At 39.9% G+C, this 144,179-nt stretch overlaps 3 protein-coding genes across 5 annotated transcripts; 1 reads left to right on the top strand and 2 right to left on the bottom strand.

Annotated features, from left to right (window-relative positions):
* Positions 1 to 2,527: 2,527 nt before the first annotated feature.
* LOC117429429 (rho-related GTP-binding protein RhoA-D) lies at positions 2,528 to 22,872 on the bottom strand. The gene is made up of 5 exons (XM_059005145.1): positions 22,680 to 22,872; positions 5,232 to 5,389; positions 3,929 to 4,049; positions 3,638 to 3,768; positions 2,528 to 3,080 (listed from the first exon to the last, which is right to left on the bottom strand). Exons 2-5 carry the CDS (start codon positions 5,385 to 5,387, stop codon positions 2,907 to 2,909), a joined length of 582 nt encoding a protein of 193 aa, XP_058861128.1. The 5' UTR covers positions 5,388 to 5,389; positions 22,680 to 22,872; the 3' UTR covers positions 2,528 to 2,906.
* Positions 22,873 to 24,398: 1,526 nt separating this feature from the next.
* On the bottom strand, positions 24,399 to 35,738 carry LOC117964411 (protein phosphatase 1H-like). Its single transcript, XM_034907767.2, has 10 exons — positions 35,359 to 35,738; positions 30,605 to 30,719; positions 30,018 to 30,338; positions 29,226 to 29,338; positions 28,543 to 28,627; positions 28,078 to 28,196; positions 27,808 to 27,871; positions 27,306 to 27,413; positions 26,444 to 26,595; positions 24,399 to 25,356 (listed from the first exon to the last, which is right to left on the bottom strand). Exons 1-10 carry the CDS (start codon positions 35,604 to 35,606, stop codon positions 25,209 to 25,211), a joined length of 1,473 nt encoding a protein of 490 aa, XP_034763658.2. The 5' UTR covers positions 35,607 to 35,738; the 3' UTR covers positions 24,399 to 25,208.
* Positions 35,739 to 41,764: 6,026 nt separating this feature from the next.
* LOC117965995 (chemokine-like protein TAFA-2) lies at positions 41,765 to 78,878 on the top strand. Of its 3 annotated transcripts, none has more exons than XR_009309537.1 (7): positions 41,765 to 42,287; positions 51,749 to 51,856; positions 60,414 to 60,526; positions 70,878 to 71,027; positions 71,743 to 71,867; positions 73,639 to 73,718; positions 75,033 to 78,878. XR_009309537.1 is itself a non-coding variant. In XM_034911218.2 (5 exons), the coding sequence occupies exons 2-5, from the start codon at positions 60,415 to 60,417 to the stop codon at positions 75,042 to 75,044; spliced, it is 399 nt and encodes a 132-aa protein (XP_034767109.1). In that variant the 5' UTR covers positions 41,765 to 42,287; position 60,414; the 3' UTR covers positions 75,045 to 78,872. The 3 variants fall into 3 exon arrangements, 1 of the variants encoding a protein (XP_034767109.1); XR_004661595.2 differs by lacking the exon at positions 51,749 to 51,856 and having other exon boundaries at positions 41,765 to 41,982; positions 42,130 to 42,287; positions 75,033 to 78,874; XM_034911218.2 differs by lacking the exons at positions 51,749 to 51,856; positions 73,639 to 73,718 and having other exon boundaries at positions 75,033 to 78,872.
* The last annotated feature ends 65,301 nt before the right edge of the window (positions 78,879 to 144,179 follow it).

A 144,179-nucleotide genomic window follows, 5' to 3' on the forward strand; every position in this document is an offset into this window, starting at 1 on the left:
TCAAAAACTTTACCAGCATGAACACAATTAGATCAAGACCAGTTTGCAAACAGCTCTAAATGAAAATTAAAGACTAATCCAAGGATTAATAAGAGAGGAAAGAAGAAACTGACTCCAGTACTAATATATTGAGATGTGTGTTTTTTTTCTGTAGGGCAGTGAACACCAATTCAACTGGCAGATATCAAGTGGCATTCATTGCAGGAGTTATAACAAACACAGAGACCTCACCTTCTGTTAAACACATGAGGACAGGATTCAAATAGATGTACAGTGCAACCCCCCCACACCTTCACTCCTTTGAAATAAAGACCTCTTGTAAGATGGGTTGCATAAACAGTAAGACCAGGCTTTATCGTTTTACTGTTTGACATTTTAAAACAAACAATTGTTACACAGCTGGGTCAAAATGTAGACTGGACAGACAGGAGCAACATGGTTATCATCACTAATTACAGCTTATGAACACTTTCTGTACAACAGCACTCTCCCAGACTGAATGCTCAGTAAAGCAGGCTTGCCCCAGTGATGCCATTACAAAAATATTAACATTATTATTATTATTGTTTGATTGATTGGAACTACAGCACTCTCTGGGTTTACAAAGCCTCGACAATCAGCTCTTATATAAATCTGTGCTTTGGAAAACAAAAAGGCAGATGATCCCGGGAATAAAACAGACATGAATACAGCTGCATAAAAGCATGGATTTACCCACATGGACTGCAACAGAAAGAACTTAAGAAACGCTAATCTGTGCTTCAGAGAAAAAATACAACACTTTATACTCCATGTGAACTCTATACATAAATGGAAGAAACACACATTCGGTTTCAAATGTACACACGCTTCATGGTTTCCACACAAATAGAAACTGTTGATTTTCTGAATCATGATGTATCTATTTCTAGATTGAATACTTTACTATTATGCTACTCAGTTACGCCTGCTGGTGTGTTTTGTAGTGTTGCATGTTAAAATCTTTGCTACAGGCTCCAATACTGCAAATCGCCACTAGGTGGTGCTGGTGTATATCACATTTATTGAGAATGAGGCTGGAACCTGGTCTCCATTAGGTTTGGGGTTGTTCTTCTATCACACAGACAGCAGCAGGCCGTGTTAATGGATACACTGGGTTATTAGGAAGCACTATAATGTTTAGATGCCATGTTTTGTTTTTACTTTGCAGATTTTTTTTTAATATTAAAAATGTGCTGCTTGCTGGTCGAACAGAAATCAGACCACGTGACCTACATCACAGGATGTCCTTCAGCACCAGGGAGCAGCTGGTGTCACCAAATAATTAGTTAGACAGGAAGTGATTTTTAAAACCTCTGATGTCACTCCTTTAAGCACTATCCTTCTGTCACCATGAACAGCATAGTTTATTAGTGTAGGGTTTGCATCTGAGCAGGCAAAACACACGCCACTCCAAACTAAACACCGAAATCTAGCCGTATCAAGTTTCCTAGAGCATGCATACACTTAGAGGAGCCTTCACGTCACAAGACCACTTTCTTACCCGCTTCAGATTGTAAATGACAGAAGGCACCCGGACACGTTTCATTTTCTTCCTGTGGATATTCCGATAGCTGCGTGTAAATGGGGAATCCGTTTGGCAGAGCTCAGGACGGTATTACCACCTTTGGCTTGCTATACAGTTATAAACGACCTGTGCTTCAGTATTAATGGCTATTACTAAACCACAAAAATTAATTACTGGGTTTTATTTTTGTAACTGTCATTTAACTTCTTTCGGTCAAGTCCATTCAGTGAGTTTCACAATTGTTCAGTTTTTGCATCCCAGCAAACTACTCTATTAGCACTTATTAGCATATAGGAGACTGTGCCAGATGGCAGTCAATTTCCAGCTAATAAAACCCTGACGAGTCACGCGGAGGGCAACCTTTAATTCTCTCGAGACTGTAACAAAAGGCACGTCTTTCAGATCAGTGTAGCAACTCCTCCTGATCAGCCTTCCTGCTCTCTGATCTCACACTTTGGTCAGCATTAACCCAGTCCTCAGACTACGTACTGGATGGTCTAGCTGGATAATGGCTTTTTTATTATTGTGTAGTTCTATTTTGTAGCATTTCTTTACACTTCTGTTTTGTCATTGCTTTACTGTTTGAATAGAGTTAGTTGGAGGGGAAATGCATCTTTCACCCACTGACTTTATAAAACTAGCATCAAATCTCTTGATCATTAAAACGCAGGGTCTCTTAAGCACTCTCAAGCTGTTTGTTTCTTAGTTTTGTACAGTGCTGTTGAATGTACAAAAAAATAGGAGTGAATTAAAATCCAGGAGGAAATGTTTCTGAAATTACACCCATCACTTCATATTTATCACATATCATAATACTAAACATACATCAATGTGGACAGGAGGTACAAGACTCATTGCAAACAGGTCAAGTAGACGCCCATTACAGTGTGAGGGGATACAGGGCTCCACAGATCTGGATTGCTAGCAGTGGAACTTCCATTTAAAAAGTTGTTTTGCATGGAGAAAGATGAGAAGATGGAATGCAAAAAAAAAATCATTTTTTTATTTCATGTAGAATGAGATACAAACTGCCTCCCCCAACTACTAAAAGTGCCAGGGGGCTGAGGTGAGAGAGCGAGAGAGACATACAAAACTGTGCAAGAGATATACATTTATTATTATTATTATTATTACTGTTAATATTTCTATTTTGCTCATCTTGCACCTTTGTACGAGAAGCAGCAAGATGCGCCGGTGAAATAAAGGACTGACTCTTAGGGCCCCAAAAAAAACCATTCATTATGAACTTGTACTACCCTCTGCTACAGCCTTGTTGGTTTCTCTGGGGGTGTGAAATGTGTGCGTGAGAGAGACACAGACAGAGAGAGATACAGTACGGACAGGTCTTGCTGAAGTCCTCTCACAACAGCAGACAGGGCTGCCTCCTCCTTCGTTTCCGGACCTGCAGGGCGGCCCGGGTGGCCATCTCGAATACCTCTCGCACTCCGTCCTTCGTCTTGGCAGAGCACTCCAGGTAGCCGAAGGCACTGATTCTGTTAGCCATGTCCCGGCCCTCTTCCGGCTTCACAGGCTCCTGAGAGAGAAGAGCTTCATTACAGTGGAACAGCTCTGTGCACTGGATGGTAAGGGTGTTCCATATTTCAAACAAGGACTCCTAGTGCGTTAAACACTAGGTATTTTATACAACAGTATACAACAGTATTTTAATGCCATCTGCCAGTGGAACAGACTGGTGAATATAGTGTACTATCAAGTAAGGGTGGGAGAGACTGCTCATTTGAAAGAGTAGAATAGTTAAGGTAAAAATAGTCGCCAGTTTAAACATGCATTTGCTCATGTCTGGTGCTCTATTTGTGAGCATACCGTTTTTCTTCTTTGAGTGTTGCAGTATCACTAATAATAGTAATTAATTAGTACTGTACAAGCTGCAGAAAAAAACAAGAAACCACTCATACATTCGGAGTCCTAAGGACTTGAAACCTTTTTCCCTTCTGCTGCATGTCTATCGAGGCTTGCCCCAAGCAGACAGTGTGAAGTACAGTTTGGTCTCTCTCTATGTGTCTGATTGATGCCTCGGTTGTGTTTTGTTTGCAGGGCCCGCCCACGTGTTTCTCAATCCCAGCAGCCCACCTGTTTCATCTTGGCCAGATCTCTCCGCGTGTGCTCGTCATTCCTCAGGTCTTTCTTGTTCCCCACCAGGATGATCGGCACGTTCGGGCAGAAGTGCTTCACCTCGGGGGTCCACTTCTCCGGGATATTCTCTGCAGGAAGGTGGGGGGGGGGGGGGGGGGAGATGTGTGTTGCTTAGTTACAGCTTCGTACGCGGACCTCAAATACTTATGCTTAATGTGCTCGTAGTGCAGCACAGGCGTCGCATGAAAACGTATCCAGACAGGCAAGTTGCAAAGCTGACAGTCCTACCTAAACTGTCAGGGCTGTCGATGGAGAAGCACATGAGGATGACGTCGGTGTCGGGGTAGGAGAGCGGTCTGAGCCGATCGTAGTCCTCCTGTCCTGCTGTATCCCACAGAGCCAGCTCCACCTGAAAACACACACACAGAGCCGCTCAAGTGTGGAAAACAATCACGCCAGACTCCTTCATATTCCAAGATGGAAACGCAAGCCTCAGGAACATCAAAACGAAGACCAGATGCAATGTTTTCACTACAGCACTTCAAAAGCAAATCACTAATGTGGGCCGGTCACGGCTGGTTAAGATTAGCAGATTACAAAATAAAAGGAACAGTGTTCTAGACAACGGGCTAAATATTCCAGAGCATTCGAATACTTTTTTTTTTTTTTTTTTTTTTAAATTTCGGAGTATTGCCAAAATGTGTTATTTATTTAAAATGTTAGACAAGCGCAAAATAACCCGTTATGTCAGCTGTTTGAGAACAATGACGACATGCTGTAATTAAGTGAACTGCCCAGAAGTACAGCTTGAGCTCAGAGAGAGAGTGTTTGTGTGTGTGTGTGTGTGTGTGTGTGTGTGTACATACGAGTATTTGGTGTATGTATATTTATAAAACAGGGGGGGAAGCACTTTGAAGTATTGTTACAACACTTCAGCCTCGCCTGTGCCACTGTAGTGGAAAATCACAGAGAATAGAGACTTCATAATACCAGAATAGTAAAGACAGGAAGGGGGAGGGAGGCAGGCATTTCTCAATCCACCTCGCCCTTCTCTCCGCTCTCCAACGAGGATATACAACAAAATAAAACTGTCTAACACAGATCTATCTTTAACTTTTCTATCACTCTAAATAAGCAGTTACCAAAGGCTTGCCAATGACCACTAAGTGAACCACAAAACCAACCTCACCCTGACCTCTCCTCGCTGGAGCCTCAGAATCACTATAGACCAGCACTGGGATTTATCCAGGACGCGTGTGTTGAACCCCTGCTCTTGAATATTTAGGGTTTACTGTGGAGTTTAATAAGACACACCTGAGCTTGTCACCTATGGCTAATAAAGCATGTGGTAAAACCTGGAATGGGTGAAACTGCTCTGCAATAGGAGTCTTATTTCCATCCCTGTAAACTGCATTTCTTCTTGGAAATTCCCAGTTTTAACTGAGAGCCTTTTAACTAAGTTTGCTTGAAGGAAGAGTTCTGTACTGAAGAACGATTGTAGTGATGTCTCTGTTAAATTGTAAAACGCTAAATAAGTGCACAGCTAGGTTATATTTTAGATTACATTCGAGGAGTCCCCCTCCCTGCTCACCTGCTTCCCATCCACCTCAATGTCAGCGATGTAGTTCTCAAACACTGTGGGCACGTACACCTCCGGGAACTGGTCCTTACTGAAAACGATCAGCAAGCAGGTCTTCCCACAGGCGCCATCCCCCACGATCACCAGCTTCTTCCGAATTGCTGCCATCTCTGGAGGAGAGACACACACAGGGATGTAAGATGCACATCGTGGGGTTCTGTACTTCTACACAGATGATCGGATAGATAACACAGTCTGGACGCGATTCATTTGGACCTATTGCTTTGAATTAGGAGATGCAAATTAGGTGGAGTGTGTGACGTGACATCACAGCAGCACAACTGCAAACAGTTTACATGAAAATGGGAGAGGGAGAGACAGAGAGACAGAGAGACAGAGAGACAGTGGTTTGAAATATTCGTGAATGGATTAACATTTCTTGAAACACCTTCCAGCACCTTGTGGAGTCTGTGCCACACTGCGTCAAGGCTGTGCAAATGGCAACCCAACCAGATAGCAGTCCTCCATAGTGGGAAGGCAGTGTTTCATTTTGAAAAGTGAAGGGCCAAGGCAAATCGGACGCTCTGTGACTGCGTGCACCTCCTGCCTGCCACTCAGTCCTGGGCCTCTCATAAGCACAGACCGAGCATTGGGACACTTGTGAACGCAGGCTGCCACCCACCCCCACTTCAATATTCTTCTTTTAGGTTAGTCATTCCCAGCATTTTAATGAAGGGAGACGGGTACTGTAGGCAGGGAGATTTGTATTCAGAAGCGGGAACTCAATAGCTGAGAGCTAGGTCGACTGGGTTTAAGGTAATGGCCCATTAATTTCAGTTTCCTCACAGCTACTGTATCAAGCTGCCCAGCCACAATCCCACACGCTTGCTCTCCACTGCAAGGCAGAGTGTGTCCTTAATAGAAAAATACGAATAGGAATTCGTAACTGCCCTGATCTTGGTGATACAGAACATGAAATAAAGTGCACATTTTTTAATATCAAGACATTTATTACAAACAAAATCGGCACGATAACATGGTTCGATCCTTACACCTTATAATGGCCCAAATAGGCCTATGTTAATCTAAATGACTTGTTTTTATTATATATAATTCCCTGCCAATAGTGAGGTTTGTCAAGGTCCAGCAAAAATATGAAATAATATTTAAAAGAGAATGTAATCTGTCTTCGTTAACACACCACAACCGCAGCAGTAACTCCCAGTATTCCCAGTGCACAACTCAACACAACGCTGGAAAGCCACTACAGCAGCAGTCCTTGGTGTAGTGGGATTTTTTTGCAGTAGCCCACTACCAACCAGGGACCAAAAAGACACACATTTACACACGAAACTGAACAAGCAGCTTGATTATTAAAAGCAGTGTGAAGTGAGGTTGAAACCAACTGACTCACCATCTAAATAAAACACACGCCCATCGTAACGCTGTAAAAACAATGCATCTCCTGACCAAGAGACACGTTTCCTCTTTGACCAGCTGGGATACCAGAACTGCAGTAGCACTCTCTTGGCAGGACTGCTCTTACTCCGTGTGGTTCTGCACGTTGGTTAAGGGAGGGGACTGACCCCCCCAATGGATAACCAAACAATGTAGCTTTTCCTCGTCCTGCCCTCCAGCCTGACAGGCTGTTGATTTGAACCGACCCGACCCCATTGCTGATAAGGATATCAAACATGAAATAAACAAAAGAGACAGAGGATGTTGAAAAAAAAAACAGCATTGGGGGATATCTTCTCAGAAGTGATGCAGACGTCAAGCATGTGACTTGCACCAAGATCCTCAAGAACAATTGCCTGATTTCAACTCTATTAATGAGATTATAATGTTTCTTCTGGTTCTGCTCCCTGTAAAAATAGGTGTGAGGGTGTTCAACTTGATGGAAATATTTTATATATAAAAAAAAGTTTATATAGTTAAGTTAAAGTCGATTTGCTTTTTTTCTTTTAAAACCAGCTCCCATTTGTCTGGTGGTGCAACCAAGCAATACATTAACATGACATGATTGGAAACCACTGCTCTACATCTTTGTCAAAATGACCAACTATATACCTAGAATCTGATCCACAATTAAAAACATTAAGAGGTGGAGAGTATAGAAACACTGAAATGCTCTTAATAAATTCCATGACTGACGTCTTCAAAATGTTGTTCATTGAATTTATTAGGGATTTCAGCAATGTTAAAATGTAAAAAATTCTCTGAATACAAGACTTTCCAGTTAAAAGTGCAGGATTTTTTAAATTAAAATTATAATAATTTAAAAAGTCCTTATTTACCGTACCTACAGTAACAAAACGGACACACCCTTAATTCAAAAGTTTATCGGAAATGGATTACAATAAAACAGACCAATGATTTGTTGAGAAACTGCCAAGCACCCTTCCCTCTAGGGCTAGCCCTGATCTGAGGACAACAGAACATCAGGCCAGTCAGGAACACGAAGAGACAAATAAATAAAAGGTCTCAGATTTGATTTGGATGCGATTCTCTGCCCCGGTACCACGCTGTGCTTGTTGGCAGTCAGACGCAGGCCTCCCGTGAACAAGGGACACAAACAGATCAATACTGGAGCCTCACAAGGGAACAGTAATGGAGAGGATATAGAGAGCGCTGGGAGTTTGTGGTGACAGCGTCGATAGCGCAAGCACTGGAGAGAGGCCAGAGCCCTGGAGAGAGGCCAGAGCCCTGCAAGACTCGTCCAGGGAGGGAGGGAGGGAGGGGAGGAGAGGCGCTGGAACACCATTACTCCTGACCTGCTGGCCTCCCTCGCCATTAACCCACAAGCTATCGACCAGCGAGGTGATAGAGGCAAGTTAATAGAACAGTACTGACACAGATTCAAAATGGATTAGAAGATGCTTAAGCGGCCATTATCACAGGGAAAAGAACTTCTGATAGTGTTTGTAATCTTAAGAGGAGTGAAAAGCAAGGGTTTAAAACCCATTTCTTTCATTGCAAAGACATTGGGCCCAATTTAGCAAGCTTTAAGACATGTATTTATTTGTAGACTGTGGTTATCAATAGCTGATGAACATTTATTTATATATTTTTATACAAACAATAAAATTTCATTTAATTAAGGTTAAAAAAAAAATCTGGTCAGCAGTTAAAGCAGGTATGTACCTGAAGCAGTTAATAAAAAGGCAAGACATTCTGAAGATGTCATTTTAAGAAACAGCCCCACATGTATCACAGCAAGAAGTATGGCTATTAATAGCGAGTCCCTCTAGCGCTGCAGTGTGTCGGGAAAGATAAAAATACCCGATTCTCCAGCACAAATTACCTGGGAAACAGCAAATAAATAAATAAATAATGCAATTGTCTTATATTTAAAGGGTATTTAAATCACCTCTTTAAAAACAGACCATCTGTTACTTAAATCACTCTACCATAATATTAGACAGACAGGATACCAGCCTACTGCAGACTGACGTTCGGCACTTTCATATATAGATATACACAGAAACTGATTTCACAGGTCCCCATTAGTACTAGACTACCTCTTAACAGACACAATTCTAAACATTCAAGGCTTGTACAATGTTAACACTCTAAACTATTAACAAGTAATTATACTAGTTGTCTTTTTGTGAAGTTTTGTGCTGATAGAGTTGACTAATAAATTCTGAATTTGTGACTAAAGCCTGCCATCAGTTTTGATTTGGAGTTCATTAAAAGTTTATCCATAACTTTTACAGTCATGCTTTAGGCTTGCTGTCAGCCGAGGCACACCCACAGGAAGTGATGTAGTATGTGAAGTCAGAGCTCTCTGGGGGTTCCTTGTCCTTCCTGCTGTTCAGTGGAAAGCTCTGCCCCAGCAATCGTCCTCCCTGATAACCTTGCCTGGCTATCACAGTGCTTTATCAAGTCCTCCGTCACATGGCTGTGCAAACACTGCTATTTGTCTCAGTCCCGGAGCTGAGCACTTTATCTAGCAAACCTGGGGTATCTATCCGCTCCAGGTCAAGCGATGCATCTCCCTTCCTTTTAGAGGGAGTTAAGGAGGAAGGATTTCAAAACCAGGACTGGAAACAGTGAAATTCCTCCAGGCAGCCAGATGTTACTGTATTCTAACTATCTTTACAAATCCTGCAGCTTTACAGCCTCTATTGCTGGACAAGTAGCATGTAAGTTTTCCATTCAATTCTTCAGCTTCCTTCTCATGTGCCTTTCAGGCCAATTAAATCCTTTTCTAAAAACGGAAACTCTTTTGGTGTTTATGTTTTAGTGCCTAAACTATCGTATCGGTAATGCATTTTCACTTCGATGCGAGTCAAGCCTACATTACAATCTTCCTTTCCTTATTCACTTCCTGTGTTACAGATAAAAAGGACCCCCAATAACAGGAAGGTGGGGGTTCTGATGCCTGTAACACAGGAGGAAGTTAACTTATAATGCTATAGCAGGAAAAGAACATTGTATGGGATTTCAAAAAAGGCTGATCGTTAGGAAGTAGTTTCTTTGCCATCATTCTGGTCGGTTTGCAAAGTTAGCAAATGTAGGCTAGTCCCAAAGTGACAGATCACTAGATAGCAGTGGATCTGACTCTAGAAAGACAACCATCCAGCAGATTATACCTACAGCTACGGTATGACAGGAAATTAGAACTGAAGAGCAACTCCTGAACTCCGACGAAAGCATCTTTTAGACTCAATTACTCAAATATTATACTTTGTTTTATTGTATTATAATAAAAGCAAAAAACAACCCCTTAGAAATATCCCAAAAAAAAAATATTATTTTGCTTTATTAATAAACACATTAATTGGCTTCAGTTTCTCTCAGTAGAAAAGCATGGCACAGTTCAAGACAGCTTTACACACATTTCTTTGCAAATTACACATTTGTAAAATACGTTCAGGAGAAGTCCCTGCTGCTTAGGCTGGGGGTCTTATTTACAAGACTGTATGCGTCTAGTTTCCATGGGGATGCTATTGGCTGTAGAACACATCCTGCCGTTCACATGTTTCTGTCAATCACTGCAAAGCAGCATGGGAAATATGGGACCACAAAGTGAAGTGATGTGATGGCAAGAGACGAGACAGCCAACACTGCACTGAAAAGAAAACAACCGTGCAGTATACCAAGAACCAGCGAGTCCAACCACTGACTGTCGTTCGATCAAATCCATAGTGTCTGGCTCATTTATTTGACTGGAATAAAATAAAAATGACAATCGCGATTGCAAATGGTTATAATGAAATCTTAAAAAGTCCCAAACGAGAATTCTCTTTTAAAAGAAAGCTTTGGAAACTCAGGTTGAAAACAAAGTCATTTAATAGTTCGGCTTCTTCAATCCTTCTAAAGTAGGGCAGACAGTTCTTTTGTAATGGACGCAGTCCAGCTGCAGTTTCCACATTCTTGTTTGTTATTTTTGCCAGACCTTCCCTGAACAGGAAGTGCAGTGTTTTGTTTGAGGGCTCACCCACAAGTCCTGGTGTTCCAGTAATCTCTGAGAGTCAGCCAGCCTGCACGCTCCTCAGAGTACGCCACTCCACCACCTCTTTCCTTTGGCTGTGCTTCATATATATTCCTTTCTATTTAAATTGGACCGTACACCACAGTCAATAAGAAACTGGCCCAAGCCTCTAAGCATTTTTAACAGTCACAAAAGTAGTTTATTACTGTCACGCTAGTTTCAGTGTGACTCACAAGCTCAGTTTGGTTATTATCATACTTCAATTCATATATATAATAAATATGGATTTCAGGCCTCAGCTCACAGTGGGAAACTATGCTCTCCCTCCCCCCAGGGAAGAACTACAGTCTCCAACGAGGGACTATAATTGTCCCCTGGAGGTAACTATAGTTTCCCCTTGGGGGGCCATTAGTTTCCCACTAGAGCCGAGGTCTGCAGTCCATATTTATTTTATGAAACAAGAAAGTAAGCGAGGCATGATTGAGTGCTAAATATGACTTTGTATATTTTTGTTTAAATCTAGCTGTTACAAAATAAAATATTAATAAATACCACGAACATGAAAATTCTGTATGGGGAAAGGCAAAATGAATGTGGCTTGTATTGAAATGACCAGTGCTTTAAACACGGGCAGTAAAACTGAAACACGCTGGGGGTCAGAGGTCAAAGTGAGGGGCGCTGTTATGGTTTCCATCTGCTGGAAGCAGGAAGTCGCATCTGAAAGGATTTGAGATGTTAGCAGGCTGGGCAAACAATGACAGGTTTACTGAAGCAGATCTCATGCTAAACAAATGCAAATAATCCTCAGCTACCATTCACTTTAAATTTATTTATTTTTAATATTGGAGGCAATATAGACCAAACAAAACGCTATAGCTTATATGAACACTTTATTAAATATTTAATATTCAAAATGAACGTATCTCCATATTGTATTCAAGTTTAATTTGAATTGACGGATGTAGGCATTTAGAATGACTCACACATTAGAGGAGAAAAATATTGAATTCCATGACTCAGAATTGTTGTTGTTGTTGCTGCTGCCATCTTATGACATTCAAGCCCACAGGATGTGAAGCCCAGATGAAAAACACCCACGACAGCCTGAATTACCACCCAGCTTCCCTCAGGACATCTCAACGATCACAACCACCATCTGCACAGAAGTGTTTTCAGGACTTGTTCAAAGATCTGCCCCCTGGAACACAGTCTGTTTTTCTTGAATCATGTACACTAGGGGCGTAAAGATTCGCTGCGAACCGCTCAAACGGTTCTTGAATGAAGAAGTGTATGTATGAATACAAATTCATTTTATGTCTTAAAAAAAAAAAAAAAATGTAATGATCTTATTCTGCATCTTCCAGCGGCCCGGGAGCACCCCATGCATCTTGCTGCACACCGTTACACCCCTCTGTAAACTGAGCTGCAGATTGCTTTTACTGGACAGACTTGTATAGCAATGGCGAGGCTGGTTCTGTGGTTACCACACTACCTGGTGCACAGTACACTTGGGACGGATCAGGTCTTGCTTTAGAATTTAAATTGGCACGTTTGTGTTATTTTCTAGTAAAAAATCCGAACCATATTCACAACCTCATGGAGAACGGGCAGAGTAGACTAGGATCAGGATCTGAAGGTTAACTGGCTTTAAAAAAATCTATATAAAAAGAACAAATGTAGGCCAGCTTGGTTTTGGTTTTCAAACCCTTCGTACTGCACCTGGAATAGGTAGACAAGAGCCAGTTTTAAACAGGCAGCATCGACTGGTGCCAGGCCTGGCTTTCAGGACTACCCTCAATTCAAGACACAGGACAGCAGGACTACATTCTTCTCCCATCTCCCATGAAAACGCTTCTCTTTCATCGTCCACGCGAAGCAATCCATCCCACATACTGAGACTTGCACACAGCGATGCATATCATTTCTGGAGTGTACCGAGGATACACTACCTACAGTATCTATCATGCTTTCTCACTAGAGCACACCTTCTCCATACAAATCACCAGGGCTCTGAGAACTAGCAATAATTCTAGTTCTTTGATTGTGTGAAGAAATGACGCCTCCCACTTAAAACCTGCAAGCAACCCTTACCCAACTGAAGCTGAATTGAGAAAATAAATCAGTGTTGTTAATCCAGCGATCACACGCAATTAGTTTTACACCAGAGCACTTTCCATCAGTCATTTTTCAACATAATGGGAAAAGGATTGAATTGGGATTCATCTGGTTTCATCAGTGGACTTTCAATTATTGCTTTTTACAGAAAAAAAAAACATCAGTCCCAAACTGCCTGACTCTCCACAATCTGTCACTTTGAATGGCTGGGAACATGAATAAAATGATCAATTATGTGTCTAAATTGAACTCTGATAAAGTAAATGGGTGATAAATTTGAACAGGGTCTGAGCTCTGAAAAGAGACAAATGAATGCCAATTATACCTCTCCTTGATGACAAAAGTAGTGCCGTCTTTCACTTTGCAACTGTCAGAATGCATTTCTAATAAATAACGTCAACACCACGTTTCAACAAAATTTAAAAAGCGTTTTTTCCAGACAAAATGTAAGTGTGACATGCAGATGGACTTCTATACACAGTACACAGACACTCGCATGGAGCCACAGAATCCAAGTCTCTCAATAACGTATATTAAAATATCTATATACAATGTGATTGAAACAGCACCAGTAAAAGAAAGAAAAAGCATTCAAAGCAATCTGATGTGAAGATGCAAATTACAATCAAGCATCGCCGTCAAAGCCTAATGAATCAACATTCCCTACATTCCATCTGCGTTGCATAATCCCAGGTGAGCGTGGATTGGACAATGCAAGGCAATTCTGTCTCCATGAAACTGAAGTATCAGAGTACATTCCAGCCACTGCGATCTTTCAACACCCATCAGACAGTCCAGACTGTAGCAAGCTTGGACAGGGAGTCAGGCCGGGCTGGTCTGGAGTCTGAACAAAAAGACAGAAGCCGTCGGCACTGGGGAACAGCAACAGACGTTCCCACAATGGGCAGAAACCATCTCAGCAATTAATAGATGCTCTTTAAAGGCTATTAGGATAGAAGCATAGTTCTGCTTTACTACTCCAGGGGCGAGCTTCAAGAAAAGGAGGAAGCGTGTGTGCCTGCAGCTAAAACTCTACCTCAAGTCCAGCAAAGCAGCATATATATATATATATATATATATATATATATATATATACACACACACACACACACACACACACACACACACACTGCTCGGGGAGGAAACTTTCTGCAACTTGACAAAGAAAACCACGTGGTTTTTCTACTTTCCAAGAACAAATGGGGGGGAAAGCATCAGCAGCAAACCGTGCCTGGTAAGCCAACAAGTTCTGGTTTCGGAAGCAAAGCGTGCGGAAGGCTTTAAACGGTGAATAACTTCCTCTTCTGTGTTCTGCTTGTACTCTGAGGTGCAATCAGCTTGCTGAAGCCAAAGCCACGCTCCTTCCACCACCAGCACCAGCACCCGCACCCTCCCACTGCACAGCTAGGGACAAGAGCTTTGCATCACCTAGAACTTAAGGACTGAGACATCATAATAAAAATATATCTTACTTAACATCATGTAATCAATTATACTGCAAAAGTCTAACGAATAGTAGAACAGTATTTCATGTTGGATTTTTTTCAATTTTTCGTTAAGTATAGGGGGTAAACTTCAAAGCGGTATCTAATTCAATGTTATCGTAACATTATTCAACAAGTTTAATTGGACTTTATGAAGCAAAACTTGTTAATTCTACAGGGAGATGTAAAACCTTTGGCCATAGCTGTATATATGCTACAAAACATGGCGTGTTTACTATTCTTAAAAAAACACCAAAACACAAGGAAAAGGTAGATGGAAACTTACAGCTACAGATGGAGGTTTGTGGATATAGAGCAAAGTTCACATTGTGAAGTGATTTGCAGTGAATCACAGCTCTCTGGCTGCTCCACCCCACACACTGCAAGACCCTTCCTTTCACAGCTCAGCTGTCTCCAGCTATTTTCAGACAGTCAAGGAAGTCGGTGACCCATCGGCCTGGATTGTACACAACACTCAATAGGGAGAGAACACAGTGCCTAGTGAGAGGCTACGATGCCCAGCAGAAAGAGCAGAACCGCGTTAATCTAGTTAATTATCAACGTCTTTATTTAAAAATACAGTGCAGAATCTCTGACCTCTTGAGACGAGAGGTTAAAGTCCCATTGCAAAGTACTGCTGCTTGCTCAATACCCTTATCTTTGTTATACTTTGCCTGACGACACCACGTACTGCATGAACTATTACTGGTTATCGCTGCTGCAACAGCGTACAAACATACTAACCGCATCATAAGATGTACTGGAATCATGACCCTGCAATTTCTTTAAGTTTGATTATAGCTCAATTCACCGCACACCACATAACAAACCAGCCCAACATTTCCAAAAGCTCTCCTAATGTGTGGGACACATGTCTATAGTCTAAAGGATTTAGGTGCATACAGTCAGAGAACTGTTCAGAAACTACAGACAACCAATGAGATCTGTATATTCTGTTGTGAATGAAAAAGGGGATTTGTTCCTTATAAAAAAAGGTCACTAGGAATTGGAAGTATTTTTAAACTTTAATGTTTATGTGATTAGGGACTGGTCAATAAAGCAATCGTTTTCATGGTACACTGGAGAGACTATCATTGAAAATGTATCAAATGCATGAAACAAACCAGAATATAAAATGAAAACTAAGCCAGTCAAGGGACCGAATAAAACATGGTTTTAACAGGGAATTGACCTTACTACTGAAGGTCAAATTAATACCAACGTTTTGATAACTTAAAAACTTGCTAGTCCTGCTAATTTAGCTGGTTAACATTTTTTATTTAATGAAAACTATTCCAGTTGACTGTTTTAGTTTCTAGATTTTTATTTTAAAAATCAGAAGTTCATCGTGCTGCATACCAGACGGTTTGTTTAAAAATTTAAAACCACAAGCGGTTCACCACTGACAGCATGTCGGTCTTAACAGAGATACTTAATACTTACATTGCCTTCAACAGGAGAAAATGGGACTGAAAAAAAAAAAAAAAGTCTGAGGCGGTTTGCAATATTTTGTATATTGGGCTTAAGTGTCACTGGGCTCTTTGTCTGCCCAGATTATGTGCTTCAAAGGAAAAATGTGGTCACGTTGTTCTGTAACAATGGTGAACTTTCAGAAGGCACGACTGACTTAAAACAGGTTTTCAAATGGCTTAAACCACAGTAAAACTGACAGGTTCTCAAAAACAGCAGAAATCAGAGCGCCATACTCTGTGTACAGTATCAGTTTAGTCTCCTGTAGATTACTCTGCGTGCAGGTGCAAGCAGAAAGGGATCTATTCGGCAAAGTCACAGCAGCTTGTCCAAATAGGACAAGCCTTTAGGGACCAAAACATTGGCTCCTATTTCTGAAGCGACACATCAACACGATTCTAAAAATGATTCTCACGTCAAAGACTATCTTTGTACTCCTTCTACTCACAAATAGCTACTTTAAAAACTTCTTCATAAGGGAAACTTGGAATGGGTATGAATTATCTAAACTTGTAGTTTAGTTAACGTTGTAGCATTTCCTGTTTAAGACTTTATATCCTGCTGACTTGGCAGAAAAATAAACCATGTGGTCTCAACAGAATCGTGTCTACACAGACACGGTGAAACCCTTACCTGTCACCTTGTAACACTGGACCCCAGCCACTTTAAAAGTTTACTAGTCAGGGTAATTAAATATAATTACAAGTCATTCCCTTTGAACCACCAGGAACAAGGAATAGAAACAAGGAACTGGGGCAGGAAATCATGAACAGAAATAATGGGCAGTCCCATGAAGCTGGTCCACCACTTCTCAAAGGTTTTTTAGTTCCTTCAGCAATGGATTATGACACTTCATGGTTCCTCATTCCACAGACCTGGCACCCAGTCAGAAACTGGTCACGCTTTGCAGGAGATTTAGAGAAAAGGCACGCACCTCGGCCTGTTTCATGAAGCACATCAACTCTCCTAGGCGGTACCTGTTCTAAGCTAGACACTAGCTTACCAAGCGTCACTGATCTTAAAGTGTGACTGATCTGAAAAGAAAAAGGGGATGTATTCACTTTTTGTTATTATTTTATTATTTATTTCTAAGCAGACATCCTTATCCAGGGCGACTTACAATTATTACAAGATATCACATTATTCTTTACATACAATTACCCATTTATACAGTTGGGTTTTTACTGGAGCAATCTAGGTAAAGTACCTTGCTCAAGGGTACAGCAGCAGTGTCCCCCACCTGGGATTGAACCCACAACCCTCCGCTCAAGAGTCCAGAGCCCTAACCACCACTCCACACTGCTGCCCTGCAGCCTTAATAAAATGCTGTGTTTATCCTCCACCGACGATCCCCCTCCACATACTAGTAGCATCCTTATATTCGATTTCATTCCCGCAACAAATCTAAAGGGGCAGCAGTGTGGAGTAGTGGTTAGGGCTCTGGACTCCTGACTGGAGGGTTGTGGGTTCAATCCCCAGTGGGGGGACACTGCTGTTGTACCCTTGAGCAAGGTACTTTACCTAGATTGCTCCAGTAAAAACCCAGCTGTATAAATGGGTAATTGTATGTAAAATAATGTGATATCTGTATAATGAATGTGAAATAATGTATAATGTGAAATAATGTAAAATGTGATATCTTGTAACAATTGTAAGTCGCCCTGGATAAGGGCGTCTGCTAAGAAATAAATAATAAAAATAATAATAAAAAGGAAGGCTGTCGCCACTTCATCTTAAGTGTTTTCTAATTTGTGTGATCAGCCGTCAAGGAGCCCCTTATCTGTGACTAAGCAGGAAGGTTCGTTCAGCTGCGAGTCACAGCCTGGAAAGTGCTGGAAACGATTGAGGGGGCACAACCATCAGGGAAGGTAGCGGCTCTGTGTGAACCATCTGGCGAAGAGGTCTCCCACCAACGCAGCTCGTCTTAATCAGCTGCTGTTACCCTGACCCTGAACGTGAAGTAGCTAAGAGAAAACCAAATCCCCTTGGTTAAGACAACCCTTTCGAACGGTCGTTTTGCAGTGACCCAGCTCAAAGTAGGCAATTTTAATAATAAACTTGATTGAGGCAGGTCTACAGTAGATGCCAGACTTGTGCGAGTTTCTAACACTGTGGAACGTATTCTGCATCGTTCCTTTGCCTAACCCATTCCTAGAAACCTCACTGAGCGCTCTGCCCACAAAACTACCCCACCTACATTCAATACTGCATTCTTTCAACCAAGAATTATTAAAACCACATTTTCTTGATCAACAAATGCATTTTCTGGAATGGTTTGATATATTTGCAAACTGCTATGAACAAACAAAAAGGACAGATAAAGAACGACCTAGTAATCTTAAACTTTAATCTCTCGTCCGAGTCAAACCTCCCTCTACACACAAACCTCCCCCGGTATAGAAGCCTTTAGAATTGCTTTTTGGTTACTTGTTTTACTGGTTTCAGGGTCAACTTTAGGACACAGTGGGCAGAACGTGTAGGTCTATTTGGCTTGGGGCTGCACCTTGGCTAGTGAAGCTCGCATCTGCGTTCTTCGTTTTCAAATTAGAAAGCATAGTACAAACAATGAGTTTTGAGGATTATTTCAGCCCCATAACACTGTTCAGCCTATTTTGGTTTTGTATTTGAGTCAATAAAGATTGATTTGAATCATCTCCAAACTGGATTCGATTGTCCAGTCAGGGAAAAGTGCACCAACTGCCCACATCATATAATTTACTACCTACAATTTGCTGGTGATTTGCTCACAGCTGAAAATATAGACCACCCTATCTTGGGGCCCCGCTTTTAACAGATAGACATTTCTCTAGATCCTTATTGGTAGGGAATCCGCACTGACAATGGTACACGGACAGCGTTGCTCCTGGCACTAAACATTCTACTTGATTAACTCTAATGTCAGCACACAATGCTACCATGCAGAAACTCACACTCGCATTATAACACATAATTAACACAATGCCCCCACTCCCGCCGTCTTCTGTTGCTATAGCAAAGGGTTTCTAAATCTGAAAAAAACAAATCAGTCCGCAGCCAACAAATTCTCCTGGTTTGTTTAGTGCAGGCTCCAAAACTCAAGCTAGTCACTGGACACTTATTTGAAAGACACTTCCCCAATACCCTCCCGAATGGCCACAAATGTCTAGAATGCTACTGAATCATTCTTGCCAAAAGACTAAAACAGACACACTCCTGCAATGTGAAACACTTGGAACACTGTATTTGTATCTGCAACCTTTACTGCAACCAGAAAACCACGACTTCACAAATGGAGCCCCGTTGAATTTCCAGACAGCAAGGTGATCTCTGAACTCAAGGGCAGGGCTTGACACTTCAGTATGCTACAGATGCTTGAGGTGTCTTTACTGCAGTTTCTTAATACCATGCAGTTGGATGACATTTAATTAAAATGTTACAGTCTTAATTGCTGGGTTAACATTTATTTAAACCCTGCAGATCCTAACCTATTTTAAAAGTACATCTGGGAGCTTGGTTTGCAGCTTCGAAGAGCATCTCAAAATCTGCCAAAGATATCTCTCTAGGGCTATTCCCTTCCTATACAGGGACTGAGCTGCACAGATCAAACCACAGTAGTCACTGGCCTATTTATTTTATTTTTGGGGTGGGGAGGGGTGACCCAATTAGCCGCTCGAAACTTGCGTGCTTCCTTTTAAAACTACAGGTGTCACGCTGCAGTGTGCCACCAACATACTGCATTACACTAAAATAACAAACTGGGACAGGTGCATTCACACCAATTAGAAGATTACATTCATTCTTTCATGAAGAACTGATGCACAAACCGGTCGCAGTGCTTCTGGTCACACATCACGACATGTTAGGAGAGGAATTAAGAAATCGTTTACTCCTTACAAAAGCTCTGAAGAGCCAGCTTACTGGATTCTCTGACAGTCCAGCCTGCTGTGCAAGGAACACCCAATGTGTATGTCTGTGTATTAGCACTGTACGCCCCAGCATGACACAGCAGCCAGGATTCTAGGGGTGCTGAGGGTTCATGATATAGATAGCAATTGCCTCCCGCTGATGTCCTTTTCGCATCCAGATGGAGAACCCAGTAGGCGATCAGAGAGAAGCAAATCACTCAAGACCTTGCAGTTCTCTAGTGGAGATTATTCTTCATCTATATCCAAATCTGGGTACGTGTGCCTGTCTCTCTGTGTGGACGTCTGCCGTTATGCAGCCAATATATTATCGTCATTAAAAGGAAAATAAATCTTGTGACTTTTTTTAAAAAAGAAAGCCATAGTTGACTTTGCCAACTACTCTTAATTTTTGCTGTCGATCATGTCTTTATACAGGAAAGTACTTCACACGAATGGAAAGAAAGAAAGGAAATGTAATTAAATGAGCTGAAAAGCCCTTTGAGAGTGCTTCTCGTCTCACCACCATCACATTAAAATTGCATTTAACTACCCAAAAGCCCATAAAAAAACAACCCTGGAATGTCAATAAATGTTTATGGTACAGATTTGACTGGTTTACTGCAGTAACCTTTAACTGAAGAGTCCCACAATCTGGTTGTCACATAAAAATCAGGCACATCGGTTCTAAAAAGCTCTCATTGACGAACAAAGGTTCCAACCTGTGCAGATCATCGCACTAGCACAGCTTGATACACTGGTTAGCCCAGGAGATTGCTCCCTCTACTCTTGTCATTTTATACACCTTTCATGCGAAGCCTTCCTCAGATACTGCCAGTCTTTCAGTCACTGTGTCTGATGTACAAAACAGAACAAGCAGTTTGTCTATCCTGCCGACCCAGGTTCTTATTTTGCCACACCAGATTAACCAAATAAAGCTGTTTGCAAGACTTATTTTGTTCTCATATCTATCTATCTATCTATCTATCTCTATTGATGTATCGATGTATCTATATCTATTGATATAGATATTTAGATATAGATATAGATCTATCTATCTATCTATATAAGCTTGCACTGAAAGTTAGTACGCTCCTGTAATAATTCGAGTCAAATCCCCGGACACCACAACAAACTCACACAATTGTAAATAGCTTATTCTCATCCTCTGTGGGAAAATGCTTCCATTAATCCCTTGGCAGGATAACGTTATCTTACTACAATAGGCAAAAATCAGACTTTTGGTGCTTTGCTATAAAACCGAGAATGGAGTCAAATTTTGTATTTGTTTAAAAGTTTCTGTTTTTCTACATCAAGGTAATTAAGGTCAGGGAATTCTATAAGTAACATGGTAAACACAAAACCCTATTCGCATGCGAAACTAAACACAAAGCAAGCCTAACATTGCGACAGACGGATTGATAACACGCTGTCATCCTACAGGATATTTTGCTCCGACTCATTCCGACGCATTTTAAAGTTCACGGTTTGTTTTTGTTTGTTTTGTTACTAAAAAAAACAGAGCGACCGGCAACGGAAAGCTACTTAAACTGTCTTGTTAATTAATACAAAACTTTTTGAACTTATTTAAAAGTCAGACACCTGCAATATAGCTCTCCTGAAAACAATATAAACGTTTTGGAAACATTACATTACAGTATAAAAGATCCTTAGACCTATCTATATATTTACTATACTTATATTTAATAATAATAATAATAATAATAATAATAATAATAATAATAATAAGATAGAAAATAGTTAGCATAAAATATGTTAAGGCCTTGTCGTACAAAATATTAATCCTCCAGTGATACACCAGCTGAATCAATGTCTGAAGTAACTTCTGGCAACTTTTACATAAACTTTCAAATTGAGGAAACCGCAGTTTATTAACTGTACTGGCAAGTCACGGGCCAGCAATTCCAATGCGATTCTGTATTCCCAAGAAATTGACAAAGCGCCGAGACATGGGTGTGGTAAATTTAACCGAGAGCCCCCCCACAGTCAGGCCTTGGCGGTTTGTTATTCCAGACTACGTCTTCTTGAGTTCTTCGTTTGGGGGGAGGAAGGGAATGGTCAGCGTGTGATAATTAATTAAAAAATAGCTACATTATACACTTTGTAAACGTTTCGGTTTGAATAGACACGTTTTCATGCTGCAGGGAGTAAGATGTTGAAGATACATCTGCCACATTAATTACAGTTCTTGTAAAAACAGGTTTCAATCGGAAACTTCTGCCAATTCCAGGGTAGCGCTTGAACGGTGAACTGACTCCCTCTGACCGCGTAGCCGCATCCAGCAACGCTTGCAAGTGTGCATCAGTTTGAACAACTCTCGTTTGTGGCAAGGGTATTTAAAAGACGAAACATTTAACGGTCATGGTTAGGTTTTCACCAAGTGCTTTAACAACAACGAGTCTTATTTAAATAAATACAAATAAATTAAATAAAACAAAAAGCATTAAATTCGCTCATATCGATACACAGCCTGCCCCGCCTATAGCCAATTCAGAAGGGGGAGAATTACGATAATTTACACCGATAATAATAGTCCAAGCAGTAAACGATATGGACCAATTGAACAAACAATACGTTATTTACGGATTATCAGAGGGTTCTGTGAAAACTAAGCAACCCCAGCCACAACAAACGCCCAAACTTCAAATAAGCGTATTCCTTTCCGCTGTAGAAAACCTTAAGATGTCAAACAAGTTATGTGTTTATTATTTTTTAAGGAGGCAACTGGTATTACTCGGTATTCTTGGAGCACTGCCCATGCCCTGTCTACTTTAAACGCATATGTACACTTGGTTATAAAAATAAATAAAAACACGTCTATACGCAAACGTCAATTTCATAAACTTGTTTCGTTTTTGTTTTTTGTGGCAGTTCATCTAGGTAATCGTCCGCTTTACCGTTGCCGAAGTTATATTACCACCGGCAACTGGACACAAAACCGCCTACTTTTTTATTTTTTATTTATCAGCAATTTTTAAAAACAAAATAGTACACCGTGCCGTTTCAACATCCAGCAACCCACCAACGATTCAAACTCGAATCCTCTCACCTTCTGAGTCGTGTTGTTTTCTGTTTTTCTCGCTTTCTCCGCTGTCGCCCTGACTGCAGTGTTAAACTGACTGTATTTTTCAGCCAAAAACACAGCCTCCACCCACTCCACTGAAAGACGGAGTTAAGGTATTTTTTACTGCAGGGTAGACGAGGGAGGGGGCACAGCTGTTGGAATAATTGAAACCTCCTCCCCTCACGGTTAAAAATAATGACATCATTCCCACAACAAGGATCATGGGAGTATAGAAGGTGTGGGATATGGCGGGGGTGTATATTTCTTAAAGACGCAGAGCGGCTTGGCCAGGCTGCATCAACGCCTGTGACTTACAGAGTCAATGACGTAATCTTTCATGTTTCTTCCATCCCTTACACTGTTGTGTTCTGATTGCAATTACATTGTAGTGTGCGAGCAGAGAGGGTTCTTTGCTTATGAGTTCACAATTCTAAACTACCCTGCCATAGACATTTTGGGAGCGATGCAAGGATACGCGCAGTGATTTGCGGGTGCAAAACCCACCATAATGCTGCCGTAAATTGTTACAATGTGATGCAAGGATTTTGCCTTGCACCTAGGCAATTGCTGACCCTCCAAAAGCCGTGTGAAAGCGCACCCCTGCACACACGTGAAGGCGCTGTGTTCTCTGCACTACCTTGCCTCTGGTTCCTTGCAGACCGCAGTTGGAATGACCGGACGGACAGCGCAATCCACATTTTCCAGAGTGCTGGGAAACTTTCTGGATGTCATGCTGAAAAGGGCAGGCCAACGCATATCATTTCTGAAGGATGCTCGCATATCTTATGTTGGCTGAGGCTTTTCCAAACAACTCCGTTTCATGCCGAGTGACCTCAGCCGTAAACTCTCAGCTCCGTCTCAGAAAACTTTTAGTATTTTTTTCTCCCGTGCGCCAAGAGGACTTCGCTGCCTTTCCTCTGAAATGTATTAATTTATTTTGCTTTGTATTTTCATGCTCCGTAAATGTCATACATCGACCACTGCTCTCTGCACTGCTAACTCTGCAAGCGCCGCCGCTAAACAGACCGATGCGCGGTCATCGAGACCCGCATTATCATAACTGCGCATGTCATTTGCATTGCTCTTAAGCTTCCAGCAAAATAATTGCCTGGCCGCAATACAATTTGAATTTTGCATCTGCAGTTATTTGCACTGCGCCTGCACTTACATCACCCGCTGTGTGTGCTAGATGAGCGAGAGTCAGTAAGAGCTAGCGCCATCTAGTGTAGAGTAGTGTACTGGCATGGAAACTTACCCAAACTGGCTGCTCACTGGATGCCCCCCTCCCTTCTCTTACATCTGTAAAGTCACGTTGGCTGATCTACCCTGTGTTACATATCTCTACATATAAACTAGAACTGAAGAACTGCTCCAGAACGCAGTCTTATCCATTAAACAAACCCACAGTATGGGGGCAATTATAAGAATCACTCAGAGTGACCACACAGCTCTCCCATTGTTTTCTATGGAGGTCAGCTGTCCTGCTATTACGCAATCAGGTTCCATGGGGATTTGATTACAAGTGTTACGCAAGCGTACTCAGTTTCAGTCAGAAATTTGTTTGATTTCCCAATTCCTGCATTTCACCAGCTGATCACCAGTTGCTGAGATTTGCAAAATGTTTGTTGCCATGGAAATGAACATTACTCAGGGATCAGTATTTATTTATTTATTTTTTAATTGAAACTTTGAACAGCGTCATCATTTTAAAATACAAAAATTACAACTATAGACATTTTAAATACATACAAAATAAAACAGTTGAAACAGAGGTCTTTTTAAAATGTATTTTTTGTGCAAAAGTTAAATTTCCCACTTTTTAAAAGTACGGTATACCAGTGCCATATTAAATACCCTTAATATAAATTAATGAAGTGGTCTTTCTCTGCTCCACCAGCACAGAGGGAGGCTGTTATGAGAGTAGAAGAGCCTCTCTTTCTCTGCTCAACCAGCACAGAGCAGAGGGAGGCTGTTATGAGAGTATAAGAGCCTCTCTCTCTCTGCCCCACCAGCACAGAGCAGAGGGAGGCTGTTATGAGAGTATAAGAGACTCCCTTTCTCTGCTCCACCAGCACAGAGCAGAGGGAGGCTGTTATGAGAGTATAAGAGCCTCTCTCTCTGCCCCACCAGCACAGAGCAGAGGGAGGCTGTTATGAGAGTAGAAGAGCCTCTCTTTCTCTTTCTCTACCCCACCAGCACAGAGCAGAGGGAGGCTGTTAGGTTAGTATAAGATTAACCAGTGAATCAGCTACATGTCTCAAGTATCCTTGGAACAATGTAAAAGTACCTCCAGAACTTCCAGTGTGTCTAAAATGCAGGGTCTTAAAAGTGAGGCTGCTTCAATCAGTGAGAAGCTTACAAGAACGGTGTGAGCATGGGACCGAGGGGAAGAAGATAGTACAACTGTCAGCACGACCAGCAGAATTACTGTCATCACTTAACAGCCAAGCAGGCCCTTTACAAACAAACCCGGCCATGCAGGGGCTTCACCGGTCTGTCACTACAAAAGTGCTCTCAGCTCTCCCGGCACTGGCTGGCCAATGGGACCACAAACACCGTGATGTCATCCCCGGATCCCAGCTTGTCATTGGCTAGCCTCCACCCTCGATCCTTCAGCACTCCGCGTGACCTCATCACAAGATCCTGGGCAGCCAAGGAGTACCTGGAACAGAAATATGATCCACAGGGGGACACGTTATGCATGTTCATGTACTGTAGTAATAATTCCATAAATGAGGACAGCCAAATAACCTGGCTGAGCCGCCGAAGGTTCGAGTGGGCTGATAACCGATATCATGGTGAGTTCAAAATAACCTCAGGACTCTGTGAACGTGCATGGACTATTCTATAGTAATTTGAAGCTGTGTGATTTTCCCAGTCATTCTGTCGTTGGATTTGAATGAATGCAAGACAGATTCCAAACAGATTTCGCAACTAACGAGAATCTACTAATAAACGATTTCAAATGAAAACCAGCCCTAAAATGTAATTCACATTGTTGATTGACAGTGGGGTGTGGGGGTCAGTCCTGTCCTCAGAAACCTGGCACATGTATTTTTAAAACGTCTATTTTTAAAAGAAAATGAACCCAAAAAGGAGCCAGTGTTTATTTAGCCTGAAATTAAGCAACATTTTAGAAAACAAGGTAGCAGATATTTGTGTAAGCCTTTAAAGTGATTTGAATCGCGTATTTTCAAACCATGCTGCAATCAATTTCTCTTTCACTGTCTCTGAGACTGTCCCAGCACACTCTCACAGTGTATAGACACCAGACAGGAGTTTTAAAGTGAGATGTACAATTTTCAGGTTCTTTCTTTCTGACTCTAGTAACTTCTCTCTCCAAAATTCAGAGACACGTGAAATTAAAGTGAAAAACAGGGCCCAACAGGTAAACCAAAAGAGAACGTGCTCTCATAATTTGCTTGCTGGCTCACAGTGCCACCTTCTGGTCACTGAGGATAAAACAGACCAAAAAAAAAAAGTTTGAGGTTATTAGTGAACTCCTGTAGTCAATTCCAATTATTGTCCCCGTTTCTGCTATTTGAAGACAGGAAAGGTTGCATTTTTATTTGAAAATAATGTGTATATATATATATATATAAAAAAACAATTCTGTACATCTTCTCATTGCTATGCAGGTCTCAAATGTGCAGTTTTGAAAGAAACACAAAGTTATAGTAAACACTGATATATAAAGAGATCTCCGTTTGCAATCCGTGCTACGATCTCTTTAAGAAATCCTAACCAACCTCATGGGGTCATTGGGCTCAAACTGTGACAGGAAACTGCTGACTGCGTCCGCCACTTCCCTGTCTGTGGTGACGTCCCACAATCCATCGCTGCCCAGCACCAGAACATCGTCAGGGCTGTGCTGGTACTGGGTGACATCATACACCTGTACCTGCGGGACAGGAAACAAAACAGGGTGCGCTGCAGTGAAACTGAAACCGCTTTTCAAAACCCAAACCAAATTCAAATGAGTTGAAACCTTTCCTCGTTCAAGTTAAAAACTAAGCAATGATGAAGGCTGATAAATATGGTTTATATGGGGGAAAAAATGTCATCCTTATATGAGGTCATCATGCATTTGCGTCTTCCATGTGTCGCATAAATAATTATTTTTTTATCCGTCCCCATAAGAGGTCGCCATGCACGAAAGGGTCAACAGTGATTTCTATTACTTAGGGAGAACTAATTAAACAAAATTAATTTAATCCTTTTGTTCAACATTTTGCATTAGTTTTACCCCTGTTTTTCTGCCAAATTTGAAATTCCCCTCACTTCTGTGAAACAGCCAAGGACCAAGATTAACCACCGTCAAGTCAACTGCTTCTTTTCACCCTCCGAACCTAAGCAACCTATGTTACCAAGCTGCTGAACCCAGGAGTTGAGCACCTGACCAGCAGGGGGTGCTGGAGTGCAATGAGGATTTTCCTCCCTAACCCCGAAGGGGCACAAAGGCCAAAGCAATGCCACTGTGGGTCCACCCCTGATTCACCCTGCACTGCGTGTGGTAGTGCTTTTACTAGGGGAAGTGACCATTGCTTGTCGCAGTGCTTTTACTAGGGGAGACCCAGCAATGCTACTCTGTTTAACCCCAGCTGTGCTCACCTCTGGACAGCAGGATAGAAAGGGTTTGATGTGGATATTGGAGCTGTAGACTTTCAGGTCATGATCCCCGAGCCCTCGGGTCACTCCTATCGTTGCCATCAACCTCGCCTGGAAAACAAACAAACAAAAGGGGGTAAATACTGCCATTGAGAAACGTTAGGGTCCAAACAGTGTGAAGAAAATTAAAAATATATATTTCACCACCAGATGGCACCAAACTCTAATTTAAAGAAAAAAGTTTTTGGGACGAGAAGCTGGTAAGTTTTTTATTGTCCACACAGACATAATCGAGAACACCAAAAACGCTGCGACTATAAACCGACTGTTATTTTATTTAACATTTTTCTAAGACACACAAGACCCCGTTATCTCTAGTGAAAGGGCCTAGCACTCAGAATGCATAAAAATGTTAAAGGAGGGATTTAAAATAAGCTTCTCAAATGTAACAAAAAAAAAGCAAATGAAGATTTACTAACCATCAAACTGTGTAAAATGAAATTACCCTTTTGCCTTCTCCATAAATAAGTGGGAACTTCAGATCTTCCTCCTCGATTGTCTTATATGCCCTGAAAGAAGCACAAATCTGGCATCAAAACCGATTAACCATTCACACTCTTCAACAGCCTGATCAGTGCATAGGAATGCCATCAGCTTGCAGCACTACCAAACCTGGAGACCATTTTGCAGAGCTCTACATTTAAGTATTATTTTTAAACAGATTGGTCTGGCAGAGCCCTCGTTCCCTGCTGTTGAATCGCACAGTAATCTTTACCAGCCAGTCATTGTGTGATCTCGAAACAGCATCTTCTTCCCCAGTTCCTTGTGCTGGATCCTCCGTGGAAACTCGATGTGTGTAAACTCATTCCCGAGGAGCTCCGGTTTCAAGAAGCCCTGGCAACAAAAACAACGGAGAAGAGCTCGGAATAACCTACCAGCTTCGAGTAATCATTCATTTCCGACCACTAGAGTCTTCAGCGGTGACTTTCAAGAACACATTTCAACCAGAACTACAAAACACTCAACTGTGCTGAATTTAGAAATACTGACAGAAACTGGACATGTTTGGAGACATGAGTTTAAAAAAATGCATTTGTACACATAACTGTACAGTGTAAAAATAGTAAAAGATTATTTTTTAATTGAAACTAAATGACTGTAGCGCATTTTCTTTTTTTACTGTTTGATAACAAACAAGCTACCTTTCCTACATCAATATCTTCAGAAAAGAATTCCTTACTAAATACTGCAGCCGCTGTCTCTCAGTTTCAGGGGTAAACTCACTGGACATTGGGATGACTTCTTGGTTCCTGATGATAATAGCCCTGCAGTGAGAAAGAGCATTGGAAATGACACAATGATATGTATTGCATACACCCCTAAGCACTGCTGTAAATACAAGAGTAAAGCTACTGGAATCATGAAACACAGATCACTAGACCACTGCCTACCAGCCTGGATTAGGCAAACTGCATTTTACTTTAATGTGATCAGTTACATTGCCTGTATTTGTGATGTATGCTGTCCACATGTGCTACAGAAACTTTTGATTTATTCTGTAGACGATAGTCGCATTTGCGCAGAATATGGTGTTTGTTTTTTTTAACTGTTGGTATAATAAAATAAATAAATATCATGCTTTTAAAATGAATGGTTGGATTTTGTATGATGTGGTTCACGAAACAAGCAGACTGACACTGCGTCAGATTCACAACACTGCCATGTCTTTGTGCTTTGTCAGCGGTCCATTTCTATTTATAATTCCATAAACAGGATGTAGGTCTCTCTGTAATACATTACCATGTGATATATCATGTACAGTAAGTTATATGTGTTTGTATATGTAGTACATCCAATATGCGAAAGGCACATGACACTGGTTTGTGAACCTGGACTCCAGTTAAACACACTGTTCTAGTTCACCTGCTGTCTCCTGCATTGGCTACATACAGCTTCCCCACCATATGAAGCACAGTCAGTGCACAGCAGCCCCCTGTGATACTGTGCAAGCTCCTTTCCCTTTCGATCTGCTTATCCTTCAAATGACAAAAGAAAAGAGGAAGCACTCAGAACACTCTTTCACAATCCGCAGGGTCTTGTGATCTGCCCACTTCCCCTTCCAAATGTTTCATGACACAAGGCCACGAAGCAAAAATGGCAGAGGCTTTATTGCGAGGAAGGATTTTTTTCCTAGCGGTTCTGAAGGGTTCAAATCAAGCCCTGGTGGCCATCTGCATTACAAATACAGAGTGCCCAATGACTTCCTCCCCAGTGTAGACTGTCCAATTACGTTCCTTCACCGCAGCTATTATCCTCAACAGCTCAGCTGCACTGAAGATCAGTGGGCGTCCCCTGATCCCAAGACCAAGCCAATCGCCTCTTTACACCCAGAAACACGAGAGCAGATGTCAGAGGTCTTCTTCTAGTTTAACATTTGTATCCGTTTTTCGTTAAGTATATGGAAAACTACAAAGCGGTGTGTAACTCAATATGGTATCATTATTCAGCAGGTTTCAATCGACTTTATGAAGCAAAATGAGTTCCTTCTGTAGGGTGATGCTAAACCTTTGGCCATAGCTGTATGTGCAATCTTACTCCAATGGTCAGACAGCATGATTGGGACCTGGAAACAGATATTTAAGGTCACTGAGTTTTTGACCACGATGAAAATGTTTCACCCCTAACAGTGATTACAGATTTCGGAATAATTATTACCATCTGTTTGAAAGCGTTCTCTATTGCACCAATGACCAGGCTCTCCAGCGACACTGCCTTCTCCTGGTGAAACCGCTCCACCGGCTGGGCGCCGCCCCCCTCCTCTGGGGAGGATGTTTTCCTGGGCTCTGATGTCAGGGGTCTGGCTTCCTCCCCCAGGATGATCGAAGGGGCCACGGTGGGGTTGAGGAGCAGCTCCATGATCTCCTGGAGCTGATCGCAAATATGGACATGCAGAAGCTTGGAGGCCATAATCGCAGCCCCTGTACCAGCATGGCCATCAAACAAAGCCCAGAAATGAAACAGGACCCCATTCGCCTCCTGAAACACAAGCAAAGTCAGTCACTTAGTCTCCCAACAATTCCAGTCTCAGAACTGCTGCTGCCATTGCATTCAAACTGGACTACGAAGGCTGAAACAGCAGTGGAAACACTATCAGAATAGTGCAGCGCCACGGTCAGTTTAAAGCAATTGCAGGTAACAAAGCAATGCCATGAACCCTACCCACTTTGCACTTCCTTGAGACATTGTGTAGCGTGATGCAAAACTTTTGGCCATAGCTGTACATTTCATCACATGTCACCTACATCCTCCCTGGCTTTGAGTGTGCTGCTGTGCTCCTTCGAAGTCCCCTTCTCCACACACACCACCCCGCAGCAGGCTTGGTCTTCATTCAAGGAGCTCTTTCCAGCGTTGATTACTCTGAGAACACACAAGCAGGAGAGCCCATGACTAGAGAGACAAGGCTGCCCTGAAACCACAAGACTACTGCTGCTGTGAACAATGGAGCCTGTGCGTTTCACCAGTCATCCACAACTACTGTACAGTGCTGTGTGTGTGTGTGTGAATATTACAAGATACTTCTGGCTAGCAATCTGGTCTTCAGCTTTGAAATGAACCAACATTAACTTCACCATTGTGGGCATTGAGAACGTTTTCCAGTTGAAAGATCCGCCATTGGGTTTGATAGAGTGCTCTAGATTGTTTCAGCCAATCGGAGCACAGATGAATCTATTAACTAACTAACACCGACTGCTCCAGGGCTTATATACAGCACACATTGTGCAATTTCCTTACTGTTTGTTCCGCCATGTCATTAGCACTAATGCATCCCAATGCTGCATGACGCCAACATCCTGCTTTCCACTGATTACAAGTGGCTTGCTATTATAATCCGGCTTTGAGATAATGGCATTTTCAGGCAGCCGAGGGAACGGCATAAAAGCTGACGAGGCGATTAATCCGATCAGATGTTGAACTAGATTTGTCATTTTGCAATCAAAAAGAACGAAGCATTATATATTTGGGATTTTTTTTGTTGTTGCTGTTGCGTGGGGTTGAATTGCACTTGAAAATACAGCAAATACCCCAGCTGATGACGTCTGGATTGTAGTGCTGGAGTATATAAGAAATAGCATATGTAATCATCTGCAAGAAATTCCACATAGAACACATGCAGTATTCCTGACATCCACTGGGAGTGATGCAGATGTGCTTAGATATGATCTAAGAGCTCCACTGAGGCCACAGCGGTGCTAGGGATGCAGTGACCGAAACAGAAGATCATGTTTAATCGGAATTTAAACATGAATACATTGCTGATATTTCATTGCTGTGCCAAGTTACAGAGTGAACCATTATTTATTTATGTCTGCCTACAAAACGTAGCTATTGTTTTTCAGCCTTTCCCTTTCAATATTAAACCAGGGAACAATCACTTGATTGTCCTCCTACATGTGTCCAAATCTATCAATAACGTCCCGGATAACAAAGCCACAATAATCGTAGTGCCTTGGGATTCGTTGGTGATCATCTGTACAGTAGCGGTTTTGTTTTGGGAAGAATTTAATGGTGTTTTTAATCTGCTTATGAATCAGACGTCGGCGCTGGAGATCTGGAAACGGAGAGCTCATGAAATGAACAGGAACAGGTAGCTGAGTTTCAGCTATAGATCCACAAAGACTGTGCAGGGCGGTACAGGAATTCCACAGGCCTCTATCAGCAGACAAGAATGGAACTGATGCAAACGGAACACACACACACACACACACACACACACACACACACACACACACACACACAGAACAACTTATGCACTGAAATTATGAATGATGTCAAAACTATACTGTGCTGCATTATATATCTTCAGCAATGTATAACAGCGTTTTAACTATCCAATATTTCACTTTTATTTCTCTAAGTGAAACACAAAAACATATTTCCCAAGCGTAAGGCATGGAAACTGAGGACTTTCTTTAACGCAGTACCATATAGCACGTTTTAAAATAATGTGTTTCTTCCAAAACTGCACATTTCAGAGATGCACCCCTGTGACACTCTGCCCCTAGTGGATGGAAGAAATACATGCACCAGGGGTAGACTGGCTCCAGTGGGACCGGGTAATGCAGGGGTAAGTGAGCCCTTCCACTCCTGGTCTTTGTTCCAACCCTGTTCTAAATTGTTTAGTTGAACCCATTAACCCTCCAGCCAGACCCTGAAGCAGTGGGATGGCCCTCCAGCACTGCGATTGGACCGCCCTGGGTTAATGTGTACAAAGTGATTCTGAACAACAAGAATAATACATTAGTCACCTATGATAGTTCAGACCAGTACCTACAGAAGAGGAACCAAGGTGTTACGTTTCCTCTTTCTGCTCCCCACCCCTCATGGTTATAGGAATCTCGATTTGAGAAACTCCGGTTCAGAAGAATTACTGACTCGAGCTAAATTGCAGAAGCACACACTCTCTGCTACAATTACAGTGAGAACAACAGACCTGCTTCAGAGTTCCAGCAGCGTTGCTTATAAACAGCAAGATGCTGCAGTAAAAAAAAAATGATCCAGACTGCTACTGCAACATTTTATATGTCTATTTCTACATGTTAACTTTAATATTAACTTGAGAGCGGATGTTGGCAAGCTAGCGGCCTCTGGAGGACAAAGGGCAGTCCTACAGCTGTGAGTTTGAGCTCACCGCACCAGTAGGGGTCACTGTAGAGTGATGAGAAGTCCTCTTTTCTCCCTAACCCGCAGGAGACAAAATCTTCTTTCCATTATATCTTTTCTTTTTATCTTCTAAAATGCGCTTTTTAAAAAAAAACAGTATTGAAGTCTTTTCATTCCACATGACTTTAATAGTAAATAATTTTTATAAAGTCGAATTTGAAAAGCATCAATTACTGACCAGTTCACTAATATGGTTTCTTTCAGTCTTTCGACACAAACAGTACTGTGTAATGGAGCAACTTTTCACGTCTTGACCGCGGCTGCTTATCGTCATGGTAACAGTCTCTGCACTTCCTGTTCTGGTGCCCTCAGACTTCCTGCTAATGGTGTTTTGGTAAATTGCTATCACTGGATCAGCACAGTTCTGTCAGAGACACTCAACAGTCACTTTAGGTGTTATTTAAAAACCTCAAGTGCTTGAAAAGTAAATAATGAAATCATTAAAGAAGGTAAAATCAGTCCGTGTACAGTAATCTTCTAATTGCCTGTTACTGTAATTGCTTCATAAACAAACCTGTAGCCCACCCCATAATAGCATGCCTGGCAACATCCTGGAGGCTGTGTGGTCCGGTGGTTAAATAAAGGGCTTGCAACCAGGAGGTCCCCGGTTCAAATCCTGGCTCACTCCCCGACTCACTGTGTGACCCTGAGCAAGTCACTTAACCTCCTTGTGCTCCGTCTTTTGGGTGAGATGTTGTTGTAAGTGACTCTGCAGCTGATGCACAGTTCACACATCCTAGTCTCTGTAAGTCGCCTTGGATAAAGGCGACTTACAGAGACTTAAGAGGTTAAGTGACTTGCTCGGGGTCACACAATGAGTCAGTGGCTGAGGTGGGATTTGAACCGGGGACTTCCTGGTTACAGGGCCATTTCTTTAACCACTGGACCACACAGCCTCTTTCAGTAGCCAGAATCCCTTTGAGGACAGTGAATGGAACAATCTGAACCATGTTATTGCAGCTCTGAATAATCACAATAACATATCAAGCCTTTGTCTGAACCCTTTTTATCTCCGGTTCATTAATTCATTTTGAATTTCCTACTTAAGGCAGGACAATAGACTTCCAACGTGAAGCAGAAGAGCTCCTCTGGGGTCGTTTCCTAGGTGACCACACGACAGATCCCACTACACCTCCTGTCTTTTATAAACGCATGCAATTTAGAAATCTTCACTGCAAGATTAAAATCAGCTTTTTACAAATTGTATTGAAGTATAAGCATGGCCATTTCAGGGCTTGAAACTCACACCAGCGAGACAGAACCGGATTTTGAAGTTGCCTTCAGTTTAAGAGCAATTTAAAAACCCCATCCCGCCCCAAAGTGTTCCGAAATTATGGGACCAGGTGGCAACCCTAAGAGCCGTGCAGTGGATTGGAAAGTGTGTTTCAGAAATGTATCCCTGTATTTCTATACAGCCCCACAGGTGCAGTTCCCTGTGCGGCTGTTCAATATTGTGTGTTATAAGAAACTCTATGTCCTGTAGCTGTATTAGGGCTGTGTTTTCTTGGTTGCTTGGCGTAAATAGCCAGGTTTCAGTTGAGAACAATAATCCACTTTTTTTTTTCACCAGCATACCTGGTGTGTCTGCTAGCTGTGATTAAAGGTGTGTTTCACACTCCGAGCGCTATTTGCCACACCTGCAATGACAGGGCATTAAACCCAAGAAATGGAGCTCCTCTTCCTTAAAAAGCTGACATGAACACCCTGTCTGACAGCTTTCATTTGCTTTTTAATCGAACCTAAAAATAATCTATACGTATTTTTACAGGAGCAGTCTTTTAAAACTGGGAAAGCCTCATTCTAGTCGACTCCAAAATTCAATTTGAATAAAACACTCAGAAGTGTGTTTGAAGAAACTGAAACCCTTGAGTAAGTGTTGGTGGTGGTGATTACCTCTGTGTTTAAAAGTCTACCTTTTTATTTCACAGTCGTCATCTTTTCCTAACTGTATTTCAACTTCCCGTTAAACCATTTACGTGGGATCAGGTGTGATTCTATTACCTGTTACACAAGAACTTTATAGCGCTGTGGCTGAACAGCGAGATATGTTAAATACATAGTAGATAGATACAATAAGATAGTGAGATACATGCTTAGAAATAAACCAAAAGGACATTTATATTATACAGAAAGGAATACGCTGTAATAACAAATAGTTTCTAAGTTTTTTTTGGAGGGTTTGTGGAGCACTTAAACCCCAACACGCATTTAAATATTCATTACCAAGTCGATTTTAATCTAAGTCCCGACATTTAAATAATAATTGCGCACACTGTGTCTGTACAAAAAAAATATCCAGATGAACTAAATATCCAGATGAACTTTGCCCACTTACTCTGCGTATCCTGAACGCCACAGCAGTTTCCGATCTGCCCCGGAGGTTAAAATCGGTCTCCTAGTGTGATCAGCTGAGTACTGTAGATCTTCAGGTGTAAGCTGCAAAAACTCGGGTCTGGAGTACGGAAATTTCAAAGGTAACGCTTCTCCTTCGTGGCCGTGAGCGGCTCCAGGACCGTGATGATGGCTGTTCGCCCGGACCCCCCCGACGAAAGTCGACATTGCGTTTTTAACTTTGCTGATCATCCTGTGTCTGCAACCAGCAAGCAGGTACAGCACGTTAACTCAAATCAACACTTTCACATTTACCAACAGAGCTCAGATCCCTTGCAATTGAGGAAGCGCAGTCTGTCTGTGTAAATACTGACCTCATATGACGCGTGATAAAGTCTCTCTCTCTCTCTCTCTCTCTCTCTCTCTCTCTCTCTCTCTCTCTCTCTCTCTCTCTCTCTCTCTCTCTCTCTCTCTCTCTCTCTCTCTCTCTCTCGTATTATTTCAAAGCCATGCACTTCAAAGCAACGGATACAGTTTATACAAATGCCACAGACAGTACGATTCTAAATCTGGAAGTATTTAAGCTCTAAACTGTTTTATGCTTATGGTGTAAACTGTTAAGAACCGCTGTAACATTTTTGCTACTTCGTCAAAATCTGACATGTATAAGCGTCAAATTTTGCTACCTTGTCAAAATCTGCTACCTGTACCAAAATTTAATCTGTACCTATAACTAAAATAATGTAATACAATTAACTTATTTTCAAACTAATATCAACAACATGACGAATAATAATAATAATAATAATAATAATAATAATAATAATAATAATAATAATAATAATAATAAGTATGCTACTTTTGCAAAACAATTTTACAAATGTGTACTTGAGGTTGCTTATAGTTTACAGAACACGTATTTCATATCCAAAGACAGGTATATGTTTTTGAAGGCCATCCTCGGTCTGGAAGGAAAATAAATAAATAAATAAATCTGTCATGCGCAGTGCAAGGGGAAAATAGTATGGGCAAAGTAGAAACATTTGATCGCATAAAGTGACGTGACAGCGGTGGTTCTTACACAGAGCCGACTTCTCAGCGTGTTGGTGTGTTTCACATACCGTTGTCAATGTGCTTGTGATGTAATTTACTACACAGTTAATGATGTAACTGTCTACAAACCCTTTCCATTGAACCCTTCGTGATATTGAGTCTATCCGTATGTTTTCCTTTATTCATCTGTATTGTGTGTATATACACAGTATATAGGGAAGATGGTTGTTTTATATATAAAGACACATTTCAAATGGTTTGCTCTACGCTATCCACCGCTAGCACAGAGTCCGCTTTCTTTGCTGGATGCATCAGTAGTGACTTTTTGTGAGTTCAGTGTGATAAGTAATACTCTACTCATAACAAGCGTTTGTTTAAAAGCTCTTCGCTGCCATCTAGCCTTTGATTTATGTATTACAGAAACTTGTATCGAGTGCCCCCCGATTACTACGCGGATATTTGCAAACGCTGTTTGCGTAGATCTTCTGTTGTTAATAATATCTCTTAAACGTAGATTTGACAACGAGTCTGAACAACAGAGTGTGTCATCATCACCGGTGGGAATAAGAGCAAACTGCTATGCAGTGGGAGTCTGCATATTAATGAGAGACTTCAGCTCCTGTTATGAAGATGTTTGGTTACACTTACTCGCTGCATGAAGTGTTTATGTGTGTGTGTTTCTGTAAGATATATGACTTGGATAACACATACAATTAAGACCTATAGTCTACCAAGGACTATTCTCTAATTGCATTCAAATAGCAGTGAATAAATCAAAGGAGAAGCGTCCTTTAATGCCGGTAAATAGCCGAGTCTGTTTCCAAAGCCCGTTATTATGAGTCTATTCTGTCTTTGTCAGAATCTGCCAGGATTGTTCAGAGATAGCAATCCGACTGCTTTTTTTTAACGTTATTGCTTGAGGGTTTATTAATATGTATGGCTGGTTATTAGTTTGCGTGCTTCTCTTTCAGTTCGGCATGAATCATTCATTCCCCTAGAATCCGCACAGAGACAAGAGGAGCTCCCGACTTGCGTCAGACAACGTGTATCAATTTAATATGAAGCGGAGATGAGAGGCAGGGATCTCTGCTGTCTCATCGATGTGCGCACGATCAAACTGAAGTGAAAGCTTTACTGAAGAACACAAGGCAGGCCGGCTTTGACTTACAGTGTCACAAGATCTGCTCTGAAAGTCTCTGCTGTTAGTCAAACTAAACGTTCTGTAGAATGAAGCCTGGGTATGCACTGCTTTACACACCCCGGGTACTCTCCAACAGACCCTCTCCCAAGGACATTATGCAAAAGCAACTGTACTGTATGTTTGCTACCACTAGATGGTGCCAAAGTACAAGGAGAATGATTACAACAAGCAGTTTTATTTTCCTGGTTTCAGCACCTGACACTCCTATATTTAAAAGAAGTAATTGCTATTTGCAGAAACTTTAGCCGATCAAGACAGGGGCAAGCCTACAGACTTGTACAGCGTATTGTGACAAGCCACAGAGCTACACTAAGCAAATCACAGAAACCTTCAATGCTTGCATATGTGGTCATACGTTATGACTCATACCCACTATTAAGAACATTCTTCACCAGTCAGTGCATGTCAGTGTGGTAGCACTAAGGCCAAGAGATTGAAATAGTTATAATGAGACTGCTAAAAAATATTGATCAGTACAGCTCTGTGAAAGGGGTCCACAGCTATGTTATTGAAGAACAAAGTGTAGACGACTACATTATAACACCTCTGATTGACAGGCTGAAACTATGAAATTCCATTGCCACACAAGGCTGTATCTTACTCACACTGCGGTCAAAGAAAGTCATGGTCTTCTTTTGGATGACTGATAATGCTACTTGGATGGGTAAAACAGTTGCAGGATTGCACACTCCTGATTTTCCATTGGCGATGGGGGTTGTTGCACAGTAGGATTCACACTGCGTTTTTCAATCCATTAATTTCCTATCTTCTGCGTCGAGGCGTCGAGGTGCAAACCATGTTTCCTACCCCCCTTAGCGCTCGCTTCACAGCTGAAAGAAATGCAAAGAAGCGATCTCCTGTAGCTCCGTTACAGCAGCCCTGTGGTGTGCTAATTAAATCTAATTGAAGCATATTTAAAGGTACTGAGGTAACGAAAGATTTTAACGAGCAGCCCACCCCCCATCATATTATCTATTTAGCACCAAATGGATGAAATAGTTTAATATGTCTCGTTCAGTGGTACGACCACCCCTTTAATAAGGCCACCCATGACTGGTCCCAATGAGTTTCACTGTATCTGTTTGTCTCAGTCATGCATCATCTCCAGTTCGGTCTGAACCTCACACAAAATCCCTTCTCCCAAATCCTTTCAGAAAAATATATTCTATACCAGTGACAAGCGAAACCAAGCGCTTATCTGCAGTCTTTGTCAGTGAAATAAATTCAGGCATATTTAAAGAAAAATGTTAATAACTCACTATTGATCCAACAGAACCACACACAATGCTTGTGAACAACATGAATATATCAAGCAATTTAAAGGCATTTGTGTACCTTTAGTAGTTCCATGTCTTCCATGCATTCACAAATCTCTCCAAAATATATTTCCAGTACAGTACTTTACCTTTTCCTAGGCAGACACATTCATTGTAACAAACATATGGCAAACCAAGACTAGGCATCCAGGCATTAACCTGGTTTTAAAATCAGTTGCAAAGCACGAAATTATTCATGACTCCTGTCTCTTGTGTTAGAACACATTGAAATAATCTTCTTAGGCGTTGGGTATTACAAGTATTCATCTTGCCTGCGGGGTTTACCAATGCAAATGCAATGCTTATTTTAAATGAGATTTTTGTTTTGTGTTTTATCACATGGCACAATCTAATATAACATGTGGGAGAATGGTTTGAAAAGTCACTCCCAATGAAAGCGCTTTGTAAATCATTCCTTTAAACTGCTAGCCAGAGACCCGTGATGGTGTCAGACAATCGATGATCTTTCAGAGATATGGCAATCGAATGTTCACCCTGTGCCCCTAAAGCGAGGCCAGGTGCCAAAACCACGCAAGCAAGTCAGAACGCTGGGATAACTGTCAACTGCTATTATTCTCTTAAAAAAAAAGAGAGTAAGGCTTTTAAGACTTCTCTGTGTGTCTCCCCTCCATGCTCTGCCATCAATACATGTGTCTGACCTCCTTTACAGAGCCAAGTTGTGCTCAACAATCCCCATAGAGAAGAATGCAAAGGCTCTCAGCTGTACTAGAAATTGATTTTTTTTCCCATCTAAAAATATCAGGGAAAAGGCCATTAAAACACTGGCTCTGTCAACAGCGAAAGCTAATGCACTTGCAAGGCCTGCAAGTGTTGGGCTCAGGAAGATCTGATGAGTGCAAGAAGTGCTACCACTAAACTGTGAAAGAGCCTCAATAATGCATCGCATGCGTATTAGATGCTGTCACCGTTCAATAATTCAACAGGTTACACAAAACTAGATGACCGTTAAATGAAAAGCAAATGAAATCCATTAACAGGACCTTTGCTGAACACACGACTGCTTTCAGTTTTACAAAAAAAAAGTACATTATGACTTTGGAGACCGGGCTAAACAGGAGCTAAACAGGAGCTGAACCAATATACTCCAGAATAAGGAAGACAGCGTTTAAAGGTTTTTAAAAAGGAGATCACAAATGACCCTAGCGGTTATTAAAAGCACAGCCGCCAAGACCAGAAGACACAATGGTATAAACCCTTATAGAAGTTCCCCATAGTGGAAATAACGCACAGTGAAAGCATTGTAAAGCATTGGTAAGCATTGTAAAGACCAGAGAGGTCATGCATATTAATAAAAACGGCACACCATTGTAAACATTAATGTATAATGTGATATCTTGTTACAACTGTAAGTCGCCCTGGATAAGGGCGTCTGCTAAGAAATAAATAATAATAATAATAAACCATAGTAAACGCATTGCCCTGGGAAAAGCATGGGAAAACTGTAAAAGATACCGGGGTGAACTTTTATCTATGAGAGGGTTACCAAGCCCCGTTGTTGTTGTAGTGGGATCCTTTAAGTGTTGACTAGACCAGGCTCTGGAGTAGATCAGCTACTAGGATAAGCAGTTGCTCTTGTATTTTTTTGTATTACAAAAAAGGGCAAGTGAATAATTAGATCACTAGGCGACCTAACCCCAGTAGTGTTATTGCATTTTTTTTATAAACGGCACCACGTTGAAAGGATAACGACAGAAAAATGGCAAGCTAATAAATTGCCATGATCCACCCTGCAAAAACATTGCTGAAGTGCTTTTAGGCGATAGCAAGTGGAGGCGAGAGCCTAAGTGCGGGAATTAAATGGACTTCTGAAGCCATTAGTCGTTATCATAGAGCAACAGCTTTAAACAAATGCACTGCCGCTGGAAAGAACATCTTCACAATACTGCCACTTACATATTTTGCCAGCTGTATTAATGTTTGTATATTCTTCTCATCAGCATTAAAATATTTAATCTAAACTCTCACTGTGTGGTATTAATTATGACTCAGGCAGCAGATTCAAAGATGAATACATTAATGTTGCTGAACAACCTGGAGAGTTTGACACATGCTGTCGACATTAATGCTATCAACGATAAAAACTGTACGCACTCCTGCTGGCATCATTTTTACAGTAAGATGAAGGTAAATTGATAATACTCCTTCAATGACCTCAAATGACCGCTCTTCAATAGTGACCCGATTGAAACAAAACATATCATGCATTATATTAGTGCATTTAGACCAATGGCGTTAATAATTAACAGTGAGGGTGATAATACGTATACAGTTGTATGTACTATACACATTATGTTACTGTAATGTACAAACACCGCACAATAAATACACTACGTGTAAATATACGTTTACCAATAATAACGAGTACTGGAAACTTGCTATAACAGAGTGTTCCTGTAACGGGTTAAAAAACAACGTGCAGGTCAAAACTCAAAGAAAAACATGTATAGCTATAAGTTATAAGCCATAGAAAGCCGTGATATTGATACCATGCATTTAATTGACCACAGGGACCTGTTGCCTCCGCTTACTGATTGGTTGTTTTGGTTGGGTGGAAGCATAATCCCCTACTATCCCACACTATCGCTATGCAGGACGCGTCCACAGACCACTCGGCCACATGCTTCTTGATGCGTATGTGTGATGCGTCACATACAGTATGCATGGCAAATAACAGGTTTTTATACTGAGCTGTGGCCGCTAGGTGGTGCTAGGCCACTGCAGGATTATCCTCTCTCTCTCTCTCTCTCTCTCTCTCTCTCTCTCTCTCTCTCTCTCTCTCTCTCTCTCTCTCTCTCTCTCTCTCTCTCTCTCTCTATCGGTCCCCTGAGGACTTCGAGATGTTGAATGTGAATTGTGAACAAACCCGGCTTGATAAGCATCTCCGTGGTTCTTCAAATCCCAGCATCTGTTTCTAACCACAGAACAGAGGCCGCCAGAAAACACCGTCTTCATCAGTACACTAGTGCTCAACGGTTGTTTTGAGGGACCATCCCAGGACAGAGGGGGGGCAGTTTAAGCTAGCACTGCATAGTTTTTGGTGAGCTTATTTTTTTTTTTAAACCGTATTTCTAAAATGAAGTCTTGATAAAAAATAAAAGCAATTGCAATAGTGGCAAAACAACGTGTGGAACTTTGTAAGGGAACACCCGGCGTACTTAAGGCTGACTTGGGCTTTGCATTTCAGGATAACCACAATGCAACTTCTTCAGCTGCAACGAGAGTGATGCGGAGCGTTTCTGAGCAGGCATTGTTTCAGATTTATGCTTTTTTTCTGATGGTGGAAAACAAAAGGAAAAAATTGTGGGTGGATTAAAAGAAACGTACACACGGCAACAACAACAGGTAAGTGTCCGACGACTTGTTTGAGAACAGCAGGTAGCCAGACTGACTACAAACGCAGCTCTCCTGCAAAACATATTCTTGACTTGGCTGGACACAGGAGGCTCTTTCTCCAGTAGTTCTGTACAGCACTTTTTGCGATACCCATTTTATTCTCGTTCATTATATTTTATTAAAATGCACACAATTACTTACAATGAACGATACCAAATGCAATATTTATTGCAATAGATCCGACCTGTGCATTTCGTGTGTATATATATATATATGTGTGTGTGTGTGTGTGTGTGTGTGCATCTGCCGTACAGTCGTCATTTAGAATGAAAATATTTATTTTTAAACGTTTTTTATTATTATTATTATTTTTATTTTAAACAGACCAGAATGGTTTAAGCTGGGTTTGATTGTGCTGACGTGAGTTTACAGCCGAGGATAATTGGATTATGCGTGATTAATAATAGTCTCAGCTCAGCTCAAGTATTGCAGCTGTTGTTCTTTTATTTGCATGGAAATGTATTCATGTAATATTTGCATGAAATATTAGATAACATTTAATTCCATTAGTCCCCCGGTGAGAAATTGCTTGCGGTGGGTTTGGAAACTTCCCTAACTGGGTTTAAAACTATCCCGGGTCTCAGAAACAGATACGCGGGTGGATTTCAAACAAGGTAGATTAAACTGTGTTCCGATCTGGACAAGAAGTGCGAAAGCAGTTTGCTTTTTTAAATACCAGCGCACAGTACGCGTTTCATACGGAAATTACACCTGTCACTTCAGGTTCAAACAGAATAATTCATTCTGACAACTATTTATGCAACACACAGAGAGGGACCAGAACAGACCATTTGAGCGGTGACACTTTAAAAACAGCAGCTTTTAAAGATGCACGTTTAATTCTTCGCATGTTTAAAATATCCAATATTATATTTACTTATAAAAACGTTATTTCAATACAAAAATAAACGGCGTATATATCTTTATTTATCTAAAAATATAACATCGCATACTTACCTCTTTCTGCTGCCTACCTATAGCTAAAACATTCTTAGGTTATGTAAACAAACCGGGGAGCTAACACCGGCTGTTTTCTGATGCCCCAGAGAAGGGAAGGCTATTAAAGAATGTAGAAACGATTATTAATATCTTACCAGTTAATTTGCACAAGGTTACCGCGAACTGTCGTTTTCCTACGTGTTTTAGCTTTTAATAAGTCGCGTGGTTCATTTTCATGTAATTATTATTGTTTTATTATTTTGGTATCTTGATCGATCGATATATCAATAAATGTAAGTAGTTGTGCTTCCCGCACGATTTCAATTAGGAGACTAATGCGATTCATTCAAGGTAAATATCTGAAAGTTGATCAACTCTTTTCTGAGGTCAGGGAACAATTAACTCAACCATCATCATCACATTGTAACCCGGAGAACATAATTTAATTGCAGCGCAGACCGCTTGGTAGCGTGAATCCTAATCCTGTTATTTTAATGCTCTCTTCATGATAAAGTGAGTGACTATAGAACTTCTTTAAATTTGCTGACACGGGCTCGAATGGTTAACAGTAGCCACCGGCGGCTTTAACGTTACGTTTCTGTAACAGATAGTTTCCTAAAGTACTTTTTTTTGTTTCTGCGCCTACCTGATAAAAACAATACAAACTGACATCACACAACAATCCACTATGACTGAATATCACACTAAAGTTATGTTTACACACGCAAATGTGTCAGGGTCATACATTGGAACAGCACAGTGCTTTATTCTCCACACTGAGACCTGCATGAACCTGCTTGCAGAGGGAGGGGAGGGCAGTCGCTGGAACAGCACAGTGTTTTACAATAGCATTCTCCACACTGAGACCTGCATGAACCTGCTTGCAGAGGGAGGGGAGAGCAGTCATTGGAACAGCATATTGAGAATGGGGTTCAGTGAACCAGCTCAGAACTGAATGCAAGGGGTGTTCAGGTCAGGTTTGAGAGGCTCTTGTTTGCTGTGAGGGGGCTTGCTCTTGGAGAATGAATGCTGTGTTGTTTATCTATGTGTATTATAATACAAATCCATATGTATAACAATAAGATATTGCTCTATCCCATACATCTAAATGCACATGCATATCATGTGGTTCAGTTTTTAGGTATGCTAGTATTTTTTGGCCCTTTTTTAATACGGACAGTCTAAAAGAAATAGGGAACTGGACAATTGAGTTGGCTGAACAATGAAAAACATATCACTCGACAAGCTGCTGCTTTGGACAGATGAAGGCATAAGAGACCCATCATGAGGGGGAAAAATGAGGTCTGGGAGGGAGAGAGAGGGAGGGGAGAGAGGGAGAGGGAGAGGGAGAGAGAGAGGAACAGAGAGAGAGAGAGCATTAAAAAGGTTTAAAAAAGGATATCCTAGATAAAAATGAAAGAATGATTTGAGGAATCATTTATCGATGGTCGAGGCTTTTTGTTTTGCGATCCTCCTTCATTAAACATTCCCAGATCCATTCATCTCCCTGGCACTCTTTTTGGAGCACCTTTTTCAGTTGTATTCCATTTTCTTGCTAGCCAATGCTTTAACGTTTAATTCTGGTCAGCTTTGGCATTTTAACTGGTCTAGCTTCCATGCTGAAAGTGCTTGTATTTTTCAGTAATTGGGAACATGGAGATTTTGAAGCATTGCGCTACAGATCAATAAACCACTTCTCTCTGTCGCCTTATTGTAAGGTACTTTAATGGTATACATTAAAAATGTGAGAGAATGGCTAACATTTTACTGCTGTTTCCATTAAGACACTTTCTTCTTATAACATTATCGCTGGCCACATTTTCTTGCGTTGAATATCTTTTGATTATACTTCAATTTAGGCTATGCAAATGAAACTAAGTGTTGCTTCCTGGTATCTTATCAATTCCAATTAGAGCTGCAGTCAGCCACCAATTTCCTAGTCAAATATCTAATTGGCAATATTCAGTGCATTGAGAATGCTTCCTTATTAAAAAGCAAGAAGCAAAATAAAGGTGGAACCTCTTCAGGAAAGCTTTTAAATACAACAAAAAGCATGATTGCATATTACTGATCCAACTGTAAATTGTCTGAGAACCTGGGACGAAGTGGAGCGGAACGCACAGGAACGCAGTTCCGGTTCTGTTTTCTACAGGCAGCTCAGACATCATCGTTCTGCCTCTGACGCAAACACTCATAAGGTAAAGCATTCTGAAAAGAAAGACATTAAAACAATCAGATAAATGCATTAGCTACTGTATGTGTTACTAGAAGTTCAGTCTACAAATAAAATGTGAATTTGTATGATGATTTTAATTTAAGAAAATCTGTATTTTAGAGGCGTTCTGGTATGTTTGGATGTAGGATCACACCACCACACCACCAGTGATACTCTAGTCACGTTTCCCAAGAGGTGGGCTACTCCTCTCTCTGTAGGGGTGTGATCTCTCGAGTGAGCTGTGCTGTCAGTGTCAGGTTATATCGGCTGTGACCCCAATGTTAGAACATGGATCACCCTGTGTGTCTGTACAGTATGTCAGCTCTGTGGGGTATTTTATTAGAAGTGCTGTACAGTGAAACCTGGCTGTTATGATCAGTCCAAATTTCATTGCAATAGAGTGGTGGTCTTCCTACCGAAGGGACATCTATTAATATTTTATACCGTAGGATTTTAAAGATTTAAAATGGTTATTGATAATGAATTATTGTGTTATGCATGTTGTTCTAATTTACTGTTTCGATTGATCTAAATTTAGATACGCTTTAAAAAAAGAAACTTCAATTAAATCTCAAGTGGTTGGACTAGAAGTCTTTCTCAATGCCCTGACAAAACATTTGTCATTGAGCTGATGGGATTCATTGAAGTGTTTCTAAATGCACCACCATTCAGTTTGATTGATCTGAATCAAATAAGAAAACGAGTGGCATTCTGTACAGCCCAACCCTAAAACCAAATGATTTCTTTACTTCTTTTTGCCTCTAGTTTAAACCCTGCTTTGAAGATTGTAGCAAGGCATAGAGTTTTTACCCAGCCCGAAGGACCCTAAACGAACATGCATAGTTTATTAATAAGATATTACAAACCTGCAGTGCAGTCCAGATCCTGACTTTAGCGATGCATCAGTAAGCATGCTGTATTTTACTCATTAGCGTTTATAATGAATTCACATTATGTAAGAAGGACGTGCTGTTGTTTATTTAGCCCCCTTACCTTTTATTATTGCAAGTCCTTTAACCCGAGCTCAGGAGCTGCTCTTCAGTTTTAGTTGTCTGCCATAGGCCTGTGTAGCCAGTGTCTTTATAGACGTGAGAGCCATCCTGGGACCTGCCCCTTTCAATCCAGTTTCCTTTTGTATTTCTGGTCCTAGGCTAGATTTAACCTCTGATTAAATTCACCAAAAACTACATCTCCCATCATGCACAGCGGCAGAACGCTAGATTTAACCTCGGATTAAATTCACCAAAAACTACATCTCCCATCATGCACAGTGGCAGAACGCTAGATTTAACCTCTGATTAAATTCACCAAAAACTACATCTCCCATCATGCACAGCGGCAGAACGCTAGATTTAACCTCTGATTAAATTCACCAAAAACTACATCTCCCATCATGCACAGCGGCAGAACGCTAGATTTAACCTCGGATTAAATTCACCAAAAACTACATCTCCCATCATGCACAGTGACAGAACGCTAGATTTAACCTCTGATTAAATTCACCAAAAACTACATCTCCCAGCATACACATGATGTGGCAGTAAAAATGTCTGAGCCAGTCTCTGCCATGCCTCTCAAACTGTTCACAGTTCTGTCTCAGTGGATGGGTGCATTATAGTCTTTAAAGCGTCAATTGGCATCCTTATTTCAGAGCAATGCAAAATCCAATTGGGTGGACACGTCCGAAAAAGTGATAGGACGTGTCCACACAAGAAGGGTCTTTGCTTAACTAGTAGCCATCAACACTTTTAATGTAATTCTTGAGATCTATTAAATAATACATATTTGTTATGTTATCAGAGGTATTCAGCAATCGTATTTTGAATGCATATCAGTTTCAGTGTTTTAAGTGGGATCCAGCGGATTATATTCCCTGATTCACCCCTTATGGTTCTTCAGTAGTGCACTCTTCCTCTAAATCCCATTATCTGTGCTGTCCTATAATGCAAGTAATGCATTACCTGGCTCTCAACAGCCCTCTGCTAAAGTTCAATTTGATTTCTGATCAGCCAAAGCCGCAGTCAAGTCCCTAAGAAGTACGTATCGCCTTTTGTCACATCATTACACTTGACTGATGAGAAAAGGGTTTTATTTTATTGCTGCATGTGGTCTCGGGGTGTGTCGGCTTAAAGATTGCAAAGCATCCTTTGCAGTAGCAGAGGCAGCCCGCTCTTTGAAGGGCTGAGCTAATGCAAATCACTTTTTAAATATCGCTAATTCCTCTCTGGCGATGAGCTGGAAGATTTGGGATTTATTAATTTCCCCATTCCAACAGCAGCAGCAGCAGCAGCTTGTAGAGAATTACCCTGTGTAATCCACTGCCAATTATACCCTGGCAGGCAGCATCTGCACCATGCATTATGCAGTGGAGCCGTCAGAGACAGCCAGTTGCTGCTATACTAATACTAACCTTAACCGTAAACCTTTTCTGATACAGTGTGTACTACATATATCATGCAAAAATACATTGTAACTCTGCATACTAACATTGTAATTATGTTGTAAGTGCACATGTATTTACTATGTAACTACTATGTAAATACACAGTAATTAGAGACGCTTTAATGCAAATTGCTGCCCACTATTGTAATGTTATTATTATTATTATTATTTCTTTCTTAGCAGACGCCCTTATCCAGGGCGACTTACAATTGTTACAAGTTATCACATTATACATTATTTCACATTATACAGATATCACATTATTTTTACATACAATTACCCATTTATACAGTTGGGTTTTTACTGGAGCAATCTAGGTAAAGTACCTTGCTCAAGGGTACAACAGCAGTATCCCCCACTGGGGATTGAACCCACAACCCTCCGGTCAAGAGTCCAGAGCCCTAACCACTACTCCACACTGCTGCCTACTACAATCTAAAAAAACGTTATTTAGCTGAAAGATCAACTTATTTACTTGAAAGAGAAACTTGGTACAGGTGTGAAATATCAGTTCTGTACCTCGTGTATTGTTTGTCCTGTTTAGAATCACTTTGTATCCTTTTCTGTTTCAGTCAACACGCTCTGGTGACTGTGCACATGTTTAACATGACCATATAACTTCAAACGGGCTCTCAGACACAAAGATCACCTGGTACATGCATGAACCTGCTTGCAGAGGGAGGGGAGGGCAGTCACTGGAACAGCACAGTGCTTTCCTACCCATTCTCCACACTGAGACCTGCATGACCCTGCTTGCAGAGGGAGGGGTGGGCAGTCATTGAAGTATCCAGTGGTTGTGTGTTACCTGTTTTGTTTGTGTTCACATTCATTGCAAACCTGTTGGGTAAGGAATATGCTTCAGATCATTAAAGTCAGGCAGTAATTTTACAAAAATAGACCAGCTGTCTGAAAGAAGCAGAGAAAGTTTTTCTTCCCCGTTCATTAATTGTGGAGGTCGTTCCTGAGTGAGTAAAGACTGAGAATGTGGCACAGTCTAGATAAAGAACAAAGACATGAAGAAAACTAACTGGAATTAAAGACTGTGAGAAATTGAGCTGCCAAGAACAGTACAAAGCTGTTTGGAGCCGAAACAGGCTTTGTGATGGAAATGATAAATATCCAGGCTGCGGACTGAGGGAGTATAGCTAGGGCAGGTTCCTAAACGAACGCTGAGCTGTAGCATTGGCAAAAAAAACACTGAGTCAAAACAGAGCATGCTCATAATTGCACAGGTTAAAAATATCTGTGTCCCCCCGAGTGGCTCATCCAGTTAAAGTGCTGCCTCTGGGAGCGAAGGATGAGTCACACAGCTTGGACGGCGCCGGTTCACGTCCAGACTGTGCAAAGAGGACGAACTTTGGGGTCTCCGAAGGGGACGTCACATTGGCTCTGACGCTCCCGGGGTGGAGGATGAGAAACCGGCAGGGACTCCTCCTCCTCATCGCGCAACAGCGAACCCTACTGGCCAGACACCGAGCACACTCAGAGTGGATAAGAAGCAGGGCTGATCTCTGTTCTCCTGGATTGGTAGCCCCGCCCACCTCTGCTCTGGATTGCTCAGAGTAAAAGTGATTCCGTGCTGTGCGGGGATCCACTGCGGTGAGGAGAAAAAACATAATTGGACATTCAGCCGGACAGACAGACGGACATGATCAACTCATGAGGGTCTTCATTTTTTAACAAGGACACTAAAGAGGCAGCTAACCTCAGTTATTCACCATAGTTTACTCCTTGGCTCACTGTGCTACGTTAGAAACCAGACCTTGTTGGCTGTCCAGATTGTGTGCATTTCACAGGAGTCATTTCGGCTGTAAGCTTCCTCCCCATTTTGCACTCGGCCATGCTTCTGATGCTTTGTAACTGTTTGCAATGCTTCTTAAACACACACAATATAGATGATTTCCCAGTTTATATATATTGTTGTATTTATTGTTATTTAAGATGACTGAGAGCGACAGGGTCTTAAAACTCCAGATTATACTGAAAGCAAAAACTCCAAAGAGCCCTGAAAACAGATTTGACATGCTTGTCACTGCAGAGGTGCAGTAACTTCAGAAATCTGTGTCTTTACTGTAGACTACAAATAGCTTTAATATCACAGGGCAGATATGTAATGCATAGTGCCTGAACTAAGCAATACCTAACTCATATAAAACAGGAGCTGTGCCTCCAGGTGGCATTTAATATTTACTATGGTAAGGTGAAAGATGATTTGAATAAATTGGGAAAGGCTGATCTGGCAATTAGGAGTCTCCAGGCAAGCTGAAAACCAGGGAAAGGCAGAATTCGAGAAAAAACTCGACACTGGATCAACCCAGAACCACTGAGAACAATTTTAGTATTGCAGTGGGATAAATGGGCTTCACCTATGTCTGTAAAAGGTGATGTATTTTATTTTGGATCCGACAGCTTTAAGCCATACTTGCAATTTTAAAGCCTGGTAATTAATAGAATCTCCACATAGTTGTCGGCTGTTCTCTTAACATTTCACCTACTTTACCTTATCAGCAGTCATGCCATATTAGTATTCCTCATTTCCAGTACAGGGATTGCATTATAAAACTTCTGCAAACATGAATAAAATACTAATTCAATATAAGCAGGGGGCCGGGTCACTGGTTCAATGTAGCGGAACGCTTGCTAAGATGGGAGAATTTTTCTATTAATTAAATTAGTACTCCCAAACCTAATGAAGCGTCCGCAGGAGGCCTTGGCAAGTGTTAGCCTTGTTCCATTGTTAATAACTAAAGGGAAGTTAGAAGAAGAGTCAGAGAACAGTGTTCAGTGCGCGGTGGCGCATGAGGAGCCCTCAGGTAGTCTGCTGGTTTCACGTAGTGATGCGGAAAGCTTGCTGCAGAACGTCTTCTGTTAGCTCGGAGGAAAATTTCAAAACATCTCAATCTTCTCTAACTTGTCAAGCCCTTTGTGCTTCATCGCCTCATTTGAGAACGACACACTTATGCACAGTTGTTTTCGGTAAATGAGTAATTACTGTGTATTTACATAGTTCGTAAAGACACCTGTACTTACACACATGTTACTCACAATTACAATGTTATTGCGCAGAGTTGCAATATACTTAACACATTTTCTTTTTGCACAATTGTAAAAGAAAAGGGTTAGAATTATATCATGCAAACACATCTACACATTAATTGCATTGTAACTATGCATAATAACATTCTAATTATGTGTAAGGAAAGATGCATTTATGTAAATACACAGTAATTAGAGACACTTGATGGGAAGTGTTTTAAATGATACGCAGTATGCTTAGCAATAGAATGAATTTGCGTTGCAAGTACGTCACAGTAATAATAATAATAAAAGATTCATTCCATAACATAAAAATAACCATGTGGGTGGTACAAAACAAGTCACTTCCACAATATTTCACATTTCCACACAGCTGTTATCAACGCATTTGTGACTGGGATTAGATATCAGTTTGGTGTCCTGGGTTTAGCGTGTTCAACACCAGAGCAGCAGAAGGCTCTTATGCGAAGATATGCTGGACGTCTCCCAATTACTGTTCTAAAAAGAGATGCGGATTAGTGAAGCCCAGTCACTTCCAGTCGTTTAGGCTGCCCTTACTTACCCTTTTATTGTAAACCCTCTCTAAGCACTGGGATTTTAAAAATCAGCTCTGGTATGCAACACCAAGTGATACCCCCGATGAAATAAAATATATATTTTAGCTACAGATTCTTTTTTTAATTTAGTAGTCACCAATTGATTTTTCTCCCAATCTGAAATAGCCAATTGTATTATTTTATATTTAGTTCGAGGCTTTTTAGTTCTGTTTTATTTTCAGAACATGCCATCAGGAAAATAAAAAGGAGGCAAGGATTAAGCGCCACGACAGAACACGACTTGAAAATTGATGCAGGACAACAGACTGGAGTTTTTTAACAACAGACTGGTGATTATAATAATGCTGATGTCAATATGAAAGTATATCAGAATTCAGTACTGTGAAATGCTTGCGATCTTATTTCTGGATTATATATTTATCATTGTTTAATTGTTTTTTTTTCATTTTATTTAAAAGTCAGCCAATGCCCCTTATAAAAGTATCCCAGAGTAAAAGCATAACACAGCATAATAAAGCATAGCAAAGCCTCGGGAAAAAGCATATACTGGAGTATAAAACATACTGGCGTTACATAATCTAACGTGTCTGTTACGAAAGTCAACTGTCTTGAAATTGAACCGATATCACTCAAACATTACAGAGTATAACAGACCCCAGTGACTGGAGCTGAGGTGGCTGTCGCTTCATTCGAAAGCACAGAAGTACACTGCAGATTGCCACTAATTGAGCAGTTGCATGCCTATCAGACCCCAGAGAGCCCAGACTGAGGCAGACAAGCACTCACACCAAGCCTGTTTGTGCTTAAGACTCTGATTAAGTGACGCCGCAGTTTGAACCCGCAGCGAAAACAAATAAACCCATGTCTAGTTTGAAGGTGACCTTCAAATGGAGAGTAATGTACCGTTGCTTCATTGTAAGCAGTGCATTATTTAATCTGGGTAATGGATTCAAAACCTGTCCTGGAATCCACCATTCTGGCCTTACCCAAGAATAAGGTGCAGCTTTAAAGTGGTTGTGAATTGATCAGGCCAGTTCCATGTCTCTACAAGCAAAGCTGTACTCCGGTGGTCTCAGCATCGCTGTTCCTTTAATACCAGGCCCTGTTTCCCATAGTAAAATCATGAGTATTGAAGCATAGTGTAAGCATGGTAAAGCAGAGGTATGCATTATAAAGCACAGAGACGTAGGGTACAGCATAAGGACGGCCCATTAGCGCTTGTTGGGTTTCTAGTACCTGATTGATCTCAAAACTTTGTCAAGTCGGGTCTTAAAGGATCCCAGCGACTCAGCATCAACCACGTGACTAGGTCACCCGTTCCGTCTGTGTAAAAAGTGCCTCCTACCCTTTGTCCTCAGTCTGTCTCCACTTCATTTTCAGCTGTGTCCTCTGGTCCCGGTTTCTGTGCTGCTCGACAGCTAGGGTTTGTCGACTCCTTTTGAGATGGACTTCAGTCAAGTCCTCGCTACTAACTTCTCTGTGGTGGCATAGATGTTACAGCGCTCGTTCATTTTGTAGATGAAAGATACCAAGCCAGTGGCAAAGTTGGCATCTTACTGTCCCCGTGGCACCCCATGTGGCCACGTGGCTGAACAGCATCTGTATCAAAGTGTTGCTAGAATGCGGCCACAGTTAATATCTCACCAGTACAGCAATACAAAATCATTTCATGCCTGTTGTTTTAATGCAATCAGAATACACACATGCTTCACAGAACACTTTCATTTAATGAAAATAATTGAGATTAGGAACCGTATATACATTCCTCAGTACTGGGTCACAGGTTTTATTGCGTATTACTTTTTCAAGTTTCTGTATGCTATACGGTTTCAATTAACGCAGTCTGACAAATACTACTGAGTTTAAAATGATAAAACTGGGTATTTTCCTTGACATTTTAACCACTAGAATGTGGATCAGTGGAAGAGAGAGAGCCGTGTTCTCTTGTGCTGGCTATCCTTTATGAAGAGAGAAAACATTCTGTAAGATTAATGTGATTGCATTAATTCCATGCATCTTAGTTGTTCATTATATTATGTAGGTCTCAAAAGTCCTTTTTTAAAATTTGAAAACATGTTATATAATATTACACTTGGTTAAATAAATCTTTGTTTGCAAGCCCTGCTTTCAGTTCGTGTTGCACTTGCTTAGTCATCTTGGAGGGTGAACTAGTCTCCGCCCCTTCAATGGCTTTAACCAACCGACAACTTCCCCCTATTGACTGACATCAGCCAGTCACATGACCCTAAAGACACTGCTGAGGTGAAATGACCCAGGAAGTGTAACAGATAGCCTGAGAATAAGGCGTGGAAACTGATAACTTTTTTTTTTTTTTTTTTTAAGTAGTATCAAGTTTTGAAATGAAAATACATGTTTGCTGTAACGTGTTAACAGTAGTAAAAGCACAGCAAAGTGTAGTAAAGCATAGGGAAGCATTGTAAAGAATAGAGAAAACATATACAATAAAGAATTTATTTTATATGTTGAAAATATATGGTGCACCATATTTTCATTAGTCTGTAACCCATATAAAATAAATATATGGATTACAGAATAAAATATATTTAAAATATATCCCAATTATATAAAAAAGGGGCCAGTTTCTATATATGAAAAATATAAAGATCATACTTTTGTTCCATATATTAAAAATATAAGTTTGTTCCATAAGGGTTATACCTGCCTTGCAGCGAGATGCCCTGAGCGAGTTATTTAGTTCAGGGTACACTGCATTGCTTCCGAGGAGCTGTTCATCGGAGACTCACTAATGCACAGACAGAGAGGGAGTGTAGTCAGATAAGAGCTAATGTCTTATTGTGCTCTCTGCCTGCAAACTTACCAAACCATGGGAGGGACCTTTTCAATAATATATGAGCAGAGATGTTTTTAAACAAGCAAATGGAAAGAAAGGAAGCCCCAGTTGGTTAGCTTTAAATAATTTACACATGTAATCTTTTTGTCGTTCTTATTATGGGAAATCGCAACCTGTCCAAAAGAGATTTATTTAACACACAAAAAAACATCATAAGTATTGCAGGGCTGAACTGTAAAAGTATATATTCATACCTTCATTTAATTTCCTACTGGAATTCAGAAAGACTGCAAGGGCAGTCTAATGCAGTATATTGATGTTATGTTTTAAACATGCAGGAGGAATGAGCAGCAAACGACCCACGCTCTGTAGTTGCTGCTATTTAATCAGCTTTTTAGTAAACAAAATTTTCGTTAGTGATATCATTTTGCATCCGGAAAATGAGACATTGTATCCCACTATAATAATAATAATAATAATAATAATAATAATAATAATAATGTGATACCATTCTTATTGTAGACGGGGTAAACAAAGAACAAGTGCTATCAAATGGATGCTATTTGGGGTCCCACTGCACCTGTGGGAAGGACTGCTCATTAAAATCTATGACATATATCGAAAGAGGAGATGATTATCTCTTCACAGATAGATATTTATTGAGGAATTTAGTGAGCAATGAAATATCCTCCCCGCTGTTTCACTGGTTACAGAGCCGTGCCCCTCTCTCCCCTCCCTCTCTCCTTCTCCCTGACTGAATTAAGATAGACAGTCCCATCAGAACAATGATTCGAGTCTAATTCCAGTCCCAGCACCTCAATCAGTACTTTGATTTTACTGGTCAAGCCCAGCACCTCGGTGGTTTGTCAATGTCTCGTTCTTGACATTGTTTCTCCAGCGGTGCACCGGATCGATCAAATACGTGGAAATGGGCTGACTCTTAATATAGCAGAACTGTTTCTTCAACTAATCGCTAAAGAAAACCGCTCCAAACGCTCCACCTCTGCTGATCCTTGAAGAATAAAGGCAAACCTCGCTCGTGCTTTTTGGGGTGCTAAGATTGAATCAGTGACTGCCGCAGCCCAGTGGTTTCCAACTCTGGCCTTCAAGATCCATTTCAGAGCAGATATTTTTTCCAAGCAGGTCCTAAATTATTAAATCAACCTGTCTTAAGGGTCAACGAGATATTTGTTTTCATAAATCAGCTGGGGAATGAAACTGAAAACCTTTCCCAGCTTCAGTTTTCACTGACGTAAGATTTTCGCGTCATAGTGCATCCATATCCTGTTGATTTTAAATGTACAGCTACCGTGAGAACAGAAAACCACCGGCAGCAACAGGATTATGATGACAAATATTTCACAGCGCTTTGGAACAATTACAGCAATATCAAGATCTCGCCTCGGGTGTGTCTTATTCTAACATAGAAAACATGCTCTTTTCTGTCCCTTGAGATCTGCCAATGATCTTTCATTTGGCATTTTACTAGCAGTAGTTTGTTATATTCTTTGTAAAGCGCCATGCAATGCTTGTTCATAAAGGGTAATGACGTTCGGTATGGCATTGCATTGCAATGGAGGAACAATGCTTACATCATCATCATCCACTTCCCTGGAAGTAGAAGGAAGGAATGAAGTGCATGGCGACTATGAAGCAGGTGGCAGACTTTGAATTAAGACACAGTCCTGCTCTTTCAGACCTGTCAGCTTTATGACTTTCCCTGCTGCTCCATGCAGTCACCCTGTGAGTATTTGTTTGAGGTCAGATACAGCAGACAGGATGAGGCAGTCTTGCTGCAGCCAAGTCTCGCTCTAAGAGTTCATCTATTGTTATTTTAAATAGACAGATTCGGCCAGTAGGCTATTGATTCTGGAACCTTGCCTGCTCCCTCCTGTCATGCTTTCTGCCCTCACTGAACCAGCAGGGACCCTGGCTTATAAATTCTGCCCCGGCTTCCTCCAGTGATACTGTCATTTAACTGTGAGAAGAAGGCGTCACTGTTTGGTTGTGATGTGTAACTGCTTAATGGTTACTAGCCATTAATTGGAAGGTCATCAACAGAATATTCCTGAAGATCGGAAGACAGATTTACTTCCAAATGTCCTTCGATTTCTGCAGGCTGTTTGCCACAATTTAAGATGATGTTTTTTTTGCGTTTTAATTTATATTTCACTGTTGTTGCTGTAGATGCTTTTCAACCTTGTTTACTGTTCATGGGATAAGTTGCACGCAAACAAGTTCCAAATTTGAGGGAGGTGATTTTTCTGCCACAGGCTTTCATTAGGATTTCTCGAAATGTATTCTTGTATTATATCTCATTTATCAAATCTCGTTTCCGCTGTGTTGTCCAGTAGACTAAGACAGAGTTAGAATCAGAGTTAGGCTGGTAACCAGGCAACAGGCACAGCACTGCAGTCCAGTATCAGCAGAAGAAGAAACAGTACGCCATAGGTTCCAGTTAGCTAGTGTGAGTGTGATGACAAACTAAGAAACCGTAGAATCACAGTTCCATTTCATTGTAAAGAATACATATACAAGTGCTGAGAGCTCTAGTCTGAAATAGTGTTTTCACATCCAACGCTGCAGAGTAAATATTTTACCGAACCTCATTTTGGAACTTCTTCACCACAATGCAAAAGAGCCAGGCCTGTCTGCATTCGGGGTTAATGAGCTTTCAACCTCATCTCCTCTCAGGGGCACAGCATCCGTAACGGCAGTGCATCACACATCACCTGCAGGGGGCGCTCTAAGACAGGTGTACTTGGGGGAGAAACACTGAAACGCTGAAATAAAATGATAAGCACTCAGATAATTCACGCCTTAAGCAGTAACTGCTTCTGCAGCCTAACACCCCCTCTGAGAACACATCAAATCGGTACCACATAGAATTGATCAGGTGTGAATAAAAGCTACAGTCCCAGGAAGGGCTGAAGATGTTGATTGGGCCCCTATGGGGATTAAAATGAGCCTAGAGAAGATTTTTGCGGTTTTGTTCGTTAGGCGATTCCTGTGCTTCTGGGAATCGACCCAAGGCTGGAATTGATCTGAAATAACAAGGAGCAGCTCTCGCTTTCCAGACCTTCCTTCTCCCCATGACAGCCGTGCTTCCCATGCACAGGGTTTGGATATTTGCATTCACGTGTTTGTATAGACAAGCTGCCGGGAATGTAGTCAATGACATTAAGATGCTACTAAAAATATAACAAGCTGTTAAATTGGATGAAGCTAACAAACCATAAATCACACCTGTCACGTAGCTAGCTACATAGCTCCCAAGCGTAAAAGAAACAATTTTAGCAAACATATTTGTACTTCCTAGGTCATTTCCCCTGTGCAGTGTCTTTGTGGTCAAATCTATTTACTGGCTACACAGCATGTCACTCAGTAGGGGAAGCAACTGGTTGGTTACCGACAGGAAAGAAGGCCCTGGAGGGGTGGGGTCATTTTTACTGCAGCCAAACAATATAATAATATAACAGCTTTGTAAGAGTATAGCATAGCACAGTTACCTTAACTAATGTATTCTTGTTTAGATTGACATTGTCTCATTTTCTGGTTCAGTCGTCACATCCGAGTTTTAAAACCGCTCTCAGAATCACGTTTAACCTCTGAGTACATTTGGTACACCAAAGTGTAACCATTAATCTGTCCCCCTGCAACACACTTCTTCGTCAGTAAGAAATGCTGTTTTTCTTGTGTCCACTTGGGGCAGCGTGTTGCAGGGGGAAAGACTGAACGTTAGATATCATCTTTCATACACGTATTAAGTAAAACAAAACGCTTCTCTTACAACGCTACAGAGTCTAATCCTTCACCTATGGACTGCAGCGCAATGCTAATATGCTTCCCAACATCAGAAAATATATGAATACACATTTGTCTAAATGCCTTTCCTATTGTTTTATCTTAGAATTCTGCTTGAGCCTTTTGAGTAATGGTTTTGGGACAATGACACTGTGTTTTATCCATTAAAACAGACCTGAAAAGCAGCACTCTTTAAATATTATTATTATTTATTTCTTAGCAGACACCCTTATCCAGGGCGACTTACAACTGTTAGAAAGTATCACATTATTTTTACATACAATTACCCATTTATACAGTTGGGTTTTTACTGGAGCAGTCTCGGTAAAGTACCTTGCTCAAGGGTACAGCAGCAGTGTCCCCCACTGGGGAGTAAACCCACGACCCTTCGGTCAAGAGTCCAGAGCCCTAACCACTACTCCACACTGCTGCCCTAAATAACTGCTGAGTTGAAGTTACGTGACCACAGAAAGTGCTTGTGTCTGTCAGTCACGGTCTGGCGTCTAGCTTTGAGCTCTGTTGAAGTTCAGATTTGCTCATGCAGGAATTATTCTCGGCTGCTAAGCTAATTGCTTTGGCTTGAGTGCAAGAAACAGAATTCCGGCCCCCAGTGTTTAAGTTGGCAGCATTATGATAATTCTAGTAATAGGGAGCGCATGATCTGGCAGACAGCGCGGATTACCTGTATTAGAAAAATATTCCATCGGAATTGAGAAGAGGTGTGTGCATGAAGACTAGGCTGTGTGGATTGAGTAGAGGTGTGTGCATGAAGACTAGGCTGTGTGGATTGAGTAGAGATGTGTGCATGAAGACTAGGCTGTGTGGATTGAGTAGAGATGTGTGCATGAAGACTAGGCTGTGTGGATTGAGTAGAGATGTGTGCATGAAGACTAGGCTGTGTGGATTGAGTAGAGGTGTGTGCATGAAGACTTGGCTGTGTGGATTGAGTAGAGATGTGTGCATGAAGACTAGGCTGTGTGGATTGAGTAGAGGTGTGTGCATGAAGACTTGGCTGTGTGGATTGAGTAGAGATGTGTGCATGAAGACTAGGCTGTGTGGATTGAGTAGAGGTGTGTGCATGAAGACTAGGCTGTGTGGATTGAGTAGAGGTGTGTGCATGAAGACTAGGCTGTGTGGATTGAGTAGAGGTGTGTGCATGAAGACTAGGCTGTGTGGATTGAGTAGAGGTGTGTGCATGAAGACTAGGCTGTGTGGATTGAGTAGAGGTGTGTGCATGAAGACTAGGCTGTGTGGATTGAGTAGAGGTGTGTGCATGAAGACTAGGCTGTGTGGATTGAGTAGAGGTGTGTGCATGAAGACTAGGCTGTGTGGATTGAGTAGAGGTGTGTGCATGAAGACTAGGCTGTGTGGATTGAGTAGAGGTGTGTGCATGAAGACTAGGCTGTGTGAATTGAGTAGAGGTGTGTGCATGAAGACTAGGCTGTGTGGATTGAGTAGAGGTGTGTGCATGAAGACTAGGCTGTGTGGATTGAGTAGAGATGTGTGCATGAAGACTAGGCTGTGTGAGGTTTGTCATACATATAAAGTCAAGGGAACAGTTCTGGGGAAAATGTTTTTTGGCACATTTATAACATTTTCATGCACAGGCTATTCCATTTTACCATGGTAAATTTGCACTGTAATTTAGCAGTTTTCCTTATGCTTTTCACATCGTTATATTATGCTGTACCATAACTTTCCTTGGGTTACCATTAGAAAAAAAGCCTGAACAAAGGTGTTTACAATGCATGCCTATTCAGTACACTTTTAACTGTAAGGGTAGTCCCATTTGTTTGTATGTGATTTGGTGCTTTCACCAAAGTTCAGGAGCGGCTGTGCAGTTCTAGTCTAATGCATGTATTTATTATTGATTAGCTGGCTTCAAATGGCACGTTCTTTTTTCATAGAAAAATGCTTGCAATAATTGTGAATGGCTCTTACTGCAGTCACTTCAATACTGTTCTTTCACCCGAGCCCAGGAGCTGGTCTTTAGTTCCAGTATTCCTGCCATCCAGTTGATATATTTAACATAGACCAGTCAAAGTAGTTTGATTAAAGAAAGATCACGGCTCCATCCAGTCCGCAGCTCATTTGGAATCTAGCCTGTGTTACATACATGTCTACGGCAGGCAAGTGGAGCTGAAGGGCAGCATTCGTTCTGCCTTCCTTGAAAATTGATTTTGAGGAGCACGTTACAAAGTGCTGAAACGGATGCTTTTGTTCACAACAACATTCATATTGCATTTAAAGTATTTTTTTTTTTGTTCCAGAATGAGCGAGAGGGATCTACAGAGCATGTGTAAATGGGTCATTCTACTCACCTTCTGCCTGATAACGTTAGGGGGGAGGCTAACACTGGCATCATCCCACAGAAGCCACACAGGTAGGCCACGTTTGCACTGGAGTAGATTTTCTGGGAGGTGGGAGTTCCGAAGAGACTAGAGTGGGTTCCATGATACTTTTACTAGGGGATTCAATGTGCTACAGGCCACGGTAATCACTTCTTTGCTGATAGAGGGGGATTCAAATTACAGCAATTGTTTTGTTGTATTTTTTGTTTTGTTGTTGTTAACGGATATTGAGTTTAGCTTTTGGTGGTCTTTATAATAAATCAGACCTTTAATTCCCATTAATAAGCAAAATAACGGTATCTTTGCCAAGTTTAAAGTTTCCTTTTAAACATGTATATGTCTTTGTACGCTGTCAGGTTCTTTGTTGCTTCAAAATCTTTTTTTTTTTTTTTTTAATCAACACATGTATCTATTTTGGCCTTGCCTGGGGAATCCTTGTTGTTTGGTTAATACCTGTAACAGCTATTTGTCTGGACAGATCATGGGACACTGTGACCTTTGACCTCTGTTTTACAGTAGAAGCAGATTTGAAAGTTCAACCTTAAATAGGAACTGTCGGAGATGACAAATACCATTCCTTAATTACACTACCCCCACCCCCTTACACATTCACAATCAACGATGTCGTAATTACAGAAGCTAGCATAACTGTAGACCTCTCCATGTATTCCCATTGCCCTGCTTTAGGAGTGTTGTTTACCTGTTAAACCGGTTTCTCTGCAATTTCTTTGGAGATCAGCATTTTCAAAAGACTCAAACGGTTTCTCTCTTGAGCACATTAACCAGCGGTGGCCCTCGTGTGTGCCTGGATGTGAAGCATATTAATATGCAAATCAGCTCTGCCAGCTATTTACAAAGCTCTAACGGTTTGCTAATGGTTCAGTTTGTCAATTTTTATGATGACATTTGGGGGAGGGGAGGGGGGAGGTTTTATTTTAAGATGCTGGTTTATGGCTGTTTGTGCATTGATGTGTTCAATTCCACAGCCTTTCTGCACAGGATTCGTATGATTGTCATGAAATACAGTCTTCTAAAGATCAATTGGTTTATTAAACTGGTCTAAATGGTGGCAGATCTAAATAGAGAACAGTGGGCTGGATTCTCAAAGCTGTTTACTGCAGAATCTTTTTTTTTTTTTCTGAAAGGAAGAAACACCAACGTCTAAAATGAATAAGAAACAACCTAATACTTCATTCAAGCCCCCAAATTAAAAGTCTGAGGAGTTTATTTCTGGCTTTGTAACTTTCATGGATGCTTTTCTCCTTTCTGAAAAAAAAAAAACAACACTGTGCTAATGGTTAATTGGACTAAATAGCTATGCGAGTTTAACCCAGTGCGTGCAAGTCTCTCTTCCTTGTATATTAGTCTTTAAAACAAATCCAGGATTTGGTCCTATTTTAATGGTTAAATCCACCACATTTAAATAGCCATCAACCTCATTATCTACGATCAAACTTAAATGTTACGCGATCCAAAGCAAGGATACACCACTGACACCCTAATTCTTGAACGGAACGGAAAAAGACTTGCAGAAGGGAGCGTGATCTGGATACACTGCAGCGTTTAGCGGAGAAACTCGCTTTCTCCTGGCGAACGATCGAGGATTTATAATCCAAAAGATCTGGTTCATATTAACAACTAGATTGCTGCGATGCCAGCAACGGTGATAGAGCAAACTTATACCTTTCCTGTCAGCATTGCGGGGCGTCCTTTAAAAAGGTACTGTAAATGCCTTTAAAATTATTCCTGTTCTATCCGATTCATCGCAGGGTTGTAATTTGAAATGCAGCTGAAAGCAAGGAGGCTTGAAAGAGGCAGATAAATCTCTCCTGCCCCAACGGCACCCTGAGGAACAGAACAGAGGCAGGAGCGCATCCAAATCAGAACACAACACTGCTTAAAGCCTGCAGTGTGGTTCTGATGACGGGATCGCTTGTACCCCTCAGCAGTTCATGCTTACCTGTCTTCTGTGAAAGAGGAAGAGGGAGCTGCACCATTTAATGAAGTTTTAAGGCTTCTTTTTGAAAAAAAACTAGACAAAAAAATTAGACAAAAAAAATAAGTATCACACATTTTAAAGTACAGCGCTGTTTTATTTCAAGTCAACAAAAACATTTTACTATTCCATTCAAATATCTTTTTTTTTGCAGTTTCCCATCCCTTTTCGAGAGAGGATGATAGGAGATCATCCTCAGCAGGGAATAATAATAGGTTGATATAGTAACCAAATAAACCAAAAACTCATGCTAACTCACGTTATCTCACGCTACATTCAAATGGCAAGGCAACATTCACGTAAGTATTGACAGCTTGACAGTCTTGAACTGAATAGGGGAGTGATGTAGAGAGCTTTGGCCCAGGATCTCACAGTCCGGGCCAGTGGAAGCTGGCCTCAATTGGGGTGTGACCTCTGACCCTCTTGGGGGTCAACTAAGGCAGGGGGATAGCGCGTCGGCCCCCAGAACGGGAATGCAGAGGGGAGAGAGAACTTCAGGACACTGTGGGAAAGGCAGGTACTGTAAGCCGTACTGTAACCAATGGTGAGAAGTAGATTGAAGCCTCTTTCAATTAGAGCCGCCCTTCGAAAAAGGAATTCTGTATCGTGTAACGTTTCTAGTTAATGACGATGGATCTCTGCTGCTGCCCTATTAATATGATCCCCTCGTTAACGCATCTTAATTCATTAGCGCTGCTCATTAGCAAATTGCACTTTGTTTAATGGGAATTCATCATTGCGTAGTAATCAGGGGAGTAGAGTATCTCAGGTAACACAAAGAAAGACTTTACAAAACACTTTAAAAATCCCTTCAGAGGGACTGAGCATTAGTAATAAACTTGATCAGGAATTCACCAGTAACATACTGTAACTAAATAAGCATTAATACAGTTGAACTGTCCATTGAAGGACATGGGATTAGTCAGGAGTCCTTATACACAGAAGTTCAGCACATGCTAAAGAGCACATAACTGTGTTTTTCAATGTCGACGTCGACTCATTTGTAGTTGAAAAACACTTCTAGTGGAAACGTTTTTCGTTTTTTTGAGTTTTTTTCTTGAGTGTTTATAGCAGGATGTCTTGACTTTATACCAAGCTTTTATCATACACTCCCAGCCTCCTATAGTCATCTCCGTTTGCACTTGGACGCCCCATTTTATCCAGAGTGAGCTGCTTTTATTAAAGGCATGCATTTCTTACCTAATATCCTGGTGTGTTTCCGTATGATTCTCTGTTGCTGTTTAAGTTCAGATCACTATTTGCCAACTATTTCAGCAAAAATGTATTCTGAAAACATTCCTTGAGACTGATTTATTAGCAATGCGGTGAAACCAAAAGGTGAAATATTGTGCACTGAAGCTGTCCCCCCCCATCTACTATAAATGGTTTAGTCCGATAGCACTTACCTACCTGCATTCTCTCATATACCTAAATAGGATCTATTATACATATATAGCAAATTAGGGGGAGTTAAAACAGGATAACTGTAAATATTACCCCTGATTATAACATATAAATGTCATTCGATAAAACACAGTCCGCAATCATCCTAATCTCTTTTAAAATGCGCTTTTATTACTAATAAAATCACTGCCTCCCTTCATTCATTTCTTTGTATACGAGGGAGCAAGCTTCAGAGACTAATGAGGGTTAAAGTGTAACCCTCTGCGGATTCCAGTTACCTCCAGCTAGCCTCAATTGAAAGAAACATTGGGTTTTAATTTTCATTAGGTTAGGAGAAGCGCCGCAATGATTCGCATTGATGAATACAATCAAAGGAAAACCGCTGTCAGCATCTTAGTATATGAAGATCCAGCCCATAACCTCCAATTAAAACTCCTCTTAGGGCAGTGAAGCATTGCCTTCTCAATGGGCCATTCCTCATTAAACCTGCACTACCGCGTCTTCACATTAGCAACAGACCCTGAGCTGAAACTAATTCACGCAAGCCTGTGTCCCGATGTGCAAAATGCAGGGGAAGTAATAACGCAGACATGAAATAAAATGTGACCCACGCTCCACTGATTCAAATAATCCACGCACGAGCATTGGGAGCTTTTCAGTCTTATAAGGCTTTAACCTTCAGCGGTGGCTCCTGTTGTTAATCCACATTAAACTTAAGGATAATGCAGTTCTTTTAGTCTAAGTAGAAATAAGAAATAATGTAGCCACAGAAAAAATAAGTGCTGTTAACTTCTGGGTTTTTCAGTTCACTCAAATAGGTCAAACCCACAGACAGCAATCTTTATGGGAATGCATTTTAATGGCGCGCGTTATGAGATAAAAATACCTGTTAAGTGTTTTTTTGGGGGGGGGGGTTTCGTAGCAATTTTATCAGTCACTCCTAAAAGGAAGAAAATTACAATATTGCAGGAATATGTACAACAGAATGGTGCGCAATGGGCTTTGCTGTAAGCCCAGTTCAGTAACACTTTGAGAGAATTTTCGCTTCACATTGAGACATTAATAAAGCGGTCAACAAATATAACCTTTAAGGAAACTACCAGTATACTAGAATTAAAGGGAATTGACGTCCATTTTACTCTAATCTATGTGGAGTCTGAAACAGCAGTTCCACCCAGCTATCTTAAGATTTCTCCCCTTTTCCCATTCCCAAATGATCTGTGTTGACACATTAAAAATGAAATCCCGACAGGCCACTGACAGAGATCGGCTAGAGTAGATTTTCTGCAGCCCCAGGACTTGATAACTTCACAGTCCACGCAACCGTTTCATAAGGACAACCAGTATGGTTACTTTTATTCGGTCAATCAATAAGCAGTCTGTGTAAGCAAGGCTGGCAGGAGCCACAGCCCATCTCAGACACAATCTTCATCACTGGTTTGTGTGCTGCATTGCTTGGATGCATCCCACGGTCAAGGACCCAATCTAGTTGAGAGTCTCATCCATCTGTGGCTGTCACTCGCTTCCTCCCAGCCTCTTTCCTTCTATACTGCTACTGGAGAACTAACTGAGACGGCTGCTTCCTGCAACTCAGTGGAATTCCAAAGTGCATCAGCTGCAGCCTATTCTCCAATCTGCAAGTCTAACTTTAAAGGTATCCTGTTTTTGTCATTTACAAAAGCATTCTTGTACCTCTAAAGTTTCCCTGATCAAATAAGAATTACAGTTGTCCAGCTGTATGCCACATTTCAGATTGTGGGGATGTAAGGAGGTGTCTCTCTGTCTGAACATCCGTCCATCTCTGTGTTTTACGTACCTTGAGAACTCAAGAAGTTATTAAGCATGCTGTGAATCAGTCATTTGATTACTTCATGATACTAACACCTTATTTGCTTACCTTAAAAATCTCTTATCCAATTTCCAGTAAACTATTCCTTGCCATTTCTTGTCCTAAACTATTCAGTGCCGGCGATGCTCGCCATGGGCAGCAACGTTTTTCTTGCGATGATAGCTCTAATTTGGAATTGACATACTTGGTTAGGAGGTTAGGAGGAGCCATTTACTGTATTTTCAATTGATCAGTTAAGCTATCTATCTTTAATGTGCATGGAAGTGTTGAAGTGAACCAATAAGGGCTTTCAATTGAGGTCATCAGCAGTTGGATTTCAACTTAAGGGCCCAAAAGTGTATGAATATTTCATGACAATGCTTTCCTGTAAGTGCAGTAATTTACTGATGTGCAGGCAGTAAAAAATAAAGCCGGCGCTGGTGTGGTGTAGTAAATTAGTAACAAAATTCTGCTGCTGTTCCCGACAGAGGCATTTCCCTTTTTCTCACCCCCAGCTGCAATAATGTAGTATTTTTTATGATGAGGAGGAAACAACAAAGGTCAATAAAATAGTCCATTAAAGTTGACAAGCACCAATGGGAATCATTGTGTATAAATGTTTTAAGTCAACATTAGCGTGCCTGGTATTGAAACCCAAGGGTTGATGTATTGTGTTCTCTGGGATATTGCATCCCGGCTGATCTACTGATTGTTCTTAAAAGTGCAGAGCGTAGCAGAATGTGGTCATCGGGGTGCTGTTTTCAACAGGCGCTGCGTTCATTTCTGTCTTTCTCGGAAGCACACGCTGAGACCCCTTAAAGCTCAATTAAAAACTTCATGCAAGCGTCACGCTCTTTCCTATCCAATTATCTTTTACACCACGCTGTCTTTTTTTTTAACAGACGGGTGCATCTTGAATTAACATAAAGGATGGTGATCAGCTTCTATGACTGTGATCTCAAAAATCATTATAAGCATTTTTTTTCAAAACAGCATGTAGCTCGACATTTTAAAAGTCCCTGTACCTTTATATAACACTTGCAATTATAAATGGTTTCTATTGCAAGAACTCCAATACCATGTTATTGCCTTGTTATCTTCTCAGTGTTTTGAGTATATTGAAGCTGTTCTTCAGTTCTACTTGCCTGCCATATGCAACTCTGTCTTTATAGAAACAAGAGCCAGCTTTCAAAACGTGCCCCTTCCTAATGTATCCATTATTTCATAATCTTCAATGACTGTAATCATTGCACACCAGCACAAGATGAATGTTATGAAGGTAACCATTAGCAAACCCCATATTTCCACTGACATATTTCCACAATACCAATCTAGTCCTTCCCTGTAGTACTTCATCTGGATGTCATAACAAGTCACTGGCGTGTATGCATAAATAAATGCATTTAACATTAGTTGCAAAACAGACCTACAGTCCGAACATATCAGTGGAGTTCTACCCTTCATACTGTGTCAGAAATGAATGTGTAAATACATAATATCTATTATCTGCAACATATTTTGGGTGTGCAGTGTAGGCCTTAATCATATTAATTTGCAATTCATTTGCAACATCTGGCACTCTTTAGGTGATCAGATGGTGCGATATCGGGGATAATTTTGATCACTGATCATTTTGACATTGATTGTTATTGCCGGTATAATCTTCACCGATAGTCATTTACACAGCCTTACTCAGCACAAGCCTTCCCATGCCACGGTATGTCTGTACCTCTTCACGTTTGTCTCGTGGATAAGCTAATAATCTTTAAGATTCCTTTCTATGTTTTTAATTATATTTATTATATTTTTATAGTATAGAAAATAAAATCAATCTAGCTGTTTATACAGATATAAAATGGTGCAGTGGTCGTTCATTCATTCTTTCTTTCTTTCTTCACATGATACTGTTGTGCTGATTAGATTACAGATTCTGACACCTTCAGCTACAGCAGTCCATATCTGACAGCGAGTACAGGGAGAGGAAACGTGTTACCTGTTTAATTGCTGTCCCGGGAAACGTTACTCTGCTGGTGACAATGCCGGCTGCAAATTGAACCAATTTGATCAGGGCCGTGGTCTGTAACAACCCCAGTATGTATTTTAATAAGGCCGGGCCTCATTCTCAATTTCAGAAGCCTAACAACCCCAGCTGGATATATTATTCCTTCTCCGACTGTTTCCTTTTCATTTAGCAATTCGTGTTGGGCACCAGTATGTTGAGGACATGCAGTCCTTTTGAGCTGCAAAATCTCAAACTGCCCCAAAGAGGTTGCTAACGGCATTGAAACCTGTGTTTAAGCAGCGATGTCTTATTGTGCCGAGTAACTAGTGATCAAACTGCTAACGTGGCCAAGAAATCAAGAAAGGTTTGTAACACAGTTTCGCTATTCTGTTCAGTAAACACAATCTGCGTATGCATGCTGGGTTCACATGTGACTTTTCGGATTGGGTTTAATCCATTTGATAGAGATTCTCCCTGTGTTTCGTTTCACATATTATAAAGGCTTTCCAATACTCATTTCTTTGAGTAACGGTGTTATCAGGGTACTGAGCAATCAAAGCCCTGTGCAGAATTATGTTTTGGTAGTTCACTGCAATTATAGACCAGATACTACTAAAGCCCTTTGGGAGTAACTATAATGAGCTGGTCAATATACTGTATTATAGGAGGGATTCTGGGCTGGGGGTTATTGAAGATAATTTATGACGATACAATCATGCACTACCATCTCCAGAGAAAATGCCTCTCTGTCCATTGGGTTCTACAACTTCACTGCCCATGAACAGAGAAAATGTGTCTATTGAACGATATACACCTGCCCCAGTTTTCCAATAAAATCTGATTCCCTCATAGTCTAGATTTCAGTGTTCTGTGCGCTTGTGATGATTATGTTATCATGTTTTGAGTGCTGTACCTTTAAGACATGACCGTGCGAGAGACTAAAGGTCACGCGAGACTCTAATGAGCGAGGGAGAGAGCGAGTTTGGTGTAAATGGAGGATGGGCTAAACAGCCATCTCCTTCATATCATGTGACAATGGGACCTTTGAACTCTGTGAATGAGGGAGTTCTGTTCATCTCCCAGCATTTAGGGGTATTCAGGCAAGCTCAAAGCCAGGGAAAAACCGGTCATGCAAGCGCCGTTTAGTTTCTTACCTCTGTTCTACTTACTGTTGTGTCTGTTGTGTCATACAGCCTTTCCTAACGCGTTGCTCCTTGGTAGAAAAGCAAAGATCATGACATGGTTAAATCCCCACTCTGCTGTCTAAATAAGTAGAATAATTATTCAGAGAATGAATGGGAATTTATTAGTAACTGTTTAAAAGACAAGCTCCTGAGGTCATGTATAACTGACACCAGAATGTGCCTCTCTGATTTGGAAGAGGTTTTAATTAACAATGAAATTAAATCACGAAGTGTTCCCTGCGAAGGGACTTGAAACCTGGAAGATATGACAACCACCCTTGAGGGAATTTGTTGGGTCACCTTGACCTCCAACACAGCTTGCCTTGTGAGCGCAATAGCTGTAAAATAACTGACTGGATTTCCTTCACATTCAGATGAATAAATAGACTTTATATATGCTTGCCCAGATTAGATTAAAGATTAGATTAAAGGATTCTAATATTGATAGAAATGTCAACACGTGTACCTGTAGCAAGCGCTGGGGAGTAACATGCAACATGCCACTGTAATCTGATTACATTTGTAACTGTAATGGATTACATTTTTGGTGAAAAATTACTTTTAGTTACATTAAAAAAAACGACTCTAAATGATATGCTTTCTTTAAAATAGTTTCACCTATGTACCTGTACATGACAGTTTGACGATTAGGGTTTTCAGTTTCCATTGTTTCTGAGGCCCCCTGTGGCTTCCATGTACATATTCTGCACAGGACTAGAACTGCCTCAAGATCATTTCCCAAAGAAAGGGGCCAACTGAGCTGAGGCGTGTGAACTTTCAAGGACTTCCTGTTCAATTGATCCCAACACCGAGCAAATGTAATATTCTCTGTCGCACCACGAAGAAAAGGAGCGAAAGGAACTGCCCTCTGTGGAACAAGTCTGCATTGCAACATTAAAAATAGAGCATGTCAAAAAAAACCCTAAGCTTTCAGGACACTGTCATTCAGTTTGCAAAATAAATCACTGCTTTACGCGTCTGTCTTTCATAGCTGAAGGTTGCACGTACTTCTCTTCTCCAAATAAAGAGTTCTGTATTACCCCTAACACAGGTATAACAAAAGGTCAAAGCCTCTTTTCATAAAGCTTTATGAGTTATTGAAGTGCTGAATACCATTTCTGACAGTGCTCTGCTGTTTTTTGGTATTCTTTTGAGGAAGGTGAAGCTTCTTCCCATCTTGACGTGAGTTTCCAGATTTTGTGATTTATAATAATTGAATGCATCATGTTGTAGGGTGTCTGTTATTTTACAGAAATGATTTTGAGCGGTTTGAGCAGTCAGACAGCTCACCAACTGCAGTCAATGACGTTAAATAACTCATGAGATAACTCACAACCCCGTATCAATCGCTCTATTCCTTTTAATGCTAAGCTTATTTATTGCCCCCCACCCCTTGTGACATCACTTTAATACATGGAGACACCAGAAAGGAAAGATGTTATGAGTTGGCTCTGTGTTTGAATGATTTTCCAGTGGAGCTCATTGGACACTACAGCTCACATAAAGAATTACTGGATTTTTAGTGTTGATTCAAGACAAGTGAATCACTTCTAAACCCTTTTAAAGCACTGTGATTGTACCTAACAAAACAATTATACGAATCTCACTCTTTGTGCTCTACTATTAGCTATATAGGTCTCAAGTGTGCCGTTCTTAAAGAAACAAGCTTACAGATATTTCCTTCTTAAGCTCTCAGTTTGTTTGATTCACTCTCCACGATGTCTGTTTCAGCTTTACTTACTGTTTTTTCTTTCTTTTTTTTTTTTTTTTGCCCCCAGCAGTTTTTTTTTTTCTGGGTCAGACCATGTGACTGCCTCAAAGCCTGCCAGTCAACAGGGAAAGCACTGATTGAAGAAAATGATGCTGACAACTCATAGCAGTACAGAGCTTGGTGGCTTGGCCCCCCATTTTGCTTCGGCAATATATTCCCTGAGCTCATTTCACCCTGTCCGGTTGTGTATTTCAACAGCTCACGTCAAAGCCGGAACCTGTGAGGTCATCGCTGCCCACCGATGCTGCAACAGAAACAAGATCGAGGAGAGATCTCAGACCGTGAAGTGTTCCTGCTTCCCAGGCCAGGTGGCTGGGACAACAAGGGCTGCTCCTTCCTGCGTCGACGGTATGCCACTTTGAAAAAGAGTTCAGGCTTATCGTTTAACCTTTATCCAAGTGGTAGAATTTTGACTACATGTTGAACTGTTTTCAAAGATATCCGCAAGGTTGAAGCTATTTAAAACCGAAACAGCATCTGCTCTGCTTTCAATAAAAGCAGCCAACCCGAGGCTGAATCAGTGTTGTGCATGTTCTAAGCTGCTGATGAAAACAATTTCACTTCAGTGTTAAAGCCTGCAGTCCCAAAGAGACCACAAGTGATTAATTCAGTGTAACCAAGTATTCATTTGCTGATGCAAGTCGTAGCTGTCCTCTCGGGGAAAGAAAAGCTCCTTCTTTGGTTTGCGGATGAAGTTGATTTGTTCTGTTGCTCTTATAGATTGGTTTTACATCCCCTAGAATTTTAGGATTGAGACATAATTAAAAAAAACTAAAAAAAAACTATGTGAACATAATTTTGATCTTTTTTTTTAGCATCATGTAATCAAACTACTAAATTATATCGCAAAAGCCTACAATAGTAGTACAGTATTTCATGCTAAATTTCAAAATGTCAAATTTTTGTCAGTTTTTTGTTAAGCAGGTTCAGCAGGTTTCATTCGACTTTATGAAGCAAAATGAGTTCATTTTTCCGTAGCTGTATAGCAAATAGAGTTGTGGAATCATTCCGTCAGATAAAAACGCTTCGAAATCTCAAGCCTTCTGTTTCTTTTCATGTGCAGCCTCAATAGTCATCCAGAAGTGGTGGTGCCAAATGCAGCCATGCCTGGAAGCAGAGGAGTGTAAAGTTTTGCCGGATCAAACTGGGTGGAGCTGCAGTACAGGAAACAAAGTCAAAACAACCAAGGTATGTGTTTCCACACTTCAAACTGCGTTCTCACGGCAACGGGCCTAGTCCGTTCTCACGGCAACGACGGGCCTGCTTCATGAAACTTGAAATCTTTTTATGTTATTAACTGACTCTTGGCTGTTTTAAAGAAAAAAAATGTTAAACGCAATTTACATGATACTGGTCATATTAACAGGATTTGCAACCCTGGTCAGATTTAAAATAAATATTTATTAAAAAGATTTTGCGAAGAGGCAGGTTTCTGTTCGAAGGCATTGAGTTCCAGAGATGAGATGCCTGATATACAAAAACACGCTGGCCCATATTAGATCTCAATTTAAGGATTTTAAAAGTAGGCACACCGTTTGATCTCAGTGCACAGGCAGAGTTGCGTGTCTCTAGCAGAGATGTAAGGTAACTGGGAGCATTTCCAGTGTACACCTTATAAACACCTTATAAAGCAAACACAAACAATGACAGAGCCTTCTGTTCTCCAGGCTGAGACACTCATATAGGGGTGTAGTGATTAATTGCGTATCAAATCAAACTCGAGGTATGTATTCCTTGTATTGAGATAGAAGCCCGAAAGCATACACCACTTCTCCATGGGCACGGAGTTTATTAACAGTAGTATTTCTTGCACAGCTTGAAGTTAACAACATTCAACAAGCACAGAAACACATATCTTCTCAATTCAAAGCCTGAAGCCTGCCTCTCTTACTCGAAGGCCTTTCTCTGTAGGAAATGGGTTAAGAGAGGGTTACCTGATGAAAACACCCCTGTGAGCTCCACCCTCAAACTTTGAATCAAAAGATGCAAAAACACCAGCACTGTTAGGAAATATTTAATCACAAAACCACAACGAGAGGGTGTCTTTCCCGGCACTGGAATTTCATTTCAGTCCTCGCCTGTCATTCTGCTCACAGCTTGACACAATAGCCTTCAGCCTTCGGTCACACTGCATGTGAATAGCACATGCTTATAAGCCCTTTGGTCTGTATTATTTGTATTGAAGGAGGTGGAAAGCGGCAGACACAAGAGTAAATAATTCATCCTGTTCCTGTGCTTTCTTGCTCTAAGCCAGAAGCACTATACTGAGCATGACCCCTAATCCAAATCATTCACCCGATACACAAACCATTTCTGCAGAGGAATTCAATTTTATAGTACAGATTTCGGTAACACTTTAGGTATCTGTTATATAACTGATTATAAACGCTCTATTAACATGTTATTAATTATGCTAGTAACAATTATAGAATACGATTAGAAATAATAAAGACTGTTATTACACACTTTTGTCATTTTTTTTGTGCTATTTTTTATAATCAGTTGTAACGGATATAGTCTGTCGGCCTGTCTTCGGGTCTGTTTGTCTTTCTATGTCTGTCTTTATATATCTTTCTCCCTAGTTGTATGAGGCTGCTTTGTTTTTGCAATACAGTTATTATCCACTTTTGTTTTTGCTGTTGTTTATAATCGCTTATAACAGATACCTAAACTAAAGTGTTACCCAGATTTCCACGTGGGCTTACCCTGATCCTAATGAAATTCAATGTATTACCAGCATCCACAAGTTCAAATGTGTTGCTGTGTTATGTCGATATCAGCTTGCCCCCAGAGCAAGCCATTTACTTTAAACGGTCATTAGCTGATCTGAAAGAATTTTTGCATCAGCTAGAACCTATTCGATCCTCTGACTGTGCAATGACAATACCCTGTCCTTTTGCCCAAAGAGAATATATATTAACGACACAGACTTAATGAATTTGAACCCTCTGATTAACAGCTGATTATGCCCCGTGGAGGATGAATAATATCCCCAGCCACGGGGATATAGTGGAGGAGCCCATACTTCAAACAACGAAGGTATGTATTAACCACAGTAAACCAATATATAGCATCTTCAAGGGAAATGCTAACTGGCATTGCACTGTGGATGTCTGCGGCTGTATTCCTGAAACGGAGAGGGCTGCTGCTGTATTACTGGGTTTATATTTTAATTACAAGGTCATTGCCGTTCCACCTCTGTGGTTACAGTCACAACCGCATTGCTGACCAAACTGTTTCATTAATTTCGTGTGGTGCGCAAAGGCTAAGAGGTGTTGGGGGGGGGGGGGTTCTGGAGTTACAGTTACTTTAAGAAGGCTACTCCAGTCTGATTTGGTGCATTGTGACCTAGTGGTTAACTGGGGGTGTAATTTAATACCTTCTGTTTATTTAATTGTTAATTAGACAGGGGAGGCTTTATTATTTCTTAACGACTTTCTCAGAAGTCGCCTGTGCATTTTGAAGACGGGCACCTTCATCAAGCCAGGATGCAAGCCTGCAATTCCCTGGCTGTATGATTCACTCAGCACACTGGTGCAATCTCCCAAGCCTGATAACAGAAAAATTAAATAAATGGAGGAAACACAGGGAAAAAGGTTTTCAACAAGATATGTTTTCCTGTGGATCAATATCTGCCCCTGTGTAATGATACAGAAATGAAAGAATTTTCAAAGGGTTCAGAGTGAAGACTTGCACACTAATCTATTATATTGATTCCTTCTCAAAGAGCCATTAGCATACGTCTGTAAACTCAAATCGACAGTCCAAACTTCAGCTAAACAGCATTAAAGAGGAATGATGGATCAGTAGAGGAATCAAATATTATTTTTATTTTTTTTATTCTATTTAAGAATCAGTAGCTGACACCAAAAAAAAAACATAGTTTATAAAATATGATTTTACGATGGATGCTTTCCATCATGAATAGCAGGTAAATAAATGACATTTGGTCAAAGATTTTTTTTTTTTTAATATGGCAATACGATACAGAAGAAAGAAGAACGGAAACATTTGAGGAGACGTTTTTATTTTTAATTTCGGCTAAAATTGTGCAAACAGCCTCCTCTCGTTCGTAAACTTTCTTAAATTCTTTTGTACTTTCAATTCCTGCTTTTCCTCATCGCCTCTCTTTCCCAGACAAAGCACAGCGCTGGGATCTGCTCACACATAGCTCTCAAAGAGTGGGGCTACCCCTTCCCAGCTGATTAATAAATACCGCCACATACCATAATGAATCAGTACACAGATTAAGGCACAGGCAGAAAGGGTTGTCTGCTTGGTTTCTTTCTGATGGAGCGTTTCGAAGTTGTGGAAGATCCTTTCCACTTCATATCTTTTCTTCTCTCCTTGCAGGTCACGCGATAGCCCTACATCTGATCCGACTCACAAAATGAAGGACAGCGTTTTTATACACTGACCAGCTGAAACAGACACATAGGCCTACCTGTTTGGCGGACACCAGCAATTGGAAACTTGCGCAGTGCATTATGCAAAAAAAAAAAAAAAAAAAAAATCATGACCAGATTACCACTGAGGAATTCGCTGGGACAAGAAGAACTCTCGCAAGGGAACACTGGGTACGTGTGAAACGAGGAATTGAACGCTTCAGGACCTGTCTTAAATACTTGCTAGACATGTTGCGCAGCCACCAATGGGCTTTTGAGCACTTTGGGGGGTTGTTGGTTTAATCTGGAGGATTGTTCCTGAAGACGCACTGCAGCTGATTGCTTTGAACATTACAGAGCTGTATTAAACAGCACGGACTGTTCCTATAGGTGTCTGCTATGTGATAATACATCATTTGCCCAAGCGCTTATTTATAGAGTACAGTCGCTCCTTATATTTGACAGGGTCGGAACGTTTTTCAATTAGCGGTTGTAGGCTGTCACACACTTTCTTTTGTTTGTTTGTTTGTTGGCTTTGTAAAATATAACCATGACAGTATTGTCTCGCATGATAGGGGGGGAAGGGAGTGGGGGGGCTGAATTGAAGTCCTTTTTCTGATGCCCAGTTTAATTACATGCCCCGCCCCCCACCCCCCGTATCTCTTTAAGGGCGGTTGTCCACAGGCAGAGAGAGGAACAAAGCAGAAGCAGTGAATCGTTTCTAATCAACAAGTAAAGTGATTGGCTTCATTTAAATACATTTAATTGCATCGTAAAAGCATGGCTTCAAAGCGTACTGCTTGACGTTTTACATGGTGAACAATTTCTATCAAAATAGTGCGACTCCATCATTATGGAGAACTTGCAGTCGCCCACACTGTTTTTCGTTTAATGCTGTATTTCAGTTTCTATTTATTTAATATACTGCTTCACACAGTCCCGCCCCGTCAGACACATCCAGCAAATCAGCGAGCTGTATCAATCTGATTGACAGAAACAATCCTCGCACGATCTCCCCGGGCAGGTGTGTGCTTTAGGTAACCAGTAAGCAAAGTAATTAATTTCAATTAGCACACAAGTTCCCACAATTCCCACTCACTTTACTTGTTCAAAATCCATTTATTTGTGGTTTAGAGATGAGTTAAAAAAACCTGACCTGTCTTAAAGTGTCCAGTCATTAGGAAGCCAGGTGGCAGCTGATCCTTCTTAGTTACAGATGATTGTCAGAAAAACACAATAGCTGCCAATAATGCGATTATCAACAATCATTTTAAAGTGCAGTACATAGCTTTGTGTATTGGTCAGTCATTGCTGGAGAATATTATTACATTTTTTATCCCCTGAAATAGGTACACCCAGCAGCATGCAGTTTATTCAGTAGAGCATGTGGCTTTTCTGGCCAGTGCTGACTTCATTCTGTAGCTGGCATTGTTAAGACAGAAGAGGTTTTTTTAAGGCTTCTTTGTTAAGGTTTTAATATAATTTGCATTCCAACAGAGAAACCCACTTGGTTTGTTTAGACACCTGTCAAAAAGCTGACTTTTAAAAGGCAAGGGTAATGATATTAGCATAATGTCATTTGCAAATGAGCCTGTGCTGCTAATTTACAATTAGACTTCATCTCAGATTTAATTAAAAAGGGAGATGCTGTCCGCCTGGTAAACTCGATGTCAGAAAAGCACTTACTGGGTTTCAATTCAAAAGCATGGACACGCTTTCCTGTTGTGAACAAGGGTTTTACCAATATGCGATTAGGACATTCATTTTAACATCTTTATCTGCCAAACTAAGAGACGTTAAAGAATTCTCACAGGAGACCAATAATCTTGTCAAGATATGTGTTATTAAAATATTTAAAGTTAGAACAAATAACATGTGCAAAATACATTTCTCACCGATGTCTTTACAGTTGTTTCTTTGTTTCTGTTTTTAATCACATCCTAGATGCTTATTTGTAAAACGTTTGAGCTCTGCAAGGTCCATAGCATTATTATGCTGTTTATTAAAGACCATGACTTGTATTTCAATCCCCACAAGGGTTTTATGAGCCATCACCTTCAGCACCTGTGCAATCGTCCCTGTTGATAATTGCTTTGTGATGGACTAGTTGAGTCAATTGGATTTACTAACCAGATGCAATGAGTCTGAAGCTTGTGGGGGAACTGGCAGTGCTCTTTTGTAGAGAAAATATTGAACTGTGTTGGGCTCAAACGTTTTCGTTTCAAGGATGTAACGGAAACAAAACAAGAATTGGAAAACAAATAAGATGGTACGCAGGTGAGAGAATTATTGAACGTTGCACACCCAGTTTATTCTACCTTTAAAATAACTACCCTAAAGCACGGCCCGTCTCTCTGTTCTGAAGCCCTGAGTGTTTGTATGATGTGAACACAGGTATGCAAGTCAATTATTTATAATTCAGATTCAGATGGTCTCTTTGGGGTACATAACCACATCCTGTGATATTGGCTCCAAGCCCAAAAGGAAGTGGTTTAAACAGCTGTTTAAAGTTTGAATCTATAACCCTTTCCCAGTGTGGAGTGCACTCAGTTCTGCTGTGTTATATATTAGTATTAAGTGTAAGTATCGTTAGTTGATACAATCTTCTTCCGGGGATTGTTGGTTGCTGTGCAGTGAACGCTTGCCCACATGCTGAAACAGCTGTTTAACAGAAATCTGGTTTTACGCCCAAAATGAACGGAAATGTAATTCTGGAATACTCCCCTGATCCAGGGATCCAGGGATCCAGACAGAGAGTTTACTGCTCCACACAACTCTTCTACTTGTCCTGTTTTCTTTATTAATATCAAATTAGGAAAAGCGTGTTTTTTGGGGGGTTTTTGGAATGTGCGTGTTTGTGGTGAGCGAGGCATCATAGAAAACCATTATTTCAAATGTTGTATTCCTGGTGCAGTATTTGTCTTTCTTTTGTAAAAATGAAAGAAGCTACATGCTTACAGTGTACTGAGCAGAATTACAGAACAACAACAGCTGCTTTCTGTTTCTTTCAAACTTGGGTTTCTAGCGCTAGTTGTTGCAAATTTAAACATTATGCTAAAAATGTTTTTTAAAATGTAGAACCAGCAGCCCTCATGTTGTAAAATGGATATCTGAAGAAGCTTTACCCAGGCTGCTGTGTTGTCCTGTTCTCAGCTGGTTGATGCAGTGAAGTATGAGGGCTGCCTTTGTGTACTTCCCCTGGTAAACATTGAAATCAACGTGAAACTGCTCCAAATCTCAGACCCAGTATATACCCTGACTGCCCGCAAAAGGAAGAGCTGTATTTGTAAGTACAATTGTAAATAAAATATTTTCTACTTCTTTCAGTTAACGTAACACAATAAAATATTGAGTGGTAAAACATGTGTTGTGCTATTGTGGATTTTTCTCCCCCACCCCGCAGTTTGCTTGCATTAGGTTTTGTGTTCCTCAAGCCACAGGGGAGCTTTGGATGCTTGCTGTGACCTCCTGCTGACGCTGGCTTAGTTCAGAAGGCTCTGTCTGTTTCATGATTACCTCTTCATGCTACGGGTGATGTTAGTGCATCGAAGGGACTGCCTGCAAACAAAGAGGAGCTTGGGAAAGGGGGTGTTTGAACTTGTGTCAGCAACAGCCAGGTGAGTGGCAAACAGAAATGCGGTGAGCCGGCAGTGGCATCTACTTTTAGACAAACTGCACAGCCAACTAGTTCTGGCTTATATTAAAATGCAGCGCATTTAACAGGCAGTGCTGTGTGATGAACCCTAACCCTAACCTTTTTCTGATACAATTGTGTACTTACATATATCATGCGAAAAGATGTACACATTAAGTACATTGTAATTATGCATAACAACATAGTAACTGTGTGTAAATACACAGGTATTTATTATGTAACTACTATGTAAATACATAGTAATTAGGGACACTTCATGTAAAGTGTTATCGAAGAGGATTTGTAGTCTTGCCTATAGAATAGCGGCAAGCCTGTAACAAATGCTTTGTTCTTGCTGAAATAAAAAAATAATAGGAATCACACCACCGCTGGTGTTGCTTTTTGAACAGGAAACGGGAATGCAAAATACAACCCAAAAAGGCTCGAGCAATCACACGTTTTGTTCACAGACAGTCGTGTCACCTAAACACAGATGTGTGCCACTTGAAATCCTGTTTCTCTGTGTGAAGGAGCAGCGCACAAGGATTTAAGCAGAATTTAACATGTTTTCATTATGGATCCATGGAGGATCTTGGTGCTTCTCCAATGCATCTCCAAGTGCCTGCTGTTTTATACAGTTTTTACCCCCTTCGCGTGCAAGGGTTAGTTGCTGGCTTATCTCGGCAACATTTTGACCACCAACTCCTGCTTGCACCAGGTCAGGTGAGGTCAGTTTTATTGACGCTTTCTCGGGCAATAAATCATTCTTTCCCTGCCAGCAGCAGGATACTTTGCACAGCGGACTCAGAATCATAGTTTTGTACTTAGAATCTTTTCATTAACTCTTTGCAGCATCATAGATTGCTAGAACAATCTTGCTGTCTCGAATATGATTGTGAACGAGAAACGTGCCTCTGTAAGTTTATATATCCACAATCGGTACATTGCTGACATTCTATCACCCACTTCTATAGTATTTGCAAAATAGTAAAGTGATTAGCAAATTAGATTGGGGAATTACTTAAGGGTTAACACTGTAATTAGCAGAACATAAAGTTTTTTTTTTTTTTTTTAAATCCCCACATGTAATTGCAAAATGATTTATAACTTCAGAGTTGAGGTATATAAAAACATATGTATCTTTTTTCCTTCGCAATTTTTAAATTTCAGACTGAAATGCAACAATTCAAAGGGGGACATCTCTAGCTCCAATTTATCCTACTTCCAGGTCAGTTAATTATTCCATAATACCTAGAAAACCTGATTTGTGCTGTACAACAGAAAGAAATTTTCTTACGTTTTCACGATGTAAAAACGCACATGAAATATGCATCAAACTTCAGATGTTTTTTCTTTTGGTTTGTTTTTAATCTCTAAGGAGTTCGAGAACAACGGACTTGGTTTTAAGAAATCCTGCAAGCACAGTCAACGCATTTAATTAAAGGATTAAAAACAAGAAACCGCTGTCAATTTTGCACCCTGATACCTGGCAAACGCAGGACACAATACTAATGTGTTCTTCTACAGCAGTGAAAGGATTAGACAGCCAGGGCTGTTGTTTGTAGTGTGTCTGTAAGTTGGATCTGAGGAAGGTGCATCCAGCTTTATAAATGACTTCATAGGGTTTCAATGAATAGTCTTTTCATGGGATTATTAGTTTTAATATCCTTATCAACATGCACATCCATTCCTGTTCCTAGATGTCATGCAAACTGAGGATAAGTGAGAATAATTGCACAAGAAAGTAATGTGGTGTATTAAGTTAGTTCATTACGAACACGGCTATATAATTTGATGCAACCTTTCAAAGCGTATTCATCAAGTTAACAAACACCTGCCTTGCCTTGTACTTAATATTGGGTTGCACTACAGCTTACCATCATCACAAATTTGGCACAAAGTGGCAAAGACTCCACAAGGTGCTGGAAGGTGTCTTGAAAGATCCATTCAGTCATTAGTGTTTCACACAGTCAGTGCAGTGGATCGTGATGAAGAATCGTTCATCCCAAGCAGGCTCGATTGGATTGAGATGCGGGAATTGTGGTGGCCATGGAAGATGCCTGAAGTCTTCTCAAGCCATTCGTGCACCATGCTGGTGGCCGGGTGCATTATTGACTTGAGAGTAACCATCACCATTCAGGGTAGAGATGCTGCAACGTGGGTGGATTTCATCTGCAACAATGCTTAAGAAAACTATGGCATTCAATCGGCATTCCTGATAATGAAGGGTTCTGATGAAGTGGAAAGGCATTAGTCCCCCGTAAAGCACATGAGGTCATGACGTATCGAGCCTGCAGACGTGTGCAGGAACACGCAACAGAAATGCTACAGAATTCTAGAGATGACGCACGTTTCCATTGCAACAATGCTTTGGCTCACATTGTGGGCTGCCGTCCAATCTGTGTAGTATAGAAATTAGAAATGTATAAAGCAGAAAGATCCTCTTCAGCATAGATTCTTATTTAGATTTCAAATGTATCTTTGTCAAAGGAAACTAAATTACCCCCGAGTATTAAACCATACAATTAAAACCACGGCTGAATGTTGCAGTGACTCCAATCCCAGTTTAATCCTTTGCAGAGGGAAGGGGTTTGTAAAGGAAATAAATGCATTTCTCTTTGCATGAATATTCAGCTATTGACTTTTATAGCAGAAAAATAAATTTGAAGGCACAGAGGAGATACTATTGTTAACTGCGTAATGTAGGGTGAGAGATAACTAGCCTTCAAGATATGATATTTATAGAAAGTGAAAACTTCGCTTTAATTAACACCCAAGTATTTAGTGTTCTCTCGTTACAAAGTTGTTTTCTTTTGCATCTGCCACTTCTCATTGTACACCTGTGCAAAATGAAATTCTCCTCTCTGCCATCTGTTATATTAGCAACTTGCTACATTTATAGCTACAGTTCATGTTCTGAAAAACCTGCTTTACATTTAATGGCATAGCTACCTTAAAGGATTGCTAACCATTTTCTTACCTCTTACCAGCTTTTCGAATGTTACCTTTCCTTAACTTTTACCTTCATTTTTGGATGACTGCTTGCCCAACTGTGATCAAACTAAATCTGGTGGTGTATAAAGGCTGTTTGTCTGCCTGTTTGTAACACTTGAATTTGTATACACAACTAGAGAACCACTCATCCAATTACGATAGAAAAAACAGTTTTATATCCCTGTCTCAAAAACTTTTTGTTGTAAATACTTTGATAAATGAGGCCCTTCTAGGGGCTTGAAGGAATTAGCTATGAAGGCTGAAAGAACTGAATCTATCTATCGAGCATAGATGGTCCACAAAAAAACCTAAATGGATTCCAAAGACTTAAAAGGAGGAGTGCAGGGAAATCTAAGAAGAAATAATGTGTCCGATTTTGTTATAAAGTTGATTTAAAACCCTTACTGGAAATAAAAACAGGCAACTACAAACACAAGCGTTTGAAGACCACAGAAGAACGATTGGAAAGAATCAAAAAAGGCCAGGCAATTTAGTTGACTAAAAAGTAATTACACTAATGACTAATTTAGTATTTTGTTATTGGAAAGATTATTTAGAAACGGTGCACCAGAGACCTAAGATTTTAATTTAAAATTTACGTGCATAAGAAATAAGGAATATATAAAGTAATTTCGCCTGAAAAGCCTGCTAATAAACAGTGAAAGACTTTCATGTCACTTGAGATAACTAAGTCAATTTGCATAATGAAAGAAGATTAATCACAAGGCAATATACCCTGCCATCATTTATTGAAACGGGGCGAGATATTTTGTACACTTACAATGTCTCCCCTGGGAGTCACTTTCGTGCATTACATGAAGCAGGTATTTGAAATTGATTTTTCGTATACATATGAAAATTAACCTTTTTGTGTGCATAGAGCATTTTCATTTGCAGAACTGCATTCTAAAGAGCCACACTTTTTAATATGCACAGGAATTCCTGACCTGCTCCGCAACTGAAAATGTGTGGCAAACGAATTGAAATGTTAATAAATATATTGCATGTTGGGTGTAAAAATCACATAAGGTTCTTACCAATGTGGTGAGGCATTTAAGACTATTAGGCCACACTGGCAGAAGTGTTGAATACAAGTCTAGGAAAGTTATACAACGACTATAAGTCTTTACTTAGAGCCCATTTAGAATACTGTGTCGAGTTTCCTTTTTAAAACCTGCCATTGACTGCTCATTAGGTAACTTCCACTATCAGTAAGGAGACTGTGTGGTTCAGTGGTTAAAGAAAAGGGCTTGTAGCCTGGAGGTCCCCGGTTCAAATCTCACCTCAGCCACTGACTCGTTGTGTGACCCTGAGCAAGTCACTTCACCTCCTTGTGCTCCGTCTTTCGGGTGAGACGTAGTTGTAAGTGACTCTGCAGCTGATGCATAGTTCACACACCCTAGTCTCTGTAAGTCGCCTTGGATAAAAGCGTCTGCTAAATAAACAAATAATAGTAATCAGTGTAGGGACATTTGATCATTATTTTCTGCTGCTTCATTTCAAATTGCTTTCAGGTCTAGTCCTGATGGCAGCTGGAAACAAAGGTTTTGATTTCTAAATGGCATGTTTCCTAATGTTCTGCAATACCAAAAAAAAAACATTTGGATGCTTGTGCAGTTACTCGGGATGCACTGATAATAGGAATGTTCAATGAATCCCTGTCACACTGGGACTAATGTGGGTATTCCCATACCCATGCATGAAATTGGGATTTTATATACACAGCCAGCTCTGTTCATTAAGGTCCTAGCGGTTATGGCTGTTAAGCTAATTCTAAATAATGAATTAGATGTTAAATGAGCTACAGCCAGGAGAAGAGTGGATCTAACTAAGGGACAAAGAAACAAGCTGTAAACATCGTATTGTAGCGTGTCAGGGGGGTCCTCCTAAGGGCTGACGTGCTTCTCAATGGGTTTGCAAGCCTGGTTGCACAGGAACACATCAACCAGCATGGAAGTGTGCTGACACGTTGTTAAATTGTGAGGGTCCTGGACCATTTCTTACAGTGTACAGTAGAGTGAGAAGTTCCCTCTTAACCCAAAGTACTCCCCAAGGTAAAAACTACAGCACGTTATAATACCCTTTTAATTGTGTCCAGCAGTTAATGTAATGATTGTATTTACAAAGTAAACCACTTGTGACACACACACACATATGTGTTGTCAGAACAAATAAACAAAGATATTATTAAAAAAAAAACATCTGCTTATTGTAGAGTGTCACCAAATACATAAATCACAAACTGGCTCAGGAACTACTTAAGCATAAAACAAGTTGTTATTTCTGAATCGTGACATACATTCCATGCACAGGTTGGCATCTGTACAACTGAATTATACTGTGAATACAAATGAATTATACTGTGAATACAAGTGAATTATACTGTGAATACAAGTGAATTATACTGTGAATACAAGTGAATTATAATGTGAATACAAGTGAATTATAATGTGAATACAAATGAATTATAATGTGAATACAAGTGAATTATACTGTGAATACAAGTGAATTATACTGTGAATACAAGTGAATTATAATGTGAATACAAGTGAATTATACTGTGAATACAAGTGAATTATACTGTGAATACAAGTGAATTATACTGTGAATACAAGTGAATTATAATGTGAATACAAGTGAATTATAATGTGAATACAAGTGAATTATAATGTGAATACAAGTGAATTATACTGTGAATACAAGTGAATTATAATGTGAATACAAGTGAATTATAATGTGAATACAAGTGAATTATACTGTGAATACAAGTGAATTATACTGTGAATACAAGTGAATTATACTGTGAATACAAGTGAATTATACTGTGAATACAAGTGAATTATAATGTGAATACAAGTGAATTATAATGTGAATACAAGTGAATTATACTGTGAATACAAGTGAATTATACTGTGAATACAAGTGAATTATACTGTGAATACAAGTGAATTATAATGTGAATACAAGTGAATTATAATGTGAATACAAGTGAATTATACTGTGAATACAAGTGAATTATAATGTGAATACAAGTGAATTATACTGTGAATACAAGTGAATTATACTGTGAATACAAGTGAATTATACTGTGAATACAAGTGAATTATACTGTGAATACAAGTGAATTATACTGTGAATACAAGTGAATTATAATGTGAATACAAGTGAATTATAATGTGAATACAAGTGAATTATACTGTGAATACAAGTGAATTATACTGTGAATACAAGTGAATTATACTGTGAATACAAGTGAATTATAATGTGAATACAAGTGAATTATACTGTGAATACAAATGAATTATACTGTGAATACAAGTGAATTATACTGTGAATACAAATGAATTATACTGTGAATACAAGTGAATTATACTGTGAATACAAGTGAATTATACTGTGAATACAAGTGAATTATAATGTGAATACAAGTGAATTATAATGTGAATACAAGTGAATTATAATGTGAATACAAGTGAATTATACTGTGAATACAAGTGAATTATACTGTGAATACAAGTGAATTATAATGTGAATACAAGTGAATTATACTGTGAATACAAGTGAATTATAATGTGAATACAAGTGAATTATAATGTGAATACAAGTGAATTATAATGTGAATACAAGTGAATTATAATGTGAATACAAGTGAATTATACTGTGAATACAAGTGAATTATACTGTGAATACAAGTGAATTATAATGTGAATACAAGTGAATTATAATGTGAATACAAGTGAATTATAATGTGAATACAAGTGAATTATACTGTGAATACAAGTGAATTATACTGTGAATACAAGTGAATTATAATGTGAATACAAGTGAATTATACTGTGAATACAAGTGAATTATAATGTGAATACAAGTGAATTATAATGTGAATACAAGTGAATTATAATGTGAATACAAGTGAATTATACTGTGAATACAAGTGAATTATACTGTGAATACAAATGAATTATAATGTGAATACAAGTGAATTATACTGTGAATACAAGTGAATTATAATGTGAATACAAGTGAATTATAATGTGAATACAAGTGAATTATACTGTGAATACAAGTGAATTATACTGTGAATACAAGTGAATTATACTGTGAATACAAATGAATTATAATGTGAATACAAGTGAATTATACTGTGAATACAAGTGAATTATACTGTGAATACAAGTGAATTATACTGTGAATACAAGTGAATTATACTGTGAATACAAGTGAATTATACTGTGAATACAAGTGAATTATACTGTGAATACAAGTGAATTATACTGTGAATACAAATGAATTATACTGTGAATACAAGTGAATTATACTGTGAATACAAGTGAATTATAATGTGAATACAAGTGAATTATAATGTGAATACAAGTGAATTATACTGTGAATACAAGTGAATTATAATGTGAATACAAGTGAATTATAATGTGAATACAAGTGAATTATACTGTGAATACAAGTGAATTATACTGTGAATACAAGTGAATTATAATGTGAATACAAGTGAATTATACTGTGAATACAAGTGAATTATAATGTGAATACAAGTGAATTATACTGTGAATACAAGTGAATTATACTGTGAATACAAGTGAATTATACTGTGAATACAAGTGAATTATACTGTGAATACAAGTGAATTATACTGTGAATACAAGTGAATTATACTGTGAATACAAGTGAATTATAATGTGAATACAAGTGAATTATAATGTGAATACAAGTGAATTATAATGCTGGTGTATGCAGTTTCTTGTTGTACAGCATGGGCAATCCAGAATCAAATTGTTCTGGGTAACTTCCAGGTGGTGCTAACAGCATACATTTCCAGGGGGGTCATTGTGAGTTCAGACACTACACCCCCACCTCTCCCTTCCCAACACCCCCCCATGTTTGCCAGATAATCCACAGCCCTGGCCGGCCGCCCAGCTCCCAGCCACCCATCGCTTGAGTGAGGTGAGTCAGGAATACATTTGGTGGATTGCCTTTGGGAAAAGCTATCGGGGAAAGTCCTGTAGAGATTTGAATAGGTTAATCAAAATCTACAAGCCACAGACAACAAGGTAGACGGATTGTCTTGTCAAGAGCCTGCTTTGGTGGAGGTTATGAGATGAATCTATTGCACTTTGTAGACAGGCCCTTGTGAATATCCCATCCTGATTGATGTCTCCCTGACTCACTTGGTTAACCTAATTGTCTTCCATGGTGTTACGGCACTGGTGTGCTGGCAAGCATGTTGCAACTTTCAAGATGAGAGAGAAATAAGTGCCTGGGTGTTTTTTTTTTCTCAAATTAATTCTCCCAGTGTTTTCTGGGTGTTACAACAGATCGGTCTAGCTGCACAGCATGTGACACGAATCATGTGACACGAATCATGTGCCACTCCGTGCTTTCATCGCTGTCTTGTCAACACGATATGCTACAGAGCGTTACAGTGTTGATGTTGGTGAGATTAAAACACTCTGGGTCAGAAAGCTGCATGCATGAATCATTTATGTTGCTAGAGTTAGGAACAGGAATTGTCAAGAACGGGTCGAGATAATGTGGAGAAAATAAAAAAAACACTGTAGGACAAATAATCTCTGCAGAATGTCACCGTGCTCTGTGTGAATGCAAATACAAAGTCAGTTGAAATCTGTTCCTAAATCTCCCTATGAATATGTACATCTGTATACACAGGGGATTTCAATGCCAATCAGACACACGCTATTATTAAAGGGCAAGGTTCTACAATATGGGTTTTTTTGCCTGTGAGTGACGGCCAAAAATAAAACATTTACTATGGAAGCTGCTTCCCCTTTAATGACACTGCAGCACCGTAGGGGTATGTTTGCAGAAATAGTCTATCTTTACATTCGTTTTCCTAGGTAGACCCACTTGTGCAATTTTGCTTTTTTTTTTTTTAATGGGAGCATCATCTTCAAACAAATTCAGACTTCACTATAAATAAAATATAGTCCTGCATATTCCAAACATGTTAGATAAGCCCAGGGAGGTATGGTAAGGCATATAATTTTTTTTAAAAAAAAACATGCTAATTGCATTGTATAATCATGGGGGGAAACTGCAAAATCATTTTCTGGTAAACCTTTCTAAGGGATAAGATGTATTAAAACAATAACAGGTAAAAGATGCAGCTCACATTAAAAAAGGAATGCAAAGTAGGAGAAATCACCATACTGAGAATATGAAGACAAACTATCTGTTCTTTAAATATTCCTACTTAATAAAACTGCTCAATGGCACGTTTATTTACAAACAGCCTGTACATATAAGTGTGCTAGTTTTCTACACTATGCCATACGTTCCTGTGTGTCTGCTGGCTGGTACTAAGACAGCTGAATGTCTATTAAATTAGATGAGCTCAATATAACTGAACTTGGGTCCCATCAATCACTTAATAAAATATACCATAAACCTTGCACTGTAATAATCTCCCTGTTGCATACAGTATGGTATAGCTATACATCACTGTTGTGAAGCAAATAAACATTTACAGAAAAAAAAACAAGCTTCACACTATATATCTGCATCAAACCTCATATGCATATATAAAATGGAGTTCAGGGATGGATATTAGACTCCTATTGCATAGCCCTTTCCCCCATTCCAGGTTTTACTATGAGTTTGATTAGCCCCAGTGTATACTGTAGGTAACAAGCTCAGGTCTTATTAAACTCACAGTGAAACCAGGAATGGATCAAACTGCTATGCAATGGGAGTCTTATCTCCATCCCTGGGGTTTATATGTTTCTTTTTGCCAGATGGTATTCCTGATACAGTTGAGTTTTTAGCACAATGTAGCATACACTGAATTGTGTCAGTGTTCCTGTGTTTTTAATTATTAAAACTGCATGTCATTAAGGAGCATTATTGCAACCAGTACAATACCTAGGTATGTTTGTTTGTTTAACACTTCTGTGTTTTACAGCTTATTTTAACAGGCTGTTGATGAACTCCTGCTAAAGTCAGCTTTGCTTATTGCTGATATACAAATTATAAATGATGTCATGTCAGCAACTAGACTTCTAATTAGAATTAGAATTCTGCCGAGAGTGTAGATCCCGCACTCAGAATGTCAAGACAGAGCATTCTAAATGATGAAATCACAACGAGCCCCATATAAACACATTAAATATGTTAAAATCAGCTTTTAATCTGTTTATTTTTTAAATTTAAATTTAACGACTTGTATATGTTTATTAGGCTACCTCTAATCATGTTGAGAGTGAATTTTCTCTTGCACTCTTTGTATGACAGATTGCCACAGCAAAGAGTGCATGAGAAATGCACTCTCAACTTGATTATTATTATTATTTGTTTATTTAGCAGACGCCTTTATCCAAGGCGACTTACAGAGACTCGGGTGTGTGAGCTATGCATCAGCTGCAGAGTCACTTACAACTACGTCTCACATGAAAGACGGAGCACAAGGAGGTTAAGTGATTTGCTCAGGGTCACACAATGAGTCAGTGGCTGAGATGGGATTTGAACCGGGGACCTCCTGGTTACAAGCCCATTTCTTTAACCACTGGACCACGCAGCCTCCTTAAACTGTGCAAACGAGCGCCTTTATTGCCTGCAGGATTCCAGCTCATGAATTTGTCTCCCTGCTTTGCCAGCCGCATGACATTTGTCTAGTTTATCCAAACTTCCCACCCCTTTAGTTTGCGTATGCAGATTTGGTACAAGCTCATTAAAGATACAGCTGTATCTCAGTGTTCCAAACCAAGCAGGCTTTACTGCTCGCTCAAATGGAATCAAAGGTTAATATAATATTAGTAGGGTCGACCTAAATGTGAATAAAGCCAGACGTCTTTAATGCATGTCATCTGAAAGGAACATGAACGCATTAGCGCACGCTTCATTGCCTTTCAAGAACGTTTGCCTGCGAGACTCATTCTTCACCAGGGAGTTGAGATAAAAAGAGATCTATTCAGACTGCCTTGCCATTGTCAAACGAGCAGCACCAAGAACTGTATGTGCTTTTGACGGTGCATGATGTTATGCAACTGGCTCTGGTCTGGACCCAGTCCATGTGAGTAAGCACTCTGACAGTAAGTAACAGGGATTTCAGGTTCTGTTCATGCTGCTATAAAAAGGTACAGTAAAGGTCACACAGTGTATGAAAAGAAAAGCATTAAAAGGCTTTTGCATATGAGAATGCAAAAGCCTTCAAATAAATAATGTATCTTTGTAAATAGGGGATCACCGCATTTTTACAACAAGTGCAGAACTGAAAAAAATGCCCCCTGACCCTTTTTTCATGCACACTGTCTGGTTGACTCTGTGCTATCCCAGATAGGAAAAAAAAAATTATCCTGATAGCATCTCAGCCCATTCTAATTGAACAGCAAGCCAAGGGTTAATCACAAAGCTCTAACCATGTGGTCTAAAGGGGAACGTCTTGTTACTGAGTAAACACATGTGCACTTACACTAATTACATTGTGATTATGAATGGTTACAATGTCCTTAATGTGTTTTGCATGATATAGCCCTAACCCTATTTATAACTGTAACCCTAACCTAACTCTAAACCTAACTTGAACCCTTTTCTGATACAATTGTGTACTTGCATATAGCGTGCGAAAAGATTTACACATTAAGTACATTATAAATTTGCATAATAACATTGTGAATATGTGTAAGCCCACATGTATTTACTATGTAAATACACAGTAATTAGAGACACTTCATGTAAAGTGTTATCATCAATCCTTTACCATGTACTGCAGCCTTAAAACACAATACTGCTGCAGTAACCATACATGTAGAAATAGGATTCACAGAGCTGTCTCCAATTCATTCACTCAAAAGATCCGGCTTAACAAAATGTGTATAATGGAAACAAGTGAAAAGACGAATGATTAATTATGCAGTCACAATGACATGGTTTTCAGAGAGTTGTCACGGCTTTGACAAATTGCTGTGGAATCTAAATGACTGATGTGCCAGTTGAATGATAGAGTTTCAGTCATCCCGTATTCTTAGAGTGATCTTACTGATATGGCCCTGGAACAGGCGTTTGAGAGGCGAAAGGGACAATCATGAAATTATGCAAACATTCATGACAAAACTCAGTTTGAGTGCTGAGCTTTGTCTATCTGACAGCTGTTATTTCAGTGCAAGTCTTGAGCTTTGTCGTTGGATGTTTGATGCACTGGCCTTCACAATTTCATTTTTGTGTTGCTTTCAGCTCTCACAGAGGAGTTGCATCTCATGTAGAAAATAACAGTTGGGTGTTTGCAAACCATGCTCACAGTATTAAACAGCAGCGTGTTTGAAATCTCCTGCTTGTCGTGCAGGTATTACCCTTTTCATGATAACACCTGAAATGCATCTAGTGAATGAAGATTCTCATTACATAAGGCTCCACTTTGTAAAGTACAACCATGCAAATAAGTGATTATTAAATATAATGTGATTAATACTAGGCTAGTCATGAACGGGCAACCTCCCAGTTATAAAACTTCCCATGCAGGGTCCTGAATACAAAATAAATACCGTAATATTCAGAATATAACGCACAGCCTGCTATAAATGACTGCAATCACCATAAAATAGTAATAATGGAATTAGAATTTCTCACACTTTAATGGATCTGTTGGCCACTTTAGAATGTTTTACTATGGCCTGTCATCATACAGACAGTGCAACACCCCCAATCTCCCTGTATTGCTTCTAAGTACATGCACAGCACATTTGAAGCATGTGGCTATACCGTGTCAGTTCGTGGCTTTTCGTTTGAACTGTGCTGAGCGCAGCGAGAGTTTAGCAAAGTCATGGAGATACACTGTTCCTTTAACTGCTTTTTAAAAGTAGGGCATCAGAAATAAAAACGCCTGACCATGTTTTAATTAAATCCCTCCACTGCTGAGTTTGCGCCGAGTCCTAGGATCCCGCGGGGTTCCGTCTTTAACAATATACCTGCTATTTCATTCTGAAGGATTTTTTACGCTAAATGGGTACCCCAGGTGAGAACTACAATAGATGTGACGTGCCAGTTCTCCTCAACTGTGCATAGGCTTTGCTTTACAAGAAAGACAAGACTACTAATAATATAGGCTACATGCAGTAATATAGGCTATAGGGTATAACATTGGTCTTTAGCTGAATGGTAAGACTTGCATTGCTCTTTAGTTGGTAAGATGTTTGTCTTTGAACCGTATGGTTTGTGCTTTGCATCCAGCCCTTGCCTTTCCTCTCATTTCAACGGGCTGAGATGCCAATTCATTACAATAGGAATTCACAACCTTTTTTTTCCTACATAATCTGATCGTTTTCAGTCCAAAGAGAACTGAGAGTGACTGTGCAGTAGTTCTCATGGTGTGATCTGAGGGTAGGTGTATTGTTCAGTGTGCTTCTTGCTCCTAGGCTGAGGATCTTTTCGAATTTGCCTTTTTGCCCGTTGTAAATGTTACAAGAGGCAGTTCCCAATATCTTTCTCCAGGGGTCTGCGAGTGATTTTGAGAATATTTCCCTTTTTTTAAATGTCGTATATTCCGCGGGACTTTGAGGAGGAAAGAGTTACGAGCAACTTAGGAATACATAAAAAAAGCAAAATCTGTGGGGCTCGGTGGATCTGCCTCTGGAGTTTTTACATTATTATTATTATTATTATTATTATTATTATTATTATTATTATTATTATTATTATTATTATTACCCTGGCAAAACAGAGAGCTCCTTTTCATACTCTGTGAATCAAAGAGCAATGAAGTCTTTGTAAACTTGCAGACAGTTCAGCAGGAAATGAATGTCCCCCCTCAAGCTCTGCAGAAATGAAAATGGACAATCCTTTCCCAGCTTCATTAGTGTGTTATTACCCATTCCAGGCAGAGCCCATCAGGGCAGGAATATCATCAAGAAGCTTGCGTGGATCAATCCGTTCGATCGCTCCGTAACCCAGACGTATTCATCACCTCCAGTCTTTCCTCAGGGGTATCGTATGTCCAGCTCCTCGTGCTCAATGTTAGAAGCCTAGGAGTGTGGATCTGTGCTGTTTTCCTCTGTTCCTGACACCTTATTTCATCATTTTAAAGAGTGACCAGGAGCTATAAACAGCCCTGGAGACCGTGCTAGCCATTCATTTGTCTCCATGAGATCTGGAGCGGAGTCCCTATGCAGTGTCTTATCCCAGTGACTTTCAGAACTATCTGTAACTATCTGCGACCTTGTCGGCTTATTGGAAAGTCCTGGAAGTGCTAAAAGCTTGATAAATAAGGAATTCATATTTGTTTGAATGTGTTTCGCTAATTGTAAATGTAGGGTAACACAATCAAAGGGTGATAATGCTCATTATTAAAAACATGCTTTGATGATAATCCATTCTCATTATCACTCTGGCAATGCAGTCCCTATTGCCCAGACTACGGAAACAAATGAAGTTTACTTGAAGCATCATTAATGTTGTCCATTTAAGAAGAAATATATGAATGTGGTGACTTGTCATGTTATTCAAAATGTGCACATGAGCAGAGATGTCTCAATGACTGTTGAAGAGGCGTGGTAGAGGGTTCCAGTGCCATTTAATGGATCGTCTCTCAATGCAGTGGCTGTGTTGACCAAGGAGTATGACTGAAATGGCAGTGTTTGCAGAATACACCCATTGGGTGTCAAAGCATGTCAGTCATTAAGGGGAGTTGATGATTGGTTAATGGCAGGAAAGAAGGCGTTGAAGGGGACAATTTCACAAACCAGGTGTGAAAAAAGCAAGCAAAATAGAGCTTACTTTAACCTAGTATGGTACCAGATATCATCTTTCAAATGAAAATATGTATTGCATCAACAGAGTGTCTTTCAGGTCTGTGAGACCTTTATATAGGTAATGGGTAGTTGATTTATGAAATTATTTGCTATAATGCCATTGAAGTAAAAATACTAGCACTATTAAAAAATAAAAATACCAAAATAAATATATAAACCTGTATTTTAATCAAGAGTAAATAGCTTGAAAATGTTTTTTCTTTTTCTTTTTTTTTATATTGACTAGACTGGTCTTCTGTTTCTCCGCTATTGACTTATCATCATTTTCTTCGAAAACTGCCTTTACCTGGCTTTGAGCTTGCTTTCACCTTGACTATAGACCCCTTAGTGCCGGGACTGAAATGTCTCCCTCATTGTATTCAAATCATGTGACAGTGTGACCTTTAAACCCTGCAAGCAACTCGTTGTCACATGATTTTAATGGGACGAGGAAGTCAGTTCGTTCCTGGCATTTAGGATTCTCCAGACAAATAATCAAAACCACTCCTAATGATGGTAGTACAGTAAGTATATAGATTACATCTTCAGCTTTTAAGAAAATGCATTTTAAATCTTTAAATTGCAAAAACATCCCTATGCCGGTAAGCAGTAGAGATGACGGAGTTTATCCATTTTTTGAAGACGCTTGTCGTTTTTTAAATGCAAGCACAGGCTATGTAGCAGTAGAGTTTTGATGACCATCTGCAAAGGTTCTTGAAAGATGACACTGCCACCTAGATAACTGAAGCAATGCAATTTAGGTGGCCCATGTAAGTCAATGCTGAAAAGCAGCCTTTCTCAAGAGATCAGCAATGGTCGATTGTTTCCATATATAACTGTTAGTGTAGCATTTAGTTTTTAGTTGCTCCCATCTGTCTTGCACACAGCGCCGGGTAAGACTGGACTTCATTGCATTGATACAATAGAGGTTAGTGCTAGAGGGCTTTACAGCTCTGTGGAGGTCAAGTATATTGCTAACATGGCATTAACACTCTACCTAAATAGTTTCAGTAAATCTTAATCTTGGTCTGGCATCCATCCTTTATTTTCCGTTGTCACGCATTTTACCTTTCAATGCAGGCAGACAGGCTTTTCCATTCGGAAATGATTTCATACCTGCTTTTTATAATAAACCATTTCACCATGCTTTTGTACCGATTTCAACCGTCCTCCTGTCATCATGCAGGCTAGCTAAAGCAGAACCACAATCCATTGTATTTCTAAATATAGCCACTGTTACATTGGTGTTTTAGGATGCAGATCTAGAGGTTACTCCCTCATTCAATTCCACGCTCAACTCAGCGGTTACAGCGTCATTGACAAAATCTAAAGAAAGGACAGTATACCTTTAATTATAAGCACCAGTAGTTTATTTGTTATTTCATAGACTTGCCTACCTGGTCTGGTTGACAACAAAACCATAGAGTATATATAAGATTGTTATGCAATGGATTTTATGCCATCTAATATGGAAGAAGGGTTGGTTTCCAAGGAGCAGGCAGACAAGACAAAATCACCAAGACAAAATCACCAAGTTTTTTGTCAAGATTCCAGTCCTGTTAACAGAGGTCGTTCCGTGCACAGAACATAATTGAAAGTTCAAAAACAACAAGAGCAACAAAAAGACGTGTTTGCATGTTTCATAGTTGTTCCTGGAAACTATCTTTTGTTTTTATGATTTACAGTATGTTATGTGTTACATAGTTCTGCACTCGATGGTCACCCCACACTGGCCATGCCAAGACATCCCAATCCCTGGCTTTAGGCCTGCTCGGACTGACAGCTAAAGAGAAGGCCTCAAAGAAAGACAACCTCATTTTGTTTTTCTAAGTTATGAATTCTCCTGCTCCTCAAACCACCAGCACGGCAAGTGTTTAAAAAAAAAAACAACAAACGACCTGAGCTGTATTAAATTACAAACTGTCATAGAGCTTCCTATTCTCTTGTCAAAAAAAGGGGGATAGGAATTTGAGGTTTGATAATTGAAGTTTGCTGGTCTCTAAAGAAGGTGTGCGGCACAGTTTCATTAGAAGGCAATCAAATTAGAGAGCAATAGGTCAGACTTCCGCTTCAGGGATCACAGTGATGTGTCACAATTGTCAGCAGCTGAAACAGAATGGATTTGAAAAGGCAGGAAAACGACAGCCTATTTTACACACAGATACCATCTCGCCTCAATGTCATTGCATTATTGAGTCCGCTTGGTGGAAATTACACTGGATGCCAGCCAGAATTAATAGAAGACCTTCTGTTTGTTTGGGCTGAACCTTTTTCTGCCTGAAATGTATACTTATTTCGAAGGACCGAGGAAGGTCCTAATGGTTATAAATGGTTATAATTGAGGGAATATTTTTACTGTCAAGGGCACTGTGAGGACTTGCAGAAGCAGATCTAGCATATGGCATTGCACTTTGAATATAATTGATATGGCAAAACTAAGCTGGTGATAAGATACATTGCAACTGTACATAATTGTAATTGTGTGTAAGTACAAATGTATTTACTAAGTAACTACAATGTAAATACACAGTAATTAGAGACACAATGTAAAATGTTTTGTTGTTTTGTTTTTGAATCTCTCTTGCATTCATTCAAATCCAGCGACAGCATGCTACATCACATGGTTTAAAATTGTGCCGCGTTGCCAGGCAGGTGCAGAGCTTAATCTAAGGAATATAGCTGTTTCTTTTAGGTTTTTCCATGCATTGTACCTTTACTGCTATTAGATATTCAGCTATCCTCATTCGAGGAATGGCTACAGCACTGCATGAACATTCATCCACATGTATTTGCATGTAGTTTTGGATGTACAGTGCCTTGCGAAAGTATTCGGCCCCCTTGAACTTTGCGACCTTTTGCCACATTTCAGGCTTCAAACATAAAGATATGAAACTGTAATTTTTTGTGAAGAATCAACAAGAAGTGGGACACAATCATGAAGTGGAACGAAATTTATTGGATATTTCAAACTTTTTTAACAAATAAAAAACTGAAAAATTGGGCGTGCAAAATTATTCAGCCCCTTTACTTTCAGTGCAGCAAACTCTCTCCAGAAGTTCAGTGAGGATCTCTGAATGATCCAATGTTGACCTAAATGACTAATGATGATAAATAGAATCCACCTGTGTGTAATCAAGTCTCCGTATAAATGCACCTGCACTGTGATAGTCTCAGAGGTCCGTTTAAAGCGCAGAGAGCATCATGAAGAACAAGGAACACACCAGGCAGGTCCGAGATACTGTTGTGGAGAAGTTTAAAGTCGGATTTGGATACAAAAAGATTTCCCAAGCTTTAAACATCCCAAGGAGCAATGTGCAAGCGATAATATTGAAATGGAAGGAGTATAAGACCACTGCAAATCTACCAAGACCTGGCCGTCCCTCTAAACTTTCAGCTCATACAAGGAGAAGACTGATCAGAGATGCAGCCAAGAGGCCCATGATCACTCTGGATGAACTGCAGAGATCTACAGCTGAGGTGGGAGACTCTGTCCATAGGACAACAATCAGTCGTATACTGCACAAATCTGGCCTTTATGGAAGAGTGGCAAGAAGAAAGCCATTTCTTAAAGATATCCATAAAAAGTGTCGTTTACAGTTTGCCACAAGCCACCTGGGAGACACACCAAACATGTGGAAGAAGGTGCTCTGGTCAGATGAAACCAAAATCAAACTTTTTGGCAACAATGCAAAACGTTATGTTTGGCGTAAAAGCAACACAGCTCATCACCCTGAACACACCATCCCCACTGTCAAACATGGTGGTGGCAGCATCATGGTTTGGGCCTGCTTTTCTTCAGCAGGGACAGGGAAGATGGTTAAAATTGATGGGAAGATGGATGGAGCCAAATACAGGACCATTCTGGAAGAAAACCTGATGGAGTCTGCAAAAGACCTGAGACTGGGACGGAGATTTGTCTTCCAACAAGACAATGATCCAAAACATAAAGCAAAATCTACAATGGAATGGTTCACAAATAAACATATCCAGGTGTTAGAATAGCCAAGTCAAAGTCCAGACCTGAATCCAATCGAGAATCTGTGGAAAGAACTGAAAACTGCTGTTCACAAATGCTCTCCATCCAACCTCACTGAGCTCGAGCTGTTTTGCAAGGAGGAATGGGCAAAAATTTCAGTCTCTCGATGTGCAAAACTGATAGAGACATACCCCAAACGACTTACAGCTGTAATCGCAGCAAAAGGTGGCGCTACAAAGTATTAACTTAAGGGGGCTGAATAATTTTGCACGCCCAATTTTTCAGTTTTTTATTTGTTAAAAAAGTTTGAAATATCCAATAAATTTCGTTCCACTTCATGATTGTGTCCCACTTGTTGTTGATTCTTCACAAAAAATTACAGTTTCATATCTTTATGTTTGAAGCCTGAAATGTGGCAAAAGGTCGCAAAGTTCAAGGGGGCCGAATACTTTCGCAAGGCACTGTATTCTGCAGTGCTATGCTGGAGGAATATATATATATATATATATATATATATATATATATATATATATATATATATATATATATATATATATATATATAACTAGTGTCTATTGCAATATTAGCAGGCATGTTCTAATTATAATAATAATTTCATTATATAAAATTCTGAATCATTGTTATTTTAATGACCAGCTACAACACTAGTGATAGAGAGCTGTACTTATTACAACAAATACAATTACAATACCCAAAGTGTGCAGTTAAATAAACAGACCAATACGTTTAGCTGAAGTTGCAATACGTTTAGCTGAAGTTGTCTTTTTTTTTTTTTGGTTTTAGTTTCTCATTTCTATAAATGCTCAGCACGTCCTCCAGGACAGCTGCTATTGAAGGCTTTAAAATCATCAATGGTATCGCTAAAGTTAACCCAAAACACAACTTCGAATTCAGCACAGAGAGAAGAGCAAGAGGCTATGAATGGAAGCTGAGTACAAGTAAGTTTAGAACTGAAGGTAGAAAGACCTTTTTCACACAGAGAGTTATAAATGCATGGACCAGCCTACCAGGTGAAGTAGTCAGATCTAAAACAGCCCCCCCTCCCAATAGGGGAGAATGGTGTGCTAACAAGGGATGAGCCTTGATGGGCCGAATGGCCTTTTCTCGTTCTCAAACTTTTCTTATAATTAATCTCATCTCTCTCTCTCTCTCTCTCTCTCTCTCTCTCTCTCTCTCTCTCTCTCTCTCTCTCTCTCTCTCTCTCTCTCTCTCTCTCTCTCTCTTTTCTTAAATCAATTTTTTTTCCCCCAAGTTATTTTAATACCTTGACATCTTATTTCATTCTCAGGAAGAGAGCGTGAAAGCATCAATTATTCAAAAGGAACAGCACAGTAAAATATGTTAATATTGATTATACATTCAAGGTACCCAAGAAGATTATCTTTTAATATGTGATTGTGAAAGGGAAGCATTGCAGAGTGATGATCAACACATTTGTAACTATTGTGCTTCCAGTATTGAGTTGAATACGTAATGTGGGGAGACAGTGGAAAATCGACACCTGCAATCTTCATTCATTGTAATGAGATTCTGCTCTGGGAATGTGCTCAATTACTTAATAGCTCAAGTACAAAGTGGAGCTATTTTTCCGTCAAAACAGAACCGTGTGTGCTTGTGATTTATGATCCCGAGTAGTATTGTTAGCCTAGCAGTGCTCTAAACATGCTAATGTATTTATTCATGTAAATGGAGGTGGTTAGAAACTAATAGTATCTGTATGAGGGAGATAGGAGGTCGCTTCCTGGGGCTTTGTCTTTCAGAAGAGGCTCCCGGACACAGGATTGTAAGAACTCGAAAGTGACAAATGCAATGGCATCATTTTCTTCAGGAGATACCACCAACCAATCGTTCCCCAGGAGGCCACTCTGAAGGTCCTAGACTGGAGACATGGATGGATCTGCCCTTTAGCTCCCTGAATCCACTTTCATACATTAAAAAAAAAACCAGCTTGGCGCTTATTCCTCACTGCATTCAGCAAGCCGTGCCTAAAGATTACTTAATGTAAGGAGGCTGTGTCTCATGTCTGAGATCAGATGAAGATTCCCTTCTGGGCTGCTGGGACACACACTTACTTCCCATTAGTCACTAATAACCCAGCACAGAGGAACAGCACAGCAGCAGGATAATTGAATAAGGAACTATTTTGGTAACACTTTACATTGTGTGTCTCTCATTACTGTGTATTTACATAGTAGTTACTTAGCAAATACATGTGCACTTGCACATAATTACAATGTTATGCATCGTTACAATGTACTATGATGATCCAATATCCACACACCCAGGTGTACTGTTAGACACAAGGTGAAGACTAGTGCTGTTGAACAGCCAAAGCCTACGGATTTTGGAATGCATTTAAACACCCTGGAGTGTGTTATTGCTCTTCTATTAATTTTGGCTGCCTCCTTTATTGTTTTAAATACTACCGATTTTAATAAGCTGTATTATTTAATTGCCTTAGTATGACTGTTTTTCACGGTCTGGTCATCAAGGCTGCACAAGACTTCTGTCTGTAGCGTCTATCAATTCTACATACTAGAGACAAGAGACGACAAGGTCAGAAGAACATATTAACTTACTTCACCCTGTCTCTCAGGGTTTAAGCGTGTCTTTGTGATAAGTGATACTCCTCAACAGCCAGACACCAATTACAGAACATGTACAAACCATGGCGACTCCACTGATGAATCCTATTCAGTCTGGAAGCCCCTCTTGATAAAATCCATCCACTTTAAAGAGTGATAACTAAGATTTATATTTAAAAAAAAAAATAAAATCTTAACCAGCTGCATTCTCACTGGCTCCCGTTTCTAGGGTGCATGTACAACTTAGAAAGTGTGATATATATGGTTTATGATATCTTAAAGGCAGCAGTATTAGCCAATAATATACGATCTGGAGCATAGCATTTTGCTCATTAAACTAGCAATCTGTTGGTATGGCTTACATGCCTTGCTCAAATTGTAATAATGTTATTTAGTTATATCCCTTTATAAAAGTTTTCCAAATCATAGCAAATAATAATAGAGCCTCCAGTTTGGGAACTATAGCTGTGTCCCATGATTCCTTCAAGGAGGCAGTGTGGTCCAGTGGTTAAAGTCCTGCGCTTGTAACCAGAAGGTTACCAGTTCAAATCCCACCTCTGCCACTGACTGCCACCTCTGCCACTGCCGCTGTGTGACCCTGAGCAAGTCACTTACTCTCCTTGTGCTCTGTCTTGTGGATGAGATGTAAATCAATGTCCTATTGTAAGTGACTCTGCATATAATGCACAGTTCACAGCCTATGTGTAAAGTGCTTTGTGATGGTGGTCCACTATGAAAGGTTGTATATATGTAAATGTTTTAACCTTGGCCCCAGACTTTTCTGTGTAATCTCTTTTTTCACCGTTAAACTTTTTTTTTGTCTATTTGTTTTCTTTTATCCATGTTGCATTATCACATTTGTTTAAAACCACACATCGTAAATGTTGTGTTTTTTTGTTCAAAAATAATTCTGCTATTGCTGGCATGTCTTTATAAATGACCCGCCCCTTTGGCCTTGACACGCCCATAAAAAACAAGAACCAGAACCTCTCGCCCCCCTAGGTAGGATTACCCAGCATTCCCCAGGCCAGCAGCACCACACCCCAAACAGAGATCTAGCAACTCTCAAGCCTGCTGCTGAAAGAAAAAGGGTGGAAGCAGGTAAGATTTTCAGCTTGCAACAAACACACACGAGATACATTTATAGCCTAGTCAGGGCTCCTTCCTTTTTTAAAAGAAAATAAGCATTGATTAGTTATTCTTTAATTTGTTTTATTGCTTAGATATCAAGATGGCTAGATTAGCCTGCTAGTCCCAATCGATGTTGTTTGAGATAGATGTGTGTTTGTTAAAGAAAAGCAATTTAAGTAAAGAAAATTAAATGAACAGAAATCATTCGTGAGACAAGGACTACATCTGAAGAAGAGACTAATGCTAATTTGCAGAAACATGATGGCAATCGCATGCAATTCAATAAGACAAGAAAACTCATATTAAAGATATTAAGAGAATGCTGCAGAGAGCACTGTGGGAAGCAGTGCTAAATTAAACTTCTCAAATGACGCATGTCATGTTGCAATCTACTCAGCCTTTTAAATGAATTGTTCATAATGTGAATTCATCATGTATTCCTGTGGAGACGGGCAGTTTCTCAAGTTGCCCAATCACAAATGTAGCCACGTTCACAGATTATAGGATTTAGAGATGGCCGTTTTATACTGAAAAACAAACCAAATACAGTAAATCCTGTCCTCTCTACTAACCAGCATTCTGTATTCGGCATAATATCTGGGGTCCCAACCAAATCCCAAATTGAATGGTCTGATCCCCTCTACTACCTGGAACCTGGCTATTCTGGAAGCCGGCATGATTGCGAAGCCTTGTTTGCTGGGTTTCATGAATACGCCTGTGGTCCTGGTTTATTTAATTAATGGTGAAAGTAAGAGAAATGCAATCCTTGCATTACAGGACTGTATACCTGGACTGTTCTTCTGCTGTATGTATTGGAATCGCTTTTGAAAATATTAAAGCAGTTTCCTTTCTACCTTTTTGCTTCTGTTGTTTAGGTACAGTATTAGATTTAACAGTACCTCTGTAATCCAGTAATCCAGCATAGTTTCCCAGTCCTAACCACTGTCAGATTAGACAGGTTTTACTGTAGCTACATTTATTATCCTTGTATGTCACACTTCACTTTTTTAATTTTTTTAATTAACAATCTCACAAAGGACTTACCTCTGTAATGAGTGTGTTGTTCAATTCAATCCATGCTGCTTGGGTCGGGTAAACAGGGAATGGGGAAGTGCTGGAGGGAATTGAAATTTCTGGGAATTGAATTGAAGATCTTTTCAAAAGTGTATAAAGCAATCCCCCAGGTCTTATGAAATGAATAAATAAACTCAGAATGCATGCAAATATCTAAAAGGTATATTTATAAGCGCCATTTGAAGCCATTTGGTCTTCCTATAGCTATACACTAGAATAACAAATATAAATGATCTCCTTTAAAACTTTGTGAACTGGCCCACGACTTCTTTAAAAAGAGTTTTCAGAATTTCTGCTGATGTGGTCTTTGCTGCTGCATCAGCCAGGCTATGGTTGGCCTGCTTGAATCTGTCACTGATTTTGACAAGTCTGAAAGGACTGGATTGATCATGAAAGATTAATGTAATTTCCTAGTGTTTCAATGAGGCACTTGGGGTTATGCAAGCTGGAGATTTCAGATCCTTTCTGCTTCGCAATCGAAGACGAGACTTGCTGATTCAGAATGTAAAAAAAACTCTCAAAACATTAATAAGGAGATGTTCAGAATTAATAATAAAGAAACAATTTCTATACAATTATGGAACTGCAATTTGAAGGACTTGGAAAAGTACAGTGCATTTAAAACACTATGTCCTTCTATTACCAGGGTTCCATTATTGTCATGGCAATTAAAACATGTAACTAGCCTCTGTAAATTTGGATCTCCACCAAATACCTTACATGTCCATCACTAGTATCATTGTGAATGTTGGCAAACCGTTTTTTGTTTTTGTTTTGTTTTTCTGATGTTTTTGAACTGGAAAAGAGCACGTCTGCCATATAGAACTTTATTTACATTAACTTTACACGACTGAATGAGCTCTCAGTAAAGGATTTCTGTCCCCTGCTGTGCTCGTTCGAGCTAGGTAGAGCTCCCTCACGGTGTTTGTGTGTGTTTGAAATATTAGATTAATGCAGAGGATTCCGCAGCAGTCCTTTTGCACCATAGCTTAGCATTTAACTGCTGAGAAGACTCCAGCAGCTTTGAGATATGGAGTTATCACTTCACGCTGAAAAATGACTGAATTTGCATTGTAATTATTTTTGCCAACACCTGTTATTTACCTTACTCTGGTATCTTGTGTACATTTTGCCACCCCAGGTTTGCAATTAAATCAATTTAAACAAAGCAATGGGTAACAAACAGCCCGGCATGAGCATCCTTGGGTATACCATAAACAAAGCTGCTAGTTTTGCATGACGGGTTTCTTAAGACTGAACATTTATTTTCAATTTCACTTTGATATTTGCTCTTACAGGTTTGAATGTCCTTTAATGTGGCTACGATCCATTTATGTTTAAATATGTGGCCCAATATATATGTAAGGGGAACTAAAATGGCATTGATGCAACTATAGGATTCAGCAAAAATTCAAACTTAAGATACAAAATCAATCAATCAATCAATCTTTATTTTATATAGCGCCTTTCATAGTGGACCACCATCACAAAGCGCTTTCCAAGATGCAGTAACACCAAGAAAATCCATAATACTTTAACAAACATAATACATGCATAATACATGCTATACAGTAAAAAAAAAAAACTACAAACTTGATTGAAATAATCAGAAGTCTTATGAAGCAGAGAGGGCCAGGTTTAAGATTACCCACATGTGTTTGGAGTTGTGTTTAAAGGCCTTTGTGAATAGCCGCCTCCCTTTTTCTTGCTTTTGAATAATCAAGGCTTAGCTTATTACCTGGTTGCTGGTTTCACCTCTAATGACAGGTTCATTTTCAGATGCTTCAGGCTCTGCAGTGTCATGTAACTGCAGAAACTACAAGAGCACACGACTCCCCAAACACTATTCCTAATGCTGCGAACCCTCGTTAGGAATGAATAATAAGCTAGAGCAGAACTCCTGGGAGATGATGCGGATAGGTAGGGGTGAGTTGTCACTGTTTCCACCTGCTTGGTTATTGTCGTTTTCTTGCCCTAATGCAGATTAAGGGGGGTGTAAATTGATAATTTGCATGAATTAGAGGTCTTTCTGAGCGAATCACAAGTAAAACCATTAATACTAGCAATTAGCAGTACAGAAGCATTCTCCTCTGGTAACGTCTGAACGTTGAACCTTAGCACTTCCTGGATACTGCACAGTGGTAATCACAGATATTGTATTTCATAACTATATATCATTTCTGATTGCTTTATCCACAAATAAGTCTTCTCCATTTTTTATTACATTGGTTCAATTGGTCAAAAGAGCTATTTGTTACAGGTCTGAAATCTTACCTTAACTCATGTATTCTTCTTGTGACGTTGTGTATCACTTTCTGTTTCAGTCATCACAGCCAGGTAGATCCCAAAAAGTCACCGGTATGTGATGATTAAAACAGAAAATGCAAAGTGCTTCGGTCCTGGTAGCCCCTGTTATGAGGTAGGTGACCCAGGATTTCAGTACGCCTTGACTGAAAACTAAAACTTGCCATTGTTTTATCTAATACCCTTTTTGTCACTTCTTGGTGTGTTTGATTCTTTTATGATTAGTTTCTACGGACATGGGCAGGGGAACATAAGATTAAAAGGTGTTTTTTTATTTCATCTCTTTAATGAGTCACCACAGTTGCAGAATGTATTTGTCAGATCAGATTTACTCTGGCATCCCTTAATGATATACTGCAATCGAGTCTTCTTGGAAAAAAACACATTTTGTTTATGCGCGTGTATAGATTCATTGGGGATACATGGAAATATTGCAAATGGAATGCAGGCAAATTCATTTCTTTTGTTTGTAGCAATAAATTAGGATGTGATTGAAATAAAGAAAACTCCCCATATTTACTTACCACTGTGTTTTACAGCCTCCTCCTAATTCTCTGTTAATGAACCCGGTCTCAAATTAGCTGTTTATCTCTTCTGAACCATGCTCTGTTTGTGGAAGGTTATTAAACACTGTGGCAAAATTCCAGTTAACCCATTCCTGCTGCGGTCTGGAAAAGACAGTTTCATTTCACTGTACAATTTCAAACTTTTTTACATTTTTTTTTGTTTTAGTAAAATACAAGTTTCCTTCTACTTTGAGTAGTTGTGTTGGTATAGCACAGGATCTGCTTTGTACACAGAACTGTGAAGCAAATAACTGATGCTCACTGTCAACCGCGGCTGATTCCTGGATCTCCAGGCCTGAGCTCTGTGCCAAAGATCAGTACCGCAATGGCAAGGATGAGGTTTTGATTTGCTCGCTTCAACGCCGGTGAATAACCTGCCCCCCTCTGGGCCCATGAGTACAAACATATTTCCAGAACTCCTGAAACCTCTCCTTGGTTACCTTGCTTTAGTTCTGAAACACTGACACGTCGTACTTCTGGGTTAGGGTTAGGGTTAGGGTTAGGGTTAGGGTTAGGGTTAGGGTTAGGGTTAGGGTTTAGGGTTAGGGTTAGGGTTAGGGTTAGGGTTAGGGTTAAGGTTAGGGTTAGGGTTAGGGTTAGGGTTAGGGTTAGGGTTAGGGTTTAGGGTTAGGGTTAGGGTTTAGGGTTAGGGTTAGGGTTAGGGTTAGGGTTAGGGTTAGGGTTAGGGTTTAGGGTTAGGGTTTAGGGTTAGGGTTAGGGTTAGGGTTAGGGTTAGGGTTTAGGGTTAGGGTTAGGGTTAGGGTTAGGGTTAGGGTTAGGGTTAGGGTTAGGGTTAGGGTTAGGGTTAGGGTTAGGGTTTAGGGTTAGGGTTAGGGTTAGGATTTCTAGGAAATCTTTAAACAGTCTGAAAACTACCGACACCCGTTAAAAATAAATGCCCATTTTTAGGTAACGCTTTCCATGAAGTGTCTCTAATTACTGTGTATTTACATAGTTCTTACTGAGTAAATACACGTGCACTTACACATAATTACAATGTTATTATGCATAGTTACAATGCACCTAAAGAGAATGTATAGTAGGATGGCAGTACTGTATTATTGTTCACAGAGGAAGGTACTGTACTAAGTGGCAGGAACACTATGTAAATCATCATGAACTTAATTTTCTCCAAAAAAAAACAGGTTTAGATTCAGAATAACCTTGAATCGCAATGAAGATAATGGTCTGTAAGGAAGGAAGTGACATCAATAGTTTCTTATCAGACTGCAGATGCCCATTGTGTGACTCCACTGCCTTAGAACGGAACCACTGAAGACAATTTGATATGAGTTGCATTACTGAGTCACGCAGTATTTCATCTTGCTATTCCTGGCAAGCAAATACATCTCAGAAGCATAATCACTCGTACAATACAGAGACCCAGAGATAATGAGCACACTGCTCAATAAAACATTAACGAGTAAAGTAGAAATTTGTGAATAAGGTGCCATTTAGATAATACTCTCTGGCCTCGGGTCACGCAATGTAACAAGAACTAAGCGCTAGACTGGAAGCAACACGATGAATACATACGAGCTGTCTTTTTCAATAAATGAACTCTCACCCAAGGCTTATGCAAGTAATCGTACTAATAATGAGTCTGGTCTGAAATATCCGTTTCCATGGCATTCCTTGCTTTATTGCAATAGTCTTAATGAAATGGTGTTTAGTTTCTATGCTGATATCTGTAGGCCCACGAAAACATCTTGGCAGCAGCTTTACTGTTGAAATCTGTTTCCTTCTGCAGATATATTTACACAGGTTAATACGGACATGAGCTGTTGATACAGTAAATACATTTTATAGTGTTATTTAGACAGTTAGCTTAACTTCTGCACTGACAGGTCTACGTTTTCTGCTGTGTTTGAATAATGACCAGTGTTGGGGAGTAACACATTTACATGTAATGCATTACTGTAATCGGATTACATTTTTCAATAACTTGTAACTGTAATGGTTCCTTTTTCAGACAGGTAACAAAATGTGGCAACAGATTACATTTTATGAGAAAAAATAAATAAGTTAATGTTAGTTACATTTTAACTACAGGAGGAAACTTTTGATAGCTAGATCGTCCAAGTATATTTTGAGCTGCAGTCTGACCACACAAATAAAACACCTTTGTAAAATGTAAGCTGTGCCTGAGAAGTATCTATTTGTAACTGTAACTTCAGAGTCATACGTTACTTGTTAACTTTATGACCTTTCTTTGAAAATTGCCAATTTGGACAACTTTGAAAATCTAGCATATTGAGAAAAAAAAACTTTCAAATGTCTGTACTGTAGAATAATTGTCAGACGCTTTTGGTATTACTGCATCTTCAGGCTTTCACAGTTCTGGATTGCTTAACCATTCTCTGACGAGAGTAAGATTTAATTGAAACCAACAATGAGAAAGTTCTAAGTCTGACATTGCAGAGTTGAAAGTGATGGATCATAGATGGAAAACACTTCAGGGTATGCTTACTTGAGCAGGAAAGGGGATTATCAGTGGAAGAGCTTAAGATACTGAAGGTAATCAAGTTACCTTCTGACAGCTCGCTGTGTTTTATGATAAATAGAATGTGCTTTGTGTCATTATAAAGTGTGGTACGTACATTATACACTCCGTAGATAAAAACACAATAAGAGCCGGCTACAACAGACATAGATCCCGGTGCACCTCCGCCCCTATGGGGTTATTGATGCCACTTATTAAGACCTGCCCCCCTCGAGCATTTAGAAGAACTTTTCAAAATTGGTCTCTGGTTGTCGCTGAAAGCAAGCGCTTTGAAAGATGCTTCTTATAAACCGATATCCAGAGAGCCTATGAAGATTAAGTGGAAAAGTATGTCAGGCATATCAAGATGGAATTGCACTAATACAAATCTCATTAGTTTTCAAATTAGACAAACGTATTGACAAGACGGCATTGACAAAGATGCAGTTATGGATGACCGACCTGCAGATCTGACTCAAGACTTCTCTCTCTCTCTCTCTGATGACTGTTTCCAATTGGATTCTTTCCTAGAGGCGCTAGGTCATGGATAAGTTCCAATACAAACATCAATTCCCCTATCGCTTCAAACAAAGAACACCTCTGGAAACATGGTGGTCTAATCTGTGCAGCAATACATCTCTTAACCTTGCTATATCACAGAGTTTGTCCCATATTTTCTGCATTGTATTTTTGTATAATTGATCATTAAAATAGATCCCAGAATGACATATGGTATACGAGTGGTTCAGTCCTGATTAAATATAATAGACCACAGGCACCATCAGCATATGCAGTAGCATGGCTTCAAATAACAAAAGAAATTCACAATGACATTACAAATCTAGCAAATAAGGAGAACACTTTACATGAAGTGTTTCTAATTACTGTGTATTTACATAGTAAATTATTATTAGTTTAGTTAGCAGACGCCTTTATCCAAGGCAACTTACAGAGACTAAGGTGTGTGAACTATGCATCAGCTGCAGAGTCGCTTAGAACAACGTCTCACCCGAAAGACGGATCACAAGGAGGTGAAGTGACTTGCTCAGGGTCACACAGTGAGCCGGGATTTGAACCGTGGACCTCCTGGTGACAAGCCCTTTTCTTTAACCACCGGACCACACAGCATCCAAATGCATGTGCGCTTCCACATCATTACAATGCTATTATGCATAGTTACACTCGACAATGGAATTTGTTTTTGCATGCTACAACTCTAAACCTAACCCGAGCTATTTTCTGATACAAAGATTTACACACTAACAATGAACAATAACATTGTAATTATGTGTAAGCACGCACGCAGTCCGCAGTGTACAGGCAGCCAGGTCAACATGTTATGAAGCATGAAGCTGTTGTGTTCTTGCTCCGCTTGTGCGAGAGCGAGAGCAGAAATTTTAGGAATAGGGGGCATCGTTGTACACATTCACTATTGCTGTCAAAGCCATGAGATGCTTCCAGATTGCAGGTTAACCCTTTTCCCTGGATATCAGTGCAGTAGTGATCTGACATGCAGGCTGGTATTACACAGTATATAAAAAGTATATAAAACCAGCTATTACAGTGTCAGAGCATGCAGGAGACATTATATATTGAATATCTTCCACTGCGGCTAATATAAGTTAACTCTGAGTACTGAATAATACACTTCAGGAAACGGAGCACGTTTTAATGTCAAGCAAAAGAAGGATATGTTTTTCTGTAGTCTGGAGATATGTGTTTTAGATATTGAGGCAGGTAGTGTTGGGGGGAAAGTGCAAAATGGACCTGGAAAACGTGACCCTGTAACTCTAAATTCATTCTTTGACATTTGCAAGAGTTCGCTGTAGTGGCTGGGGCTTGACTTTTGCTTCGCTGACATTTTGCCAACGACGAACATATTTCAGTGATATAAACTAGAATAAGAATCACAAATGTCAACAGCATTGCAGATTTTTTGCTCCACAGGTTACAAACAAGAAATGGTAAATACCCAGAATGACAGTCATTTACCACTCTGAAAATGATCACGCATGCGTAGCGGGAAGTGATGTCTGATACGCTGCCATAATGGATTCTGTCCCCCGCCGAAATGCCCTGCAGGACCAAACGAATGGCTTTGTACTGATGATACATCAGTAAACTATTGACAAGCAAGCGTCTATTTGATACTGAGATTTTATAGAAATCACCACCATTATGGTTCATTTTTGATGTGTTTATTTTTTATTTTTTAAAGCCAGTATGCACGAAGCCAACAGAGGAAAAAAGGGTTTGTGAGAAAAAAAACTGCTAACGACCGAGAAAATTGCAATTAGTTTGAATTAAAATTAAAATAACTGTGATTTATCATGAGGATTCTAGTGGTGACTTGATAATTGAAATGTCATTTCTGGTGAGATTCTCCTTAGTCTGTGCTATTGAGAATCTTTGCTTCTTTGTGTTGAACAGTCAACAAAGCTTGTTCACATCATCTCCATTAGCTCTGAAACTAAATAAGCTAATAAGCTAATCACGTTTTTACATATTTACTGCTTCAACGTCTACTTTTATTCCTAATACTTACAGAAGGGTAGAGAATATATAAGACTAGTCAATGTTCTAGATTAAATCATTTTTGACTTTAACAAATGCAACAGCCATTTTACGGTTCAAACCATGCTGGGACGGTGTCAGTCCATCCAAGTGTTTATTGTTTAATGTCTATTGAAGAAAATGTTAGTTTTGACCCTGACCTGCGTTTCTGTCAGTTCCTTTGAATTGTATTTCTCATTAAACACAGCCATGGTCTCAGCATATTACTTAATTTACTGTCTTCAATGGGAGCAACTCTCATTTATTGATATGTTCCAAGAGCTCATCTCCTCCTGAGGACCTTGGGGCAGTGCATGGACATTAATAACACTCCCCCACTCTTAATAGGTCATGTGGGAGTTAGACATTCAACTGCGAGACTGTCGCCTCTGTGGAGTTATCCCAGCTGCTCCTGTGACTAAGTTTATAATAATCTCACACCTAACATTTCTAGTAATGGGACTGCATGTGCTGCAGGAACATCAGCATGTGGCATTGCCTGATCTCGCTTCTCACAGGAGTGCTAATACAGTAATAAACCTGCAGGTCGTGCATTGGATTACTGTCTGGGAAGCTATCAGTAAGGAATAATGTATCTATAATTGGAGTTTTGTCTTAATTCTGGGGACCAGGTTCAGCCCTCCTGTTGGTTAACTAATCCTATTACATCCAAGACCATTAAATGTTCTGAAAGTCTTTCTGTCCCGCTCCCTGTAACTATCTCCCTACCAGGGGACCTCCATCGCTGGCTGTTGTTGACCTCCATCGGTCTAACCTTCATGGCTCCGGGTGGTCCAGAAAGCGAGATCTAATCCTGCCATGCAACACTGGTAACGCTTTATATGGTGCCTCTTATTACTGTGTAGTTACATAGTAATTACAAAGCAAATGCATGTGCATTTATACAATTACAATGTTATTATGCATAGTTACAATGTACTTAATGTGCACATCTTTTTGCACAACATTTGCAAATACACAATTGTATCAGAAAAGGATTAGATTTAGAGTTAAGGTTCGGGTTATATCATGCCCAATAGTACATTGTAACTATGCACAATAGCATTGTAATTGTGTGTAAGTTCACATGTATTTTGGACAGTCAGCTACCACTGAGGCAGATTCCTGGGATGTTCATGGAGATATCCTTTCTGTCTCTGAATCCAGAATCCAGACCCTTATTAGTGCGAGTCGACCAACTGCCAGGTACGATCACTGTGCTTCACTGCTTTCGCTTCAAATTTTGGATGCAGATCAAGATAGATACATTTTCCCCGAAGCTTCAGAATCTTTTCTTTTGTCTTGCTCTCAGACGGGGCTGTGTGTGTTATCATTGGCCTCTGCTTACAGACAGTGCTCTTGGGGTTATCCTATCAATCTACACGACCTGATTATCACCCCGGCGCTTTGACAGGGAGGCTTGCTCTGTTGACTGTGAAATCGCTGGATCAATTAAAGACAGGCTGGTGGGATGTACAAAAAAAATCCAGCAATGTCATTTTGCCCACACTGTAAAGGATTTTCTTCTCTTTCTAATTAGGTTGAGTTTGGTGACTGTTTTTTGTTTAGTGTTTGCCAGATAAACCAATTGATAAAGCCAACTAAAATATGAAGAGAGAAAAAAAAACATATTTGTATTAAACACAAAACATAAATATGTACTTGGACATACCTGCCAACTCTTTAGGGCTGCAGACTAAGGCATTAGACCCCTCGACAGCCCTCCAGGTTTTTTTTATCTGGTCTACTGCATTTCCTGCGCACTGGCTGGTGTTGCCCAATGGACTTTGAGTTGAGGAGTCCTTGGTATCTTACCTTGTTGCTGTCATTTTAGTCCATGATAGCGATAGTGTGCTGGACTAGTTGTAAAAAGAGTGCTGTCCAAGGGCTCTTTAGAAGCATCGTAGTTCAGTGTTTTAATAGGTTTGAAAAGACTTCAAGGACAATCTGGAGGATGAAGTAGAAGCAAGTTCATTTAAAAAAAAAAACGCAGCAAAATTGATCTTTATATAAGCCGTGTTCAATGCAGAGTCAGAACTATTTAGTCAACTTTTTAGTAAGTCAATATATGTATTATTATTATTAATTTCTTATCCCTTTACATACAATTAACCATTTATACAGTTGGGTTTTCACTGGAGCAATCTAAGTAAAGTACCTTGCTCAAGGGTACAGCAGCAGTGTCCCCCACGTGGGATTGAACCCACGACCCTCTGGTCAAGAGTCCAGAGCCCTAACCACTACTCCACACTGCTGCCCATACACTGAACAATGGCTGGTATCATGAAACATTTGCAGTAAATTACATTGTGGTAACACTGTCTCACTTGTAAATGTGTATGCATTCCCCAAGCTACTGCAATTATGCCTCAAAGTTAAAGCCTAGCAGCACCCTACACTTCTGCTGTTTGTCTTATGAAAAGGTAGCAATGGCACCTGACTGTATAATAGGATCCTGGGCAGCAATCAGCGCTGGGAGCCCCTGTAAATCAATAGCAATTACCTACAATGTTGTGGGGTTCTGTGTGTCACCCAGCATGTTCAAATTGCAGGCTGTTGACATTTCTACCCGCAAGTTAGCAGCTGTACAATAAACGGAACCTCGCTGGAATAGAAAAAGAATGGACTGCTAAACGACAGTTTCAAACTTAGACTCAAAACCCTGGCTACAGGGATCTGGTTCAGGACAGTTTTGATGGCTTTTGGACAGCTTGATTGAAAGGGTTTAGCCGGCAATTTTCCTAGCTGTCACCATGAAACCCAGCATCCTTCTGTCCTATTCCCCTTTATACAGGAGTTAGTAGGACAGTTTAATCAAATGCTCTTTGAAAAATCGAGTTCAACGGTTTCCTTGAAGGTGAAAACGTGTATTCCTACTTTCCGGAAACATAATGGCGCACAATACTGTATGCTTTGAGTGTTATTTTAATGAGATATATATACACATAAAATAAAAATCCTATTAAAATGCTATGTAAATACACAGCAGTTAGAGACGCTTAAGGTAAAGCGTTGCCTTTTGTTTTTTGTATGTCATTTTATAAAGTTTTTCCTGTTTACTGAAAAGAAAACGACCTGGTTCTAATTCTGAGAGGAATTTGCTGAAACGAAACACTCCACGGAGAGCTCAGGCAGAGTCTGCTGCTTTGATGTAGTAAACAGAAGCAGAAGTCAGGACAATCTGCTAAAGCTTGTTTGTGGCTCAGATTATCCCTGCTGGTTTAGATGTGGGGTTTCCCCTATCAGACCCAAAACATCTCATATCTTTAATTAAAGGGCATGACTTGAATTTAACAGAAGCTATGAAATCCAACTGCTGGCATTTACATTCTGGGGATGTTAAACATCAATAGATGCAAACAGTAAAATACTACGATTGTATAATAATAATAATAATAATAATAATAATAATAATAATAATAATAATAATAATAATAATGGTAACACTTTCAATTACACTGCACAGATTATATGACAATGGCCAGGAAGCTGATTACATGTTGTATTTAAAAGGCTCAAACAAGAAAAGTTGCTGTAGAGAAAGTACATGCTCAATGTATATGATTAGTATGTATCATAAGGCCTGTCTTATGATACATACTAATAATGTCGTTTTCCAAACCCAAGTTTCCAGAATTTCCGGACACCCTGGGCAACCCTTGTGGGCCCCCAGAGGTCCCAGAAAATGTCATTCACATTCCTTATCTTCGTTGGCATTAAAACCATCTCCTCCATCCCTGTGCATTACCAGACCAGCAGGTCTCTTATTACCCAATAACGGAATGGCAAATATAAATCATGTAATAAACATATCATTAACAAGCAATGAGTGTTGTCTGATTTAGTATTTGTATATTTTCAGGAATGGTCTTTTACGTTTTACATGTTAGGTTTGCATGACTCTTTCAGACGAAAGCAATTTAAAACACTGCACAGTTTTATTAAAGACATGATCACACAGTTGTTGAGCCAGTAGACATTTCACACCTCAGTCTTTTTAATATGCGTTGCTAATTCTAGTCTCGGTGGTGCACAGGGTCTTCTGATTCAGCTCGACAGTTCTGATTTGCATGCTAATAAAACTGAGGTAAGCTTGGAGAGGTTGTGGCGGGGCTCTTAAAGACAGAGAGACAGCCACGCCTCATGCTCATGTAACAGGCAGGGTTGAGGGGATTCTGCCCCCTGTCGGTGAGATGAGATGAGGGTAAAGGCTCTCTAACTTAGAATGCAGACCAGCCCGGCTCTTTTGCATAGTGGTTAAGGCGCTCGTTCACACCCAGCCTCTGTCCTGTTACGACAGCATATCTGTACATTTGAGATGTTGCAGGACAGGTAAGATGTATGGAAAAAACAGCATTGCATTTCTAAGATGAACGATTTGGAGTAAAAGGATTTTTGTCAATCTGATCCGTAATACTTTTTTTGCAGAATAAAACACAAGCTCAGACTTGCACTGCCCCGGCACTGTTGCTGTTACCATAAAGAGTCTGGAGGCATCATTAGTCTCCTACACAACAAATCTGAGTGATTGGCTGACTGTAAGAAAGCTCCAGTAAATCAAGGCTCGGGAATACCTTTGAAATAACAACAGAGCTAAACAAGATATTAGTGTGCATTTCAAAGTGAAACCACTGACCTTTCTCTTATTAGAGGTGAGAGTTTCCATTTTTTAGCTGGGTGGTTTTAATCCATCAAAACTGTTTACCATCGTACACCTCAAAGGCTATTACTGTAGTCTTTCACACACGCCACCAGGTAATTGAAGCAATACGAAGGGGAAGGGGGAGCTGCATTATTTCCTTGCAAATCAATTACCCTTTAATGCAAATAGCAGGGCGTTTTATTTATTTGTCCATTAGCGATGAATAATTCAGATTTTCATTGCAAGGAGAGCACTGAGGGATGGTGTCGATAAATGGAACAATAAGCAATTTACATCTTTCACTCGCGTTGTTTGTTCCTCGTTAGTTAGTGCTCTTTGAATCAATACCTTTTTCTGCACTCTTCTTTCTGGGGGCAAGATGTAATGTGATATTTAGCAAGCAGCTTTCTGTGCGGTCTGCAGTAAGTGGTTGGTGCTAAATTAGAGACAATAAAATCTGAAACAGGTAGGCAGCTCTGATAGAAGAGGGATTTGCAAGTGAAAGGCTGCCATTAAGCTGCTGCTGCTTGGCTCCTGAAGTCCTGTTTTTAATTTCTGATTTCATAAGGCCTAGTAGCAGGCTTTGGGCCTGGTCAGTCTACCAGCTGTTCTAAGAAGCAAGGCTGAACCAGGGCACTCTCCACTGGCTTAGAACTTAACCAACACCCCTGCTTCTTCTCAGGAGGAGGCCCTGATTAGATGGATGATGAAAAAGGCAGTTTGTCATTACCAAAACTGGAACTATATCAAATGCTAATCTGCCCACATTATCCCTTCCTCAAATGTGCCCCGCAAACTATTTGCAAGTGCCATCGGAGGTGTCTCTTTCAATGCCAATGGAGAATTGCTTTTCATGCATTCTTTTTTGCCTATTTGTAAAAGAACACAATCTTTTTCAATAATGAAGCGTTGGGTAAATGCATTAAAAGCAGATCAATATATTTCGTGCATTGTAATTCACTGGCTGCTTGAGAAATGAAACTAAAATGCTGAAGTCTCCAGAGGCTAAGCTAGTAAAATAACAAACTCGTCCAGTTTACTCTGCAGTGGCCTGTGTGCTCCCTTAAGGTAAGGAAGGAAACTCAGCTTGGGATAGTTCACCATGCTACAGCAGCCTCTGCTGATCCACCTGCAGACCCGTGACTGTCATTGTGCAACATACAAGATAAAACTTCTGTGCAAGATCACTGTCTGGGTGATGCAAAAAAAAATGAAATTTGTCATTAGCAACATATGATTGTATGTGCACTCCATTCATTGATGGGTTATTAATTCAAGTAGCAAATTGTATCATTTTAAATAAACCAGTGCTGTTTTTTTTTTCTTTTATAGATTTGAAATGTAATTTTATTAATTCATCTCATTGTCCAAAATATTTTTGAGGAAGGGGGATTATTATGTGTTTATTTAGCAGACGCCTTTATCCAAAGCGACTTACAGAGACTAGGGTGTGTGAACTATGCATCAGCTGCAGTGTCACTTACAATTACGTCTCACCTGAAAGACGGAGCACAAGGAGGTTAAGTGACTTGCTCAGGGTCACACAATGAGTCCGTGTCAGAAGTGGGATTTGAACCGGGGACCTCCTGGTTACAAGCCCTTTTCTTTAACCACTGGACCACATAGCTTCCTATACCCTGCACTTCCAACTCCCCCCCCCCCCCCCCCCCCAAAAAAAAAAACTAAAGTAAATTAAAGATAGGACTAAAATGTTAAAAAATAAAAGCTGCGTCTCAATATCTCAATGTGATAAAGACTCCGGGGAGCTTTCACAGTATTCCAGGGGATTCTGAATGTCCACAGACTGAAAACGATCTTGGTTTGTCTCATCCCCTGGAGAGTTAAGTAAATGCAAGATTGACGCAAGATTAATGCTTGTAATATCACAGGGGGAAAAGCACAAGACATCATTGCCAAGAAAAGTGCTGGAGTCTGCCAAGAAATGTACTCGGATTTATCTGTTTTCTTGAACTCCGTCCAAAAGCGTTAGGACGGCGCGGATGGATCAGTTCCAGGCTGCTTCAAAAGAGAAGCTGTGGCGGGGTACACCACGCCCCTGTGCATATTTTGTTTATTTGTGTATATGTGTGATATTATTATTATTGAAGTGTATGTATTTGTGCACTGTTGTTTTAGGTTGGCAGGGAAGGGTAATTGCCTCCCCTGCCAAAATCACTTCACGTGCAGAATGTGCCTGAGCCCGACTGAAAGAGTAACACGCAATCGAGCTCAGGCACAACTGCATAAAAGAGGCAGGAACCTCTCAGTCTTGGTTGGGTGTTCAGGGAGTTAAATAGAAAGATAAACAATTGCTACTCGTGCTGGATTTGGCCAGATACTTGTTTGTTTGTCTCTGTTTATTACTTGTTTTGGCCACCGTGCTGTTTGCTTTTTGTTAAGTGTTTTTGTTTTGTTTAAATCTTTTATTTATTATTAAAACGCGCACCAGCGCTTTGCTCGCAGTACTGTGTCTGTCTATGTCCGGGTCTGACCACAAAGGCATCCTTGTGACAGAAGCAAAGAGAATTCAAGTTTCTAATGTAAACCTCGTGTTATCATCCTCTGCCAGAAATACAGGCATTAAAATGTTTATGTACACAGGGTGCAGGAATGTGTTTATAGGTTATGAAAAAGACTACAGTGCGATTTCTGTTGGCATGCTGCTGAGCAGCATCAAGGGGATATTATCTACCTAATGATCCACTGCTGTAGCCAACAAAGAAAAGCAGTGGTTTGCCCTGATCAGAGCTGGTACATTTTAACCTATTTATTTGGTAATCAATTACCTATTCAAAGTCCATTTAAACATATAGATAATAACTAATTCATGGTAATCCCCCCATAGTATAAGTAACATGTAATTGTATATGCATGCTTTTAAAAATGTTGAATTCTATAGGGGTCTATGTAACGGACAGTGTTGTGTTGTGCACTGCCGTTACGGATTCTGTCCCCTGTCGGTGGTCTGTGGTTAAAAGCTCTATAACCACGAAAGGAGCCTCAGAGCTTTTGTATAGTGGTGATGATGCTCACTTGCGATGTGCAGGGTCACCGGTTCTCCACCCTGTTGCATCAGCTCAATCTAAGCTGCCGCTGATGAAAAAAATGGAACCCTGGCACACAAATCAATTGACCTCAGTGTCGGTATTTAGATCAACCTCCGTTTAGATCAATAGGGAGTCACAGCAGCTACTCTGTTCAAGAAAGAACAAAGGATGGAGGAGAAACCGCGGTGATGACCTATCCAGGATTGAACTTTACGAGGAATCAATGGCATTGCCAAAACACTCAAACATCACATTCAGAACAAACCTGTGTGTAAATATCTGTGGATATATTGCGAGAGACAGAAATAATCTTCTTTTTCTTCATCTCCTTGTTGATGAGGTAAGACATATAGTAAATGAAGACAGATCTTCATACTTGCTAGGAATTGGCTTAAATAGGTGGTTAAACAAGGTAAGATTGGGGCAACCTTGCCCCCCCATTTTGTTGTATCCATGTTGCTACTTGTTCCTACTGCTTTAAAATGGCAGGCAAGTTCGCTCCAACTGTGTCTTGTTTAACTCAGCCTCCAAGGCTGATCCATTTATAAATCCCCTTTTGTAGAAATCACATCTTTATACGGCTGGTCCCTTTATTCTAACTTGGCCACTTTTATATACGTTAAATGTTAAGGGACAGATTTAATAGATGCCAACAGGACATATTTTAGTGTTTACTCCCATCTTTAATGAAGTCCCTGTTGATTTTGGAACGCTAGAACCAAAAAAACTAAGTTTTATATTCCAATGTCTATCTGACACTCTCCCAAAATGGAAAAAAAAACCCTTTAAATACGTCCCAGGGTGTCTAGGACCAAAGCTGCTGGACACTTTAGCTCCTAACTTCTAACTCGAATTATAAGGTGCTGGTATATTCAACTGTACCATGCTGTTACTGCAAAAAGATTATTTTAAGAGACTTCCAGCTGAGCTAAATCAGTTGCTATAGGGAAACCATCCGTCTTCATTTCCAAATGTTCCTTCTAGACAGGGGTTTCCATCATGTGTCATTATCAGTGCATGAAGTGGCTCAATAGAAGTCTCCTCTTCTCCGGGGAACACATCACTCACACACTGCTTGCCTTTCAATATGAAAACCATGCATGCAGGACACAGCTGGGATGGCCAGGTGCATTTAAAGATGCTACATTAAGCTTTTGTGCACTGGATGCTGCTCATTACTCCAAAATTAAACGTATTACTCAGTTTAGAGAGAGTATAAATGACACATTACAGTTTCGTATGTATCAGATCGTTGTGGCTCAACCCCGAATGTTTTGCTTCAAAGCGTCTGAAATGGACAGCTCGGGCATGTCTCAGGACAATGACCTTTCACCACCAAAGCCTCCACGTTGTGTTGTAAAGGCTTCTCTGTTTGATTGATGTTAAGAGTGCTAATGAAATGGGGGTTTTCTCCTGATACAAGTTGGTGTTTCTGCTTCTTCTGTAGGAACTGGGGGAGAGAGAGAATTCTTTACAATGTGCAAAGCTTTTGCTCTGCCACAGTATTAAATACAGTAAAAATATGGTACCCTTTCACAGCTATTTTTGTAATTTATATGCTGTCTATATATTTATATGCTGTTTATATAACTTTTGTATAGTTATTTTTTTTTTCTTAATAAAAAAAGGTCATCTGATAAATCTGATCAGCAGTCAAATGACTTATTTTGACTTCAATTAACTCCTGAGGGACGAGGCTCGATCGATCCGAGATTTTTATCAAGACCTGGCTCCCAGATCAGTATCTCGGATTAACCTCCAGCACAATCCAAACTTCCTTTTGTGTTAGCAGAATGCTCTCTTTATCTAAGTGTCCTTCCATCCACACTCTTAACAACATCCACCCTGGATTCTCCAATGTTTCTGTTTCATATACAGCAGGGCTGAGAGAGACGAACACTTTAGTGATCTGCGCCACGAAACCTGCAAGTCTGTAAAACTCAATCTCATCTGACTAATATAACATTGCTCCTGGCTACCTCCAGTTCCATCTGCTCCACTGGAGTCTCAGCTTGATATCTATCTGATAGCCACACCCAGTATGCGAATTCAATATCAGGTCGTTATCAAAAATAATCACTTTATTATTCAAAAGCAAGAAGCAAAAAAAAAAAAAAAAATGTGTAGACTCACAACACCCTTCAAATCTGACTGGAAACATCCATGCGCATATACAGGGTAATATAATGCATTGATAACACTATTATCAATATTCATTCTGTGGTTAGACTTTGAAATTTCTCTAACAAAACAAGAACGAACAAAAGAACTTTAGTCTGGACTCTCGCGTGCAATAACTTGCTGACAAACACATGAGACACAATTGATTGCGTAAAAGCACACAGATGGTTTTAACACCTCGAAAAGCATGGCTACACCTTGATTACTTCCTGAGCTGTGAGTTTAGCATGGTCTCGCCTCCCTCCCGTAGGCCCAGACTCAAAGCATGATTAAAAAAAAAAACAGTGTACAAATCTGTATGTTATTGAACTGGTTTTGAGATGGATCCAGAAGGGTTTATACAACCGTACCAAGACAAACGGTCTATAGATGCTTGCCTTGTGTTAAAAGCACATTAAACTGTCAGAATAAGTTATTTGGCCAGCGCACTGTTTCTTTCTATACATCTGTGCTAATGCGCTGCCCTATGGTGACGTTTGTTGTAAAGAACTGCCTGCAGAAGGTTATATATTTCCTTTATGATACTGTCTCTGACTTTAAGATGTACAGCCGCAGCTTATCAACCCTTTCTGAATCCCCAAAGCCAGCTCAACGTGAGCAAGCCATATGCTGTGCATCATTGTCCCAGCTGATGAATGCCTTTGTCGTGGTTTTGCAACACAATACAAATAATTGCGTTCTCTGAGAAAACCGTGCGTTAGCAAGGCTAGCTACATGTCAAACACTCACTGCACAACAGCAAGCAGATACATATCAAGATGACTGAATAGAAGAGAGTGTTTCTCTATTTAAAGAGTCACACCAAGACCTTGTTTTCATTTTCTATAACATCTTGAACTTTCAAAGTGGTACGGCTGATGTCAAGAACATGTTTTGAGAAAGACTTTCAGCATTACCACATAAACCACCATTGAGTGTTTTAAGTTCTGGATGATGTTAAATTCAGAAAAAAAGAATACAGAATGCATCCATTAGAAAATGTGCTGTTTGAGAGGCTGTTAGAACTTAGAGAAGTGTTAGAACTATTATGCACTCCAGCATTTCTTCATGTGGCGTATTTTCATCACAATGTTTACCAGACACATCTTCCAGGTATACTGCTCTCCTCTGCTCTGTACCAGCCTTGCAAAATACCCCAGCAAGCAGGACAAGGCTTGACAACAAGAGAATCGTTTGAGGTCAGGGATTCTTGCACGTCGCTGGTTTTACAGCCATCGGTAGTGCACAGGGCCTGCAGCGTAATGCATTCACTTTTGTCAAGTAACAATGTATCAGTGCCCCATGTACCCTGCTGTTTATGTACATGCCACTGCTAATAATGTTTGACTAGAATAAAATAATAAAATGTCAGACCTGAGTATAACATACAGCATATGGGGAATGCATTCCACCGATATTGATTTGGGAGGTTAGAGGCATGCGGCAGAGATCTGATGTGGTTATGAAAACTATGGGCAAACTGAATCGACAAAATGTTCCTTGTGTTCACTCTGAACAGCACAGCTGCGCTGTATCCAATACCTACACACTGGTTTTGTCAGGGGACACTACAGTATTTTTGCAGAACATGTTTTTCTAATCCAATTTAATTTATAGTTGAAAGTGGTATAAACAGGATTATATTTAGTATGTGTTTATATTACATACAGAATGAATTTCAGACTATGGTGGCAGCTTCTTAATAGCTAAGACCAAAATACACCAACCATAGTCAAAAGCATTTTTTTTTCTTTCCTTATTCAATTTATTTCCAGTCTTTACATTCTGACTGGCATTTCTCTTTGTTCACCTTTCACGCACATAAACAGTGCTAGTGTGGAATACCAGTACTAGAGATGACCGGTCAACTCTTCAAGCCCCACCTGCTCGGCATGAGAAAGACTTTTCAGTGTCTGCCACTTGGGATTCTCCAGACGAGACAACGCCTTGTAAAGCAGATTCAAAATAAATACATGCATACATTTGAAGCTACTTTTTAACCTCACGGATCATTGTTCTGTAAAGGAATAAGCTCCGCTGTATTCCAGTGTGATTCCAGTGTACCTCGCTGTACTTCTCTTTATGCACTATAGCTTACATGACCTCCGGAGTGAAGTCTTCTTCATCCGTCTGATTTCTGCTCATGTTTCATGGAAGACGTGTGGGCCTGCATTTAGAGCAAACCTTTGGGCTTTGTTTTGCCCTGAATACTCCTCTTGCTGGGATCATCTTTCATCTTAAAAGAAATAGCAAACCATTACTGAAAACAAAGGTTCCACTTAAAAGGAATCCGGCTCTCATATTCTCCGCAGTTTGCCTTCAACGATCCCTTTATAGCACAAGTAATTCTGCTTTATTAAAAAACAATGCTATTGCTGTATTCATTTCAAACCGGTCTAATTGTGATTCTCGTTTAATCAATGAGCCCAGGTCACTTCAGGATAATCAATATTCATTTCAAATCAACTTTCAGTTACCTTATGGAAAGTTTATACATCCCTCTATAGGGAGATCAGAATTTCTTTATTTTTTTTTCTGCTGCCAGACACTAAGATCATTGGTCTTTGCCAGTATCTTGAAATAGCAATCTCTCTTCCTGTGTTAATTTGGTGACAAAAAACACCTCAGCAGATTTCTTCTGAAAGGAGTGCTAACCAGTTATTTGATATGAGTGGCTTCTTATTAACATTATTAAAGTGGTCTCCTTTTCATTGTGCTTAGAATCTTTCAGTTCTTTGGGTGTGTCTTTTACATTCCAAATGCTGTTTCCCTTGCATCAAGAGGACTACTGTCTGAATCAGACAGGTGTGCAGGAAATGTGAGTCATGTGACTTAGCTTGCCTATTATGCGAGTTCCAGCTCCACTACACCACTGTTGCTATGTAGCCCCACTTGTGCAATTTTGCCAATTTTTGCCAGCTTTGCAACCATTTTTTAATGCAAGCACTATCTTTAAACAACATGATGATTTCATGTTTCTCATATCTCATAATGCTAAACACCATACAGAATGCTGACGTTGTTTAAAGATCACATTAAAAATGATTGCAAAGCAGGAAAAATGACTATAAAACCATGGGGAAATATAAGGATCAGTAGTTTTATTAAAGGTAAATATTCATTTTTGCCTGTTTTATAGACCCTTTTCCTTTGTGTTCTTTGAGTATGCTGTATATAATAATGTGGCAAGCTATTGATCTGTAGGTAGCTATTAGGTAGCTATCTGAAGACTCTATTTGCAAAGCTTTAACTCCTGAGTTTTTATGCATAAAACAAGTATGATATTTATGGAACTATCCTTTTACTGTTGTCAATGGAACCGCCAACGGTCCAGAACGGTTTCAGGAATATCAAACTCCATAAATAATCCTGAGTTTTTAAGCCCTGTATGCATGCCTGTTTTATTTTCCAACACAATTATAAAATGCAACCCTGTGGCAAAGTGTGCTACAGTACAGTGCTCCACAATAAATTAATTGAATCCCCAACGCTTGCATCTGTCAGCACTGTCATGCTTGCTTTGTGACTGACTACATTAGCATACCCACATAATAAAATGCCATTAACTGGAAAACAATGACTTGGTACCTGCAGGTCACAGTTTTGAAATGTTGGGAGCCAAACAATCAACTTCAGATTGATGTTGCCTCTTATGAATGGAAACAACGGTGCTTATTGTAGCTATCTTGAAGACAAGACCATGCGTTATGACAAGATACTTTACATATGCAGCACGAAGAGACTCAGAATGCCGAGATAAATTTTAAGTCAAGTAAACAGATGCTTTGTCTACAAAATATAGAACGTCCAGTCCTTTTTGTTCCCTCACCGCAGCAATTTCTCACACAGCTCAGGAGAACTGAAGGTTCAGTGGGCGTCCTCCAAGCCAGCTTTCTCTTCTACACCCAGGAACTCGAGAGTGGATGTCAGCAAGCTATGCCTCTGGAGGACAAAGGCAAGCCCTGTTGTGGGGAATTGCTGTGGTGAGAGAGTGCCATTAGACAGTCTAAATTGCGGAGAAAAACAGATGGAAAATAAACCAGCTAGATATTCTTAAAGAAGCAAGCAATGGACTAGAACACTATCATGGATATCAAAATGTATTTCTGTTCACAGGGCCGATGTCTCATCTTCTCTACAACGGCTTGGGCCGTACTGAATTATTATTATTATTATTATTATTATTATTATTATTATTATTATTATTATTATTATTATTATTATTATTATTATTTACAATAAGTGACCCCCTTTAACAAAAAAGCTTCAGAGTAGAGACAAGGCATTGCTCCGAATTATGAAAGGTTAAATACAGACACGAAGATGAAATGCCTTAAAACCACACAGCAGTAAAAATCGTGTTCCCTCATTTAACAGGAATCGGTCACACAGCTCCGAGTGGTCATAACACTAAAAGGAAATGTCAGAGTGAAACCTTTAGGCTTCTCCTCTTATAAAAATAATAAATTATTCTGGTGTGCAATATAGAGGTGCCAACTTTATCACCCCTGAGTTTCCATGTGAAGAGATGTCCATTTTAATGAAAATGTACTGGGACTATATTTCAAAGCTTTTTTTCTTGTATTGAATATGCAAAAGTTGTTTCATTGTAAAAAAAATAAAACATGAACAAAATCACAAAGGGAAAATGTACAGTACTAAGACATGAGGGAGACAGTTGTAGCTCTTGGGGAAGTAATTTGTTACACTTATAAGTTACCTTAACAAAATTACTAGTAACTAGGCTACACTTCAAATATTATTTTCTCGGCTTGGCCAGGCTGCAGGTTGAAATATTCTTTAAAGACCCGGCTATGAAACTCGTTCGTTCCCTCTCCTCATGCTGTTTTCTTGCAGATATAAAAAGCACATGTAAGGTTTGACTTGCGCTGCTGAAGCGTTTTCTGATTTCCATGTTATGCATTAGCCATACTCCTTGTAACTATGATATAAGAAATCTCTGTTTGCAAGCCATACTTTTCGACTGCCTTGCACTTCCTGGATCATTTCACCTCCCTTCTTTCCTGTCAATGACCCAATCAGCTGCTTCTCCTATTGACTGGCATGCTTTCAGCCAATAACATGCCTTTATCCAGAATGCTGGGGCGAAATGCCCAAGATGGAAAACAGTAAAAAGATTTCCTAGAAAGCATGTTTTGCAAACCGAGATTTCTTTAACCTAGATAGAACCAGATGTTTTATAATGAAAATAAATGTTTGCTATAATGCGTAACTTTACAAACTGCGCATCTGAGACCTAAGTATCTAATGGAAGTGAAAAATGTGTACGATTGTGGAATTATTTCCTTAGCTACAATTACTTTGTGTTTGGGACAACTGACTGTTGCCTTGGCCAATTATCCAGCAGGTAATGACCTCTGTGCCCGTCATTTAATACTTACATATAGACTACATCGAATTTAGACACTGAACTTGTGCTATTTAAGCTACAGTTGCAAAACGGCAAGAAAGGTCAGCATTCATGGATAATGAAAAGAAAATATATATATGCATTGTACAGTGCTGTGCCAGCTGTGAGTGAACTTTTAAAATCAATCAGTAAGCACAGAAACCACAGTCCAGCATATCCTGTAGTTACTCATGTCTAATGGAAAAGCTAGGATTTGAAAAGATCATGATGATGTTTCTAAACAGCTCAATGGGCTTGTGGCTGCAATGTAATTTTGAGTTCATTTTCTTTTCCACGTTTTATAACCTGCTTTGTTTTCCAGCACGACTGTGTCAGCGCACCTTTTTGATTAAATGTTCAAAATAGCTGAGGGGCATTCAACTTGAAGTATTTTTTTTTCCTTTATCTTGTTTTTGTTTTAACAGTGTTACACTGTAAAGAAAATTAGTTTTTAACAGTTCGTTCAGGACAAAACCTCAATCTGTGTCATGAAAACATTTTGTAATGACATTGGCGAACACAGACTGGGGTGATGCATAGGTACGGCTTGTAAATGTACATGCAGTTAATTTGGCTTTTCATCTTGTGATACAGCGGTTCGTTGTAAAGCACACACTGACATTGCAAGCGCTGGGACGCTGTCGAAAACATCACTGTCTGAAACAGAGGTTAAACGGCATGGAAAACAGATACCTGGTAAGCGTTTTCATTAAATGTGACAATGCTTTAGCCTTAAAGGTATAAGCAAGGCTTTAAAAGACATTTTCTTTTCCATCCCAGCATCCAGTTCTCCGCTGTTTTGCTGTTCAGGGCGTTATTTTCAATCAAGGTGAAGACAGTGTTTCTGTACCATTTGATAGTTGTGTTGCATGTACTTTGGACATGAATTAAACATGCACTTCTGGATAAAGCAAGGAATAATCATTTGCACTTATATGTGCATGTGTTATAAAGCTAGGGTAACGATTTACAGGGTCTCGAATTACTGTGTGGTTACATTGTAGTTACTTAGTACATGCATGTGTGCTTACACATAATTACAATGTTATTATGCATAGTTAACTTAATGTGTGAATCTTGTTTGCACAGTATAACCCTAACTCTATCTCTAACCCCTTTCTGATACAATTCTGTGCTTCCATATATCATGCAGAAATATTTACACATCAAGTGCATTGTAACTACGCATAATAACATTGTACTTACATGAAAGTACACCTGTATTGACGAAGTAACTGCTATAACAAATATACACTAATTAGATGCACTTCATGTAAAGTGTTAGAAAAAGTGATTGCTCTAAATAGGTCACTGGGGCTGGTTTCTTTTTTTTCAGTTGTTATTGAATAAAAACGAAACGGTCACCCGGAATCATGCTATTAATCCAGGATATAGACCGGAGGTGCCGCTGTGCTGTTTTCAGAAAATGACACAGCTTGGTTTGCGACCTGTCTTTCATTCCGGAACTTTATTGGACTCCATGCCACCTCCTCTTATTCTGCTGACCATGCAGTGATTTCATTGCATGCATATGCATGAACAGAAACCTGACACATTTCTATTCGACCTGGTGTACAATGTTAAGCAGAAGGCAGAGAAGCCCCCTCTAGCTAAAAGCCTACATTATTAATGCTGCAAATAAAAACTGCTTCTATAACATTGAGGCAAATGTGATTTTGCTCAGAAAACAATATATACAGTATGTGTCATTTTGTTTGATTACATTTGACGATAAACTCAAAATAAAGGGGTCAGGATTTCAACATTATGTGCTTTGAATTTCAATTGTTTGTGGGACATGCTTTCCTGGAACACCCTGTCTCCTTCGATTTACATCTGGGAAGCCAAACTAAATGCTTCAAGCCAATTGAGCACGTTTGGGATGAACTTGAATGACCATCGTCACAATCCTCTCCCTACCTCTCTGGAATAGTTAGAAAGTGTGACAAATAATAGTTCAAGCTGAAACGACGAAAGAGAACAATAGGGAGCACACGTAGATATTAAACAGGTAAGATATTTAATACCAATCTTTCTGCGTGACTGTCTGTCAGCACACAGGTGTTAGTCATTGTAATAAACGCTCACAATGATACTGTATCCTAAAAATGTCATTTTTCTTAGTTTTCCTGTATCGTTTTATGCAATTATTCTAGTGCTCATGTGCCTCACCTGAGTTCAGTAGCTGCTCTTTAGTCCTGCTTGCCTGTCTTAGATCCATGTAGGTTAGATCAAAGACTCTTTATAGATGTAAGAGCAAGACCCATCCAGTGAGCTCCAACGTTGCAAGCAAGTTCTTTTTAGTTCTGCTGTCAATGCACTGCTATGAAATACATGGTGCACTTACTAATACCATACACTTCAGCTGAACTAACCTGTTTTACAAATGTCTGTGACAGGCTACTAGAAATGAAGGCCAGCTCCTGAACTCATAGGCAAAGCACCTTGATGCAGACTTATATTAAAAAAACTAAAATATTTTAGTAATTACAATAACAAGTCCTCAGAATTGGTTAAAAAATCTAAAAAAGGTAGGGGAGCAGTAACCAAAAAATATATATATAACATTAGAAATTGCAATTCAAATGAGATGTGGGGTCTGCTTCACTTGATCATACATTAGCAGAAATGCACCACATAGGAATGCAATACACATGGAAAACAAAAGACTAAGACTAAGTAATTTCTGGAGATATACCCAAATGATAGTTCAGTTAAAGGTGAAACTACTTCCATTGTAAATATTTAATTTGCAGTTGTCATTTACAGGCACCTTATAGACTCTTTGCAATTGCTTCAGAAAAAAAGTCTATACATTTGAATGATTAACAATAAAAACTTCAACACCACAGAGATTGGGGAGTCATAAAAAAGGAAAAGGCTCTTTAGCACACCTCAAAAATCCCGGGATCTAATTAAACACACAGATCTTTAGCTCACCCTCTCCTCTGTTTTTATAGCTTCTTTAGATCAAAGGGGTTGCAGCTTTATATCTCTCTCCCTCCATACAAAACAAAAATCGTTCAACACAGTGCGTCACTTAACAAGGCTGGCAGTTAAATAGTTAATGACGGCCGCCGCTGTGGGCAGGTTTGAAAATCCTGTCAAATACCAAGGGAACGCTGTTCAGTTATTCCTGGCCTGCATTGAATTACACACTCATCTTCCTCTCCTCCTGCTATACAGAAGCTATTCAAACTGAAAATAATGTAAGCAGCAGTCTACATGCTATGGTGTGCCAAGCAAATTAAGACTTCAGTCAACCAAAACCAATAAAGATTTGGAGGCACCACTGCCTCTGAAAGACCTCAGTGGTGCACGATGGGTTCCGGGTTCCAGTGCACTGAGAGAATTATGTATACACTGCAATTTCTACTTAATGCTTTTATGTTATATTATATACCCAGTACAGTAATCCTAGCTAAGTCACAACATTGCATAAGCCACAGAAAACTGGCGGATTATGCAGTGTGTTGGTTTTCAGAGGTGCTGTGAAATCTACTACTGTACTTAAAAGAATGTATAAATAACACACTGTCTGAACCCTTTGAAAAAGCTCTACAGTGCATACAGTAGAAGTCCTGTTCAGGTCCACCCTGCAACTCGAGAACTGCATTAACTTTGAACAGGCTTTTGATTTGGTAGGGCATTCCTAGCACAGACTTTATAATAAGAAATACTTTTACCTTCTGGAAGACATACAGGTTCAAAACACACGCTGTAACCAGCGCCCTCATTACAGCGCAGATGACGGTCAGCTTTGAGAATCTAGCCCAATGTGCTCTTCTTGCTTGGAGTAACAAGCGGACTGACATGTGACACTGTGATTTACCCATCTGAGCTGGAAAGCAGTGGTGCAAGCAAAGGTTAGAAGCTATTTAACATCTGCTCAAAGCAGACCCAAATCCATCAGGCTTGTTGCTGAGGCACACTGAACCTTGCATCTGGTCATGCAGATAAGACAGATGGGGCAATCCAGTTCAGCAAAGGGTTAACTGGAGGAGGTTGCTGGATTGCCAGGCTCATTATCACCTAACCTGAATGAAAGAGAAGCTTCACCTGAGACTGGCTGCAGGTGATAAAAAGCAATTAAGTTTGGGAAAGAAAGTGTGAGTGTACTGCATGTGCTTCACACTGGGGGAAGTCAGAATTGGAAACAGAAAATGACAGTTTGTTATAAAGCACCTTGTTAGCATAACAGCACTCTGAAGCCCTTTTCTTGTTTGGCGATGGATATTTTTTAGTTAATCAGATCAAATCGATTTTCAATTGGGACTCCCTCGACCTCAGTTAGGATTGCAGGCTGGCAGAACACTGTCTCTCCAGCTCACACTGATGCTGGAAGTTACCAAATGAGCGTCCAATGCAAACAAGAGGCAGGTTTTTAAATCTTAGAGTGCCGAAAACAAACACGCAGGTAGACCATCGATGTATGCATAGTAATTCTACAAAGCTGTGCCACGCATCGGTATATTTTGTTTGCAGAGTGGGTTGTAGGTGGCAGTCCCAGTTTGATATTGGAACAAGGTGAGATTGAGTTTACCTCTAAAGCGTTTAAACTTATCAGCCATTACGTGTAATTACATTATTGAGAACATTATGCAATACATGTGCTTTGCTGTGATTTAAAGAGTACATTCTGAATTGCTTACTAAGTTTTTCAGAACTTACACATTTCCTGATTCCTAATTATACTGTTTTGCAAAAATAAAAAAGGGCTTTAAAAGTTGATATTTCTTTAAATAACTCCACATCCGATACACGCAGCAGGCAGAAACTGGGCCACCTAATTCAAGACAGGCTGCACCGTCATCAGTGCTTAAGGAATAGTGGGCGCTTAGCCAGCTATATTAGTGTTGGAACGTTTCAGGACGTTTAATGCTAACATCTGCTATCTGAGGACATTTTTCATCACCTCTAAACTTTAATCCTGCCGTTAGACTGATTCAATCTTCACAGCAACTCTTTCGAAGAAAGCCTACTGGACCAGTTGGCAACTCCCTGTGTCTGTGTTTGTCGCAGCAGTGTTGCTAGGCGTGTAAGGGGAAGCAGCTTTTGCAATTGCAGGAAACCATGCTTCAGTATATATAGATATTATTATTATTATTATTATTTATTTCTTAGCAGACGCCCTTATCCAGGGCGACTTACAATTGTTACAAGATATCACATTACACATTATTTCACATTATACAGATATCACATTATTTTTACATACAATTACCCATTTATACAGTTGGGTTTTTACTGGAGCAATCTAGGTAAAGTACCTTGCTCAAGGGTACAACAGCAGTGTCCTCCACTGGGGATTGAACCCACAACCCTCCAGTCAAGAGTCCAGAGCCCTAACCACTACTCCACACTGCTGCCCGAGAGAGATATATAGATATAGATTATCGTATAGGGTGCAGTACAATACTAGCTGACATCCGCTGTGCGTGTGTGTGTGTGCGTGTCTCACATTGAATACATTTAGGTCTTGGTAATCTATTTGCTCTTCATACTGCTAGTTCTAATTGTTCATGTTATTTTTTTTTTTTATTATTATTTATTTCTTAGCAGACGCCCTTATCCAGGGCGACTTACAATTGTTACAAGATATCACATTATTTTTTACATACAATTACCCCATTTATACAGTTGGGTTTTTACTGGAGCAATCTAGGTAAAGTACCTTACTCAAGGGTACAGCAGCAGTGTCCCCCACTGGGGATTGAACCCACAACCCTCCGGTCAAGAGTCCAGAGCCCTAACCACTACTCCACACTGCTGCCGCACACTGATGTCCAGCTAACTGCTCACATTTTTTCAAACCATTTTCTTTTAGCTAATATTGAGTAAATGAGACCTTGGTTCTGCTCCAGTTTACTTTAGCATATAGAGTGTTAATCTGCGAAACCATTTTGCCTGATCTGCTTTAATTTATTCATGGCATCACTTTGGCTCCTGAGCAGGAAATTAACATCTTTTAATTTCCTTTATTAAATTTCACACATTCAACCTTGAAGTTAATTAAGAATATCAGTACTCTGCCTGCATTGCCCTTCCTACATCTCAAAGACTGGAACTTGGTTGTTTAGATCTTCCTATTAAAATAAGTGATACCCACGGCTTTAAAATACAGTTTCATAACTCTGTTGAGCTTTAGCAAGATCCCACTAACTGTGTGTTTTAATTCAATTGAGGATCTACAGGTTTTACAAGCGCCTTGCTTCAACTAAAATAATCTTATCTAAGATCAGAGTTTACTTCCATCTTAAAATATTTCATGTTTTGTGTCTATCAAAGTTGTGATAGTTTGTTTTAAATTATACCCATAATAGCAGTAGCTCATATATATATTGCACCTGGGGCTTTTAGCACATTTAACAATAAATACAACAAATGCAATAAATACAACAGCTGTTTAACTCTTGCATTCTGATGGCGTTATTATGGATTTTAACTGCTGCTTTCTGCCGGGTCAAATCATGTTTTCACTCCGGAAATCTGATCACCCTAACCCTGTGAATAAACCGAATACTCTGAGTCGCTTTTATAAAAGTGTAAGAGAGATTGCAAATCGCTTCAAAACCTTATGCTGCTGTTTTCCGTCAATGCACAAAAACAGGCTACTGTTTTCTGATTCGCATATGTTTGACGGTGATTACCTTTAGGAAATAAAGACGCGAGCCCTTCAGACTCGCTGAATAGGGGTTTATCAAATAATCACAATGATGACAATCAATGTGGGAGGAATGGGACGGTTTTATGAGGGCCTTTCGGAACACAAAAGGGCCTGGAATTCTGGGGGGGAGGTTGAGATGAGGGTCAGTCGGGAGTAGGCTGCAATAATACTATGCACAGTGAAGCCTTTCATCGCCACAAGTTACTTAGCTGATAGGAGACTGGCTGTTAAAGATGTTTGAAATGCTTGCGTTATTTATACCATGCAGTTCACTGGCAAATTGCATCTAATATCATGCCCTGTGGGGCTGGGATTCAGATCCTCCTCACAGCTGTTCATTACAATGAGAAAATACAGAATGCCAGGTTCCTGGATAGCAATGTCTTTTGATGAAGCGGGAGTGAGACAGAGGGTGGAAGAGCTGTTGGGGAAAGATCGGCTTTCTATTAAAATGTCGGGCGGCACCTTAGCCATTATAAAGTATACAGTACTTTAGTGTACAACTGAACAGAGGACGCTGCCTGTCAGAGGAGTGCTAACCAATGTTTAAACTACATTTCTTAGATTTCGACTCGCAGCATTGGCACAAAAATATTCACACATGCTCCCCTTTACTTATGTCTTTCGGTTTTTTGCTTGCATTTTAAACAATTTGGATATTTCAAAACAAACCAGTAACACTTTGCATTACATGTCTCTAATTACTGTGTATTTACAGAGTAGTTACATAGTAAATGCATGTGCACTTACCTATAATCACCATGTTATTGAGTTACAATGTACTGAACGTGTAGATTCTGATACAGTTGTGTACTTACATGTACTGTGCAAAGATTTACACATTAAGTACCTATTAAATGAATTGCATGGCAGAGAATTTTAGGGAACTATTTCATTAGCTACAATTACTTCCAAACTCTCCTGGAAGGTTTTCAATAGGGTCCAATTAGAGACAACAGAATAGATTTGATAGCTTTAGCACTGAAGGCTCCCATCTACCCAGTATTAGACCTGTGTTTGTCCTTCCGCTACTAAAACGACGCTCCCAACGCTTCAGGACCGATTGCACGGTAGCTTGTGTTTTAGATAACCAGACAATAAACTCTCTTAATGGCTCATGCAGAATATATAACACCAGGCTCTCGGTGGTATGCAAAGTCTCTCCAATGTTAATCAAACACTGTGGTACACAACATGTAACACAGCCATTTTAGAATAGATAGCAAGTGTGTTGTCTTAGGTGCCTTATTCTGTGCATAAGTATGCTGTCAGAACAGTGCTGATACAATGACAGTGCTTGCCAGAGGTCCAACCCAATGTAAACTAATTACTTGAATTAATTTGTGAATCACTAGAGAACAGCATTGTTCGCCTCCACTCTTCCCTGTGTAATTGGTTGCTGTTTCCTGACCTTTTCATAAAGCTATTTCCAACTACTCGTTAAGATTTCCACTCCTCTTCCCCGATAGTTAAAGGGCAAGTATATTCAAATGTCGTCTTTTTTTTTCTATTTACAGACCTTTATTTTTAATGATGTTTGCATTCATTGGGAAGGGTTCTTGTTTCACTTTCTCAACATAAGATTTTAGAAGTCTGTGTTGAGGTGCTTTGACTGCCAGGAGTTCAGTGCTGCTTTTCAATTGTGGTTGCCAGACATATGCACAGTCATACTGGCAAGAGCAGCACACTCTTCAATCAGCCCCCGAGTCTAATTGGTGAGCGCACTAGTTTCAGTTATACCAGCTTCAGCCTGTCCGTCTGATAGGAAGATGTTCTTCTGTTTAAAATAACTCTCTTCCCACCCCTCGCCCCTCCCTTCCACACAGCTCTTGATCTGTTCAAGTCATTATGTTTTGGGCAGAACTCTTCCAACGTCACGGCCAATTAAAACACAAATGCAAAATAAGTACATTAGTAATCTGGTGGTTATTTCCCACTCACAGAGAATGGGATCACCACCTGGGGGTTGCTAATTGAACATTATATTTTTAAAAAAAAACCTTCTGGGAACCAGTCTGCAGAGGCATTGTTAACAAGTTGGATTAGCTCTTTGCAAACCCTGGGATTCCTAGCAATTTATTAATCGGTAGGAATAGTAATTCTAGTGCAATATATATATATATATATATATATATAATCTCTCAAATTGAACTGGGAAGCTCTCGGCTGTCATCTTATTCATCACACCTGAGTCATTCCTTAAGATATCTCAGCCCACTTCCTGCTTTACACTACCAGTGTTTGACATTGAAATATCTCATTTACAATTCACAGTGAGACACGGTGTAACACTGTAAGTTAATATGTAGTCTGTCTCTTATTGCATGTGACATACCGATCACCTGGGTGTTGCTAAAAAAAAACCCAAAAACCATAAAATATAACAAACTATAAAAAATATAAAAATCGTTTTAACTTCATGACTGCTGTGTGCTGCTGGGCTAATTACACACGTGACACTTGTGTAAACGCATGCAAAACATTTTATTTTGTATTTTCATGATCCATCTGCTGAAAGTCGAGGCACTTTTCAAGATAACTGTGAGAAATGCAGTACAAACAAGAATCCTGAAATCATATAGAGACAGAGAGCATAAATCAACTATGGATTACAGTGGCAGTGCCCAATTTAGAGTATTAATAATTCATAAACATCCTGAAAATACGCAATCTTCCGGGTGCATAAAACGTGGGGTCGTTATTAGTCATTTAAGGGGAAAGTCATTTGATTCGATTCAAGCACATAAGAAAGCCAACACAAACCGAGACACACTTTCGCTTGGATATCACCATGTGATAAACAGCTTCAATTAAACTCCATTACCTCTTAAAAAGACAAAAATACGAATGCACCCAGCTTGGTGCTGGTATGCAATAGCTTAGCTATCTAATGTATTCTTCTTGTAGTTTATAATCATTTGCTGTTTCAGTCCTCTATTCTGCACACATTCTGTGTAATCTTTAACCAGTCCCCCTGCAACACTCTGTCCCTTGTGGATGCCTTATAGACATTTTCCATAGTAAAAGCATAGAAAAGTGAAATAAACCACAGTTTTAAAAAAAAAAAACATGCCAAACCATTATAAAATATGGTAAGCGCATCAGAACGCTGCCAATGTACTGTGGTAAGCTTTTATGGTGACACTTAACTTCACTGTGCATTTAAATAGTAGCAATCCATTAAGGAGGGAGAAATGAAAACTTGTGCATGTATATTTATAAGATGCAGCTTTACAATCCCTGCCTGTACTAGCCTAAGGCATGGGTTAATTCAATAATATCCAGGGCTAAACAGAAGTCCTGCTGCGGATAGACCATTAACATGTCCAAGTTTGGCTCTGTGAAACTACACTGCGCTTTCTAGAATCAGAGGTTTGACCTGTTCTCTGATGAAGTAGAGCCTAGTGGCTTGAAAGCCTTCAGGCATCATCTTATTCTTCAACTTCTCCTTTTTTTAGCATGCCGACATCTAAAAAAAAACAATCTCGCTCACTTCAAATGACAGGGAAGATCACACAGCGAGAGTTGACATTTCTATGGAAATGTAAAAGGGAGTGTTGATGTTATGCTGGGCAGGATACTTAGCCTGGGCTTCCTTGAGAGGCTGCTTTGAAAGCAAGCTTGACAGAAAACAACTCTTGAAGTGCTGTGCATTGTAGCCGTGCTAATGCTGCAGGTGGGTAACCTTAACCTCTTTGTTGCCAAGTAAAGAATCTAATGAAAACGGGTTAATGACTGCTGAGAATCTTTTTTAACTTTGACCCTTAAGAAGTTGTGTTACAGCCAGTATAACCATTGAGACTGTTCATTTCTATAGCTCTGCAGTGACTGTGTGGACCACACTCTGGGCACTCGCTGACTGGACTTACCCAGCTATAGAACAGGAACTCTGACCTCAGTGATGTTCTGAGCCTTATTTATTTGAACTGAGTTGACTGCTTCCTACACCGAGGGTGTCGCCTGGGGTGATAACACAATGGTGTTTGTGCAATGCATTCTCAGAGACGCAGGCATGTTGCTGTTGTGTTTGAGCTTCAGGGTATTGTTCTGGCGTTTGAGAAGAGCGTGTTAAGAAGTCCTGCCTTTTTTCATTTCTGTTGTGTAACGTGCATCTTTTGAGTGGGTGCATGGTGCTTCAAGGTTACACTAAGCAGTCTCCAGTTATGACAGCCGTCTCTTCCCAGGTTAAGTATTGTCTTTTGTTTTCAGTTTCCTTCTATTTCCACCTCCACAAGCACTCAACAGCATGACAACTTTATGCAAATTATATGCAGGTTATACTGATACAAGCAATAAATGTGGAATTTTGTAGCAAGTTAGGGAATACAAAACATATATATATTTTTTTATTATTATTATTATTATTTAATATTCAGTTTTTGCGATTGATCCCTGAGTGGGTCACCAAAGGCAAGAATGTGTGGTTAGTGGAGCGAGTCATGCAGTCAGGGGAGCGCAGGTTCAATCCTGGCTCTGCCAAGCTGCAGTTCTTTGTTGGGGGTTCCTCAGAGTCTTGGGGCCAGTAATCTTGCTTAGTATTTTCACTGGCAATTTTTAGTAGTGGCCCTAAAATGTCTTATACATGTAATTTTTGTGGATTGTTAATAAGTAAATAAACAACCTAAAATAGTTTCATGATTGCCAAACTGTATTTAATTCATTTAAATGACTATCTTTAAATGACAAAAAGGTTATGGAATATTACAAACACATTAATTATTATTAGGGTTCTTAAAATGATGTTAAAAGCATCCCTGGGGTTGTGAAATGAACACTTTTAATTGAGTTGTGAAGGTTATTTTGAAAGAAGAAGGATTTCCTTGGTACTGTACTGCAGCAGACTTCTGTTTCCATTCAGCTCTCGGTCCCATAACGAGATGAAAACAGTAAATCATTTTGTTTTAGTATCACTTGCTATAATGGATATGGTCTTTGTGTCAGACCTCTACTCAATAACATAAAGGGCAATTGCTTTTGTGCTGATCGGCAACAGCCTTGTTGCAAAAATGAGGTCGCGGCTTGCCTTAGAAACCTGCTTTGAAGAGCGCCATAGGTTTTCCTATGTGTTATAACCTGATTAGCACCCAGGCTCATTACTAATGCATTTAAGGAATTCTTTGAACTGCTGCGTGGAACACGATCGGAATGTGATCAGGGTTCTAGAACTGCTGTTTACTGTTGAATCAGCAGCTCAAGGATGAATGCTAAGCAACTGTGAGATCCACGATGTATTTATTTTTTGCCAGAACTGATGGACATTCTTTGATTTGGTAGAACAAACCATTTTAAAATATAGATAGATAGATTTTTTTAAAATTATTTATCTATTCCTGCTATTCCTTTTTTAAATTCAGAACCACATACTGCCTGCAGAAAATTAAAATAAACCTTTATAGTTTTAGATTTCTGGAACCTATATGAAGCAGTAGGCTCATTTTTGCTAGCAGAAGGTTTGAAGACCCCAGAGCACTTAACAATTTCCAGGCATATAATTAAGTTTACCCAGAGACTGTTTTTAAAGTAGAATTATATAACCAACCAATTTTTTTTTTTGTGGCCCAAACATAATTTCATCTAACCAGTCTGTTACCTACGTGTGCAAAAGGAAGCATTTAACCAATTTGTATAATACTGCAAGATGCAAAGTCGATGTATATGATTTCCCGGGTGACACGATGGTATTGATAATCTTAAAGAGAAGTGCAGTATGAGCATGCAGGCCTCTCACAAGAGCGTCATTGAAGTGTTTCTCATCATCCCTCTGCAGTTTCATTGTCTCCATTAAAGGATCTCGAATCGTTTATTGATTTTTTTGTGTTGCAAACATAATTGTTGGTTGAAAAGAAGGGAATGACGTGAATATTAGATGTTTTGATCTAGCAAAAAAATAGAAGCGACAGCCATAACATTGTCCAGCTGATTCGACATGACAATAATATTCCATGCCTTTGTCCATGTATCTGGAAAAATGCTCAAATCATTAAAACATTGATTAACAAATTAGTAAACCCTTTAATGTGTCCCTTAAAATATAGTATGTTTGAAAAATGTCTTTTTAATATAGGTTAATATAACGCTTGGGTTAAGGTTTGCAGAACTGAGACATTTCTGTACATTATTTTAACCGGTCAAAATGCATGTCCTTCATTTCACCTCCAGGGAGTTTGAGAATGCAGCCGATGAAATGAGTTCAATGATAGCAGCTCCACACCAAATGCTTTCTGGTTCTTGTCACAAAAGGTGGTGAAAAGCGGGCCAAAATGAGAACAAGCTTGAGGCACAGAGATGAGTCAGTGAGCTTGTCCCTGCGTCCGCCTGTGCTGCTGCTGTAGGAAGAGACACTCTCCACTCTTACACCGGCTCCCCATTCTTCACTTTCATTTCAGCTTAGTGGAGACGTATGGCAACCCTTTAGCTGAAGTTAAATACAATAAGGTAAAGAGATATGGAATTGAGCAGGCATGATAAGAAGGATATTTGATACCAAGTCGAGATGTACGATTTAACATTCTGATTGGAACTTACCCCCATAGTCTGGCTAAGTTCTGTCTGGTATTGTTGTATTTTTTATTAACAGATGCTACATCTCATTTTTATGAGGATCGTAAGCTCATACAACCTTCACATCAGTCTAATGTAACTCAATATGCAGTTCACAGGCAACAAAAATCTGCTAACACTCTCCATGAAGTGTCTCTAATTACTGTGCATTTACATGGTAGTTACTTCGTAAATACATGTGCACTTTTTGCTCGATATATGATTTAAGGATGAATTAGCTACTTCGAGATATTGCAATGCAGACATACCACCCAGCATGCACTCCCCTCCACTGTCTCCATGTATTATAGATAATACATGGAGACAGGCCCAGCAGCAATGGATATTTATTGGCTTTTTTTTCCATACTCAAACCCTTTGCTTAGGGTTACTAAATATAGTATTGCTGAACTTATTAATGTCTCCTCTTAAACCTGCCAGGTCTTGTCGGTAACACTTTACATTAAGTGTGTCTCATTATTAAGTACGATAAGTGTAGGATTCTGAGGACCTTCTGTCTGTCTGCTGGCTTTTATTACTGCATTTATTTTTTTTAGAAATAGCATCCATCCATCATGTTTCTTTTATCTTTTATATTTTATTAATGATAGAAGTCCTTGATAAAATCGAGATTTGCCAGACAGCCTTCAAATGCACCACTTGACACCCAACGTCTGAGAGCAAAAATGAATGTATCAAGCTGATGGACATTATATATGATAAGAATCATTGTGCACATCTCATTACTGAGATAAGCATGGAGAGATTCATAGCAAGATAGAGACAACCTGAATAAGTCCTTATCCTAGACCTCAATGAAGGTTACATTGATTATATATATATATATATATATATATATATATATATATATATATATATATATATATATATATATATAGCAACTTTAAAGTTGAAGGTGCGAGTCAGACCCCTCAGTGACGTTCCAGGAGTCTTTTTCACTGCTATAATCAACACCCTGGGCTTGTACCAGTAAGAGATCTGAAAGCCTTGGCTCTCATTAAAGAAGCATCTGATCTTAATCCTGATGTGCCGCCTGCTTTCAGCAGGCCTAGCAGAGCTTCATTCTACCTGTTATAAACGTCTGCATCTTGCAAATGAGGAAGAGGCTGCAGTGTAATGGAAATCTTTGTAGTTCATCATTTCCCCCTCGTCTCCTGAAGATGAAAAAGAACCATTAGAGCCGTAGATCATGGAAAATTAGCAGCATGAGGGCTTGTCAGCCCAGAGACAGGCAGTTCATCTTGGACTTGTGGCAGATTGTTGCCTTTGCAGGTCAAATGGTATCTGTAAATCACACATGAGAACCAGCTTTCGGTGCAAGAGAGTCAGTCACTCAGGGGCCACTCGAAATGGACACTTAGGCGGTCTTGAGCCTACCCATAAAATTCCCTTTAAGGAATAATCAAGTCTCTTTTTAAAGATGAAACTCCAAAAATAAGCTAGATTGCCCGACCGCTTTCTTTCCTTTTTTATTAACTGTCAGCAATAATCCTAGACAAACGGATTTGTTTGCTGAATTTATACACGTGTTTAATAACAGCCCATTTAATCCATTTTCTCCTTATTGCCTAATTTTGTCTTCTCTTCTTGTGGCACATTAAGGCATTTGTTACTTCGCATCATCATCTTTTTTTATGATATAGAGTCTCTGTTGGGACTGGCAGCTTGAAAAATGAACCATGGCTTTGTGCCGGGGCTGTAGCTGAATTGAAATCGCTTCGAGGCATACAGTACCTTGAAATCAGTTTCTCTATCTATCAGATTCCAAGCACTGTGCTCAGGTTTTAACCCTGTTAAGGGGAGAGATTCTGTGGTCGCTGTTCTCTCTTCCACAGGTCCTTGGCAATGGGACCTATAGACTTGTTAAACCATTGGCTGTTTTTTTTTTCTAATAGATATTTGGACCCCTTTATAAAATAAGACTTTTTGTGAGCCTGCCTTCCCTAGATAGAATAGATGGGTGATTTTATATTAAATGGAGCTGAATTAGATCTACTGTGTAGGTGTTTACAGTGGCACTGTTGCCCCTGGCAGATCCCCCAGTCGTATGGGCTGGTATTACTGGTGCAGTTCTGCATTAGGTTACTGTAATCTAATGGAAAAAGGACTGTTATTTCAGCTAGGCAGTACACTGCATTTCCTTGACATAATGGTGTAGCTGCTGATATTACTGCTAAGCGGTGCCTTGATTTACTCTTGCCTGTTCCTTCCCCAGTTGCTGTATAGCAAAATAATTGCCATTGCTGTTGTGCTCCCTGTAGGTTATTTTAAGGGGCACTGTTTTAGTTAGATGTTCACAGCGAGCACACCAACATTGCAAGCGCCAGCACCACCCAGAGCACAGCAATGTATTGACAGCAAAAACAAAAAGGAAACAAGATGGTTTTCAGTTCTAAGAAGACACTGTGGCTGAACGAGCCTATGTTACGTGGAACTATAGCAGGGCACTAGAACCCAACAGAAACTCCGGAACTCATTGAGAACTTGAAACACCACTCAGGATGATTCCAAACATCACAGCACGGTAAATAAAAAGAAACTCTCATGGAAGTGTTATATTCACATGCTGGCGTTGATATAAAGATTAGATTATTAAGGCACTGGAACACTTGTAAATGTAATGTATTGTTCTAGCTAGAAGGCTGGAGGATAGCCTTAAGCCAATGCCCAGCTCATATTTAATAAATATCCTGCATCGTATCTCTATAGATGTTGTGTAGGTGGGGCTGGCACAGTTGAAAGGTCACACTGTCACATGATGTGAATGGCATGTGGAAAGCTGTTAATTCCGGGCAGCTAGGGTTCTCCAGACAAACTCACATCAGCTCAGATCTTGTATAAAGGTTCTCGCCCATAGCCTTTTATGCAGTTTCTGTCCCCAGGTGTCTATTGAAGGCTTTTACACAATTAAACACAATTACGGAGGCTGTAATTCACAACTAACAAGCTTCAAACCACGTTTTCACTTGGCTTCCCCTCAAGCAGAACTGTCAATCACAGTTCCTGTCTCGGTGCACATGAGCCAAAGTCTGCTTATTGCCATCGACTGTGACATGCTGTATTTCTAACAATGCGGACTGCAAGCCACGTTGGCATGAGTCTCCCAGCTGCTGAAGCCAGCGGAGGTCACCTTGTTAACATGTTGCCTTTGAATGGATACCAGTACTGTTTAAACAGAGATTATAGTGAGAGAATTTCAGACAACAGCGTCGCAGCATAACCGTGCCCTAAGAAACATTCTTGCAGACATGAATCAGATCATATCAACACTGAAAGGTACAAACAAACCTCAGCTAGGAAAGAAATGTTAAAAAGTTATACAATGGTACAGCATATGGCTGATCTGGTGCTGATGTAGCTCACACTGGACCGATTACACAAGGTAAAACGCAATTCCCTGACCCGTTCAATGTGACAGCATGATATAATAGTGCCAGAATAATCAAGGGACCCAGAACTTGTCCCACACCAGGGCGGTGGTGCAGTCTGGTGGACATGGCCTAATAAAGAGGTGCTACACCATTTTTTGCTAAACCTTTCCCTACTGAAATTTACCAGCATTCATACATTTTCATTTTTAAATACCATTTTTGGAACGGAGGGGGTAACAACATAATTGCAGCTTACACGCTTGTCTTACTAAAAAACTGCCAGCTCAGACCAACGCTCCATGCATGAAATTGCAAATAGAATTTAATTTGCCCTTGCATCCTGTAGGATCATCTCAACGTGATTTTAATGTGCAAATGAAGCCTGCCACAATCTAAATCTTTTGCATTTGCAGACGGCTTACATCCATACCTTCATAGTGATAATGTTTAATGCCTTTCTATTTGCATTGCTCTGAATATTAGCAATCATATTTATTTTACATAAGTCAGATACAGTTGTTGCTCCATAGCACTAGGCTGTTCTGTCTTCCCTAGTAACTGTGCTAATGCTAACTGCTTAGGAAAGGTATTATGTATTGATTTTGGAGTAGGCTTGCCAGAAGGAATACCACATTTGTTTTTTGTAGTATTTCTCACTGATGAATTGATGAATTTCTTGTGTCCACTACCGTGTTTCAGGGGGGACAGGTTGACGGTTACACTCTGGGGTACCAGCTATGCTTCTTGGAGAGCTCTAGTGAGGGTGTCCTATTATTAACGGCTGAGATTCAAAGGGTCCCCAGGATGTGATAACTGAAACAGAGGATGATCTACCACGTCTGCTTAAACAAGAAGCTCACTTAGGATAACTGATGTTTCAGACGCACGCCAGCTTTCTCTTTAGTTTTCTCTCAAGCAGTAGGGCTGACAGACAAACAGTGATGGACTTTTTCTTTTGATCCTCAGCTCTGCATTCCTCTAATGAGTTGTAATCACTGGGCCTCAGACACAAAGCCGCGAGGCAGGGGTTGCAACGAAAGTAACTCGTTTAAAGCCCTCTTCTGTCACATGCAATTTTCCAGCATCCAGAGATCTTTCTACATCTAATTACAGCTGCTCTGCCGCACTGAGACAGGTTGCACCCCCTTTTGATTTATTACAAAGACAGGAAGGAGGGACTGTGATCTGCTAAACTTTATTTTTAGTGGCAGTTTCAACACACAGTGCATGCCCTGTGATTAAACCCCTACAGACCAACAATTGTGGTAGTTCTTCAGGTTCACGCATAGTTGATAGGGTTGCATGGTGTGTTAGTCTTCTGTCTGAATAAACATCTGATTCAAATTATATAAAGGAACCTCATCCTCAGGTATTTATATATTTCTGGATACAATACATGTTATTATGCATAGTTACAATGTGTGTACATCCTTTTGCACAATATATATAAGTACACAGTTGTATTAGAAAAGGCTTAGGGTTATATCATGCACAAAAATGTACACATTAAGTGCATTGTATCCATGCACAATAACATTGTAATGATGTGCAAGTCCGTATGGCTTTACTAGGTAACTACCATGTAAATGCACAGTACTTAGAGACACTTCATGTGAAATGTTACCTCTTTGTCTTTTTTGGTAGGCCAGATTATGTATGAAATCATTCATTTATTTTGTATTCCCTTTCCTTTCAAGCTTTTCACTTCCCTAGGTTTGAATACAGCTCAGGACATCAGTGAAATGAGTTTGGGATTCTCAGCCCTACAACACGAAAACAACACCCAGTTCTGATGTCTCTGCTTGAGAGAGATCCCTTCGTGCTCGAGGCGAGCCCTTCTGAAGAGGAAATGGCATGCAGGCGGTTTGGAGAACGTCGAGTATTAGCTTTGTGTCAGGATTAGGAAGACAAAACCCTGAGGGGGAAACTGACATTAGTTTCATGTTTGCATGACGCTGACCTCATGCATCCACCACAACCAAATCCCAGATATTATTGGACTGTTTAAAAGTCATCACCCAGCAGTCAATGCTACTGATTTCCGATGGGGCTTGGCATTTCTTAAGAACACGAAGTCCACAACATGTCATGTCTGAAACAGGGAAACACGTTGGCTTGTGTGTGGTGAAAAGCAGCATTTTAATGCTCTGAATTAATGCTGTCATGCTATAATGATATGGTGTTCAT

This window comes from Acipenser ruthenus, chromosome 30 (genome assembly GCF_902713425.1).
Source record: "Acipenser ruthenus chromosome 30, fAciRut3.2 maternal haplotype, whole genome shotgun sequence".
NCBI classification, from domain to species: Eukaryota; Metazoa; Chordata; class Actinopteri; order Acipenseriformes; family Acipenseridae; genus Acipenser; species Acipenser ruthenus.

Bases quoted from the DNA above. Each gene is read 5' to 3' on its own strand.
- LOC117429429 (XM_059005145.1), bottom strand. From the start codon at position 5,387: ATGGCAGCAATTCGGAAGAAGCTGGTGATCGTGGGGGATGGCGCCTGT. The intron at 4,050-5,231 runs GTGAGCAGGGAG...GTGTGTTTTCAG, and splicing joins TTGAGGTGGATGGGAAGCAG to GTGGAGCTGGCTCTGTGGGA. The intron at 3,769-3,928 runs GTAGGACTGTCA...ACCTTCCTGCAG, and splicing joins CGACAGCCCTGACAGTTTAG to AGAATATCCCGGAGAAGTGG.
- LOC117964411 (XM_034907767.2), bottom strand. From the start codon at position 35,606: ATGATCAGCAAAGTTAAAAACGCAATGTCGACTTTCGTCGGGGGGGTC. The intron at 30,720-35,358 runs GTAAGTGGGCAA...GTGTGTTCTCAG, and splicing joins TGGCGTTCAGGATACGCAGA to AGTAATCAACGCTGGAAAGA. The intron at 27,872-28,077 runs GTAAAGATTACT...TGCTTCTTTCAG, and splicing joins GATCACACAATGACTGGCTG to GGCATATAAGACAATCGAGG.
- LOC117965995 (XM_034911218.2), top strand. From the start codon at position 60,415: ATGAGCGAGAGGGATCTACAGAGCATGTGTAAATGGGTCATTCTACTC. The intron at 60,527-70,877 runs GTAGGCCACGTT...GTATTTCAACAG, and splicing joins ATCCCACAGAAGCCACACAG to CTCACGTCAAAGCCGGAACC. The intron at 71,028-71,742 runs GTATGCCACTTT...TTTCATGTGCAG, and splicing joins TGCTCCTTCCTGCGTCGACG to CCTCAATAGTCATCCAGAAG.